At 45.5% G+C, this 139,943-nt stretch overlaps 9 protein-coding genes across 20 annotated transcripts; 2 read left to right on the forward strand and 7 right to left on the reverse strand.

Annotated features, from left to right (window-relative positions):
* Positions 1–759: 759 nt before the first annotated feature.
* ANKRD35 (ankyrin repeat domain 35) lies at positions 760–23,082 on the reverse strand. 6 transcript variants are annotated; one of them, XM_044000813.1, is made up of 14 exons: positions 22,935–23,082; positions 14,281–14,411; positions 13,047–13,135; positions 12,631–12,695; positions 10,731–10,788; positions 10,473–10,543; positions 9,886–9,992; positions 8,582–8,766; positions 6,759–6,796; positions 4,447–6,573; positions 3,157–3,246; positions 2,626–2,691; positions 2,206–2,303; positions 760–942 (listed from the first exon to the last, which is right to left on the reverse strand). In XM_044000813.1, the coding sequence occupies exons 1-13, from the start codon at positions 22,971–22,973 to the stop codon at positions 2,244–2,246; spliced, it is 3,126 nt and encodes a 1,041-aa protein (XP_043856748.1). In that variant the 5' UTR covers positions 22,974–23,082; the 3' UTR covers positions 760–942; positions 2,206–2,243. The 6 variants fall into 6 exon arrangements, with proteins under 6 accessions (XP_043856748.1, XP_043856752.1, XP_043856747.1 ...); XM_044000817.1 differs by lacking the exon at positions 3,157–3,246; XM_044000812.1 differs by lacking the exons at positions 760–942; positions 2,206–2,303 and having other exon boundaries at positions 2,536–2,691.
* An 8,110-nt stretch (positions 23,083–31,192) lies between these two features.
* On the reverse strand, positions 31,193–51,455 carry ITGA10 (integrin subunit alpha 10). Its single transcript, XM_044000811.1, has 30 exons — positions 51,329–51,455; positions 49,846–49,957; positions 49,375–49,484; positions 49,073–49,164; positions 48,722–48,836; positions 48,283–48,410; positions 48,036–48,184; positions 45,725–45,875; positions 45,356–45,521; positions 44,659–44,732; positions 44,224–44,368; positions 42,909–43,057; positions 42,517–42,660; positions 42,177–42,377; positions 41,598–41,728; positions 41,207–41,373; positions 40,976–41,118; positions 40,702–40,815; positions 40,276–40,361; positions 39,438–39,579; positions 39,054–39,146; positions 38,467–38,543; positions 38,231–38,320; positions 37,660–37,744; positions 37,395–37,508; positions 36,763–36,843; positions 36,522–36,635; positions 33,675–33,770; positions 33,318–33,431; positions 31,193–32,949 (listed from the first exon to the last, which is right to left on the reverse strand). The coding sequence occupies exons 1-30, from the start codon at positions 51,378–51,380 to the stop codon at positions 32,887–32,889; spliced, it is 3,498 nt and encodes a 1,165-aa protein (XP_043856746.1). The 5' UTR covers positions 51,381–51,455; the 3' UTR covers positions 31,193–32,886.
* Positions 51,456–52,129: 674 nt separating this feature from the next.
* Positions 52,130–58,429, reverse strand: PEX11B (peroxisomal biogenesis factor 11 beta). Of its 2 annotated transcripts, none has more exons than XM_043964286.1 (4): positions 58,223–58,429; positions 57,215–57,330; positions 54,973–55,174; positions 52,130–53,381 (listed from the first exon to the last, which is right to left on the reverse strand). In XM_043964286.1, the coding sequence occupies exons 1-4, from the start codon at positions 58,276–58,278 to the stop codon at positions 52,976–52,978; spliced, it is 780 nt and encodes a 259-aa protein (XP_043820221.1). In that variant the 5' UTR covers positions 58,279–58,429; the 3' UTR covers positions 52,130–52,975. The 2 variants fall into 2 exon arrangements, with proteins under 2 accessions (XP_043820221.1, XP_043820222.1); XM_043964287.1 differs by lacking the exon at positions 58,223–58,429 and adding an exon at positions 58,028–58,182.
* Positions 58,430–58,686: 257 nt separating this feature from the next.
* Positions 58,687–63,828, forward strand: LOC122754316 (gonadotropin-releasing hormone II receptor-like). Its single transcript, XM_044002626.1, is given in 4 exon segments — positions 58,687–59,548; positions 62,410–62,620; positions 63,185–63,463; positions 63,466–63,828. Coding segments are annotated over 4 exon segments (1,131 nt in total). The 5' UTR covers positions 58,687–59,038; the 3' UTR covers positions 63,597–63,828.
* A 137-nt stretch (positions 63,829–63,965) lies between these two features.
* On the reverse strand, positions 63,966–65,774 carry RBM8A (RNA binding motif protein 8A). Its single transcript, XM_044002627.1, has 6 exons — positions 65,483–65,774; positions 65,157–65,216; positions 64,992–65,069; positions 64,748–64,884; positions 64,271–64,407; positions 63,966–64,163 (listed from the first exon to the last, which is right to left on the reverse strand). Exons 1-6 carry the CDS (start codon positions 65,547–65,549, stop codon positions 64,118–64,120), a joined length of 525 nt encoding a protein of 174 aa, XP_043858562.1. The 5' UTR covers positions 65,550–65,774; the 3' UTR covers positions 63,966–64,117.
* Positions 65,775–72,457: 6,683 nt separating this feature from the next.
* LIX1L (limb and CNS expressed 1 like) lies at positions 72,458–89,977 on the reverse strand. Its single transcript, XM_044001202.1, has 6 exons — positions 89,467–89,977; positions 81,958–82,121; positions 79,037–79,177; positions 75,978–76,073; positions 75,309–75,386; positions 72,458–74,803 (listed from the first exon to the last, which is right to left on the reverse strand). Exons 1-6 carry the CDS (start codon positions 89,756–89,758, stop codon positions 74,561–74,563), a joined length of 1,014 nt encoding a protein of 337 aa, XP_043857137.1. The 5' UTR covers positions 89,759–89,977; the 3' UTR covers positions 72,458–74,560.
* Positions 89,978–90,327: 350 nt separating this feature from the next.
* ANKRD34A (ankyrin repeat domain 34A) lies at positions 90,328–94,313 on the reverse strand. Of its 2 annotated transcripts, none has more exons than XM_044001201.1 (2): positions 94,175–94,305; positions 90,328–93,558 (listed from the first exon to the last, which is right to left on the reverse strand). In XM_044001201.1, the coding sequence occupies exon 2, from the start codon at positions 93,517–93,519 to the stop codon at positions 92,029–92,031; it is 1,491 nt and encodes a 496-aa protein (XP_043857136.1). In that variant the 5' UTR covers positions 93,520–93,558; positions 94,175–94,305; the 3' UTR covers positions 90,328–92,028. The 2 variants fall into 2 exon arrangements, 1 of the variants encoding a protein (XP_043857136.1); XR_006356298.1 differs by having other exon boundaries at positions 93,515–93,648; positions 94,175–94,313.
* Positions 94,314–96,164: 1,851 nt separating this feature from the next.
* Positions 96,165–103,213, forward strand: POLR3GL (RNA polymerase III subunit GL). 5 transcript variants are annotated; one of them, XM_044001203.1, is made up of 9 exons: positions 96,208–96,285; positions 98,548–98,665; positions 99,256–99,428; positions 99,879–100,008; positions 101,220–101,288; positions 101,574–101,630; positions 101,894–101,967; positions 102,237–102,350; positions 102,637–103,213. In XM_044001203.1, exons 2-9 carry the CDS (start codon positions 98,632–98,634, stop codon positions 102,721–102,723), a joined length of 738 nt encoding a protein of 245 aa, XP_043857138.1. In that variant the 5' UTR covers positions 96,208–96,285; positions 98,548–98,631; the 3' UTR covers positions 102,724–103,213. The 5 variants fall into 5 exon arrangements, with proteins under 5 accessions (XP_043857140.1, XP_043857141.1, XP_043857142.1 ...); XM_044001204.1 differs by having other exon boundaries at positions 99,259–99,428; XM_044001205.1 differs by lacking the exon at positions 98,548–98,665 and having other exon boundaries at positions 96,165–96,285; positions 102,637–103,209.
* Positions 103,214–122,330: 19,117 nt separating this feature from the next.
* On the reverse strand, positions 122,331–126,715 carry LOC122753990 (thioredoxin interacting protein). The gene is made up of 8 exons (XM_044001920.1): positions 126,087–126,715; positions 125,587–125,659; positions 125,331–125,478; positions 124,799–124,901; positions 124,428–124,684; positions 124,161–124,317; positions 123,902–124,047; positions 122,331–123,782 (listed from the first exon to the last, which is right to left on the reverse strand). The coding sequence occupies exons 1-8, from the start codon at positions 126,334–126,336 to the stop codon at positions 123,747–123,749; spliced, it is 1,170 nt and encodes a 389-aa protein (XP_043857855.1). The 5' UTR covers positions 126,337–126,715; the 3' UTR covers positions 122,331–123,746.
* Between the last annotated feature and the right edge of the window lie 13,228 nt (positions 126,716–139,943).

Raw genomic sequence — 139,943 nt, forward strand, 5'->3', positions numbered from 1 at the left:
TATTTAACCCATCAGATGATAGATATGGGCCTGTGATTTTTATTGGTATAAGACAATTTTAGGGGGCAGCTAGGTGGCACAGTGGATAAAGCACCGGCCCTGGATTCAGGAGGACCTGAGTTCAAATCCAGCCTTAGACATTTGACACTTAGTAGCTGTGTGACCCTGGGCAAGTCACTTAACCATCATTGCTCCAGGGGGAAAAAAGATAAATAAGACAATCCTAGGTAAGGAAACTCCCTCTACCAATGCAGGTCAGCACCTTCTCTTGAAATTTAGTCTTAAAAGAATAGTCTAGGGTACTTAGAATTTAAGTGACTTGCCTGAAGTCCATATAGCTGGTACATCAGAGATGGAACTTGAACCCACATATTACTGGACTCAAGGCCAGATCCTTATTCCCTAGAACACTGGAGAAACAATGAGTTTGGAGGGACCAGTGTTGGGGCTCTCAGACCAAATTCCGAGGCTACAGGGGACATGGTGCTCCCATTGTCATCCAGCAGCATGGTTGTTTTGGGGGTGGGTGCAGAAGAGGGAGTAGTAGAAGTCTTTACAGAATAAAGGAAACTTTGCTCCATTATCCTCCCAAGGAGATGAGATTGTGGGTATCTCCATATGAAACAGCATTGGCAAAGGGAAGAGTCCTATGGGTGACCTCACCTGGAGCGGAGAAGCCATTTGTGGCTTCCCAAAGGGAGCTGGGAAATGAACACCCACCCTGGCCCCAGACTGAAGAAGCAATGAGATCCAACACCATACTGCCTCCTGTTTTATTTCCCACAAAGCTGGTTTCTTCCATACTTTTTTTCTGGGTCCATCAGTCCTGCATCCAAGGTCTAGCTTCTCAGATCTGAGCTCCTTCATGTCAGGGAAGTCCAGCCCACACCAGTGCTATTGGCCAACCCCACCACCACCACACCACGGTCACAGTTCTGCCCTCTGAAAAAGAAAGAGGGCATTAAGGAGGAAGCAGCACATATGTTGTGTTTGTTTTTTTCGGGGGCAGGGCAATGAAGGTTAAGTGACTTGCCCAGGGCCACACTAGCTTGTGTCAAGTGTCTGAGGTCAAATTTGAACTCAGGTCCTCCTGAATCCAGGGCCAGTGCTTTATCCACTGTGCCATCTAGCTGCCCCTGGAAGCATATACATTGTAGCCTTCTCAGTCCCCACACAGCCCCACATCAGATGCTCACAGGAGACCCCAGTCTGTGTGAACTGGGATAGCTAGGCACGCCATAGTGCATAGAGCATTGGGCCTAACTTCAGGGATACTCATCTTCCTGAGTTCAGTCTGGCCCCAGACTGTTGTTTATCCTTTGTTCTCGAAGAGGACCATGACATCGGAGTGATGTCATGACTTGCACTGAATTGGATTTAAGTGAGGAAGGGCTGTGCAAGGTCACCAACCTCACTCTTTCCTCCAGAGCCATCTAGGTCCAGTGGCAAGATATACATCAGGACAATTGGAGATGGCCCCAGACATTGTAAAGCAACTGGGGTTAAGTGACTTGCCCAGGGTCACACAGCTAGTAAGTGTCTGAGGGGAGATTTGGATTCAGGTCCTCCCAACTTCAGGGTCAGTGCTCTATCCTGGCCCTTGGCCCCAGACATTTACTAGCTTTGTGACCCTGGACAAGTCACTTAACCCTATTTGCCTCAGTTTCCCTATCTGTCAAATGAGCTGGAGAAGGAAATGGCAAATCACCCCAGTATCTTTGCTAAGAAAACCCCAAAAGGGGTCACAAAAAGTTGGATATGACTGAACAACAACAGCAACATGTGGGAACTAGAAAAGATGATCCACCTTGCTTAGAAGCAGAGGAAAGAATGGAATGAACTTGGGATGAAAAATAGTTGAGGGAAATGTGGATCTCTGACATTCTTGGATTCTACCATGGGAGATAGCACTGCCCCCTTAAATGACCACCTTCTCCTTTTATTGATCATGAGCTTAAACTAACTCCTTCACCACTACTACCCCAGATGACTTCTTGAACTCCTTTTCCACAGTTAGCCACCTTCTCCTATTATCTCCACTAATCCAGTCTTAGATCTGTTCTCAAAAGGTCTCTTGGATCTCAGTCACCCATAGGGAACAAGAGGAGAAGGAGAGGAACTTCTTCTGAAACTTCATCTTCTAAACTCTCTTCCCCTGACTCCAGCCCCTCTCTTCCCTATACCATCATCATCACTAAAACTCACAGCAGAGAAGTCTTATAGCCAGCATCATCCATGGGAACTCACTCCTGCATCTTGAGGATCCGGAGAAGAATCTTGTATACATCCTGTTCCATATAGCCCTGTGCACACAAGGAAGATGGGAGAAATTAAAGGAGCTGAAGGGGAGGAGGCATATTAAATAAGAAAAGGGGCTGCCTACTTATCCACCCTTCCTAGAAGTCAGGCCCAATACACACCCTAGTAGGCTTAGATTGGTTCCAGTTAGCACTGAAGCAGACAGGGGAAGGGACTAAAGGAAGGGTGAGGAACCAAAAATTTTGTTTCAGAACTTGAAAATAAGGGATGTTCCTCTTAAACACACACAACCACGCACCTTTCTATCTGGAGACAGATGAGAGAGGGGTTCCCCAATACGGAATCCTGACCTGTCCATATGCTTACCTGAGCAGCATTAAGCAGATGGTTCCTGTAGGTGGAAATGATTTCCTGGTGGTTCTTCTGGGCATCCTGGGAATGAACATGAATGGATTGAATCTCATATCTCTACCCTCACAGACCTCAGAAGCACACAGCAGGAAAGTGGGAATGTATTCCAAATCAATTCAATTCAAACATGTACTTATTAAGCACACATTCACTTTTGCAAAGAGCTTTATCAGGTACTGGGAATTCTGCTAAGATATAATATCTGCCCTCACAGCGTTTATAGTCTTAAGTGGTGGAGAGAATTCAATACAACCACCCACTAATAACCATAATGCAAAGTAATTCCCCCCAATACCCAAGAGACATGCAAACAAAAAGCTATGTGAGGTCCTGGGCCGGCAGTCACCAACTAAATCCCCTGTATAAGTAAGGTCCTTCACACTGGTTCTGCCCACCATCCTGCCAATCCAAAGCAAATACCTGACTCAACCTCTCTCACAACGCTCTTCATACCTTCCCATCGAGTTCTCCAGGGCCATAACCCACCTGCAACTGCAGCACAAGGCGGGTATTTTCCCCACGAACAGCAAGGACTTCAGCTGACATTTGCTCCAGTTTCTTCAGCAACTCCCTGATCTGGGGTCAGAGGTAGAAGGGGGAGCCAATGCAGTCCAACCCAAGGTCCTGTTACCTCCATATCTCTCAAACTCACATACATATGGAATCAAATGGCTGCCTAATACCAGCTATAGGCCCTGGCAAGCAACACCATTTAAATGGGGGCCAAAATACATGATGAGGACACTAAGGTACTGGCTCCCTCAGTCTGATGTTCATCAATCTATGTCCCCTCCCTTCCTTGAAAGCCTGGCTCAAAACCTGCAGGAAGCCTTTTAGGATAAACCCCACCCCATTTTGATCATTCCTTTATACTTATGTACTCTAATATTAATTTACACTTGTCTGTATGTTGTTTTTTAATATTCTTAAGTTGTTTCCTGTACTCATCAAATAGGATTACAGTAACCTTTTAAAAATGGCCTAGATTTGGGTGTTTTGTTTTTTTTTATTATACAGGAGGTTATGAACTTACTAAGGGAAGTACTTCAAAGTTTGTAAGTCAGTTGTTTGGAATTCAGAACTCATTTCCCCTTAGAAACAATGCTATAAATGGTGGTTAGGTTCCCCAGGGGCCAACCCACAAAAACCCATAAAGTCATTTAACCATGAATAGAGCTAGAGCTGATTTCAGGTTATTTAGTGCAAGTTCTTCATTTTTCTGAAGAAGAAACTGAGGTCCAGAGGGACCGTGACTTGGCCAAGGTAATACTACAGGGCCAGGGTACTTTCCACTGCCACCTTAATATGGATTTGAACTACAGATCCCTACAGATCCCCCCCCACACACACGCGCACACACATTCCCCCCTCTCACCACCACCAGGAGAGGGACAAAATCTTCAGTGTCTCTACCCTATCCCTAAAGCCCTGAAAGGACTCTATCCTAGCAATTCATGGTGTTATCTGGCTCCTTTATTAAAAGAATGTCAGGGGGCAGCTAGGTGGCGCAGTTGATAGAGCACCCTGAATTCAGGAGGATCTGAGTTCAAATTCAGCCTCAGACACTTGACACTTACTAGCTGTGTGACCCTGGTTAAGTCACTTAACCCTCACTGCCGAGAGAGAGAGAGAGAGAGAGAGAGAGAGAGAGAGAGAGAGAGAGAGAGAGAGAGAGAGAGAGAGAGAGAGAGAGAGAGAGAGAGAGTGTCAGTGGTTGCTGACTAAGGTCTATCCTTAACACATGTTACCTGCAGCCTACAGGCTCAGCCTTCTTACCTTGGCCTCCTTTTCCCTGCAGGCCCCAATGAGCTGGTCCATCTTCTGCTTCAGCAACTCCCCGGCCTTCTCGAACTGCTCTGAGCGGCCCCTCATCTCACTGGCCTGGCGCTCCTGTTCAGTGGCCCGGGCTGCCAGCTCTCGGCTCCTGCGACGCTCCTCGGTCACAGCCTCCCGCAGCTGCCCAGCCTCCTTGCATGCATTGTTGTACTTCTCCAGCAAAGCCTTGAGCTCCTGGCCCCAGGACTGCGCCTGGGCCACCAGGGACGCCCGGCTCTTCTCCTGCTGCCTCAGGTTGGCTGCTTCCCGAGCCCGAAGCTCGGCCACCTCCTCAGTGGCCTGGTACAGCAGATGCTTCAGCTTTCCAATCTCCTGGCTCTTGCCGCCCATGGTGGCCTGCACAGCCCGCAGCTCCTCCTCCAGTTTTCCCAGGTCCTGCTCCAGGGCAGCTACCTGGGGGACGGCCTGGGGGGCGGTGGGGGTGGCGGGGGCGGTGGGGGCGGCATCCCGGCCCTTGCCCTTCAGCCGCTGGTTTTCTCTCTCCAGCTTGGCCAGCTCCCGCTGCGCCTCGTTGTATCTGGCCACCAGGGCGCCCACACAGCCCTGCAGCTCCTCCAGGGGGTCAGGAGCTGACCCCTGGGGGCTCCCTCCGCCCAGCAGGTTGGAAGGCAGGCAGTCCCGCAGCCCCTGCAGGCCCGTGCTCTGGGCGGCCAGGCGGCGTCGGAGCTGCTCCGCGGCTTCCTTCTCAGCCGCCAGCTCGTCGGCCAACAGCCCCACGCTGTTGCGCAGCTGCTGCAGCTGGCCCTGGGCCTCGGGCTTGGGCATGTACTCGCGCTGCAGCCTCTGGCTAAGCGCATGCAGCTCCCCCTGCAGCCGCTGGCGCTCCCGGCCCAGCTCACTCAGCTCCTCCAACAGGTTACTGTTACTCAGCCTCAGGGCCGACACCTCCTTCTCCAGCTGTCCCTTTGCCCCGGGCCCCTCTGGAGCCAGCCCCGCTCCTGGAGCCAGCCCCGCTCCTGGAGCCAGCCCCGCTCCTGGAGCCAGCCCCGCTCCTGGAGCCAGCCCCGCTCCTGGAGCCTGCCCCGCTCCTGGAGCCTGCCCCGCTCCTGGAGCCTGCCCCGCTCCTGGAGCCAGCCCCGATCCTGGAGTCAGCTCCGCTCCTGGAGCTCCGAGGGGTTCGCCCCGAACTTCGCGGGCCCTTTCCTCCTTTGCTTTGCCCTCTCTGGTAGGGCTCCTCACCACAGTCACGGTTTTGGCTTGTGGGGCAGCCCCCTCCTGGGACTCCGGGACAGGAGGCACAGTCTCCACGTGCAACCCAGCCTTGGCCCGATCCAGCCTGGCCAGCACCTGCTCTAAGCGAGCCTCCATCTTCTCCCAGGCGGCTGCTGCAGCCTCAGCTTGGGATGCCCCCCAGGCCCTGTTTCCAGCTGGTCTGCCCAGGACCCCTCTCGCAGCATCCTTATCCCTCCACACGGCAGTCAGCTCCTCCCTCAGTTGCAGCAGGAGCTGGCCCAAGGCAACCATGCCTGCTGGCTCAGCACCCGGTGCCCTCCCTCTCTCCTCTTTGAGCACTTGGTTTCTTCCATAGCCTGGCACAACTCCTCCCACACCTGGCAGCTGCTCTCCCTTGGCCTTCCCTGAAGCTGCCTCCACTGGGCTCTGCAGCCCGACCCTCTGCAGCTCTACCTGGGCCTTCCCCCGGCTTTCACTCTGGGGCCCTCGAGTTTCTGATGCTTGTGATACCATAGCCTGTTTTTGTCTCTTCAACTCTTGTACCTGCTCAGCCAGCAGGTCCAGAATACCACCCTGCTCCATGCCATCCCCACCAGACCGTGGACTGGGACCTGGCCCACCTGGGTCTCTAGACTCCCTGGCCAAGAGCAGTCCCAGCTCCTGTACCTGCTCTCGCACCCGGCTCTCCAGACCCTGGCAGGCCATGGTCTGGGCTTTACATTCTTCTGCCTTTTGTACCAGCTCCTGCTCTAGCTGGGACACTTTCTTTCTCTCTGCTTCATATTTCTTCCTCCACTCCTGAGAGCAGCGCAGGTTCTCACCACCTTCCCCTTCATCATCCTCCTCCTGCTGCTCCTCTGGCTCTGCTCTCTTTGGGCTCTTAGGTGGGGAGCCCTAGAAAAAAAGACATTGAGGTGCAGCTCTGAGAAGAATGCCACCCTAAGGGAAGCCCTCCCTTCCCAAGGCCAACCCTTGGACACATTCCCGCAGAGGCATTGGAGTAAGGTTGTCTGGAGTAGTGTGGTATGGAAGAGAGTGAGGCAGAAGAGATGTTTGGAGGGAACAGCTTGACTTTTTACCTGAGGTGATACATCGGGATGTTGAGCCAGCCCTTGGCCTGTCAGAAAACAACCATTGGCATTTATATTGCACCTTTGTTTTACAGACATTGATGAAGAAATATATGCCTTATTTCATTCTTTGGGGTTCAGTAGCACATATGCTAATCTCTTCCCCATTTTACCAAAGCAGCTTGGAAACATTAAGTGAAACTGGTTCCAGTTAACATAGGTTGAAAGTAACAGATTTAGAATTCGAACCCAGGCTTACTCCTGTTTGGTTCCACTAGCCATTCCAGAAACTTTCAGGAGCAAAATGCCTCTTTGGTAGACACTGGCAACCACTCCTGTAAGTAGGTTATCATCCCCCATTAGAATGCAAGCTCTTTATCCTGAACCCAGGCCTTTCTAATTCCAAGTCCACTGCTTCTCCACCACATCTTTCCCCCTTCAGATCTCACATTGCATCTTGCTTATACTTCAGTTAAGCACCCAGCTATGGAACCACGATCAAATCATTTCTGCTACATTTCATGGATAGAATGTGTCAGTCTTCTCTAGTTTGGCCCCACTTACCATCCCAGTAACTTTCAGGACTAAACTATCTCTTCCTGGCTACCTCTTTCCCAGGGAATATATTGTCACCCTCATTAGAATGTAAATTCCTTGGGAGAAGGGACTGCCTTTGATTTTGTATTTGTATCTCTGGTGATTAGCCTGTTGTTTGGCACTTAAAAAGTACTTATAGATGTGTTTTGTTTAGGTTTTTTCCCCACATTCATATCTCCTATTAGACCGAGAGATCTAGGACAAAGTTTTATCTGGATTTTGTATCTCTCTTAGCACCTAGCACAGTACTGCCACACACCCAGTAGGTGTTTAATAAATATTTGCTGGCCTGAATACTACCACTGAGATTAAGAAAGAAGAGATAGATATCATATGCTCCTTTCTCTCCAATATTCTGACATGTTCCAGGATATATACCTTCCCTAAGAGGCATTGCCTTTGTCTTAGTAGACAATAATAACAACTAACCTTTATGTAGTTCTTTCAGGTTTGGAAAGCACATTACCTCAGTTGATCCTCATAACAATTCTTCGAGATAGGTGTTATTATTATCCCCTTTTACAGATGAGGAAATTGAGCCTTGCCTAGATGTACACAGCTGGTACATATCCAAGACAGAATTTGAACTCAGGTCTTCTGGACTCTAGGTCTAACATTTTATCCATTCATTGTACCACCTCAATGCCTCAAACCAGAGATGTATGGTAAATCCCCAGCTAAGAAGGCCATCCCAGGAACCAAAGACAAGGCTACCTTGTGGTTAAACCTCTATTGGTTTAACATTTTGGTCAGAGATGGTCTTAGTCAAAGCTACCCACAGTGAGAGTCAAGGCTGCATTACATAATTGTTCAGCCTTGCTTTGAGGTATCTGCTTTTCATCATCAGAAAAGAATAAAGTAAAATAAATGCTGAAGTAATAAATCATCTGAAGATAATGTTGCTATGACCTTGAGCGGGAAGGGATAGTTCTAAGAGGAATGTTCAAGGCTAGCTACAGTAGATAGGAGAGAAGCCTTCAAAGTCACAGAGGTTTAGGAATTCTCTAAGAATAGTTACTTTGATCTTTTTTTTTTTTGGGCAGGGCAATGAGGGTTAAGTGACTTGCCCAGGGTCACACAGCTACTAAGTGTCAAGTGTCTGAGGTCACATTTGAACTCAGGTCCTCCTGAATCCAGGGCCAGTGCTTTACCCACTGTGCCACCTAGCTGCCCCCAAGAATAGTTACTTTAAGGACAGGGACTGATGGGGAAAGGTTGAGCACAGCTTCTCTCACCTCCACGCTGGCGTCGGTTCAGAGCCCGGCGAAGGAGCCGCAATAGTTCCTTGTCTTGGGTGTGCAGGGCATAGGTTAAAGCATCATGGCCCGTGCAGTCCACAGCCCCCACATCTGCCCCGTGGCTCAGGAGCAGCTCTGCCACCTCTGCGCTCCCCTTCTCACAAGCCAGGATCAGAGCCGATCTGTGCATGTGTTAACACAATTGCCTTTTTAGAGCCTGGCTCCACAGGAAGTTTCCCTGGCTTCCTTCAAGTTGAAGTCTTCCCTTTTTTTTTTTTTTTTTTTTGGTTGGTGAGGCAATTGGGTTAAGTGACTTGCCCAGGGTCACACAGCTAGTCAGTGCCAAGTGTCTGGGGCCAGATTTGAACTCAGGTCCACCTGAATCCAGGGCTGGTGCCTTATCCACTGTGCCACCTTGCTGCCCTAGTCTTTACTCTTTCTCAGTCCTTCATCTTAGTGCCTTCACTCTGAGATTACCCCCAATTTGTGATGGATGCATATATAGAGATCTATAGCCACATAAACTATACATCTAGATATCTTCTTTGTATCTAATTGTTTTCCTGTTTCCTCCATCATTAGTCTGTGAGCTCCTTGAGAGCAGGGAATGTTTCTTTTGCTCTTCTCTGTATCCCCAGAACCTAGCATAGGGCCTGACACATTGTTGTTCATTCATTTCAGTCATGTCTGACTCTTCGTGACCCCATTTGGAGTTTTCTTGGTGAAGATACTGGAGTGGTTTGCCATTTCCTTCTCTAGTTCATTTTATAGATGAGGAAATTGAGGCAAACAGGGTTGTGACTTGCCCAGGGTCACACAGCTTTTAAGTGTCTGAGGCTGGATTTGAACTCAGGTCTTTCTGATTCCATAACTGGCACTCTATCCACTGTGCCACATAACTGCCTTGTTCAGCACATAATAGGTGCTTATTGACTGACTGATTGGTGGGGATGGAGTCCATACCAGCCTTGTGGTAAAGCCTTTGGAGTTGGCCAATAGGCCTGGAGATAATTGCAATGTAGAGTATGGTATCATAATCCACCGTTGAAGGGAATAAGGATACAAAGCACTAGTCCCCCCAAGCAGAGACCAGGAAAAAGGGGTAATAAGCACAGCTCAGCCATGCAACTGAAGAAGAAACCATTCACATCCATGCATGCGTGCGCGCGCGCGCGCGCACACACACACACACACACACACACACACACACACACATTCCCCACCATTACTTCTGTGTGTAGGAATAAACTAGATTCAAAGGAGCCTAGAATCTGAACTGGAGAAAATAGGGAGAGCCTCACTTGTCTTCCTTGTCTGTGACATTAACCCGGGCACCTCTCTGCAAGAGCTGGGAACAAATGGCTGCATGTCCCCCCAGTGATGCAATCATCAGGGGAGTCCGTCCATCCTGTACAGGTAGAAAATAAATGGGTGCAGCTGAGGGAGCCAGGAAGTACAAAAGACCTGGCATATCCACCTCCCTCCTCCTGTCAACATCCCCTCTGCAAACAACTTGGAGGGGGGCAGACTTAAGAACTCGACACCTGCTACCCCTTCCTTGCAAATATAAACCCATAGCTCTTCCCCCTGAATTTTCTGGGGAATAAGGAGCCCTGTAGAGAATAATGGACAACTGAATTTGGCTTATGTATTCCCCAAACTAATTGTGCTCAGACACAGCAGCGCCCCCCCTTTTTTTTTTTGCAGGGCAATGGGGGTTAAGTGACTTGCCCAGGGTCACACAGCTAGTAAGTGTCGAGTGTCTGAGGCTGGATTTGAACTCAGGTACTCCTGAATCCAGGGGTGGTGCTTTATCCACTGTGCCACCTAGCTTCCCCAACAGCACCCCTTTTGAAGGCATTGCCCTGGCTCCAAGGGTGACACTCACATTATCGAGGACATCCAGAAAAGCTTCATGATCACATAGCAGCAGCACGCTAGAGGCGCAGCCGGATGAGGCTAGTTTAGGTGAGATTGAAGGAGACTCAGTGTCAAGAGGACACCCCCTTGGTATAAAGGCAAACAATCCTGCTTAACTCAAATTAGGATCCTCCCCTTCTTCTATTCCAACACCAGTCATCACCACACCCTTCCACATATATATATGCACACACACTCATATACTTCAGGACCCACAAACACTCACCAGCCCAATGCAGGGGACTTCGGTTTTCTCCATCCACTGCATCCTCGTTGGCACCATGCTAGGAAGAGTCAAAATAAAATTGGCATGAGCCTTATGGATGACCCTCCCAACTGTTACCACCTCACCAACCACCTCATACATCCAAGTCATAACATGATCCCATTGGGCAAAGTATGGATGGGTGAGTGGAGGGAACACAACTCTGAGGAACCAACTGTAGAGGTTCAGCCCAGTCCAATACAAAGACCAATTGGGTTGTGTGATAAATAAAAAATTTAGGGAAAAAACCCAGCAATTGTGTCCATGTTAGTACTACAGGGTCTCTTCAAACTCAACTTTTCCAAAATTGAGTTTATTCAACTCAACAAACACTTTTAAGTGCCTGATTTTTTCCCCCAAACTATGCTAGTTGCTGGGAATACAATGAAATCATACTTATCCTGAATGAATTTATATTCCACTGGCGGGATACAACATGTACAGTGTATATGTATATATATATATATATATAATATGTGTGTGAGTATATATATATGTACACAAATATATATATGTACACAAATATATATATATATTAAGTTCAGGAGGGAGAGAATGTGACTGAGTACTACAAGGAGAGAGAATCAGGATATGGCTTATTAGTTTACATAATTGGCAGTACAGTGCAATCATAGGCTCTGGATTAAAATCCCATTTCGGACAATTACTACCTTCATGACTCTGGGCAAGTCAGTTCTCTCATCTATAAAATGAGAGGGTTGAACCTCTCTGATTGGCCATTTGAATGACCTCTGAGGTCCATTCTCTATGATTCTGTGATGGTCATTCACATCTCTTTCCCATGTTCAAAATCTTAGTCTTCTTTGACTCTTCCCTCTCTTTTATAACTTTAACTGCATATCATTCAGTTATCAGTAGCCTGCCAATTCTACCTCAACCATATCCCTTCCATCTTTCCATCTTCTCTATTCCCACTGCCCCCAACCTGGTACAAGCCCTCACCATCCACTTATACTCTTACAAAAACCTCCTAACAGATCTCCCTGCCTCTACTCTCTTCTCCCACTATACACACTACCACCGGATTACTCTTCCTTAAGTAGAGGGATGGTCCTGCCCCATCTCTACTCAAGAATCTTCACTAGCTCCTTACTGTCTACTTGATAAAGTTCATACTCTTTGTCCCTGGCATTTAAAGCCCTCCACAACCTAGCAAGGTTCTCCTTTTCCTGTCTTATCTCATACTACTTCCTTCCCCATGCTGCAGCTAGACTGGATAATTTGATCACACCCTGTACTTCCCTTCCTTCATTTTGCTTACAATTTCCTATGCCTTAAATGTCTCCTACCCCTCCCTTGTTTTTAATTTCTTGAATTCCTACCTATCCTTTAGAGTCTCCCTCAAATTTCCCCTCTACTCTGTAGCCTTCCCAGATACTTCAGTTAATATTGAACTTTTCTTTTCATGATATCACATATCTTTTGTACTGTCGTATATACATACTGTTTTGTAGTCATCTGTTTTGTTTTATATCCCTCTCCTGACTGTACATTCCCATGAGGGGGCTGCCACACTGTACCAAGTCCCATCCATTCTACTTTTATAATATGCACCCCCCACCCCAGCTGCCTACCATGATAACCTAGTAGGTATTCAGTAAATGCTTGCTTATTCAGTGATCCACTACCCCCCATGAAACTCTACCTAGCATGACAGAACTTTACCCAGTCTGATGAAGACTACCCCAGGATAAGGGGCTTATACCGACATAGTTGTGAATCTTGTAGATTAATGTTACGCCGCAAGGTTAGACTACACCCTTCCTATACCCCCATTATCCCACATGTAAACCTATACTTTCTGCCCCAAGAAGAGTAGTATGATGGAGTTTTCTCATACCTGCAGCAGGACCTTGACACACTGCGGCTGGCAGGAAATAGTAGCCAAGTGCAGGGCGGTGCTTCCTGGAAAGAAAGATGGGGAGGGGGACCCACACAGCCCCGGTGACTCACAGGGAGGGTGAGCAAAGACGCACAGATAATCAGAGGGAGATTAGACAGAACAGCTTACAGTGACACAAGGCCAGAAATTCCAGTTCCCCTAGTGACTGGGTCCTTGCTGTGGGGTGAAGGTGAGACACACCCAACTTTATGGGGAGAGCCCCTGTAGGGACGCTGGCTAAGGCATGCTGGAGAGACAATCATGGGGCCTGGGTCAGAAGCCCTCGTTCTTCATCCTATGTGGGTACCAGAGCCTCTCCCCTCTCTGCTGTCAAGGAGAAGGCATGTTGAAATGAAAATCAATCTGTTACTCACCATCTTCATTCTTGCTATTGATTTCGGCCCCATTAGCCAGTAGTACAGTCAGGCACTCCGTCAACCCCTTGGATGCTGCTAGATGGAACCTGGCCAGCCAGTCAGAAAGAAGAGAAGGATGAGATGGGGAGAAGGGAGCCAAGAAGTGGGTCATTCTTTTTTTTTTCCTTCTTGTGGGGCAATGAGGGTTAAGTGACTTGCCCAGGGTCACACAGCTAGTAAGTGTCAAGTGTCTGAGGCCAGATTTGAACTCAGGTCCTCTTGAATCCAGGGCTGGTGCTTTATCCACTGCGTCACCTAGCTGCCCCCGAAGTGGGTCATTCTTGATGAACCACTGTCCCCCAACACCACAGCCCCAAAATTGTCACTGAGAGTGTTCCGGTTCCAAGCTGATTGCCACAGAAAGGGATGGCAATTTTCTAAGGAGTCACAAAGAAGAAGGAGGAGGAGGAGGAGACAGAGACAGAAAGAGAAGCCAGAATTCCTGTTCCTGGGCACCCTCCAATTGGAGTCGCTGCTTCCTACTTAACTGAGCAGAGGAGAAAGCCAGAGATCCACAGGTGAGCTTGAAGGTGGACAAGCAAACAAGAGGAGAGTGAGCAAGCAAATCGAGCATCGGAAGCTAATCTGGAGAGAAGAGCAGAATCATGACCTACCCCACCACCTCCAATTTCATCTGAACTTGTAAATTTTAGGATTCCCACTTCACTCTTCAAATCCATTCACCCTTCTATTTTCACAATGAACAAATGCCACATCTTGTTTAACTGGCATATTATTTCAGGATTTACATAGTTGTCACTATGCTTTCTATGTATCAATCTGTCCACTTCCAATCTCTTAAGAGTCATGCTCCTAATGGGCAGGGGTCATATTTATTTTATTTTATTTTATTTTATTTTTGTGGGGCAATGAGGGTTAAATGACTTGCCCAGGGTCACACAGCTAGTAAATGTCAAATGTCTAAGGTCGGATTTGAACTCAGGTCCTCCAGGGGCCATATTTATTACATTCACTTTGTACATATAGCACAGGGGAGAGAGAGAGAGATGTGTGTATGCATAAATGCATGTATGCATATTTGTACCTATATATACACATGTGTATATGTGTTCACATGCATATAGACATATGTATACATGCATTCCATTTGTTCATTCATTCATTTGTTTGTTTGTTTCTGGGGCTCAGAAGGGGTACAAGAAACCCCAGAGTGGCAGGAGGACTTACTTACGGGGACTGGCCGTGGGAGTCTAGCTTGGTGGGTCGGGCAGTCTTCCTGGAGGCTAGAGCAGCCACCCGACTCACATCTCCCCGCTGCACTGCTTCCAGGAGCTTCTGGTCACGGCGGTTCCATTTCTCCACCTGTTCCAGAATCATAACATGAGGATAGGGAAAGAATTGGGGAAGAAGGAAGGAGACCAGAGGGTAAAGAAATAGGAGAGTTGGGAGAGGGTGACAATTACAAAACTTCTGCCCAATATAAGATAATTGCCAGGGCCAACCCTTGATGAAATTATGAAGGATGTGGTTTGTGTTTTATAATAATAATAATAATCACTACCTCTGCCCCATATTCTTCCACCATCACTGTAGACGCAGGACATGAAGAACTGAGAACCATCATGTGTTTGATGTAGATTACATGGCTACATAATTTTATGGTAGTAAAGTTCTTTATTTACATGATTCAATTAATGTGGGGTAGGTAATGCTATCGTTCTCATTTTTACAGATGAGGAAACTGAGGCCAAGAGATGATATGACTTGCTAAAGTCATTTCACTAGGAAGTGGCAGCCCCAGGCCTCCAAACTAGGTCTTCTAACTCCACCCCTAGGGCTTTCTCCATTACACAACTCTTTGGGGCCCCACCTCTCCCCTAATGGCCTCGGTAAGCTTTCACCCACTAACAGGTGGACATATCCCCAGGTGCTGGCTTCCTGAGGAGGTATAATCATTCTCTCTTTCCCTGATTGCTTTCCCTCCCTCTTAGTTGAAACTTACCAGTCCTTATCTTTTTCTATGCCCAAATTGTCAACTAACTAACCCGATGTGCTAATGGGAGGAAGTTGGAGTTCCTATTCAGCCCCTCAGGCAATACATGAGAATTTGAACACAACCTCTGGAAACAATGGCCCATCATTTATTATTTAACAGGAATATAATCTGGAAACATGTCTGACCACATAGGAGAGGAAAGGATGCTGCTAAGCAAGCTAATAAAGGACCAGGCTGTGCTTCACTCACTGCAATTGATAGGACACTGAGCCTGGAGTCAGGAAGACCTGAGTTCAAATCTAGCCTCAGACACTTACTAGCTGTGTGACCCTGGGTAAGTCACTTAACGTCAGTGAGAATCAAATGAGATAATATCAGTAAAGTGCTAAGCATAGTGCCTGGCACATAGTAGGTGCTATATAAATGCTTATCCCCTTTCCCTAAAAGTGTTTTGCAAATCTTAAAGTACTATATTAATGCTAGTTATTATTATTACTAATACCAGCAAGAGCTATGGGCAGCAATGTACCCTTGAAATGAAAAGCATGTAAGCAGTTAATTCAAAAAATTTAAGTGCTTTTTTGATAGGTGTTTAAATTTAATTTGTACTTTGTTCATTGAATGCTCAATCCCAGAACAAACTTCTCCAACCCAACTCTTTTCTCCCTACACCTGTCAGACCTTTTGGAGACAAACTGGGACAACCTGTCTAAATTCTTGGTCTGGCTCCAGTTTCCTGGTTTGTTCCAGTACTGGCTTGCACTGTCAGTTCTCAGAAAGGTAAACTGAGGCACAATAACTTGCCTAAGGTCACAGCTTATTACTGATGACCAAAGCCCTGGTTCAGATCTTTTTTTTTAAATTCAGGATCCCTAACCATTTTGCTCTGGGTTTCTTTCAGAGCAAAGGAGGGAAGCCCCAAGTTTGTTCCCTAGTCTATCCCCAGGCCGTTCTACCTCCCTCACCCCAACCCCACCCTGGTTCCTTAGTAACAACAAACAAAAGGCAGGGTTAAGTTCTTGGCTAAGCCTAGACAGGTGACAGGGAGCTTAGCACCCCCCCCCTTTCACCAGCTGTCCCAGACCTCAGCCACACCTGGCCATGTATTGTTCCTTCAGGAGAACTTTGGAGAAAATCATCTTGGGAAGAAGCAACAGGGCAGGGATTACAGATCGGGGTGAGAACACCCGGGGCACATGCATGGAGAAGCCTGTTTCTGACTGGAGATGCAGATTTGTGCATGGTTTCCATCCATTTTGAATAATTCACTTACAGACAGGAATTTCTCAGCTGGTTCTGCCATTAACTTTTCAGTATGAAAGATGCCCTAATCATAGGAGGCAGTGAGGATAGGTGGATCTAAATGAATACTATACTACCTTAATTTCCATCCTCTTTTATATTCTTTTTTAAAAATTATTGATATATTTTGTTTTTACATAGCCTAAATTTCCCCTGTATTCTTCCCTCCTCTCAGAGAGTCAATTCATAAAACAAAGATTTTTTTTCTTAAGGAAAGGCTGGGGGGATGTGGGGGGAGGGAAACTGGCAAAACTGAACAATACATAGAAAAAATTGACAATATATTCAATGTTCCACACCTGTGGACTCCCCATTTCTGTACAGTAGCCTCCACTACATTCTTACCCCGATGCCTAATTCTGGCAATAAGGTAAGCTGGGTTCTCAAAGACTCTGCCAGAGAAGCACAGGCTCTAGCAAGTCCTACCAAGCTGGAGAGGCAAGGACTGGCAAGAGTCTACCCTCAGAGGAACAGCCTACCCAGGTTTGGAAAGGCTCATTTTACCAGAAGTCTGGCTGCCAAGTGAAGAAGGAGATCTGTGTGGGTTTTGTTTTTGTTTTTTTCTTATTTGCCTCATCACTTCATGGAGGTTTAGAATTAGCATCAATAGAAAAAAAAAAGAACCTATGCTGATAAAAGTATAGATCTTTTGAGGTGTTGAAAGAAGCTTGAAGTGACACACAAATCAACATATTTAATTTTTTGAAAATACTTTCCCACCTTCTGCTCAGCTTCCCAACCACTCTATGAATAGATAGGAGGTGATAATGGTACCTGCCCCAACAGATGGGTAAACACTCACCGAGAGGTGGTGCCTAACCAATTATTCTTTGACTGATATGAAAATTTCCCCTTCTTCCAACTCCCAATAGTGAATGGACTCACCCTGGGACTAGAAGCCAGGCATTCTGATTTCAAGATATTGGACCATACTAGTTTCCCATTATGTAATTATCATAAGGGGTTAATTTTGGAGCCACCCCCCCCCTGCCCCCGACCAAAGTGAAACCCTCTTTGGAGGTCTTCCAAGCATCATGGTGCAGATTCTTAGAGGTGTCATGGCTCAGTGGAAAGTGTGCTGATTTTCAAGTCAGAAGACTTTTCAGGGTCAAATCCCCTTGGTTAAGTCACCTTACTTCTCTGGGCTTTAGTGTCCTCATCTTTAAAATAAAGGAGTTGTGGGGCAGCTAGGTGGTGCAGTGGATAGAGCACTGGCCAGATTCAGGAGGACCTGAGTTCAAATGCAGCCTCAGATGCTTGACACTTACTAGCTGTGTGACCCTGGGCAAGTCACTTAACCCCGATCGCCTCACCAAAAATAAAACAAAAAATAAAATAAAGAAGTTATGTTAGATCAAAGGTGTCAAGAAGAAGACCCTCAGCCTACAGCCAGTGTCAGATTAACATATAATCCAGAAATATTTAGCAAAATAAATAAAAATACAATAAAACATACATAACAATACTTTTTTTTTTTGGTGAGGCAATTGGGGTTAAGTGACTTGCCCAGGGTCACACAGCTAGTAAGTATCAAGTGTCTGAGGCCAGATTTGAACTCAGGTCCTACTGAATCCTGGGCTGGTGCTCTATCCACTGTACCACCTAGCTGCCCCAATAATACATCTTAAAACTAAGGCAGTGGGAACTCACAGGAATGCTTGGATTAGCAGCCAGGTTTCTATTTGAGTTTGACACCATTGTACTAGATTGTTTCTAAAATATCTTCTAGCCCTACAACAATGAGTCAAACAGACTGGCTATTAGAGAGGCAAAATAATGCAAGCAAAGGTTAAGCCCTGATTTTCCTAAGCAGTGATAGGAGTACATTATTAACTATACTCAAAGGCCAGAACATCCATAGAAAAGGAACTAGGGAAAGTCCCTTCCATGAAGGACTCCCCACAGCTGACCATAGCCTGAAATTTTCCAAGGAAAGTTGCTTCCTAGTTTATGATGGGAGAAACTGAATTAATGCATATGAGGTGTGCTATAAACTTTAAAATGCAATATAAATGTCAGCTATCATGATTTTTATTGGCATTTGCTGAACTGGATCAAAAGGATTCTGTAGGAAGACCGGGTCAGGATATTCATTGTAGAGGAATTGAGTATGTTCATTTTGAAGAAAAATTTAGCCTGGCTGTGTCCATGGTAAGATTAATAAACTCCTTCTTAGCAGTTTACCCATCCAAACTAACTCCTTACTTGCTTGCTAGTTTCGGTTCTCACTTGTTTCCTATGATTTCCTTATACTCAAATTCACTATGTGTTAAAATTCTTTTCTCCCTTTACTGTTTTGCCAAGAGTGGGTATTTTGTAATCCCTTATTAGACATCTAAAATAAGATTGTTACTATGAAAAGCTTGGGGTCCATAATGTTTTATCTGTCTTCATATAGAAAGAATGTATCTGGATAGAGCACCGGCCCTGGAGTCAGGAATATCTGAGTTCAAATCCGGCCTCAGACACTTAACACTTACTAGCTGTGTGACTCTGGGCAAGTCACTTAACCCCACTTGCCTCACTAAAAAAAAAAAAAAAAAAAGAATGTATCTAAAGATTCTTTCCTCTGAGTCAATGGGAAAGAATTGTGTACCTGATTTCAGGGGTTGCTACTTCCTGTTTTTTCCCTCTCTCTTTACATGAACTTTGGGCTTTTTGACATTTTTTATCAGTTCCTTAATTCAAGTAGGTGACAAAGTGAATTGAGTGCCCAGCCTGAAGTCAGGAAGACTCATCTTCCTGAGTTCAAATCTGTCCTTAGGTACTTACCCAATGTGGGCAAGTCACTTAACCCTGTTTGTCTCAGTTTCCTCATCTGTAAAATTATCTGGAGAAGGAAATGTCAAACCATCCTAGTATCGCTGCCAAGAAAACTCCAAAAGGGGTTACAGAGAGTCAGACATGACTGAACCACAACAAATCAATACTTCCCAACATTTTCTATTCACAGCCACCCTTGAGTATTTATTAATTCACTGTGTACTGTAGCACAGTACAGAGGAAAGTATATTGTAGTTTGAGCCAGAGGACCTGGGTTCAAACTCCAGCTTTGTTACTTCCTACCTATGTGAATGTGGGCAAGTCATTTTACATCTCTGAGAATCAGCTTCCTCATCTGTAAAATGGGGAGAGATTAGATGAAATGATTTCTGAGGTCTGTTCTAACTCTAGATCTGAGATCCTGAATCATCATACATCTCAGACATCACGCATCAGGGATCCAGGACTTAGGAAGATTCCAGAATCCTGGCCCATTACCTCCTGCCAGCAAATTAGGATATCGTAATTCAGTGCTTGGATTGGCCTCTTTAGATTCTTTTTTTTTCAGGGCAGTGAGGGTTAAGTGACTTGCCCAGGGTCACACAGCTAGTGAGTATCAAGTATCTGAGGCTGGATTTGAACTCAGGTCCTCCTGAATCCAGGGCTGGTGTTTTATCCACTGCACCATCTAGCTGCCCCGGATTGGCCTCTTTAGAACAGGCATTTCTTCCACCTGTGAGAATCATAACATATCTACTTTTTCATCCTGTGTAATCCATGCCCAGGCCTTCCTACATACTGAAGATCTAATCCATATGCTGGGGTTTGTTCAAAACACTTTGCTCTGCTTCTCCTAACACTTTGTGGGTATCAATACAGCTTTTAGGTCATCCACCTGTTGGCCTTCACTCTCACTGGATGGCCAGCCCACTTCCATTTATGGTTTTTTACAACACTTTTCTCATTCAAGCCAACACTGGGAATTAATGTCATCCTGCTTATACCCACCAAGTGTTTTTTTTTTTCCTTGTTCTTTAGGAGACCCGTAAAAGCCTGCAGGAAGCACTAAAGTGTCCCCAAAGCCCCAAGAGAGCAAACACCTGCCATGATAAGGCAGTCAAGGCTTCAGTCTTCCCATTCTGGGCTCACTAGAGTCTTTTGCAGAGGTTCCTGCACCCTCTCCTTATCTCCAGCTTCCTGTCTACAACATCCTATTGAAACAGAAGTGCCCTGACAGGTAGAAAGCAGATCTCACTGTCCCTGACAGGTTGAGATGAGAAGGAACAGATTATGCTAAGAGTCTGTAGTAAGACCAGGACTAGATTTCAAGAGTCCTTCCCTCTTAGCTTTACAACTGTGAGAACTAATGTAAATTTTAATCCAACCTCAGGTCAAGGGGTTCTAAAATGAATTCCTGGACCTTTTTCTTACATAGTAAGCTCAGTAAATTATTTATAGGTCAGTGTGTGAGATATGCCAAAAGGCACCACACCTGGTTGACTGAAACCAAGCCATGTATTTTTTTTTTTAATATTCTCCCTCCCCTTCAAAAAAATAGTTGGAGAGAGTTACTTAGGTTATCTTCATGATGGTTTCTGCTTATGTAGCAGCCTTTTCCTCAAGGTAAAGAAGCAGACTAGCCCTGGATTCAAGGAGTAGGAGTGGGAAAGGGTAGCTCCTCAGATCTCTGGCATTACTAGGAAGTCAGGCTCTGGGAGGGGCCAGGGAAGTTGTTACCCTATTTCCCTGACAATTGGGTCCAGAGAGATTGGCCACCCATTGGGTGGAGGAATTTATGATGAGACAGGTGTGGGGGAGTTTCATGAGGAAACCAACCTGCTGCTGAAACTGATCTGGTTTCCACCTTTCTAATTCCCAGGCTTGACAGGTGACCCTGGGAAAACCCTGGGACTGGAACAGAGGGGAGGAAACAGTTATTCTCAGTGCCCTAGACTTAATGCTTAGAGCTTCCCCATACCTAAGGTGGAGGTGAGACCACTAGCCTCCTTATCAAGGAGGATGGAGATCTGAAGACTCTGAGTGACCAGGGAATAGGTTGTGTTATCAACAACAGGAAAGCTAGAATCCAATCTCCTTGGAGGTAGGGATCACATCTTAAGCTTCCCCTATCCTCTACAATGACAGTCCTTATCCCTGACCTTCCAGTAAAACTAAGCTCTACTGATTGACTGAAATAGGAAGTTGGATGGAGAATTGTTCTAAGAGTATCAAGGACATGAAGACCTCTTAGTATTTTCACTTGATCCAACTAAATTCAACAGATTTTGATTTAGCTAAGTGCAAGGCTGGAGAAGGAAATGGCAAACCACTCCAGTATCTTTGCCAAGAAAACCCCAAATGGGGTCATGAAGGGTCAGACACAGCTGAACAAAAACAACAAAGTACCTACTATGTTCTGGGCACTGTGCTAAGCATTAGAGATACAAAGAAAGACAAAAAACAGAGGCAGCTTGGTGGCAAAGTGGATAAAGCACTGACCCTGGATTCAGGAAGACCTGAGTTCAAATCCGGCCTCAGACACTTGACACTTACTAGCTGTGTGACTCTGGGCAAGTCACTTAATCCTCAATGAAAGAAAGAAAGAAAGGAAGGAAGGAAGGAAGAAAGGAAGGAAGAAGAGAAAACCATCCTGTTCTCAAGGAGCTCACAGTTAAATGGGAGAAAACAAAACACAAACAAGCTCTATACGGGATAAATTAGAGATAATCAGCAGAGGGGAGGCATGAGGATTAAGGGGTATTGGGAAAGACTTTAACAGCAACTTCAAGTTAAGTGAAGAAGCCAAGGAAGCCAGGAGTTGGAAATGAGGATCAAGAGCATTTTAGGGGTGGGAGACAGCTAGTGAAAATGCCAGGTCCCTTCCAGCTATGAATCTATGGTCATAATTATCCGGGCATTTCTCACACTTGCTAATGGATAAACACCAGGTCAACTTAGACCATCAATCTTGTTCCAGGTGACAAATTCATTTCGGAGTTATTTGGATCAGTAACAGGACAACTGAACCTAGGGTAGAACACATTTTGAGCAGTAATTCCAATAGCTGCGCAATTTCTTTCTTAAATGGAGATGTCTCCTATTGGAGATCTTCCCGGTAGGAAATGCTACGTCTTCTCTGTCAACCCTTTCTCCGGCCTTCTACTTCAAATTCTGCACAAGAAGACGGTGAAGGATCAGGGTGGAAGCATTCTGACCTCAAACTCCCTCAATCGTTTCAGTCCAAACCTAAATCAATGGCACAGAGGAAAGTAGCTCCAAGAAATTATGTGAGGATCTGAAAAGAGTGGGGGCGTGGCGGGGGAGAGTTATGGAGGGGACATCTAGAAAGCCTGCAGAGGTCTGGGGACCAGCCTAATAGCCAAAGGCTGCAGGGAGATGGTTGGAGGAATATGCCGCAGGCAACTCATCCTTTATCTGGGAAACAGCCAGGCGGACTGCTCCTCCCCTGGCATTGCCAGTTTGGCTGGCCAGACAGCAAGGCGATCCTTCAGAGGGCTTGGGTAAGGAGGTTCAGGGGTACTGGGCAAAAGAGTGAAAGACTGGGGAGAGACAGACACTGAGAAGGAGATGGAGGAGGGTCAACGGAGGCACCTGGAGGCAAAGGACAGGGACACTGGACGGACCGTGGGAGAAGAGAAACAGGGAGAGATAGGCATAAGAATGGAAGGAGGACCAAAAAGTCACTCGCTCCCCAGCGATGCTTGCTTGCAGTTTCCGGGCAGCGCAGAGAACCAGGCATCTCCGACCCCCACCCACCGCACGACCCCACCTTCCCCACCCTGCAATATCCCCGGGGCACCTACCGCCACCTGTGAACTGGAGCAGGAGAAGATCCTCTTCATGGCCGGGGCTGGGGCCGGGGCCGCCGGGAGAGCGGGGCCGGGGTTGACGCGCGGGGAGCTGGGCCGGAGTGGACGGAACCCACAGGACTCGGCGGCTGCTGCTGCAGCCCAAATTGTCAGAGGCTGGAGGCGGAGCTCCGCCCACATACGCCCCAACCTATGGTAGGACGGCATCCCGCGGCACCTGGCGCGGGGCCCCGCCCATCTCTCTCTGGCTGACCCCAGGAGACAACTCCCAGCATCTCGATAGCAACCGACCCGGCCCGCGAGTTGTCTCATTTCATCTGGAATGATACCAGGCTCCGAGAGAGCTCGATTATAATGCCCAGTCTGCCCAGGACCGTGCGCACAGCGAAGTGACACAATGCTGAGTGAGAGCATTTGAGGAGCACAGAAATTGGGGAGAAATTGGTGTCCCGCGGCTGAGAGAGTGAGGATATACTAAGCAAGCCTATGCGTAGCAAACAGCAAAGCCCACAGACCGAAGGAAAAGGAACGGAGTTCAGTGAGTAGAGGATCGGACCTGGAGTCAGGAAGATAGGAGTTCAGATTCTGTCTCGATCACTTACTAGTTTTGTAGACATGGGCCAGTTATTTAACTTCTGTCAGCCTCTATTTTCTCCTCCGGAAATTGGGGATAATAGGAACTACCTCACAAGGCAGACATTAAAACATATATAAATGCTAGTTGCTGTGGAGGTGGTTGTCATTAGACATCCGCAGCAAGAAGAGGAGGAAATTAGAACCAAGGAAAGGAGGGATAGAAATGAAAAGTCAGAAGAAAGAAAGTGTCCTTGATGTCAGCCTGAGAAAAATACTGACTTCCTATTCATCACTCTGATTTTCTTTTTCTTTGAAAGATCAGTTTTGGTCCTTGCCTTTTCCCATCTCTTCATCTTGGCCTGTTTTTTCTTTATATTTGCTTTTGCTAGAGATTTTCAATATGAGTGTTTGCTGTTGTTAGAGATCTCCCCAGAGTCCTTGGGATCATGGATTTGAAGCTGTAAGGGATCTCAGAGGCAATCTAGTTCTACTCCCCTCATTTGAGAGGGTTAAACGACATGGAATAGGAAGTATAGCGTTAGTGGACCCAATCTTTCATGGAATAGGAAGTATAGCGTTAGTGGACCCAATCTTTCATGGAATAGGAAGTATAGCGTTAGTGGACCCAATCTTGATAAAGGAGACTCAGTCCAACAGTATGATCTACCATATGGCAAAAAAGAGCATGGCTCTGGCGTCAGAGGACTTGGGTTCAAATCCCCCCTCTATTACTATAGGACCCCAACGTAGAGTTCAGGAGAAAGGATTTTTTAAAAATCTGAGAGTTAGAAAAGATATCAGAAGCTATCTAGTCCAACTCATAGCTAACATAGAGAGGCCTTTCTATGATATTCCAAACAAGTGTCCCTCAAAAACCTCTAATAAAGGAGAAAAGCCCTAGACCCTCCAAAGGAATTCATCCTACTTTTTCTTTCTTCCTTTCTTCCTTCCTTTCCAGTGAGGGTTAAATGACTTGCCCAGGGTCACACAGCTGGTAAGTGTCAAGTGTCTGAGGCTGGATTTGAACTCAGGTCCTCCTGAATCCAGGGCCTGTGCTTTATCCACTGTGTCACTGAGTTGCTCCCTATCCTACTTTTTCTAATAGCTATCCCTCCAGGCTGTGTGACATAGGAGATTTTAATAAGTATGCTATGGTTATGAATTTATGGCTTTATCCAAATCACTGATAAAAAAAAAATTATATAGTCACTAAGGCCAAAGATAGATAAGGGGGAGAGAGGGGTGACTTCACTGGAAACTTTCCTACAAGTTAACTTTGAGCTATTAATAACTGCTCTTCGCATCTATTCAACCAATTTTGAAACCACTTAACTATATTTGCTTCCAGCCCATATAATCTCCATCTTGTCTGCAGGATAGCATGAGAAACTTTATTAAAAGCTTTGCGGGGCAGCTAGGTGGCGCAGTGGATAGAGCACCTACCCTGGAGTCAGGAATACCTGAGTTCAAATCAGACCTCAGGCACTTACTAGCTGTGTGACCCTGGGCAAGTCACTTAACCCCAATTGCCTCACTTAAAAAAAAAAAAAAGCTTTGCTGAAGTCTAGGTAAAGTATTCTACAACATTGCCCTGGTCTACCAGTGTAATAACCTTGTCAACAAAGACATGGCATGACCTGGTTTTGTTTGTTTTTTTGTGTACATTAATACTTTTTATTTTTTGTTATTCTGAATGTAACAAATACAAATAAACATGACCATTTCCATATACGAAGGAAAGAAAAATGGGATTTTCCCTAAAACTGCACCTCTTTTATGTAAACTTGGTTTTATAAGTAATAAACATTTTTATTTATAGTTTGGGGTTCCAATTTTTATCCCTCCACACCCCCTTGCTGAGGTGGTAAGCAATCAGATATGGGTTATACATATACAATTATGTAAAACATTACCATATTAGTTATTTTGTACAAGAAAACATGAATAAAAGAAAAAAGAAAGTAAAAAATAGCATGCTTCAGTCTGTGTTCCATCGATATCAGTTCTTTCTTTGGAGGTGGATAGTATGTTTCAACAATATGTACACTTGTTTTGTAAAAGTACATGATTAGGGGGGCAGCTAGATGGCACAGTGGATAAAGCACCAGCCCTGGATCCAGGAGGACCTGAGTTCAAATCTGGCCTCAGACACTTGACACTTACTAGCTGTGTGACCCTGGGAAAGTCACTTAACCCCCATTGCCCCACAAAAAAATAAAATAAAATTTGTTTTAAAAAGTACATGATTAATTCAATATATGAGTCTCAAAGGTATCTACCTTGTTTGTCTCTCTCTGAATTTCCTTCTCTTCTTTCCTATGAATTCTCATAAATGTTTCAATGACCCTGTTTTCTTTTTTTTTTTTTGCATTACTATCACTAGCCTCTTCCTTCCAAATTAAAAATAAATAAATAAACAAACTTCTCTTTAGAACAAATAAGCACAGTCAAGTATGACAAATCAACACATTGGCCATGATCAGAAATGTCTGTGGTATCACATTCTTGATAAAGCCATACTAGTCAATAGTAAAGAATCAATAAGCATTTATTAAGTGCCTACTATGTGCTGGGCATTGTGCTAAGCACTGGATATTCAAATTAGAAAAAGAAAGTCACTGTTCTCAAGGAGGTTACAATCTAATGGGAAATGGCAATACACAAAAGAAAGCTGAAAAGGGCTAGTGGCACCATACAGAAGGTATGCAGTGTGGAGGCATGATGTTCTTGGAACCAAAACCAAGAAGAGAGACTGAAGTGAAATGAAGTTAGCTGGAAAATTCGGAGTCCTCTATAAAGGAAGGCTTTGGGAGGAATTTATTGCTCAACCCACCAATCACAGGAAAGAGGCAACTGAGGGTATTGAAGAGGTGTATGTAGTATTAAAGTTGAATCAGCCTCCTTGATGATGAAACATCAGGTGATGAGCTAATCCTGGGGGGTAGAGATGGAGCATGATGATTGTAGAATTGAAACCAAGCAGAGACATGCTTCTCCCTTTCCTATTCTGCATGTTTGCTAACATCTTTAATATTTATTACCTTTAAACATTATGTTCTAGAATTTTGCTAGTGTGGCACACGCTCTGGAGCAATTATCCCAACCACTCTAACTCCTACTTAAAATGGCAATTCAGGTCTTCAGAAGACAGAGATTACATCAGTGTTCATCATTCTAGGGGGTAGTCTTAAATGCTTCCAACCCCCTGTCAGTGTGATTCACCCAATGATTATCAGTTGATATCAGTCAGCCAGATTTAACTAACTTTTAGAAAATGGTATTTTACTAAGTTGGTATGGTAAGAATATTTGGTATAAACCATCCCCAGAAAATCTGTGATAGACTCTCCCACCAGTATAGAGTCTGGGGGAGAATGGGCTCAAGCTTAGAGACTACATGTGACCAAGGGGCAACTCATAGTTCCTAGAAGTTCTTTTTCTAGAGTCCAAAATATTTCCCCTTTTGGTGGGATGTGCTCTTTCTGATGGGTTCCTTGTAGAATCTTTGAAGGTGACTTTTTTCAGTGTGTCAATTATTGCTGTTCTAGAACATTGCCAGGAAGATGGATTAGAAACCTGAATCCTCTAACCCTCCAAAGTTCACAAGGTCATCAACTGGTCAAAGTGGGGCTGGGATGAAATCAAGGCATGCTTGTCTCCTACTCAAGCAATTCCCTCTTAGGTGTGTCATGATTGAAATTGAGCTAAAATGAGGTGCAAAGTTCTGAGAACCATCTTTTTATTAGCCAAGCATGAATTTGCCAATAAATAGGGTCTTGGCCATCTCATCAATAGCTAAGACCCTGATATGGAACTTACAAATCATTTTTATAGACAAATGGAAGAGCATCCACAGTAAAAGGTAGTAGCATGGTAGGTGGGAAAAACATTATGATTGGCTGGAGACTGAGTAGATGGGGCTATCAACCACCATATTGTTGCTGATTGTTTCCACCTGCAAGGATAGTTAGTGGTACACGGATAAGAAGCCAGGCTTAAGTGAAGGACAGAGATAACAGAGCAGACTTCCTGGAAGGACAACTAATAGGATAGAGATAACAGAGCAGACTTCCTGGAAGGACAACTAATAGGATAGAGATAACAGATTTCCTTGACATAAGAACAGACCATTGATTTCACAGAAAAACCAAACTTCTAAACTTAACTTGGAGACAATGAGTAATTTACAGGAAAGCTCAACTTCTAAACTTAACTCAGAGGGGCAGATAGGTGGTGCAGTGGATAGAGCACCGGCCCTGGATTCAGGAGGACCTGAGTTCAAATCCAGCCTCAAACACTTAACACTTACTAGCTGTGTGACCCTGGGCAAGTCACTTAAGTGGGAATACAGAATGAAATAAAATAGGAAGTAGAATCGATTTGATTTTTTTTCACATGGTTGGCTGGGATGCTCTCTCTTCTCTACTGTCAGACAAGACACTCAATCCCAAACTAGCTTGTTGGTTTTATGTAAGGCTCCCAGGGTATGGCTGAGTCTCCTCAACCAATTCAAATAGACTTCCTGAGCCTCTTCAAATCCATTTTATCCAATGGCTTCTCAATTGATAAAGGACTTTGAGCCTAGTCTAAAGTCTTTGATTGATTGAGCAATCTGGGTCTTGTTTACGTCTAGTTAATACCTCTGATTCAACTGAGATATATGTATCTCATAAACTCATAAATTATCAAGGTTTAGACTTTATTAATTACTTCAGTTGGGTGGAGGGTTGATGGTTAATTCATTCAATAGAACACACACACACACACACACACACACACACCCTCTTATATACAAAGCTAATATTACTAGAGTTTGGACATTCTAATCTTATTTTTGAAAATGGAGACATTTGCACTTTTTCTGTTCCCCCATGATCTTTCAAAGAGTGACTAGTGGCTCAGCCACTGACACCTGTCAAGTCATTTGGTATCATGAGATGTAAATCCTCTGAGCCTGGTGACTTGTACTCAGTTAAGGCAGCTAGTTGTTCTCACTATTTTGTTACTTGCCTTGGGTTCCAACTACCTATCTGCCATTTTTGGTATTTCCTTTCTAATCCAAATCATTCTCTTTGGCAGAGAAAAACAAAAACAAAAACGAGAGAGGGTGTGGTAAGGTAGAAAGAGCTGTGAATTTGGAATCAAGGACCTGGGTTAGAATACCAGTTCTTCCATTGTCACAGATGGGAACTTGAGCACCTCAATTCATCCCCTGGGCCTCAATTTCCTCTCCATAAAGCAAAAAGGGGATGGATTAGAAGACTTTGTTTTTTGGGGTTTTTTTGTGGGGCAACGGGAGTTAAGTGACTTGCCCAGGGTCACACAACTAATAAGTGTCAAGTGTCTGAGGCCAGATTTGAACTCAAGTCCTCCTGAATCCAGAGCCGGTGCTTTATCCACTGTGCCACCTAGCTGCACAGATTAGAAGACTTTTAAGGTCGGTCCTGATTTAATGATTCCCAAGAATCAAGCAGTTGCCTTCTTTCCTTCCTGTTATCACTGTCCCATCCACCCAGAACAGTGTTTCCTCAGGTTTGCTTATTTCCTGAATGCTCAAATTCTCATTGATTTCACTCCAATAATGAAGATTGAAACTCACTCATGCCTGACCATCCTGTGGGATTCTTGTCCGTGTCCACCCAACATGTCTGCCCAAGATGGCTTCAGATACAGCTTAAAACAAAAATTCAATGTTGTAGGCTAAGCATTTCATACCAACCGTTAGCCTCCTGACATGATTCTTACATGAACATATCATGCTTTCATATCTACCTGTTATCACCAGCTTTGCTTGAGTATTTGTACATTTCTTAAAAAAAAAAAGTTGGCTAACAAAAGATAGAAAAACTGTGGGGTTTTTTTAATGCACAACACATCCAAAACAAATTAAGAAAAAATATGCTAGTTATTGAACTCCCTGTATATCTACATTTATTCCTTTAAACAAGTCTCCATCATCAGAATTCTGTTCATTTGGGTCTTCAAAACATCATTCTTGGGGCAGCTAGGTGGCACAGTGGATAGAGCACCGGCCCTGGAGTCAGGAGGACCTGAGTTCAAATCCAGCCTCAGACACTTAACACTTACTAGCTGTGTGACCCTGGGCAAGTCACTTAACCCCAATTGCCTCACTAAAAAACAAAACAAAACAAAAACAAAAAACATCATTCTTAAGAACATCATATTTCTGGGGCTGATTTTCTATTAGGCCATGAATTACAAGCTCAACACCGTGCCATAGCATCCCTATACCCCCACACTCCCACCAAAAAAACATCTAATATGATCCTGGGCTGCTAAATTAATAAATGTAAAGTGTCTAGAACAAAGGAGGTGATAATATTTTTACACTTTCCTGGTCAGACCATAGTCAGAGAGTTGTATTTTGGTTCACTTGGTCAGAATGTTGTTTTCAGTTTTGGATACCAGATTTTAGGAAGGTGATTGACAAAGTGGAACATGTCCAGAAAAAGAGGCAAAAGACAGTTCCTGCCCTCAAGGGGTTTCCAATGGAATGGAGGAGACTACAAACAAAGCAAGCTATATAGAAGATAAATAGAAAATAATGAACAGAAAAGGCCCTAGAATTAAGAATAGCTGGGGAAAGTCTTCTTGTGGAAGATGAGATTTTAGTTAGGACTAAAAAGAAGCTGGTAAATTTCCTTTCACTGACACTGCTACAGCTAAGTTTGGCCTTTTTCCTGTTTTTTATAAGTAACATCCATTCTCATCCCCATGTGTTTGCATTGGCTGAACCCCTTTGCCTGGAATGCACATTCTCCCCATCTCCACCTCCTAGCTTCTGTTTTGTTTAAGGTCCAGCTCACAAAGCTGCTCCCCACCAATTATTTTCTATTTATTTTGTATAAGCTCACACAGGGTGTTCCAAAAGTCTTAGTGTAGGTTGAAGCTTGCTAAAGTTTACACTAAGAGTTTTAGGACACCCTGTCTGTGTAACAAGTCTCTCCAAATAGAATATAAGCTCCTGAGGGCACGGGCAATCTCATTTTTGCCCTTTCATCCCCACCTAACTCAGTGACCAGTGCATGTCATGGGCTTAATAAATTTTAGTTGATTATTTGGTGCCAAAAGAAAGAACTAGCATTAATGGGTAAAAGTTGCAAAGAGAAGGAACAAGGACAAATTTCCTAACAAATATGAATTCCTAACCCTTATTCTTTCTGATCTGATTTAAAAGTCTCATCTTTAGAGCCACTTCTTTTGAGTTTGTACTTGTAGAAAGTAGGTGCTTATTAATTAAAGAGTCGTTGAAGAAGGCAGCAATGGTTTCTCTAGAAGTCTGCCATAAAAAAATGCCTATCTATTACATGAGGAAGAAGTGGAAATGGACTATTGGGAGAGTGATCTCTTCTAGTCTTCTGCCATTATCACCAATTACTTTATCAGATTAGCTGTGGACTTGGAACAAATGAAATGGCTCTAGAGGAGAATGTATATTTCAATGGACAGTGGGCAGTGAAACATGACAAGCCTATCTCATGGTAGCTAGGCAAGGGTAGGCTGAGGCTCCAGGCCAGGAAGGTGAGCCTATATGGTAGGGTCGGTTACAAGGTGGTCCCTGTAGCTAACCTTCCACTTCATAAATACAATTTTCTAGGGGTTGCCCTGCCTGCCAGAGTCCATTTGGCATATTCTGAGTCTGGGACCACCACTTAGTCCAAGAATCTCCACATCTCATCCCTTCACACACTGATTTGTCCCTCTAATGGCTTAATTCCAGAGAATGTGGACTGAACTGGTAGTCTTTTAAAACACAACTTTATTTGCTTCAATCAAATGATGCCTAGACACTGAGATGGACTGTTAGCCCAGGTCAGTTGGAGAAGCAGAAACATTGATCTAGATGATGGTCCTCTCCAGTGCTACTGCGGATGGTTAGAGGAAGCAGAGAGGAGGTGACAGTGGGGACAAGAGGAGTAGATGAAGACATTTCAAGATGTCAGACACCCAGGAGCCCCACTGCCCAGAAGGAAAGACTTTGGGAGAAGCCCTATGGCTACTGACCATCTTATGTTTTTCCCTTTAAACCTCTAAATGGAGTGGGAGTGTTCCGCGAGTTGGGGCCTGCATTAATAGAGGATTTAGCAGGTCTCCAGAGCTTGGTCTCCACAGCAAATGGCTCCTCAATTATTATGAGGAATCTCACCCCCACAGCTGGCTAAGAGGAAACACTTTGAGGGGAATACAGGGGATGAAGGATGCGTTTAGGAATCCCTGGTGGAGATCAGGAAATGGCTGGCAGACTACTAACAAAGGAGCCCTCTGAGGTGTGGCTGGGGGACCAGGGAGAGGGGAGCCTGGGTGCCCTGGAAACATTTCCCAAGGAGAAAACTATGCTACACAAACAACACTCCCAGAGCAAGTGAAGGCTTGCTTCCTAGTGACTTCACTCCACCCACTTCAACTTTCCCTGGGGGTGCGGACCCCACTCAGTCAGTTGGTCCACCGGTGCTCCCTGCCCTCTGGGGCAAGGGGCACTGAATCGCGTGACAGCACCCAGAAGCCATTCCCTAAAGAATGGCTTAAAGTCCCCAGCCTGGATTTCTTCGAAAAAGGGCCCCTGCATTCGCGCATCCTGGCCAATGCCAGGTATGGCCACAGGGAGGCTCTTGGCCCCCAGAAACCAAGGAGGCGAGCCAGGCTTTACTCGGGGAAAGGGGGAAGTGGGCGAAGCAGGGGGCAGCACCTGAGGGCCAGCGGCTGGAGGCCGGCTCGGGTTTCAGTGGGGTGCCAATCTGCCCGTCTGAAGGCTTCTCTGTTCCTTGGCCTCGCACAGAATGTCTCTTGTGGCTTTTCCCCTCCCTCCTTTCTTCCTGTTGATTCTCCCCATCAGGCTCTCTGAATCACCAGACTCCACAGGAAAGCAGTAGATGTTGACTTTACTTCGGTGAAGCCCACGTCAGCTCTTCAGGAGGGGTGTTGGGTAGGAAGGCGTGGAGGTGAGGGGGCGGGGACTGGCGGGAGGCTGAGTCCTATCATTTCCAAAGGGCATGGGGGTAAGGGGAGAAAAAGAAAAGAGAAAGAGAAGTCTCATCCCCAGCGGAGGTCTGGGTACAAGCCCTTTGACTTCAGGGAACTCTGGCCCCCAGAATGAAGGGGGAAGAGGCTGCCAAACCAAGGCCCAGGAGCAGGATGACCAGGGAGACATGGGGACACAAGACAGGCTGAGCAGGAGGACTGTGGTGCCAAGGATTCTTGGCCGAGGCTGGGCCTCCTTTCTGGACAGAAGTATCCCGAGGACGCAGAAGTCAGACTGGGCTGCAGAGTTTGGAGGAGAGGGCCAGGGGACTCCTTTTGTCCCACCTGGGCTCCCATTCAAGCCTCTAGGGACCAATGCTGAAGAGGCAGCTTCACTGATCCACTTTCTCATTTCCATCTTCCTCAGGTGCTTTCTTTCGGGCAAAGAATCCAAGCTAGAAGGTAGAGGTGAGGAGGAGCTGTCACCTTCCCCAAAGCCCTCCTTTACCCACAACCTTAGGGCCTGAGAACACACTACTTTCCTATTTGGGGGAATGGTACAAAATACACAGATCTACCCAGCAGCCACCCAGGCCCTTTCCTTGGCTCCTGCCCTATCCAGCAAGCCCTAGGCCCCTAGAGAGGCAGCACAGAACCCTGGGAAAAGGGCTATATTTGGAGTCAGAGGACCTGAGTTGAAATTCTGCCACCTGTGTGACCTGGGCCAGTCACTTAACTTAACTCTAAATAGACAATCTCGTGATCACCGCATGCTTGGGAACCATTCTCCTGCCCCTCTAGTCTCCCGAGGAGTGGTACTCACCTTCCAAAGGCAAAAAACAATGAGGGCCAATAATAAGAGCCCTCCCAGAACGCTGCCAACCAGGATCCACAACGAGACAGGAATGTGGCGGGCCTGGATTACCTCCAGGAGGCTCTGGGGAAAAGGACAGCCTTCTTTTCTGAATGCCCCAGCTGGTTTTTCCCACCCAACCCGAGTGATCCCAGAAAGTCCTGACAACAGGACTATAAGGAGCCTCTCCAAGAGGGAGCCCTAAGGGGCCAGAAAAAGGACCCCAGAAATTTGGTTCCTATGACTCCTTTGCTCACTGGATCACCAAGCCAATACATTGCAATGAGGTTTGTACTCAGAGCACCAGCATGTAGATCCCTGACCCACCTCACTCCACTGGGTGGCCTCTGTCAGCTGCAGGACACTGCTCTCTTCAGCCTCCAGTTTAAAGGAGCTGACCACAGTCACAGATTTGAACTTGGCCTGTGGAGACAGGAGGTGTGAATGGTATTAGAGTGAGGGGTCTGGGGTCTACAGGCCAGGCTGGGGAGTGGGTTGGGGTATGTGGCTCCCTGGGTGTCAAGAACAGGCTGAGAGGCCCCAGATCCCCTGGATCCCTCAATGTCATTCTGAAAGGATAAAGAAGAGGAGGGAGGAGAAGAGAAGTGACATCAAGGAGGAAAGGAGGAAGGGGGATGGGACAGCCAGCCTAATTCTCCTATAATACTACTTTTTAATATCTCATTCATTTGCCTACTCAAGACCAAAAATGGCCTTCTCTGGTCTCTCATTATTACGTCCAAACTTATGGTCTCAGTTACCAAGGGACTCCATCATTTAGTCTGCCTTTGGGTATCCAAATGTGTCACACACACACACACACACACACACACACACACACACACACACACAGCTCCAGACAAACAGGCCTCCTCCCTCTCCCACAGATGCCATTCTCATTCCCACTTCTTTGTTTCTGCTTACAGTGAACCCACCCCCTGGAATGCCTTCCCTTCTTTTAGACTGTTCTTCAGGGCTAATTTTAAATCCCACTTTCTGCATCTAACAACTCACATTAATCTTTCTTTTCTATGAAGTTCTATTGCCCTCAGAGCCTGACTCCCATAGGTTCCAAAGCTTTGTCTTTCCAACGAGATGCTGTCAACCCCTTTGAGGACAGGACCACATCTCATACTATTTTTATGTCTTCTAAATTGCCTAGCAGGGGTGTTGGCTTGGAATCAAGAAAGACCTGGGTGGATTTCAGAGAAACCTGGAAGGACTTGTATGAACTGATGATGAGTGAGATGAGCAGAACCAGGAAAACATTATACACAGTATCAACAACATTGTGTGTTGATCAACTGTGATAGACTTGGTTCTTCTCAGCAATACAATGGTTCAAAGGGCTCATGATGAAAAATGCTCTCCAAATCCAGAAAAAAAAAAAAGAACTGTTGCATCTGGATGCAGATTGAACCATACTATTTCTATTGTTTTAATTGTTGTTGTTTTTGTTTTTTGAGGTTTTTCCTTTTTGGTCTGATTCCTCTCTCATAACATGACTAATGCAGAAATATGTTTAATGTGATTGTACATATATAACCTAAATCAGATTATTTGCTGTCTTGAGGAGGGGGGAGGGAGGGGAGGGAGGGAGAAAAATTTGAAACTAGAAATCTTATAAAAACAAATGTTGAAAACTATCTCTAAATGTAACTGGAAAATAATAAAATATTTATATGGAAAAAAAAGACCTGGGTCTCCGCCCACCATACATTTCATACATTTGTTGTCTGACCTTGAAGACAGTCTGAACTACTATTTTCTCATCTGTGAAATAGGTATAGTTATGTCTAATATTTGTTGTCAGTCAGGAGGATCAAATGAGAAAATGGAAAGCGTTTTTAAACCTGAAGGTGCTATGTCCATGTCATCCATTGTTATCGTTAGAACAGTGAGTGCTCAGGATGACAAAAGATGGGAATGATGAATGCTGGAAGATGTGTAAAAAGGCAAGCACACTAACATACTGTAAATTGGTTGAGTGATGTCAGAAAGCAATTGAAAACTATGGTCCTTAGCCACAGGTCAATGATAAAAAGAAAGGTCGGGCGGGGGGGGGGGGGGGGGGGCAGCTAGGTGGCGCAGTGGATAGAGCACCGGCCCTGGATTCAGGAGGACCTGAGTTCAAATCCGACCTCAGACACTTAACACTTACTAGCTGTGTGACCCTAGGCAAGTCACTTAACCCCAATTGCCTCACTAAAAAAACAAAACAAAACAAAACAAAAAAAAGAAAGGTCACAAAAGGTACCAAGACGGTTGTAATAGCACTTCTTGTCATAGCAAGAATCAGAAACAAAATAAATGCCTCGTGATTCTGAAATGGCTAAGTGAGTCATGATACATGACTATAATGGAATGTTAATTGCTGTGAGAATATGTGACCATGAAGAGTCCAGAAAAGCATAGGAAGACACAGAACTGATGCAAAGTGGAGTCAGCAGAACCAGTCAAAAATAGACACGTTGACTGCGACGTAAGTGAAAAGGACAACTAATGATGGAAACAACAAGTGACCAAGCTTGGCCCCAAGGAAGAGAGATGAAAGAGCACCTCCCTCCTCCTTTGGGGAGATAGGGGTATGGGTATGTGTATAAGGCAATGTCCAAAGAATTGGCTCCTTTGATAGGCGGGGGAGGGATATACTGGGAAACAAAGGAGTTTAGAAACGAGAGATGTGGGATAAGGACTGGGTTGGTACTAGGGATCTCCCAGGGAAGAATGTCCTTTTGCCAATGCAGGTTGGCATCTTCCCTGTAGCCCTAGGCTGCCTAGGGCACTGAGATGTTAGGTGACTGGCTCAAAGTCCAAAGTCAATGTGCATTAAACATGAAGCTTCAAGGCTGGTTCTCTATAGATATTGCTTAAAATGTAAATTAGAGAAACTGAAGGTGCTCAATAAGAAGTAAGGAAACAGGGGCAGCTAGGTGGTGCAGTGGATAGAGCACCGGCCCTGGATTCAGGAGGACCTGAGTTCAAATCCGGCCTCAGATGCTTGACACTTACTAGCTGTGTGACCCTGGGCAAGTCACTTAACCCCAATTGCCTCACCAAAAACCAAAACCAAAACAAAACAAAACAAAAAAAAAGAAGTAAGGAAACAGTTGCTAGAGAAAAGGAGTAGGTCAAGAAAGATGATGCAGCTGGGAAAGAGGGTGACTGGCTCACCCTTCGGAAGAATTCATCGTGGATGAGCCTCAGGAACTGCACAGAGATCTGGGACCCCCGAGGTAGGCGTCCAAGGTGGCACCGCACCACCTGGCACCAGGTGTTACTGCCGTTCTGCCAGGAGAAAGGAGTTAGTACCCAAGGACAGGAAGGATTCCCTCCCCCCTCCCTGGGTCCTGATCCCTGCACCAAAGCTCCCCACCACCTCCCCAGGATTTCCCCATGGACCAGGGGCTCCTACCAGGCGGCTGAGGTGCCGCAGGTCCTCAGAATGCACAGGAGCCACGGAGGGCTCAGTCAGGTTCTGTACCATGCAGCTGGCCTGGGAGAGGCGGGGTATGGAAGAAGGGGGCTCACTCAGACCACATACCAATGCCACACCATCTACCCTCAGGTGACCCTATCATTATCTCCCAATCATAGAACCACATACTTAGAGGCAGAAGGGACCAGAGGAGCCCTCTAATCTAACCCCTTCATTTTACAGATGGGACACGGAGGCCCGTGGAGGTGAAGGCACCAGAGGATGGTCATCCAAGGACAAAGGCAAGAGATGAATCTAGGTCATCCAGCTGCAGAGCCAGAGTCCTTCTCACTGTTCCACACAGCCCCGTTGCGCTAAGCCCCAGGTCTGATCCAGCACTACCCATGACACCCTCATTAAAGTCACCCATTTCCTTCAGAGTTCACCCCTTATTCTGCCAAGTTCAAGTGTCAGCTTCAGCAGATGCATGGGTGAGGGCAGGACCCAGGATGGAGAGATTCTGGAGAGCAGGGGCACCCTTGAACTAAGGACCAAGAGAAGTTCATCTAGGCAAGAAGGGCCCAAGCTTCAAGGAGCAGGCAGCCCAGACGCATAGAGCTCCAACTCACATTGTCAGTGATGATCTGGGACAGGGACAGGAAGTAATTGCCTCCATGGGCCGCAGCCGGAAAGAAGGCAGAAATCAAGAGGCCACTGATGGGATAGCAACCAAGGTTCTGTACCTGATGGGTGGAGTAAAAGGGGAAGGGGTGACGTTGTAGAAAGGAAGAGGAGACTGTTCACTCTACCCCTCCATATCTGTGGGTGCCCAGAAGGAAAATCCCCTCTACCAACCCTCCTGCCCCCTTTCCCCTTCATCCTCCTGTCTCTCACCCTGAGGGTGGTTTTGAACTCAGGGCCAGGACCCTCGGGGAGGGCCCCATATGGGTGAACCTCATATCGGTGCAGAGTAGACTCACTGCAGGGCCACAGACACGAACACCAAATCAGGAAGCACGAGGCGTTGACCATGATGCAGACATGGGGAGCAGATGGTCAGCACAGAGACACTGAGTCACAGGAGGCAGGGCAGGGGCAGGGACACAGAGATGGGGCACAACCAGATACCACACAGAGACACCAGGAGCACACGAAGCAGATGTGCTCATGAGGTGACAGGGCCGTTTTGCTAATTTCATAGCTGTAGCTACAAGCCCCCCTCCCCACCCTCACCCCTAACTATCCCTCTCAGCTCTGGCCACAGCCTCACTCCTGGGAGAGCACAAAGGATGGGAGGGAGGAGAGGATGTAGAATGGGTACGGTTCGCAGTCAGAGATGCTTGGGTGTAAGAGGTTTGGTGAAAATTAGAACATGGGAGAGGGAGTGACTTGAGGGTCTGGAGGCTTAGGAGTCAGGGCTGGCCAACCAAGGCACCAGAGGGGCAATCAGGGCATTGGACCATACCTGGAGATCAGGAGCTCGGGTTCATACCGGATGTAAGCAGAGGCCTGGGCCATGTTATCGTGCAGAGTCTCATTGGACTCCAGGCTGTTGCTGCAGAGGCAAGGGGAGAGTCACAATCGCTAGCTCCTTTTCAGAGACTTCTTCCTGAGGGCTCCTCCGCCACTGACCCCCTCTCCCTGGCAGTAAATCCCCACCCCCCAAGACAGGGTGGGGAAAAGAAGGGCCCAGACACCTACCTGGTCGCAGCCAGTCTCACAAGGGCTTGACTTAGGAGAGATGAGCAGCTGAATTCAAACTCCAAGAAAAAGGTCACCTGGGTTAGGGGCAAAAGGTTCAAAGGCCATGAGGTCCAGGGCCAAATTGTCATCCTCTTTCCGATTCTCAGCTTTCAGAGTGCTAACCTTTGGGCTGTGAAAGTCCAGCGTGTGACCCAAAGATTCCCCAAGAGCCATGGGGGTCCCTCAAGACTAGGGGTTCTTGACTTTTTGATGCCATCTTACACTCACCCAGGTCCCACCGTCCCCCATGTCCCCTGTTCCCAACAAGTTCCTCATCCAAAGTGGATAGCTTTGTGGCAGCTGGTGGCCCGGGAAATAGAACTCTGGGCCTGTGGGCAGGAAGACCTTAATTGAAATCTGCCTTCTGACACTTAGCTGTGTGCGTGACCCTGGGTGAGTCACTTCTGTTTGCCTCAACTGTCAAATGTGGACAAAAGCAGCACCCAGCTCACAGGGTGGTATGCCTAGCACAAAGAAGGTGCTATCAGTGTGTATTCCCTTCCCTTCCCCCGAAGTCCATCATTCTACTTCCAGCACCAACTCACCTTGGCCCCAGTCATGAAAACAGGGTGTCCCACACTACAGAGCTGGGCATGTGCGGAAGTGGCCGCGCACTCCACCTTGGCCGTGGTATCCTTCTGGGGACAGAGAGTCAATGTGTCCAGAAGACTGGTGTCAAAGAACCTTCCACTTTAACTCATTCTCTCTCTTCCCCATGTCTTTTATTTCCTCCTCCACCCCCATCACTCTCCAGAGATCCAGGCCCCGGAAGGGCAAAGCTAACCAAGTAGAAGCTGCTTCCTCAATCCTCCCCGCCCCCCCAAAGGGGCACCTGAAGGGCAGCCAGACTGACCAAGCGGGGTTTCTAGTTCCCCATTCTTCTCCCCTTCTCTTAGGGCCTCTGCTCCTAGCCCCGTCCCTCCCAGCACCTGAGGTGTGAGGCTAGTCAAGTGGAGGCTTCTGGAGAAACTGAGGCTCAGGTTGGTATTGTAGGCATTCTCCTTTTTGTTCTCAAGAATGGCTGACACGAACACCTTCTGCCGCCCACCTCGAACCACAAATGGCTTCTTCCTAAGGGAAGAGAGACTAGTCATAGAGCAGACGGGGAACTCCAGGGGTCCCAGAAACCCCACTAGATCATTTAACTCAATCTCACTTTATAGATAAACAAATCCAGGCCCAGAGAACCTAACAGACCTGGAGAGTTCACACAATGATATGGTCTCCTGCCTTCTCATCCAGCCACTATCTAAAACTATCACATCCTGGGGAAGAGATAGGTAGGCTCTGTTTCTGCCTCTGAATCTCCAAGTCCTAGCACCGAGTCCAGCACATAGTAGGTGTTTAACAGAGGCATCCAGGCAGCCCTTAGTGGGGCTGGACCAGGGGTCAGGAATCCCGCCGTGAAACACATGAATGCTGTGGGACCCGGGGCAAATCCCCTTATCTTGCCTACCTTGTCTTCCTCATCTGTAAAAACAGGGATTGTAATAGCATCTACCTCCTCCTCAGGTATTTTCGAGGATAAAATTATCGAGGTATGTGTGTGTGCAGAGACACAAATATATATACATGCATGTGTACGTATATACACACATATCCACATACATATTGAAAGCACACTGGAAATCTCAAAGTGCCATAGAAATGCTGGCTCCTATAATAGCTTGTCAATTGACTTACATGTCGCCCCTGCCCCTGCTCTCATCCCACTCTACCCTGTCTACCCACTTCCCTTCCATTGGCCCCAGTTTGCTTCTATCACACCTGGAGCCCTGGATGTCCATGTCTACCTGGAGTACCAGGTCTGTGTTGCATTCATTATCGGGGCCACAGTCCTTTGAAAAAGGTACCTGGGGAGAGGGGGAAAGGTATAAAGGGGTTCAGGGAAATAACAAAGGGCTCAAGGCCTAGGAGAAGCCAGGAAAGGGAGAGAAAGGAGCGACTAGGAGGGCAGGGCAAGAAACATTTGAAGGGCAGTAGGGACCACCAGGAAGGGCTGGAGAGACATAGTCCCAAGGTCAGAGGTCATGCCAATAGGATGGTTCCTTTCTCCTTTCTTTCCCCTGCCCCAAGAGTGGACAGATGGAGCATGGGGGGAGGGGGGATGAAAGACAAAGTCTGGATGGAGGATTAGGGCAGGCAGAGGAATGCTAGAAGCCAAGGTCAGGGTGGGGACTGGGGGTTACTGACCAGTTTTCGAAGGGAGGTTGGGGAGTCCTTATCTAACACTGGCCCTGGCTTTGTGGTGTTATCTAGCACAAAAGTCACAGCGAGGGCCACTGGCCGGAGGTAGTCAGATGCATCCTGAGGGGAGGAAGACCCAGGGTTATAGTAAAACAGGGGCAAGGGACTCACAGTCCTGACTCCTGTCAGGCCTCCTGTGCTCTTATCCCCCACTGGCCACCTTCTCCACTGACTTGTCCCCCAACTGCCTGCCACCTCCCGGCCTCAATCCTCTCCTCACCAGGACATGGAAATGCAGCTGCTGACAGGTGATGTTCCCGACGCTGACCCGTAGCCGTCGGGTGGGCAGCCTCTGGCCAAAACCATCAAATGCTGCCCGGGCCCCGGCTGTCCACTCATCCAGGGAGGCAGTGAATCGGACATCTAGAGAAGAGAGTTGGGAAGGAAAGGGTAAAAGCTAGAGGAAGGTGCCTGGGACACAGGAGGGATCTTGGGTTAGCTCATAGCTTACAGAAGCGGCGATTCCAGCGGCCTGCAGTTTGGGAGGTCACTTGGAAGCAGAGGTCAGCAGTCAGGCAGGCGGCCTCCTGGCCATGTCGCTGACAATCCCGCTGGACTACGCTGACTGCTGGCGGGGTCACGATTAGTGATGGGGCCAGATGGACGATGGGGCGAGAGCTGGTGAAGTTGAAGGAAAGACCCCAGAGGTATGGGAGAAGTGTCTAGGAGGAGACCTCCCCCCAAGACTGCTGCCCCAAGATCTCCAATAGAGATGCCCTCCAGAGCTCCTCCTAGAGCCTGAGATTCTGTAGTTCTATGCCCCATTATATTCCTTCTCCCTCTGAATATGACAGGAGAACATTGGGGAGCTCCCACTCCCCTAGAGAAACCTCTCCCCACACCTGAGCAGAACAGCTGCCCCCTGAGCCCCCACGGCAACATCCACCAGCTCATCCCCATCAAGGTCCAGTCGTCCATCCACGCTTCGGCCAAAGTAGCTGAGAGGCTGAGGCATGGAAGCAGCTGAGATGCGCTGGGAGGAGACAGAAGATAAGAGACTGGGGCAAGGACTCAAGGCTGCCGCCCCTCTGACTATGCCCTCTTCCCCCTGGCTCGCCTCCCCTCCTCCCATTCACCACCACCAGGAATGGGAGTTATAAGAACATCCCCCACACCTTTCCATTGGTCAGGAACGCCCAGACCTGGAGAGGGTCTAGAGTCAGACAATCTCAGGAAAATGATACAGATTCAGTGCTCATGGGGGTCTGAACTTAAGTTCTGGAAATTTAGGGTTCTAGGCCTCAATCTGATGTTAGCCAGCTGTGTGACCTTGGTCAAGTCACTATCCTCGCCATTTCCTCAACTGTCAAATGACAGGGTTTGACTCAGGGATCTCCAAATTGTCCTGAGCAGTGCAGGTTTGAGTATTACCACACCACCCACCCCTCTTCCCAACATAATGTTCCTCGCTAAACCCTAACCTGCGCTGGGCGGGGTTGGAGGCCACCCTGGGTCCCATGATAGAGGTAGAGAGCTCCTCGATGTCCGTCTTCTAGGGGTGCTCCCACAGCCACATCCGCAAAGCCATCCTGGTTTAGATCGGGCAGGGCGCCCATCGCAAAGCCAAAACGGGAATCCTGGGGGGGTTCTGGCTGCAGCGTTCTCCAGAGGACCAGCAAGGGCTAACGGGAAAGGGTGATGGCCTCAATGTGGGCCCCCACCCCCCCAGGCCGGGCTCACAGATGCCTCCTCTCTCTCCATCCAGCCTTCCCCAGTATGAGTGTCTGTGCTTTGTCTCCAGTGTATACCAACCCTACTCACTTGGCCCACCAGATAGATGTACACTCGTCCTGTCTCCCGGTACTGGGGTCCCAGGTACATAGGGGCAGCCACAAGCAGAACATCGGTGACCCCGTCACCGTCTGTGTCCACAGGACAGAGTTCACTGCCAAAGTAGGAGCCAATCTGGGATGTGGGGAGGGAAAAAGAGTGATGCTGAACAACCCCCAAGAGTGGGAGAGAACATGAGGTCCTCCCTCATTCCCCAATGTGGCTTCAGCCTAGTGTCTGAGAACCTCCCCTGCCCACCGGCTGGCTCTCAGACCTAGCAGACTTCATCACAGAGTTCCAAGTTCCCCACTGGCTGTCGACTCTCATGCCCCCCTCACACTTTTCATCCTTCTGGCTCTCTCAGCCTCCCCCCACGTCCACACCTGCTCCCCCTGAAGGCTCTGGGCAACATTCATTGTCCCGTCTTTCCTGAGCTGGAAAGCGATAACCTTCCCACGATGCTTAAACCGAGGGGCTCCTGAGAGGAACAGTCGTCGTCCACCCAGGAGGATCAGGGAGGAAACTGAGTAACCTAGAGGTGGGTGATGGGGGTGAAGAGAACAGAAGGAAGGCAGGGAGAGATCGCGGAGTCAGGGGAGTAGGAGACACTTTGAAATCAATATAGCAGACTAATGCAGAAATATGATTAATGTTGTTATGTGTGTGTGTATATATATGTATATACACACACATACATACATACATATATACATACATACACACATACATACATACACACATACATACATACATATATACATACATACACACACATACATACATATATACACACACATACATACATACACACATTCATACATACACACATACATACATATATACACACATACATACATACACACATACATACATACACACATACACACATACACACATACATACATACATACATACACACATACATACACACATACATACATACATACATACATACATATATACATATATAAAACCTATATCAGATTACCTGCTGCCTAGGGGAGGGGAAGGAGGGAGAAAGATCTGAAATTGGCAAGCTTGTATAAACAAAAGTTGAGAACCATCTTTACATGTAAAGGGAAAAAATAAAATACTTTATTAATTAAAAAAAAAGAAACCAACATAGTAGACAGTTTTTAATGCTTTAGAGAGAGGATTCAAAAGGCAAATGGAAGGATCGTTCAGAGGTACATCCCATGAGGTCATCTACCTGACACTCTTTTTAAAAACTCAATTCAGTTCTGAATTCTCTTCCTCCCTCCCTCATCCCCTCCCCCCATATTGAGAAAGCAAGAAAAACAAAATCCACTACAAATATGCATAGCTGTGCAAAAGAAATTCCTACATTAGCCATGTCGGAGAGAGAGGGGTGGGGGGAGAGGAGAGAGGGAAAAATAGAGAGAGGGAGGAAGAGAGAGAGAGGAAGAGGGGGGAAGGAGGGAGGGAGGGAAGTAGAGAGAGAGGGACAGAGAGAGGGAAAAATAGAGAGAGGGAGGAAGAGAGAGAGAGGAAGAGGGGGGAAGGAGGGAGGGAGGGAAGAGAGAGAGAGAGAGAGAGAGATAGGAGGAGGAAGAAGGGAGGGAGAGTGAGGAGGGAGGGAGAGTGAGGAGGGAGGGAGGGAGGGATAGAGAGGCGGGGAGGGAGGGGGACAGACAGACAGACAGACAATGCTTTAGTCGGCCCAAGCCAAACACTCACCCAGGTAGGCAGCATGATTCTGAAGGGCAGAAGGGAACTCATCCTCCAGAGCCGTCCGGGGGGGAAAGAGGCGGTGGCCCTCCTTTAGCCACAGCACCGACCCCCCCCAGTCATAGGCCCCCACCATTCCAAACAGGATCCCATCCTGTGGGAATGGGAAAATGCTGAGCAGTCATGGGGATTCCTGAGGAGCCAAAGGGCTTCACAGGGAGACATTTCTCTCTAAGAGGGAAAGAGGTGCTGAGGGGGTCTGGGAAATTCAGCTCTATATGTCACCCTTCAAAGGATTCACCTAGGAGGGATAAGGTCACTAAGGGCAGGTTCTGAAAGTCAGTGAGATAGAAAGAGACTCACTGTCCAGGTGAGGCTATTAGGGCTGAGATCCCCTGGCTCAGAGGCTGGTGGGGGAGCTGCAGCAGCAGCAGAATATCTGACCTTTAGCTGGTGAGTAGAGAAGCCGATCTGAGACATCTCTAGGCCAAAGGAGCTTTCATTCTCCCCGTGGGAACCTGACATAAGAAAGAACATCCGGGGAATGAAATGAGACACAGGTAGGGCCTAAGGCCAGGATGGAGATGCAGCCAATCTCCTTTCAAACCCCAGTTTCCCCTGACACAAATATCTTTTTTTTTTTGAGGCAACTGGGGTTAAGTGACTTGCCCAGGGTCACACAGCTAGTGTTAAGTGTCTGAGGCCGGATTTGAACTCAGGTCCTCCTGAATCCAGGGCGGGTGTTCTATCCACTGTGCCACCTAGCTATCCCTCCCCTGACCCAAATATCAACTCCCATTAAACTCATCCTCTTTGATGCTTCAAAGTTAAAGGGAGTCAGGGGCAGCTAGGTGGCACAGTGGATAAAGCACTGACCCTGGATTCAGGAGTACCTGAGTTCAAATCCGGCCTCAGACACTTGACACTTACTAGCTGTGTGACCTTGGGCAAGTCACTTAACCCTCATTGCCCAACCCGAAAAGAAAAAAAAAAAAAAGCTAAAGGGAGTCAGCTCAGCACTGGCAACTTCCTAATTAGAGCTATCCAAAAATGGAACAGAGCCTTTCATTAGGTGTACCCTGCGTGGTAGATCCCCCCAAATCGTGGCCGGTCAGGGATGTTCTCAGATTGTGTGACCTACCCTCCAGTCCAAAGATGCGGTCCCCTAGGGCATCCACAATGTCAGTCAGTGCAGCCTCGTCTGTCACATTGAAGAAGAATCTCTCATCTGGATCACTAGCAATGGCCCTGATTTCCCGAAGGAAGGAGCTTGGATCACGCTGCCTCCGGATATAGTGACCCAGGACCTGGGTAAGGGTACAGAGCCCAGTGCTGGAGTGGTGATGGGTGGTGGGGCTTTGGGGGCCAATGCAGGGAGTGCAAAGCCAGTGTTTGATGTGAGGTACACACAAGGTATGCTAGCTGTCAGTGTCCTCCCTTTTTTTCCTAAGGAAGTCCCCATTCCCCAATATCTCCACCCTCCCAACCCCACCTCCCCACCGTTTCTTACAGCAATCCCATATCGGGTCACACTGCCAGCCTCACAGGCCTTGAGCGCAGCTGGAAGCTCCTCTCCATCGTGGGATTCCCCATCTGTGACAACAACTAGCAGCCGGGCAGCCTCCGGCCGGCCCCCTCGAGAGGGACTGAATCCTTCTGTGCTGGGGTAGGAGAGAAGGAAAAGAAGAGGTGAGACACTGGAGTCTTCTCTGCCTCATTCCCTACAAACGAATGAAGGAATGAAGGAATGAATGAATGAAAATCCACCTTTCCCCCGCCCCTTGAAAACATCAAAACACTGACCTATCTCCGGCCCTACATTTCCTCTCCCGTTTGCCACAGTACCTCAAAGATCACTGACAACTACAGCAATTTAACAAACAGTACATCTTTCACCCATCCTTCTTCCAGAATTTTACTTCTGTTGAGGACATGGCCTTAGACCCCAGCTCTCAGGTTTGTAGTTTTACCTTCATCTCTGACTCTTTCCTCTCCATATCCAATCCCACCTCTTGGCCAGTGAATTGACACATCTTGACCATACATTGCCTTATACCTACCCAGCATCCTTCACACATGGCCCTTCCTCTCTACTCACCCAATCATCACATTAGTCCAGGCTCTCATTGATACTCACCTGCACTAATTATAATAATAGCTTCCAAATTAGTTTCCCTGCCTCTCCAATTTCCCCTTCAAATAACTACCAGAATGCTCTTTCTAAAGGCAGAGACCTGACCATGCATGTCATTCTCCTGATCCAAAGTCTATCGTTTCAATGATCTAATAAAACTTCTCACCCTGGCATTCAAGGCCCTCAGCAATCTAGTTCTGACCTACCTTTCCAGACTTGTTTCACATTATTCTCCTTCAAGTACTCTACATTTCAGCCAAACTGGACTAATAGTTCTTGAACTCAGCATGGCATCTCCAAGCTTTGTGCTGCCCCACAAGCCAGAATGTCCCTGGGATCTACCACACTCCCTCTCTGCATCCCTCTTTCAGATTCTTCATCTCCCTCCAAGGCTCAGCTCAGGCGTTACTTTCCCTGTGGAGCCTTCCTTGAAGGCACCATCTTTTAGTGCTTTTCCCTCCTTAAACACTGCTAGAGGCCTTTGTCTGATTTTGCTTTTGTTCGAATTGCTCCCTAGCACATATCATTCTTTTTATTCTTATCTGTGTACATGAACGTAAGCTCTTTGGAAACAGCGATATTTCATTTTTGTCTTTCTATCTTTAGCACCTAGCCCAATGCCTGGCACATTGTTGGCTTAACCCACATTTGCTGAATTGGATTTTTCCTGACAAAGGAAACAGAAATAAAATAGGATTTAGGAAGCTCTACATTTTTTTTCCTGTCACCCATACTTCCCAAGTAGTGCATCTATTCTTTTCTGATAGCTCTTGCCTCTAACCCCAATTTTTTAAGCCATTCCTGTTTTTAGCATTTATTATGAGTCTCAGTTGAAGGACCTGGGTGTATTTAGCCTGCAGAAATGGAAGGACAATACCATCATATTCAACTACTCAAAGGGACAGCAATACGGAAGATGTAGTGTTGATTTTGGAGGCAGAAGGAACTTTCAAAGTGATCTTTGCATACCTCTTGTTTTTTAGGTTCTAGAGAACTGACGTGACTTTCCCAAGGTCACACAACTAGTAAGTGGCTGTGTCAGAGTCTGAAACCAGGTGCTTTGCCTGCCTACACGTCCTATGCTCTTTCCACTAGGTGGCCTTAGACTAGCTCTGTTGGGCCTCAGCAGGGAAAATGAAATTAAGCAAGCAGAAGTTTTCAAAAGGTGAATTTCATCTCAATATAAGAAAGAACTTTCCAATACTTGAGGCTCTTAAAAAATGGGATGGGCTGCCTTGTAAGGTACAGAGTTTCCCATCACTAGCAATATTCAGTCAGAGACTGGACAACCACGTGTCTGTGATATAATGGGCGGGGGGAGATTTATATTTTAGGAAGAATTTGGAATAGATCTCTAAGATCCCTTTTGTGGAGGAATCAAACATTAAATTTGTCTGGGAGAGAGAAACAGACAAAACAGAAACATGTAACAGAAACTTAGAAAGGGGAATCAGTAGGTAAAGAACTATTATGATTCCCAATTTACCTTCTATTTGCTTCCATTTCCTTCCCACCTCGACCCCCTTCCCCCCAATCAAAAAGCATTAGCAAAAGTGTGGGAATGGATCCGGTCCAGTTTATTCTCTCCCAGAATTCCTCCCTAACACTCTACTCTTCCCCATGGTTCCTGGTTCCTGTCCCCTGGGACTTCCCAGACCCTCCCTCCATAACCCCTCCCCCACCTCACCAAGCCACCATTATTGCCTGCGCTGTGTGGGTTTCTCGCCCTTCTCTCCGGCTCAGGTTCCTCGCAGCTCTCACAACCTCTTCCTTGGTCCGGAAATCTCCGAGTGACCATTCATGTACAGCAGTCTCCCCATACTGAACCAGCCCAACCTGGGGAGGGACAGGACAGTGTTAATGATGTCTCTCCTATCTGCACTGGTCCTGCCACAAATTTCTGGCTCCCCACACACTCAGCCTCCTCTCCTCACCTGTATCTGTTCGGGGTCAATGAACAGCCTCCCCACCAGTCTACGCAGGAAAGTCTGAACCTCAGCCCAAGGGTAGATGCTGTTGGAGCCATCCAGGACAATGACCACATCCATGTAGGTAGGGCAGCCTAGATTTTTGAGGAAGGGGAATGGTGAGGCTAAAGGATATGGGGGCAAGAGTGTGGGGGCGGTAGAAAGAATACTGGCTTGGGAATAAGAGAATGTGTGTACAAATCCTAGCTTTGCCTTTTACTAGCTATGTGACCCTGGGTAAGTCACTTTTCCTCATCTGTAAAATGTGGATATTAAAAAATAACACCTACTTCACAGTGTTACTGTGAGGATCAAATAGTATTTGTAAAGTGCTTGGCACATAGTAGGTGCTTAATAAATACTAGTTCTCTTCCCTCTCCTTCCCCTTCCCCTTCCCCTTGCTCACGCTGTGCAGTAGGTGCTAAGCTCCCCCAGGGCTGGAATGAGGCATCCACTTGGGCACAGATCCCAGAGCTGTACACTGAGGTACCACAGGCACGAGACCACAGTGGGGCACAGGCCTGGGGAAAGGGAAACAGGGTGGAAATGTCATTCCCAGATCCCAGGGCAGCATCCCACTCCCCATTCTCAAGCCCCCCCCCTTGCTCCCCATGGTGTCTAATACTGCCCAAATCCCATCCAATTGGTTCTTCCCCACTCTCCATGCCATTAACTTCCTGACCCCCTTCCCCAAAGGTTTCTTTGCCCAGACTCCCCTGATCATTAACTCCCATGATTCCCCTCACTCCTGCCTCACCATGAACCCCCCATCCACATCCGTTTTCAGCAATGACATCCCAAGGTGCATGTTCATAGCCGGACTTGACGAGTTTCCTAGTGGATAGTCACCTGAAGGTGGTAGTGAAGTTGGGGCACACGGGTTTGTGGGTCATGAGTTCAGAGGGAAGGAGTATTTAGGAAGTCATGGGAAGGGATCGGAGAATGTTAAAGTGAGACTTATTACTGGGTAGGGAGGTTGAGAAATAGGAGCTTAGGAAAATTTGGGGCCCAGGGTCAGAGGATAGAGAGGGAGGTTCAAAGGGAGAAGCATCTCCTTACCCAGGTGGCCCTTGGCACATGAAGCATTAGGCCGCTCCTCCACAGGACAGAGATACACATCCCCCCTCCTGTCCCCTGAAGGTCCATCCCAAGGGGCACCCACCAACATCCTGTCGGACAGAGGTTGTGCATAAGGAGCATGGGAAAAGGGTATAACCCTATGGGTAAACTGAAGAAGGGCTCCGATGGCAGAACCCCTAGCTTGTGACCACTGCAATTTCTTCCCCACTTTAAACAGGACCCAGACAAGCAACCCATCCCTTCTGAAAACAACTGCATGGGAATGAGGACCCTCTTATTATTGACACTTCATGTGGGATACTCCTAGCCTAACCCAAGGTCTACCCTTCTGCTTCCCCACTAGCTTCCCGTTAGTCAGCACCGCCACAATCCTAGCCCCTTTTCTTTCCTTCTTGCTCTGGGTCCCTTTCACCAGTACAATACCCCTTGTCCTCCCAAGCCTTCCCTCACCATCGACGTCCTCCCCCGACATATTGCAAGATGCTGTATCCAAATTCAGCCTCGGGTGGCCCTCGAAATATACGAGGATGACTATCGTCCAAATTGAAAGGAAAGCAGAGACCTGGACGAGGAAGGGAAGACTGGTCACAAGGTCAAGGGCTGGGGGGGAACCACAGAAGTGGTCAGCTAAGGGAGGAAGCTATGAGACATGGACATCTTGGCCCATGCCTGTCTGTCGCTATAACAACGTTTCCATTTGTGTGTCTGGTGGCCCAAGGGTATATTCTTCTACCTTGTGTTTATATCCAGATGTCCTGTTCATCCTGTCTGTGGCCCTTAGCCACAATGACATACACAGCTGTGGATTCATTCCCGCCCCCGAAATCTCTTTCACAGAATCAATCAAGAGTCAGATTACTCACCCCCACTTCTCCTTCCTCCCCTCACCCAACCTGTGAGGCTTAAACAAAGGTAGGGGGATGGAAGGTTTCTGTAGCACCAGAAAAAAAGTCCCCAGCCCCCATGAGGTCCAGGGTTTAGACCTGAGTCTAAAGGGAACTGGACAGGACACTGAGGGATATCTGTCTCTTGAGTCCTCCATCTTCCAGTGCCAGTCTGTCTTATGCATGCGCACACAGAGATTCCTATGTTTTAGGACTCAGCCCCGGAAACCTCAGTAGCAATTACCCGGGTGGGGCAGCCTGCCCACACACAAATTTCTCCCTACCCCCACCACAGGGGTCCCAGAGCATCACCACCCCTCTGCCCTCCCAGCACACCAATATCCCACCCCCTAAGTAGACCCCTGTCCACTCTCTGAATAATTTAGACCCTGCCCAGGGACCCCACATCGTGTCCTAGCTGGTCTCTTCCTTCCTATCCCAACTTCCCTCCAGGTTCAGAGCTGGTATTTTAGGAAACACAGATTACAGGGAAAAGCTAAGATCCCCTGAAACCAAGGCTGAACAACCTCCGCCTTTTAGGGTTCCCTCCCTATTTCCCAGACCATCCCTCCCCCTACTCCCTTCCTAACATGCCTATTCAGAACAAAGGAGTGCCTTATATGAATCTTCAGTTCACTCTAGACACTAGAAGTCAATAGGTGGGGTGGAAACTGCATGTGGTCGGTCCATTGGTCAATATCCATAGGATGCTAGCCACTGTGGCCAGGAACACTTCAAATCCCCAAGAGGACTGAGGGTGGGGGGCTGCAGGGGAGCCCTCTAGGTGCACTAACTGCCCACCCTTGCCCCATCCTCTAGGAGTTGGGGCACCTATTCTAGATAGCCAAGCATAAGCTCTCCCCAGCACCACAGGAAGCCTTTCCCAATTTCAGCTTGGGAGGAGAGGGAGTAATCAAGAGGCCACAGCTAAGGTGGATTCTCCCACCAGTAGGGTGTCCCCTCCTCCACAAAGGACAGCTTGACCTTTAAGGTCCCAGCCCCAAGCCATTCCACAGACCTCCCTCCCCAGCAAGGTCAACCTCCCTCACCTGCCAGGAGCAACAGGGGTAGAGTGAGGCGGGGGGTGAGGGCGAGCTCCATTGCTGGCTGTTCCTCTGTCTCTCTGAGGAGTCTCTGTGCTCCTGTCCCGTTTTGTTTTCTTTACTTACCCTCCTGTCCCGCCCCCCTCCCATTGGCAGCTAAAAATAAAGTCGGACTGGCCAGCAGGAGGGATGCTGGGGAAGTTGGAGGGAGCCCCATGCCAAAGCAAGGGGCTGGCTCAGTGAGCCGCTCCCCCTCCCCTGCTGCCCCCTGGTGGCCTCTTCAGGAAGGCCCAGCAGATATCACTTGATGTTCACCACGGGCTGGCTTCTCCCATCCTTTCTGTTGCTCAGTTCGTTTCTCTCGTTGGAGCCCGTGTTTAGGATTCCCTAAGCTGCTTTTACCCATCTGGGATATGGAAGGTAAAGCAGAGTACTGCCAAAGGCTGAGATCATGGCCTGCCCCACAAAGCAGGATCCACTCTGCCACAAGCTGTGGCATGGATCCCACGTGGCTTATATTCCTCATTGTGTAGATTAATAAACTTGGAGTGTTTTAAGAGCAAGGCATGGCTCTGAAGGGAGACCAGTTCTCAATGTGGCTTGTGGGATCAGTCTCATCATCGTAGTTATGCCAGCTGAGGCCCCGGACGGCAGGGGCCATCCACATCCCTTTTGTATCCTTAGTACTGAGCCTGGTACCTAGAGCCCAATCAATACTCAATGATGATGACCAACTCCCCAGAGAGCCGGCCAGGCTAGAGCAGAGGCCAAGAATGGACGGACTGTATAAGTGACCAAACCAAAGGCCAACGAGCAAAACTCACCTTTAATTTGCTGCCCTTTGAGGTGGCCAACCAGCAGGGCCATTGGCCAAAGCTATTTACAGTTTCATTTGTACAGTATTTACAGTAGGATGCTGAACACAGACAGCATCACAGGAGGCAGTGGGCCTGGGAGAAAAGTAAAAAGGGCTGAGACACAGTCGAGGGGAAGGTGGGAGATAAAATGATAGAGGAAGGAGAAAACCCAAACTGCTATGGAAAGGAAAACATGGCACCAAGGGAAAAGGAGTGGAGAGGAGAGACCGTTGGGCCATTCTCCCACATGAAACCAAAGACTCTCCATCTGCCCAAGCATCTTCTGCGCTGAAAGGGAAACGGCTAAGGCATGACGGGTCAAAATCCTGGGTCTCTCTTCTTTCCTCAGGGGAGCTACAGCTAAGGACTGAATAACTGGGATGGAGAATGAGGAGGCGTTAGGAAGTCTCAGAAAGAAATCTGAGAAAGAGGGAACTAGGAAAAAAGAAGACAAGTAGACATGTCTGGAACAGGAGTTTGGTTTTTCTTTCTGTCTCAGGGGCGAGTGGGAGGGAGAGAAGGAGGGTTTTTGTTGATTGAAAAAAATGAATTTAATTTAAAAACAGTAAGAAGAGACTCAAGAGACAAAAAGAACCCGCACAGTAAGAAAGGAAGAGAATTATCCTGTTGAACCCAAGGGCCGCCCTTTCCCCTTCCGGAGTCACTCTTCATCTGTAAGTCTCCAAATTTGAGTTTTAACTAAAAGCAAAGTCAGGGTGACAATGGACCAACACAAAGAACCAGCCACCTCTCCCCATTCTCAGATTAGACTCTCTTCCACCCTACAATTTTGGCTTCAGGGCTTGAGCCGGAGCCAGGGACAGAGCAGGGTAAGGATAGAGAGGATGGAAGACACCAGACCACAGAGCCCCACAACTCCAGGGCCACAACGCCATAGGCCCAGCTTGTCCAGTGGGATGAAGAGGTCACAAGTATTTCTGACCACATCAAGCAGGAGCGGGGGATGGCCTCGTAGAACCCGGGCGAGGAGAAGAACTCGGAGCTGAAGCTGCAAGGCCAGATGGGGCAGACTCCCTCCTGGGGCACCAGCCCCTGCTGCACCCCCAGCTTCACTACCTCCCAAGGTCCCTCCTGCTGACCCCTTCGGCCGACGGCCACAAGCTGAAGACTCCTGCTCCATCAGCAGTCGTATCTCATAGGCGTCGCGGCTCAAATTCATGATGAGGGCAAATAAGTAATACCTGGGACAGAGGTACAGGGTAGAAAGGATCATTAAGATGGAGCGAAATCTGAGCTCTGTGCCGAAGGAATTGATTAGTAATCTTCTCTTAATTTGCTAAGAAAATCGCATCAGATCACCCCCAAGCACATGCCTTTTCCCCATTCTGAAATGTCTTCCTACTTTGTCATTACCAATTGAAGTTCCTCTCTACCTTCAAAACCTTACTCAAAATTTAGGGAACTTTCCAGTACTAACCTCACCTACCTTGTCCTCCTCTACTCAGAACTTAAACATTCAGTTTATATTGTATTCATATGCACCTTTCTTTTTTCCTACAAAAGAGTCCCACTTGTTTCTGGTGTATGTTCAGTCTCCCTAACTACAGAAGGTTCTAAGTTACTGTCTAATGTAAGCTCCCTGATGGAAAAGACTCTTTCCCTGAATCCTCAGGGCCTATGAAAGTGCTTAGCACATAGCAGGTACTTAAAAGATGATAACTCAACAGAGATTACTGAATTTCTTTTTTTTTTTTTTGTGGGGCAATGAGTGTTAAGTGACTTGCCCGGGGTCACACAGCTAGTAAGTGTCAAGTGTCTGAGCCCAGATTTGAACTCAGGTCCTCCTGAATCCAGGGCCAGTGCTTTATCCACTGTACCACCTAGCTGCCCTGAATTTAAATTCTTAAGGCCAAGGACTTCCTCCTTTTTGTATCTACTCAACAGCACCGGATACAGTGCTCTAGCAATGGTGGCCACTCATAAACAGTGATGTTTATTGGTGCTTCCAGAGAGCACCCACTCACACCCAGTCATGTCTACACTGGCAAATGACCAGGAGAGAAGTTTGAGGTAGAGGAGGAATAAAGTGAAAGGCAGACACATGGAAACAAGAGAGACTGGAGATTGGGGGACAGGGACAGTGAGGAATGAAAGGAAAGGCAAAGGAGGTATCATAACCAGGTTACGCTGCCCCCAATCTCTGATTGGGTCTTAGATTTCTTCAGTTTAGAAAGCTCCCAGTGAAGATCAATGTAGATCTTCACCTTCTCCGTACCTTCTAGGGTTAGACAGCTGCCTGAGCCCTGAGTGGTCATTTTCAGGGCCCAGGGTCACACAGCCAATGTGTCAGAGGCAACACTTGTACCCAGGTTTTCCTAACTCAAAGGTCACCTCACTGTGCCACAATACCTAATGTCTTTCACTTCATAAGTTCTTGGCGTCTTTTAATAAGAGATATTTTATGTAGTGTCTTAAAGACCGAAAAGTACTTTATACACAGTATCTTATTTCAACCTCATAAAAAAATCTTTAAAGTAGACATCGGTATTATTGTCCCTGTTTTTACAGACAGGAAAGCTGTGGTCCAAAGCAATCAGATGACTTGTGCACAGCTGTAATCAGTAGGAGTCGGACCAGGATTTGAATCCAAGTCTTCCCAACTCAGAGTCCAGCACTCCATCCACTACATATCCCCTCACCCCCATTCAGCACACACTTGCAGACTGGGATCCAGGGGAATAGAGATGTGTTGGTTTGGGGTGGCCAGCCCTCACTGTAGGCTTAGAGGATCCCCAAGGTGTGATGAAGTCCAAGGGCAGAGGAATCTCTAACCTGAATGAACGCTGGGCCCACTTCTCCTGGTCCACAAGGGGTGCCAACCCAGCCTTTCCAGCCCACAAGACATTGTCACAGGCGAAGTACAAGGCTCGATTGAGATGGCTGACAGTGATGCAGAATCGAAGGACGACATCTGACAGATGCACAGCCCGTTTGGCCGACTCGAGGGCATCTGCTGAGTTACCCAGGCGAAGAACTGGATGGGAAAAGGGCAAGGGGATGGGTGAGACAGGAGAGGAGCATGCGACAACTCAGGAGAGAGATGAACGAGACAGCCACAGGCAGACAAAACAAGATTGAGGACAGAGCGTCCAAGTGAGCAAGCAACAGGACAAAAACAAGAAGGTTGGGGCAGAGACAAGTTTAGTTTTTTCATCTCTGAAAACTTCAAACTCTCATGACATTTTTCCATTTCCCTTTAGTTCTAATTAACCTCTCTTCTCTCTCTTTCCCAATCCCCTGCTTGTACTTTGCCTTCCTGCCACCTCAACTGGGAAACAAAAATGAGGAGGTAAAGTTATGGCTGGACATACATTCTAAATCAAGCAAGGAAGAATGGTGATCATAAAAGATAAAATAGGTCATTTCAATTACATAAAACTGAAAAGCTTCTGCATGAATAATATTGTTAGAAGTAGAAGATGTTGACTGGAATAAAAAATCTTTGCAGCAGGGATCTCTGGTAAAAATACAGAATATAAATAGGGAATTGATATAAATATATAAGAACAAGAACCATTCCCAGTTGTGGCCACAGGATATGAAGAGGCAGTTATCAAAAGAGGAAATTCAAGTTATCAACAAGAATATGAGTGTTCCAAATCTCAAGAGAAAGGCTGATTTAAAATACAGGGTTAAGGGGCAGCTAGGTGGCACAGTGGATAGAGCACCAGCCCTGGATTCAGGAGGACCTGAGTTCAAATCCGGCCTCAGACACTTAACACTAGCTGTGTGACCCTGGGCAAGTCACTTAACCCCAATTGCCCAGTCCAAAAGAAAAAAAGAAAGAAAAAGAAAATGTGATGTTTAAAAAAAAAAAAAAAATCTCAAAAAAGGGCAGCTAGATGGCGCAGTGGTAAAGCGCCGGCCCTGGATTCAGGAGTACCTGGGTTCAAATCCGGCCTCAGACACTTGACACTTACTAGCTGTGTGACCCTGGGCAAGTCACTTAACCCTCATTGCCCTGCAAAAAAAAAAAAATCTAAAATACAGGGTTAGGGCAGCTAGGTGGCACAGTGGATAAAGCACCAGCCCTGGATTCAGGAGTACCTGAGTTCAAATCCTACCTCAGACACTTGACACTAGCTATGTGACTCTGGGCAAGTCACTTAACCCCCATTGCCCCACAAAAAAAAAGAAAAATACAGGGTTACCTTACAATCATCAAATTGGTAAAGGTAACAGAAGACAAAAATGATAAATGCTTCATGGTTTGTGGAAAGAGAGGCACACAAATCTACTGTTGGTGGAGCTTTGAATTGGTCTAACCATGTTAGAAAACAATTTGACATTAGAGTACAACAGTCATTAAATTGTATGTACCCTTTAATCCAGTGATACCATGACTAGGTATACAGCCCAAAGACGGGGAAGACAGACCATTTATACACAAATATTTATAGCACCAATTTTTTTGTAGCAGCAAAGAAATGGGAGGAAATAGATCCCTGATGATGGGGGAAAAGTTGAACAAATCGTGTTATATGAATGTCATAAAATATTACTGTCCTGTAGGAAACACCAAATATGAAGAATTTAGAGAAACTTGGGAAGACTCCTATGAACTGAGACAGTGTGAAGTAAAGAGAGCCAGGTGAACAAGTGAAATGATGACCACAATACTGTAAAAGTAAATAATCAATAATTTCAAAACTAATCAATGCAGTAACCAATCTTGACTGCCAAGAGGCATGCCTGCTCCCTTATCCTTAGAGAGACAGTGCCTCTAAGTGTGGAATAAAGCAAGCATATTCAGAGAGGGATAATGTGTTGATTTGCTTTGCTTAACTGTACTTAATTACAAGGAAAGTTTGTGGAGATAATGCAAAAATCACTGAGAAGTGACAGAGATGTTTTTAAAAGCATATCAACAAAATATTGATTTTAAAAGGGATTTTTTGCAAAAAAACAGGGGTGGGGGAGAATAGCTGGAAGGAGTGACTAAGAAATCAAGTCAGAAGGAATTAGAGAATACTTGACCCTCATCTATTCTTTGAAGGAAAAAAGGGGCACTTACGCTTTCGTCCAAGGCTCAGGTGACCCTCCAACTGCCGAATTTGCTTCTGAAGTTCAGGACTTGCCCCATGTTTCTGCAGTGCGTGACCAAGGAGGGAGCAGGCATACTGGGCAGCCCTATGGGAAGGAGCAAAGGGGCAGGGTGGGAGGAGGGGGTTGTGGAAGTCAGACCTCCCCTACACCTCCCTCCCCAACAGACCTTTGCACACCCACAATGCCAGCCAACTTCCTTCCCCTACAAACCCACTCCCCAGGTTCGGTTCTTTTGAGCAGCAGAGAAGAGAGGGTATGGGGCAAGGGAACCCGAGAAGGTTATAGGGACAGGGTGGGTGAGGAAGGCAAAGGAAAAAAGGGGGTGGTTAGGAGACTGAATCGAAGAAAAAGGAAATGGACACTCGAGGAAGAGGGTGTGGGAGATCCTCATTTGGCATCCAGGTACACAGCGGAGAGATGCAGGTGTGTGCCCCCCAGGCAGGGGCTCAGGGCCCAGGACCTCGGGCACCTCTCCCACTCCCGGGCAGAGTCCACAGACTCCACACCCCGCCCCCCCCCCCCCCCAGCAGCGGCCGAGCCTAGCAGAGCCGGCTCCTTTCTTCTTCCCCCGCCCCCAACTCCGCCCGGGTCACGTGGGCACGTGTCACCCCCCCCCCCCAGCCCCCAGGAGGCCCACTGGCTAACAGTAGGACCGGTGGCGATCGGGCGGTTCGGAGGCGATCTCCCACCACACGCACTACGAGCAGGGTCCGAGTCCCTCTCGGAGAGGAGCCTGGTCATCGGGATCTCCGCCCCTCCCCGTCCTCATCCCAACCCATGCCTCAGTTTCCCCATCTGTCCTGCGGGCGGAAACGAATCATCCCCTTCACGACTAGCCCGGCGCCAGTTCCCCGCACACTAGCTGAGGGGTCGGTCTCTCCCGGCCTCCGTACCCGGGGCTGACCCTTTCTGACCCCCGTAGCTCGAGCTGACCAAGGGGTCTGTCCCCGCTCGCGCCCCTTGATCCCAGCCGCACCTGCACAGGCGCTCCCGAGCCTGGCTTTGGGCGCTGAAGCGGACCCAGGCGTCCATCCCAGCGGTAACGAAGTCCACCAACCGGCTCTGCTGTCCCGTCCTGCCCGGTAGGGCCCCGTATCCTTTTCTCTTCCCACGCCCACCGCCGCAGCACCCGACGGCACCGCGCGAGGGACAAACTGGGGAGCGAAGCAAAGCGCGCCGAGGCCCCGCCCCTCGGAGCAGAGGCCGGGCTGGGCCCCGCTGGGGCCCCACATCTTTGCCATCGCTTCGGCTTCTCCCCAGGCTCGGACACGGCGGGAATTTCAGTCACCTCCGCCAATTCTCCCGCACCCCAGGGGCGGGAGCGACTCCCGGCGTCGTCCTCGGGCCCCCGCGGCAGCCGCCGCCTTTAAACGTCCTAGCCCCGGGAGGAAGGGGGAGGTGGGGCTGGCGGGAGGCGGGGCCTGGAGAGGAGAGGGGCGGGGCCGGCGGCAGGCTGGAGTGCGGAGCAGCAGCCGCAGTGACCTCCAGCTGTGGAGCGGGCGCCGGGCCGCTACGCGCGGGGGAAGGGGCACCAGAGAGCCCCTCTGCCCGCCGGGCCTGGGCACGGAGCAGGAGGGCATGGGGAGCCTCCTGCGGGCTGGACGCGTGGATGGGACCCTGAGCTCTGGACAGCTGGGTGGCGCCGGACACACGGCGGTCCCCGGGGCAAAGATGGGGAGCGTCCCTGAGGCTGGCGACGGGTGCGGCCGGAGACCACTATGACCGGCACCAGCCCCTGGCCTGGCGGGGGAAGGGATGGGCTGCTCGAACTGGCCACTTCCCCCCTGAAGCTATGTCCACGAGCAATGACACCGTCTGGGGCTCTTCGGTCGGAGAGGAAGCCTGGGCCGGGGCGGGGGTCGAGGTGGAGGAGTCGGCGCTTCCCACCTTTTCAACCGCGGCCAAGGTCCGAGTAGGAGTGACCGCTGCGCTGTTCCTGTCATCGGCTGCAGGGAATCTGGCCGTGCTGTGGTCAGTGACGCGGCCGAGATCTAGTCGACTCCGCCCCTCCCCTGTCCGCCGACTTTTTGGCCACCTGGCCGCCGCAGACTTACTGGTCACTTTCGTGGTCATGCCTCTGGATGCTGCGTGGAATGCCACCGTCCAGTGGCTCGCTGGAGATGTTGCTTGCCGGACACTCATGTTCCTGAAACTGCTGGCCATGTACGCGGCTGCTTTTCTGCCTGTGGTCATTGGACTTGACCGCCAGGCTGCTGTGCTCCATCCTCTTGGACCCAGAGGGGGTGGGCGAAAGCTGCTGGGAACGGCCTGGGGGCTTAGTTTTCTGCTTGCCCTGCCCCAGGTGAGTGACCAAGGGAGCGCGAACCTGAGCAGTCAAGGTATTATCCTACCCTGGGAACTCACGAAAAAGACCTCTTTTACCACTTCATTGCCCTTCAACGTTCATTTACATACAATTTGCATAAAATTAAATGCAGAGTCGCCCCACCCACCCCTCGAAGGTCGATCTGCTCGATCCCGCTTTCCATTTTTCTATAAGGCTGGCTTCTCTCTCACCTTCCAGTGGGTCCCCCAAACTTCAGTTTTTCTCTTTTCAGTTTTCATCCAATTCCACCGTAAACCAGGGGAGGGTACTGTAGTTGAAAATAAGAAAGGGAAGTGGAGCGAAGTAAATTGAAATTATGGCATGCAAATTTATGGTGCATAACTGAACCTGAATACTTCCGGCAATTCTGATCAAATCTTAAATCAACCCGCGAGCTTTAAAAGGTTAGGGGAAAAGACCACGGAAGCAAATGTACCAAAACAAACAAACAAAACCCTAGCTGCCTCGGAGATAGAACTGTTTCTATTTGTGGATAGACTAGAAAAATGTTAGGATTCTTCATTTTGGAAGGAGTCTAAGAAAAAAAATGCTCATTTACAAGTGCAGCACTTCAAGGTTCCAAAATACTTCATATACATCTCATTTGAGCCTCACAACAGCACTATATTAGGTAGTGCATTTAATGTTTAATAATAAATGCTTGTTGAATGAATATCCCCATTTTACAAGAGGGAAAATTAAGGCTCAGAGATGTTAAGTGATTTTCTCTAGTTCTCACAGCCAATAAATTAAAAGCCTGAAGTAGAATCCAAGTTTTCTGACTCTAAGGTAGTGCTGTTTTTACTGCAATAAAGGGATTTAAATCTAAAAAATCACTAAAAGTTACTAATGTCCACAATACAAAAACTAGAGGATATATGGAATACTGAAAGCAATCCTAATTATGGTTTTAAGAAAAACAAGTATTTTACTCAACGAGTAGTCAATCATTCAAGTAACTCATCCTTAACTGTAGAGAAACACATTACTACAACTGAGAGAGGAGGTACACTTACGGTCTTCTTCTTTTATATAAAACCAAAATTAGTTATGCACTGTATATGAATACCAACAAATTAACAATGGTAATTTTGGGGATAGAAGTAGGAATATTTTGCAAAAGGAGATGTTTTGTCAGTCCCAAGGTAACTGGGATAAGTGTTAGTTTTCTGCTGTAACTTTTTTTTTTGGTGAGGCAATGAGGGTTAAGTGACTTGCCCAGGGTCACACAGCTAGTGTCAAGTGTCTGAGGCTGGATTTGAACTCAGGTCCTCCGGAATCCAGGGCTGGTGCTCTGTCCACTGCCCCACCTAGCTGCCCCTCTGCTATAACTTTTTAAATAGATGGTGAGATTTTTTTCTTAATAAAATTTGACATTTAAAAAATGTCGTGTTGGTGTTTTAGAGTTTAATGTATGTAGAAAATGCTTAAAGAACAATCCCTTTTATTTATAAGTTTTGTAGGAGGTTGGTTTGGGGGGATTTTTGCATTGATTATATAATTTGATCCCAGAACTGTCCTGTAAACAGCCCAGGTTTTGCTTGATGACTCAATGGTCTTTAAGTCAGCCCTTGGTTTTCTTCTCAGCTCTACCATTGAGATACGGACAAATCAACTGTTACTAACTTGTGCTGCTTACTTACCTCAGAGTTGTTTTGAGGGAAGTGATTTGGGATATATATATATATATATATATATATATATTACAATTTACCTTCCTCAAAATCCTATGAGCTAGTAACAAGTATTCTTCTTTTACATTCAATAATCTGAGAGGTTCTGCCCTGTCCAAAAGTTTATTTGGGCAGGAGGAGAAAGTGAAGGAAATAAGCATTTATGTAGCATCTGCTAGGTGCCAGGCACTGTGCTAAGCACTTTACAAATATTTCGTTTGATCCTCTCACATCAACCCTGCAAGGTAGATGCTGTTATCCCCATTTTATATCTCAGCAAACTGAGGCAGAGGTTGAGTGACTTGCCTAGGGTCACACAGCCGATTTTATGTCTGAGGCTGAATTTGGTTAGTATTTGATTACATTTGGGTACTAACTTGTAAAACAGAGACTGGAAACTCCTCTCTTCAACTTCCTGGTCCTGTGTCCCCCTCATGACTACTTTACATCTTGCTACTTCCCTATCCAGTCAGCTCAGAGTAGATCAAAGGTCCAAGTAACTGGTAACACTTGAGCTATAGACTGACTCCTTCCATTTCTTCGAAATTTCCCCCCCCTTTCTGGTGAAAGTGTGTCTCCAAGCATGACTTACCTATTCATTTAAGTGTCAGGGTATTTTTGCTTCCATTGCTGGAGTGAAAGTCAACAGCCCTGCAGTTTCCAAAGGGGAAAAAAAGCAATATGCAAATAGACCAACACAGCATTTTTTTTTTTAAGTGTCAATTTTTATTTATACTTTCAGTAGTTACGATACACAGGCTCTTGCTCAAAGAACAATTTATTGAATAGATTCACTACTTAAGTGGGGTTTCTGAACAGCACCCACTATACAGTATTTCTTGTTCAAACAGAATTTATCTTGTCTGCACACAGCAAGTAATAGCACCATGGGTTGTTGGCTAAATGGCTAAAGAGAAAAACCAAAAAAAACCCCTCCTCACATGGTCATGTTTTGCTAAAACAGAATTCAGCCACATTTGTGGACACACAAGCATTTAGATGGATGTTTATGCTTCATCTATAATTTTTTTAAATGGTTGGCATCATGGATATACTATGGTCCTAATCAATATTGCCCGTGTGGTAGGGGTGAGAGGGTGGTAGTGGGGACTATTATGACATAAGAAGGTGGAAGTCTTTGTTTTATACTCCACCCCACTCCAGCTGTTCCTGTTTCATACTGTCCGCCGTGCTGGGCCAGTCCCCTTCATTCAGTGTGTCACCAAAGGAAGCTTCAAGGCCCGATGGCAAGAAATCGCCTATAACCTCTTCACCTTCTGTGGGCTCTTCCTGATACCTCTGACAGTCATGGCAATCTGCTATGGCCGAATTGTATTCAGTGTGTCCAGACACCGAACAGGGAAGGGGGAGCATGGTGAGATCTCTAGATCCTAATCCCCATTTCCCAATCCATAGCTTCAGTCCCAATCTCCACAATGATAACCTCCTAGTCTTTAGGCCATAGTGAGAGCCTAATCACAAAAGTACTCCTTAACTCCAGTCCATTGATATGGGGGAAATCAAGAGTCCAAACAGTCCTAACTGTATCTGGTCATTCTTTAAAGCCCAGGTCCACAGGGTTTTAGCAGGTGGTGGTACGTGTCATCTCCTACCATCTCCCTTGGCCATGGGTAAGGGTTAGAAAGGGTGAGGGGGGGGAAAGGAGTGGGGCTGGTCAACTTTATATTCTTAAGCCGTACCCCATACTCTGGCCTGAGGTCCTTTCCCCAGCATGTCTCTTTTCCCTAAACCCCACCTGAAAGGGTGATCCATATCTTTAGTGAAGTGTTTGTGCATGTGTACAAGAATTATATTCACATGGGAGCTTCAAAAAGAACTGCAATATACATCTATCCATCTCCCTCCCTCCATTGGCTTGCCTCATGTCCACCTAGTGCCTAGAAAAGGAATTGACACTTATTCATCTCTGACTCCCCAGCCCCCGCTGGTCAGTTCGCCCTTCGTCGTTCCTTTGACAATCGCCCCCGGGTGCGGCTTCGGGCCCTTCGACTGTCCCTACTTGTCCTGCTGACCTTCGTTATCTGCTGGACACCTTACTACCTGCTGGGCCTGTGGTACTGGTTCTCTCCCAGCATGCTAAGCAATGTCCCTCCCAGTCTCAGCCACATCCTGTTCCTCTTCGGCCTCCTCAATGCTCCCCTGGACCCCTTACTCTATGGGGCCTTCACCCTCGGCTGCAGAAAAGGGCACCAGGAACTCGCTCAGATTCTTCCCCAGGGAGGAGGAGCTCTTGGAGAGTCCCTCAACAAATGGTTCAGGCACCTAGGCAGATGGAAGTGAGCACAGAGGGTAGTGGGAAGACAGGAAAGATGGAGGAGACATCTCTATAGCTCCCTCCCTCGGAGATCCTCAAGTCTAGCCCCAGGCCTCCAACCACAAAGGAATCAAGAGTAACTATTTTTTCAGAATCCCTACCTGGTCCCTGTAGCCGCTCCCACTCCTCACCACCTACCCTGGACCGTACCTATTTCTCCTAGTGGAGAAGATTCTTCTTCCACCCCTAGTAAAGGAAAGAGTAAGAACATTCTAGACTTCAGTAATTCCGTATTTGGGAGAGTATCCTTGATATTTCCCATAATGTTATAGTACATTTCATTCCCTTAGCTGGAAGAGGAATGGGCTGTCACTACTTAAAGAGTCAGAAAAAGCCAGGGTTGCCTTCCTGGCTTTTTACCTGATATTTTTGATTCTCTCAGATGTAGAAAAGAAAACTAAACTGTTTATTCATAATGCAAAAGAAACATGTAAGGAGGCGGGAGATATTAAATCACAGTCCCATCCCAGCCCCTTTCCTCCAAGGCTGGATGTAGGCAAACTGATCCTCTGGAAGGATGACATCTGAGCAGTGTCGTCAGCGACGTCTCCGGTCCGGACTCCTGCTCCGTCTTCTGCCACCTCTGCAAAGGGAAGGAAGACGGGTAGTCTGTGAGGGTGACTAGATCATGATCCAAATACTGTTCTATTTTTCTCATCTGTATACATCCAATTCACAACCCCTCCTCACCTCCTTTTGCCTTTGGGTGGCCCCCGAACAAAACACCAGTCCACGCTTATTGGCTGTCCCATCATATCCTGGCCATTGAGCCCTTCCATGGCAGCCTGAGCCTCCTTGTATGTTTCATATTCAACTAGAGTATATCCCTCGGTGAAAGGACAAAAAAAAAAATCAGACAGTCCCCATCCACACAAAGCATGGCAATAAATCTCCCTTGTTTCCACTTACCAAACCTAAACTTAGATGCAATAATACAAACATCAAAATCTGTAAGCTTTCACTCAATGAATGTACAGCATGAACTTACCACTTATACTGTGTTCCTGTCGTTTGTTACGTCTCTGTCTTTGCTGTGTGTCACTAAATTAACTTTCAGTATTATTTAATCCAAATGTGCTTATCATTCCCCACACAGTAAACAATCAAGCTCTGACTGCCCACGTTCATTCTGTATCAGGGGACACACAGCCCAACCGTCCAACTTACTTTGAGGTACCCTGTGCGCCGGTCCAGATTGAGATGGATATTCTTGATTTCCCCATACTCTGCAAACTTGTCGTGTATGTCTTCTTCAGTGGCCTCCTCATGGACCCCGGTCACAAAGAGAATCCAGCCCTCCACAGCTGGAGGGTCAGAGAGAGGATAGGAGGGAAAGGTGTCGGCCTTTAGATCTGCGGTTCTAAGCCCACCCAGGCTCCCACCCACTACCCCGCCCCCTCCGGTCACTCACAGCGCTGCGGCCCGGGCTCATCTCCGTCCTGCTCCACGCTGTCATAGTCCTCCCGCATTCGGGCCCGGGACCCTTCCTCTGTCAAGTACATTCAACAGGTCTCGGTGGAGAACGGCAGCCCGTCCCTGCCTTAGCCCCCCTCGCCCTCCTCTGCCCCGGCCTCACCTGAGCCGAAACCGCGACCCTTGCGTTTCTTGGCCTTCTCCTTCAGTTTGTGAATACTCTCTGGAGGGAGGGGAGAGCTGGGTCAGGAAGGGCGGACCAGGCTCCCGTCCGGGGAGTGGGGAGCGGGGCCTTTCATTCCTAAGGCCGCCGGCCCGGCCCGGCGCTGGCGGGTGTGCTAGGGGAGGAAGACCCGCCTCCCGCCGCCTCCCGCCGCCTCCCGCCGCCTCCCGCCGCCTCCCGCCGCCTCCCGCCGCCTCCCGCCGCCTCCCGCCGCCTCCCCTTTCCGAGGCCCGGCTCCTTTCGCCCCCCGCCCACCCAGTCCGCACCGTCCCCATCCTCATCCATGGCGAAGTCTTCGCCTCCGGCCTCATGAAGGTCCAGCACGTCTGCCATCTTGAACAGCTCACGGGCTCCTCGGAGCGGTTCTGTAGCAAGGCACGGTGGGAAAGAATGGCGGGATAAAGAACCGCCCCACGAGGTGTTGTTGACTGCCTGGGTAACCAATCAGGCGACTCGGCTCTAAGGGTCTCTCTTCTCTTTGGCCGGGAGGCTGCACGCTCACGCAGGTCCCTCGGCCTCCGGGCTGGAGGAAGGAGAGAGGCGGAATCTTAAACCGAAGGCTTCCCGGGAAGGAGGGCTGGAAAGCAGGCCATGTGATGGGGGCGGGGCCGCGCCTGCGCTTGCACCCTGATCCCTGCGCCCCGCCCCCTCCGCAGGCCGAGGCCCCTGGAATTCGCAGAAGAGAGCAAAGCTCAGCGGTCCGGAACCCGGGGTTTCTTTAGTCTTTCCAGCGATTCTTCGCTCGGTGGCGCTTTTCTTTCTTCTCTGCTGAGAGGAAAGACTGGAGAAGGTGCCATCTTCATTTCGGAGCCCCGGCTGGCCTAGCGACTTACTGGCTTCGGACAGGGGCTGTGCAGGGCTCCGCTTTAAAGAGACAACAGGCTCCTTCCCTCACCTTTCGTCCCGAGGAAGTGGGTGCACACTTCACGGACTCCGCTCGGTGCCGTGGCGGGAGTCCTGAGGGGGCTGGATGGCCCCGGGCCTGGCTCTAAACCTAAACCTCTGGCTCGGATAGCCTGATATGAAACTTCGAGGACGACACCCCCTTCCCCCCCCTCCTGCATCTACGCTACCCCCCAGACCCCAAAAAAGCTTGTAAAAGAAACAAAACCACGGTCGAAGTAACTTGGTTGCAGAAGAGCTTCCTTAACGTCACCCAATCTAGACCAGATGAGAATTGCCTCTTATAGGCCCTGGATTACAGGGTACTCCGAAGGCATTGGCAGCTCTCAAACTGGCTATTTTGAGGGGAGTGCAAGACTTAGGTTTTCCCCACTTGTACAACATGGTGATTCTTCCAAATGCTTCTCCCGAGCCCCGAGCTGCATCCCTTCCCCTCCCAAACTTATGATCTCACCTCATTCTTAATTGGCATGTACTCTCTCCCTCCCCCACTCCCTTACTCTAGATTTGTGCTCACCCAGTCTCTCCTTTCAGGAGCAATCCCCTCTCCGCATCTCCAGTCTCTCATAATCATCCTTGCCAACAGGCTGATTAGAGTCTCCTTTATCCAAAAACCCTTTCTAATAAACCAAACCTGAAAAGACAAGCTGCCTCTACTTTCTCATAACAGGCTATCAAGATGTAGAGGTTCCTAGCACCCTTATTTGGCAGAGAAGGAAAGTGAGGCTTGACTTCGTTGTCCCCATCATTATGAAATAACGCTCTCATGATCACTAATGATTTCCTTATGAACTTCTGTTCTCAACTTCGAACCTTGTTTAGTACTTGATACTTGATATTCTTTCTGCCTTTTCTCTTCAGGTTCCTACCTCTTTGACATTCTCTTTTCCTGGGTCCTCAATCCTTCACCATGAATACCATCGGTATATTCATTCCCTTTTGAATGTAGCATAGGTTGTCTTTCTACATTCTTTCCTTTGGGAATTTCATACCATAACTTCAATGATTATATTTATGCAGAAGACTCCCAAACTATTTCCAGATCTCCAGTCCTGTTTTTCTAAGTTCTTAGTTGATGTCTCCATTTGATTGACCCACTATAGTTCGAACTTAGCGGGTCCAAAGTTGAACTCTGTTCACTTCCCAAAAGCTTGGATCTTTGGATTTATCAAACACTAGATTACTATGGTCATTTACTACTGTGTCTTGTGTACTTAATCTCTACTTCTGATCTACCAATCTATTTGTTTTTTTTTTTTTAGTGAGGCAATTGGGGTTAAGTGACGTGCCCAGGGTCACACAGCTAATAAGTATTAAGTGTCTGAAGCCAGATTTGAACTCAGGTACTCCTAACTCCAGGGCCGATGCCTATCTACTGGGCCACCTAGCTGACCCTCTCTACCAATCTATTTCTTAGCCAGTACCAAATTGTTTTGATGATTACTGCTTTATAATACAGTTTCACACAAAAAAAATACAGTTTGAGATTTGGTACTGTTAGGCCACCTTCCTTCATATTTATTTTTCATTAATCCCCTTGATATCCTTGACCTTTTGCCCGTCCGGATGAATTTTGTTAATTTTTTTTAGCTCTTTAATTTTTTTGGTAGTGTGATTGGTATGGCACTGAATAATTAATTTAGGTAGAATTGTCATTTTGGGGGGCAGCTAGGTGGTGCAGTGGATAAAGTACCCCACAAAAGAAAAAAAATTGTTATTTTTATGATATTGCCTTGGCCTACCCATGAGCAAGTGATATTTTCCCAGTTGTTTAGATCTGACTTTGTGTGAAAAAAACATTTTTTAATTGTGTTCATATAGTTCCTGGGTTTGTCTTAGCACATAGATTTCCAAGTAGTTGATATTGTTTACATTTATTTTATTTTATTTTTTGGCAGGGCAATGAGGGTTAAGTGACTTGCTCAGGGTCACAGAGCTAGTAAGTGTCAAGTGTCTGAGGCCAGATTTGAACTCAGGTCCTACTGAATCCTGGGCCTGTGCTTTATCCACTGCACCACCTAGCCGCCCCCAGACTTGAAATTTTAAATGGAGCACAGGGAGAGCTCCCCAATGGGGGAAGCTGGGGAGAAAAAATGCAAGATCAAGGTTGAAGAAGGGGACCTAGCTACCCCTACAGTTATTTTATTTGTTTTGTTTATTTTATTATTTTTTTTAATGAGGCAATTGGGGTTAAGTGACTTGCCCAGGGTCACACAGCTAGTAAGTGTCAAGTGTCCGAGGCCGGATTTGAACTCAGGTACTCCTGACTCCAGGGCCAGTGTTACCACTGTGCTACCTAGCTGCCCCTCCTACAGTTATTTTAAGGAATGTGTCTCTTGCTGCTGGATTTTGTTGATGATATATAGAAATATTCATAATTTATGTGGGTTTATTTTATATCCTTAAACTTTGGTAAAGTTGTTAATCGTTAATTTATCAATTCTTAATTAATTGATTCTCTAAGTATACCAATATATCATCTGCCAAGAATGATAGTTTTATTTCCTCATTGCCCATTCCGATTCCTTCAGTATCTCTTATTGCTATAACTAACATTTCTAGTACAATACTAAATAATGCCAGTAACAATGTCCTTGCTTCTCCTTGATCTTATTGGGAAGGCCTGGTTTACCCTTATTACAGATAATTCTTTATGGCTTTAGATACTACTTACCATTTTAAGGAAAGGTCCATTTATTCCTATAATTTTTAGTGTTTTTTGTTTGTTTTTTTTTTTGTGGGGCAATGGGAGTTAAGTGACTTACCCAGGGTCACACAGCTAGTCAAGTGTCTGAGGCTGGATTTGAACTCAGGTCCTTCTGAATCCAGGGCCGGTGCTTTATCCACTGCGCCACCTAGATGCCCCCCTTTTTAGTGTTTTTAATAGGATATTGTATTTTGTCAAAAGCTTTTTCTGCATCTCTTGAGATCACCATATGATTTAATTATTATTAATATGGTGAGTTATGCTGATAATGTTCCTAATATTGAACCAGCCCCACATTTTTGGTAAAAATCCCACCTGGTCATAGTGTATTAGTCTTATGATATATTACTGTAATCTCCTTGCTACTGTTTTATTTAAAATTTTTGCATTAATATTCATTAGTAAAATTGCTTTATAGTTAGTTTTCTTTCTCTGTTTTTGCTCTTCCTGGTTTCAATATCAGCACTATATTTGTGTCATAAAAAGAATTTTGTAGAACTCCTTCTTCACCTATTTTTCCAAATAGTTTATATAATATTGGAATTTTTCTTTCAATGTTTGGTAGAATTCATTTGTGAATCCATCTAGCCCTAGGGATTTTTGCTTATGGAGTTCACTGATGGCTTGTTCAATTTCTTTTTCTAAAATGAGGTTATTTAAGTATTCTATTTCACATTCTGTTAATCTGAGTAATTTATATTTTTGTAAATACCCATTTCACTTAGATTGTCAGATTGGCATATAATTTGACAAAATAGCTCTTGATATGCTTTAATTTCATCTTCATTGCTGTAATCCTAACTCCTTTACCTTCCCATTTTTGACACTGGTAATTTGGTTGTTGTTGTTTTTTTTTAATCAAATTAACCAATGGATAATCCATTCCCCTCCCCCCCATAAAAACCAGCTCTCAGTTTTATTTATTAGTTCAATGGTTTTCTTATTCTCAATTTATTAATCTTTTCTGGATTTCCAGTTTGATATTTAATTGGGGATTTTAAATTTGTTTCTTTACTAGTTTAGTTGCATGCCTAAATTATGCATACCAATTCTGATGAGATTAAGGTTCAAGTGTTGCCCACTCTACCTACCTCCCACCCCGGGGGGCCTAGGGGCTTGGGCTGGCTTACTGTGCTGACCCTGCACCAGGGCTCAGGACCAACTAGCTTGCCCAAACTCTGCTGCCCACAGTGAACTGCACTCCCTTTTGACCCAAGTGAGATAGACCTTTCTACTGACCTTTTAAGTTTTCTTGGGCAGCAAAATTGTTTCACTGTTGGTTCTGCCACTCCAGACTTTGTTTTGAGATGTTATTTTATAGTTGTTTGGAGGTGAATTTCGGAGAACTCAGGCAAGTTCCTGCCTTATTCTGTCATCTTGGATCTTTATTTCTCTTGAAGTCACTACCATATTCTCACAGTTACCTATACCGGTATCCTTGGAGTCATTGGAATCTTCCCTTTTCATCATCCTACACATCAATAAAGTTTGTCTTGTCATTTTAACTCTACAATAGCTCTCACAAAACCCCCTGCCCCTCAATTCCAACAACTTCTCTCATTTGGGCCCTCATCTTGCCCCACCTAATGGGTCTTCCTTGTCTCCAGCCTGTTCAGCTCTCTAGTCTAACATTCACATAACTACCAGAGTTTCTAGTGCACTATTATCATGACTAATAAAAAAAAATCTTCAATGGCCCTTCATTGCCTACTTGATAAATATAAAACTACTAATCCTAGCGTTTGTCTTTCCACAATTTGGCTCCAGTGCAGCTTTCTACTCTTGTACTAGTTCTCTAAAGGGATTCTGTGTTCCAAAATAGACTAGTCTTCATTGGCTTTTCGCATACTGTCCTTTTTACACGGAATAGCCCTTGTTCTGCTCATCTTTATATACTGAGGTCCCTTACTTTGCTTTTTTTTTTTTTTTTGTGTGTTGTTTTTTTTTGTAGGCAATGGGGGTTAAGTGACTTGCCCAGGGTCACACAGCTAGTAAGTGTCAAGTGTCTGAGGCCGGATTTGAACCCAGGTACTCCTGAATCCAGGGCCGGTGCTTTAACCACTGCGCCATCTAGCTGCCCCCCTTACTTTGCTTTAATGTTTCTTCTACACATTCTTCCTTCCACCCCCAGCCCCATATGATTTACCTGATTAGTACTTTGCCTGAACCTTTATATTTCTCTCATTCTTTCCAATCATAGAGGTTCCTCTCTCTTACACTGTAAGTTCCTTGAAAGTACTATAGGCCACCTTTGTATCTCCAGTATGTTTAAGATGATGACACTCATGAAATATTTTAAATTAATTAACTCATTTGTCTTTCTTTCTTTCTTTTTTTTTTTTGGTGAGGCAATTGGGGTTAAGTGACTTGCTCAGTCACACAGTTAGTAAGTGTTAAGTGTCTGAGGTCACATTTGAACTCAGGTCCTCCTGACTCCAGGGCCGGTGCTCTATCCACTTCGCCACCTAGCTGCCCCTAATTAACTCATTTGTAATGCAGAGGTGGAAAGGGGTATGTATGCATTCCATCTCAGCAATATAAAAGGAATAAAGTGCTAAACTAGTCAATAATTATTAGACAATATTGAACATTTACAACAACACTGACCTTTGAGAAGGAAAAGGCTAGTCTGCCTTTGGGTTGCTAAAATCCTGATTAGCTGAGACACAAAAAAGTTGTTTCCACCAAGGATTAGAAGGGGAAAGTAAAATAAATTAGTTGATACCCCACAGATAAAGGTACTTTCTCTTTTTGTTAGTTTTAGAGCCATAGAATTTTAAAGTAAGAAGGAATTTTAGGGATTAACTAGTTTAATCCTGATGTTTTACAATGAATAAAATACATACTGAGGCTCAAAGGAATTGTTACTTCCCCAAGGTTACATATTTATAAAAACACAGTTCTGATCATATCTTCCCTGCCTTCTTGCCCTCTTTTGTGCTCACTGTCCCTTCCCCACCCCCCAAATCCTCCAAACCTTCAATAGCTCTTCATTCTTTACTGAATAAAATTCAGACTCTTTAATTTTGCAATCAGAAGCGTTAATGACTTGATCTCAAGTCTCCTTTTTCTAGGCCTATCTCCCACTATTCCCCTACAACTGCCCTATGTTACACCAAAATGGATTACTATATTTTTTGTTTGCCAGAGACCAATAGAGTTGAGACATCACTAAGTTACCTACAATTCTGTAAGAGAATTTCCTGTGTAAAACAACCTTAAGGGTTAAAGATTCACTTAAGATTGTCTTCAAAGGGTGGGAGGCAAATATAGGGTTCCTTCTTTTTCACTGATGAAACATTGCCATTCTCCAACCCCCACCTACAAGAAAAAATAATTGAAAAATGTCTTTTCAGCATATCTGGAGGACATAGCCCCACCTGGTGGGGGCCTGTGAATGTGGAACAACTGCATACAATGTCAGACTTAGCTGATGCATTAGTTTTGCCAAACCTTTTTTCCCCCCTCTTATTCTTTGTTAGAAGACATGTGTCTATCTGGAAGGGGGAGGGGTTTAGCTAGAAATGTAAGTGATGAAAAAACAAGTTATCAGTAAACATTTTTATAAGATATGTTAAACTGTTATACTCCTCTGAGATGGTTTAAAGAAAGAGTCAATCTGGCTGGCTATAGAAAATTGATTTTTAATTGTATAAAAGTGTGCATACAAAATACATAGAAAGTAGTAAAAGTTATGACACATAAAACTGAAGATGGGCAGCATGAGCACTGTCTCAACCTCACTAGGATCTAACTAGAAAATGAGACAAAGACTACCAGTTTGTAGCAGATCCAGGAACCAGCCCCCCCATTCTTTCCCAGGGAGAAAGGAACAAGGAGAAAAGAGGCACCCTGATGAGGGGGCAAGTGATTTGGGGTTTCAAATACCAAATGAAACAACTAGAGGCAATCACACCTCTAACCTAACCCAGAGTAGGAGCTCTTTACAATCTGTCCTTGTTTGGGGGAAGAGTGAGGGAGAGCCCATTCTAGGTAGTAGTGAAGTTGTGACTATCACCTGTACCTTTGAGCCCATATGTAGTGGTTTCTTAGATAGCTTCCAAATAAAAAGAGATGCTCATCCCACCTGAAGGAGGAAGAAGGAATTTTTCTAAAAGTGAAGATTATGACTGAGCAAAGATTAAATGAGCATCAACAAATCACAGAAAACAGCTGCAAAAACAAGATGATTCCCCAAGCCCAGTTTAGAAAGTGCATTCAAAGTGATACATAGTAGTGTAAAGGAAGTTGTAGAAGCAAACCAGAAATATATCTCAGAGAAACTTCCATACCACAAGGATAATTCTTTAGTGCTGTTTCAGAAAATCCCTCCTATACTTCCTCAAGAGAGAATGAGGTAGGGGAACTCACTCCCTAGTGAAAAGAAACAAAATTAGAATTTTAGAGACAGGCAGCTGGTGCTGAATTTCTTCCCCAAACATTCCAGAAAGGAAATCCAGCCAGGTCAGTGTCCAGTCCTGTTTACTGAACAACTCGTTCATGGGTTAACTGAGAGGAAGAGAAAGCAATCTGAGTCCTGATAAGAGACAATATGATGTAGAGGCAACAGTCCTGGACTTCAGACATGGGTTCCAATTCCAGCTCCAACTTTGAGCCTCAGTTTCTTCATTCAAAAAAAAATGGTGATAATACTACCTATGCTACCTACCTTAAAGGGTTGTAAGGAAAATGCTTTATAAACTTTAAAGCATCATATAAATGTGTGCAACTACTACTACTATAATAACTGGTCAGTAGCTTCTGTCAGTAGGTAAAACAGCAACTATTTAGGGGAAGAAGAAAAGTCTTCCACAGGTAAAAACATATCCTTTCTAAGGAGCAAAGTGATGGGAGGAATATATATATATATATCATAGGTATGAGTTTCATTCAACATACAGGTTATATTGTCTCCAGGGAGCAAAAAAGGCCTTAAACCAACAGTGGTTGTAAAACAAAAGGGAAAGGGGAGGGAGAGGAAGAGAAACAGAAATGTCAGAACCCACCACCCAGCTCTGTAGTGTGAACTATATCAAAAAATCTGGGTTGTTGGAATAGTACAGATACATCGTGGTAGCATTTTGATTGGTGAAGACCCCTAAGTTATACTTAGGATCGCTCTTCATCTCCCCTGGCCTTTTTCCCACCAGCTTCTCAGGGGGCAACTAAGTGTAAGATGTTAGGCATCCCTGCCCTGAGCTAGAATGTGAGGGGACCTTAGACTAAAGTGGCATGGCAGGATGTGATAGGAATAACTTGGTCTTGAAGAGGTCCTATTCAAGGCAATCCAAAGCCTGAAGCTTCATACTCTTATGTACCCTGTTTAATTCAAAGGAGAAGTAGGAATTGGAGCTGTGGCAAGAAGACAGAGAGCTTGGGCTCAAAGCTCTTACTCAAGTTGGCTGTGTTTTTCCAGGGCAGACGGAGGTCTCCCTACCTAACAAGCCAACCAGAAGCTCAAGAAACACCTTGTGCTCTTAAAGAGCTTCTCTTCAGTAAACTTGAGAACTTGGTAGTATGAGAGTCCATGAATGTCCATAGGTAGCCCCTAGACGCCTCCACGTAGAGTGGGGAATGTTTCAAATGAAACAATTGTAGAAAAGACCAGGAAAGGAGAAAATGGTTTTCCTAGACAGATAGGAAAAATGAGTAAGTCTGTACAGAAATCTTTCCAAGTCCTAGAAAACAGATGTGCAAACAGAGGCTTGGATAGGTGTGGTAGGGGTGGGAGCGTCTAGCAATTAGAAGAGTGCATGGTGCCCAGCTGCCCAGCGGCTAGCATGAGAATGTCCTTTTTCTCCTTGTGGAAGCGCAGCTCTTTGCCAGCCAGCCGAGCCTCGTCCAGTTCCCTCTCGGTGGATGCCAACTCTCTGGAAAGTGCTCCTGGCACACCTTGCTCCCGGCTTACCCAGTCCAGCGCCATCTGGTGGCGAATATCATCATCCAGGGCTCTGTGTGAGTAGTGAGCCAGCACCTCCTGGTGGAAAGGGGGAATGAGAAGGTCTTTTGGTCGAAATAGATGTTCACATCACCTCGATTCAACCAGAACTTAAAAGTGTCTTTGTCATGGAGATTAGAACAGACTTGAAATTTTATTGTTGTTGTTTCTGTTTTGTGGGGCAATGGGGGTTAAGTGACTTGCCCAGGGTCACACAGCTAGTAAGTGTCAAGTGTCTGAGGCCGGATTTGAACTCAGGTACTCCTGAATCCAGGGCCGGTGCTTTATCCACTGCGCCACCTAGCCGCCCCCAGACTTGAAATTTTAAATGGAACACAGGGAGAGCTCCCCAATGGGGGAAGCTGGGGAGAAAAAATGCAAGATCAAGGTTGAAGAAGGGGAAGTTAGGAGAATAAGCGAGAAAGTCAGTAAAGGCTAGTACATTCCTAGCCTGGCAAAGATAGATGTGTGTGCTCAGCTTCAGATCTAACACAACAAACCAGCTCAATAACAGCCGTTAGCCCTTTCTTTTCTGGTGACCTACCTGTCGAGAACACTGTCTCTCCCTCATGGCCTTCAGGCTGCCATTCCAATGCAATAGTTGGAAAACTGTCATCAGTTCCTGGGGGAAAAAATGGGACAAGGTGGGAAAAGCACTGGCTGCACTTCTTTAAATCTCTGGGAGCAAAGATCCTCAAATTTAGGATCCGTGTGAGATAGAATATAGCTACAATGCCCTTTAAGACCTGACCAAACTGTCACTGAACAAAGCCAACTTGTTTAGGCAGAACAATTCTTATGTTTAGAAAGTTTTAAAAGGAAAAAATAGAATCAACTTAAAAGTCGGCTTAATGGAGAAGTGTGGGAAGAGAGCCAACAGTTTTGTATGGCTCACTGTTCCATCATAACCCATCCCTAGCTTGGAAATGTGATCCAACTCTGTAAGGAAGTGAGAACAGGGCTACAAAACGAATTTTTCAGGAGACCATCTCGAAATGTTTGTGGCATAGGGAGTTGGGAGTGGGATAAGGGTAATCTAGCACAGAATTAGAAGTACTGTTCTATTAGATGTTAAGTAGAAAGGAAACCAGAGGAGCCGCTAACCTCTATTAAAGAAAAGGAGAGTAGAATAGTTGGATAAACAGGACCCTTAAAATCACAGAGCAGAAGTATTCTAGCTGGAGAAAAAGAGGGTATCTGACAAAGATGGTACCTGGAATTCCAGCATAGACTTGCCCTTGTTGGACTCCAGCATGAAGCGGAAGGCACCAATCCCTGTGTTAGGGTTGTCAGCCTCTTCCCTGTTGCCCTGATGAAAGAAACAAACAAAAGAAGTTGGAGTTTCCAATTTATAGCAGTCCCAGGTATAGTATTTGCTAAAGTGCTCCAACCTGTCTCTGATTTTGATTGAGGATGAGTAAGGAAGGGCTTTTAAAATAAAAACAAACAGAAAAAGCAAGCGTTTATTAAATACCTACTGTGTGCCAGACACTGTGATAAATGCTTTACGAATACTCTCATTTGATCCTCACAACAACCCTGGGAGGTAGGTGATATTTATTATCCTCATTTTACAGATGGGGAAACTGAGACTAAGGAAGGTTAAATGACTTGCCCAGGGTCAAACAGTTAGTGAATGAGTTGGATTTGAACTAAAGTCTTCCTGACTCCAAGCCTGATACTCTATCCATTGGGCCTCTTAGTGTCTTCTGCCCCATAAGGTGGTTCTCTCATCTCCTCGAAGGAGGAAAACACAAATTCAGAGGGGCAGAGTTAGGCTACCCCAAGGGGTAAGAGCTTTTGACCAGTGGTCTAGGAGGCTGCTAGCTCTTTTTTTTTTTTTTTTTTTTTTTGCGGGGCAATGAGGGTTAAGTGACTTGCCCAGGGTCACACAGCTAGTAAGTGTCAAGTGTCTGAGGCCGGATTTGAATTTAGGTCCTCCTGAATCCAGGGCTGGTGCTTTACCCACTGCGGCACCTAGCTGCCCCTGGCTGCTAGCTCTTGATAGGGGAACAGCTAGGACCCAAGCTCTGGAAGCTCTTTACAATGGATTTGATATTAAGGACATTTGCCTGGTATACTTTCTAGAGGTTGTCTGAATCTACTGAGGTAGAAATTAGACTCAAACACTGGTGTCTAACTTTTGGCATGCTATTCTCTCTTCTTTGGAGTTGGGGCCAGCTAAAGGATCAAGGCTATGGAGCAACTGAGGCACACTGTTCTATGAACTAAGAGAAACAACAATCCTGCTGGTGTTCAGTTTGTGGGGGCAGTGGGGCAGCAAGGATAGCAAAATCCTAGAAACATGGGACGGTTTAAGCCCTTTTCGTGGTCTTTGAAATGTCAGAGACAGACACTACCATTTTCATCCCACTAATTCCGTCCTACCTCTTTTAACTAGGTGAAAAAATCCCCTCCAGCACACCTCAACTTTTCTTTCTCCTCATATCCAGATTAAAAAGCAGCTAAAAACAATTAATTAATTAATTAATCAAAATTTTATTGGAGCAGCTAGGTGGCACAGTGAATAGAGCACCGGCCCTGGAGTCAGGAGTACCTGAGTTCAAATTCAGCCTCAGACACTTAACACTTATTAGCTGTGTGACCCTGGGCAAGTCACTTAACCCCAATTGCCTCACTAAGAAAAAAACATTAAAATTTTATTTAATTATTTTTTTGAAGGCAGCTAAAAAGGGTAAAGTTATAGTCAGAACTGATGGGTAAAAAGAGACTGCCATTCCCATTAGCCCTCTACCATTAGAGTCAGCCTACATTGTACCTCAACCTTTACCAAACCACCTGTTGCAGTCACCCCAAAGTTATCAAATTATGTAGTTTTTAAACCTTGAAGGTATTTTTAAGTTCATTGAGTTCACTGGCTTTACAGATGGAAAGAGAAGCACACAGAGTGACTTGTCAAGGTCACATGGCTTCTACTTGTGGCAGAACTAGTGCCAAAGAGCAAAGGTAACATTATCAATTTCACTTTTACCTCTGCATTAAAAACAAATGCAAACTATAGTCTAAAGAGTGAAGCTGCTAATAGAGACAGTAATCTTGTTTTTGTTGTTGGTCCTTCATTCTCAAAGAGGATCATGACAATGGAGTGATATCATGACTTGCACTGAAGTGGATTTTAAGTGAGAGGAGGGCTGTGCATAATCACCAACCTCACTCTCTTCCAGAGCCATCTAGGTCCAGTATACTGGATATATATATATATATATATATATATCAGAATGACTGAAGATGGTGAGGCAATTGGGGTAAAGTTACTTGTCCAGGGTCACCCAGCTAGTAAGTGTCTGAGATGAGATTTGAACTCAGGTCCTCTTGACTTCAGGGTCAGTGCTCTATCCACTGCACCACCGAGCTGACCTAGAGACAGTAATCCCAGAGATAGTAATCTATCCAATTCTTAGTTATTTGTGCTTACTGAAGGGAGTAGTAGCAATGAATAAACCAAAAACTGATTTTGGTTTGACTTAGGATTTCTCTATATAATTTATTTCTAGTGGGCTTCCTAATTATTTTTGCATTCCCTAAATACACTGAGATTGAGGGAAAGAGTGCTACACTAGGTAGCAGGTGAAACCTTCCAGTGATTAAAAAGGTACCACAATAGATCCTCAATGCAGATAACAGATGTTATTAGAATAAATTTGGTGTATTTTTCTTCATCTTGATCACAAAGAAGTGACAGGCACAGAAAAATGGATGTTACTTCATGGCTATGGAGAGGCAGCTACTCAATTTGGGGGGGTGGGTTGGGTTAAAAGACATCAGTATCTATGGAAGAGATATCTCTTGGACCTTTAAAAAAGCTCATATGAAGAACATATCAAAGAAGATCATGTTCTTCATGAAGGATAAAAATAGATTTTTACCCCACTCCTTAGAGTCAATGTAGAGTCACATAAAAAGATTGCTTGCTGGAGTTGGTGGCAAATTAAACAGGAGAGGGAACAGTTATGTACAGAAAAGAAGGGAATGTTTCAAACCAAAAAAGAAGCAAACAGAAGTTAGACTCGTTTTTATTTTGGAATATCCCTAACATTTCATGATTCACTAGTAAACTTCAGGGGTTTCAGATGCCAGACAATCAAAATAAAAGAAAAAAAGAGCATATACACACAGAGAAAAAAAAACCAGACATGATAATGAAAAACAAAAGAAAGAGGAAGAAAGAGCAGGAGAACAAATAAAAGAAAGTTTCTCAACTCTCCAAGTCTCCCAGCACCACTCTCTCTCACCCCAATTCTGAGTGCTTACATTGAAAGATGCCAAGGCCTCCGAGACACTCTTCTCAATGAAGTCATCTGTGATTCTTCGGGAGGGATGTTCGTTAAACACAGAATTCATTAGTGCAATCTTTGCAGCACTCCGACGGGCCTCAGCTTTTGTTGGGCAAAACTAGGCAGGAAGAGAGACACAGAGACAGGAAGGGCACTCATAAGTGTGTGTATATGTGTATGTTTGAGAAGGAGGAAAACAGGAAGAGAGAAAGAAAAATAAAACAAGTGGATAAAATTATTTGTGCTCAACACATTCAAGTTTTCCTTGCAAAATGGCTCAGGAGCTTGGAACCTTACACAATTTTGCCTCAACATCCTGAAGTCATTAAGATGGAGCTGGAGACTGCTATAATCCACACCATACTGAATGCAGAATGAAGGAGGCAGCTGAAGTCAGCATATAATCACTGGACATGAAAAATGCCCCTGTTCAAACTGTCAACAGAATTAATTACTCAAAAGCCAAACTCTGGCCAGCCTGTTAGGAATCTGTCTTGTTCTCTGGCTCTGAGGATGGAGATGGTGGGTTCGGGGTTAGAGGGTGTTTTCCCTCTTCTTCTTTCTTTGGACCTATCCAAAAAATTCAAGACAAGAATAAAATCCCACCTAGAGCTAAGGCTGTTGTGGCAGGACTCACTAAGCCTCCTATAAGAAGAACCCCTCTGGACTCCCTTTTGCCCTAATAACTGGAAGAACCCCAGTGATAGCTAGGGACTTCCAAAGTGGAATCTATAGTCCAAGATTAAAAATAAGATGAGGTAGAGAGAAAAGAAGTGTTGGGGGTTTTTTGTGCAGTCTACCCATGCACCCAACACAAGAACCACATCCAGTCTGATTTTTTAAATCCAAACAAACCCCTCTCCTTTGTACATGGTCTCTCTACTTTGGCTCCCAAAACTAATCACAATGACTACCCAAATGCCATTTTAGAGAATCCAAATGTCATTGTGTGTGTGTGTGGGGGGGGCAATTGGGGTTAAGTGACTTGCCCAGGGTCACACAGCTAGTAAGTGTCAAGTGTCTGAGGCCAGATTTGAACTCAGGTCCTCCTGAATCCGGGGCTGGTGCTCTATCCACTGCACTACCTAGCTGACCTAATCTTAAGCTTTAAAAAATGACATTTGGGGGCAGCTAGGTGGCGCAGTGGATAGAGCACCGGCCCTGGATTCAGGAGGACCTGAGTTCAAATGCGACCTCAGACACTTAACACTTACTAGCTGTGCGACCCTGGGCAAGTCACTTAACCCCAATTGCCTCATAAAAAAATTAAAAAAAAAAAGCTTAAGATTAAGGAAAAGGAGAAGGAAGGAAAGGAAGAAGGTAAATTATGTGGTTGAATGTAGTCTGTAACAGGTTTGCACCAACATTAAGATATCTCTTACTTCTCTAAAGCTTCCTTATACTGACAACTCTGAGGTCAGGGATCTAACTCTACTCTCTCTCTGTCATTCTACTAGCCTGCTATCTGTTTTATACAGGTAAGCTTGTATGCCAGTCTGCAGCAGAACATGGAAACAACCCTCAAAAACAAGTGACTAGTGAGGAAGCCACATTAGATTGTATGTGTCAAAATGTGGACATAAGAGCTACCATTCAGGAAAGAGCTCAGGGAAGATAATCATACCCTACCTCTATGGCCTTTATTCAGGCTGGATGTCATCATAAAATGTTCAAATTCTCATCAAACAATGTGAGGAGGTATGGATGGGGAAAAGTAATACCTTCTTTTCTAAAAGAGAATGCATAAAAGTTAAGTCTACTGTTAAGCATTTGTGTGTGTGTGTGTGTGTGTGTGTGTGTGTATTTACTTCTCTGAAATAGTTAAGGGCTCGGAGGGGAAAATACATTTAATAATCTAATATGAACTGGCTATTCCTGTGAAGTTTTTTTTATATTTGAAGCTGGAATTGAATTTGTAATGGGGTTATGCAAATTATGAAACACAGAAAAAAGATGTCTGTTTCCTGACAATTCTCACCCAAACTCCTAATCTACAACAAAAGGCCACTCAGAGGGCTGCCTGCTTTGAAAGGGATAAGCAGGAGAATCTTAGAAAGTCATTCCATTAGCAATACTTTCCTGTTTCAAGCTTTATCCAAATGTGCTGGCATGCATTATGTATCACTAAAATCATGTATTATGTGCTTACTACATGCCATGCACTTTGAAAAATGCTGGGGGATAGGCCCTCAATACCTTCTCCACAAAGCAATCGCTGCCCTCGTTTAATATTTTTTCCTACAACTGTGGAATTTTAGAATTGGCTCTAATCTAGTACAATCGCCTCTTTTGGTTCCAGAGACAGTGATTGGCCTAAAGTCACAGGGCTAGTTAATGATAAAGCCAGGTCTCATAACTCTTTCGACCAGTGTTTTTTCCATCACACTTCACTCTCCCTTCCATACCATGGGGTCCTTGAGACTAAGAAGTCTAGCTGACTTACTTTCTTCAGCAGCTGCACAGTAAGATCAGGCCAAGAAGTGAAGAAAAAACTTTCAGTTCTCCAGAAGCAGGGATGGCAGGGAGTTAGGATGTCCTGATATACAGCAGACTTGGCTGCATGCTAGAACACTGACAAGCTAAGGCAAAGGGCAAACTAGGCCTATAATGTGGCCCAGGTTCAGGTTTGGGAATGTCATCTCATTCAGACATAAGGAAAGTTGAGAGACTTAGAAAATTCAGGCAAAGCTTAGCCCCTTAGATTCTTTAGTGGTAAAAACAAGAACAACAACAACAAAACTTAAGTATTTGTCATAATAATTATTGGTATTAATCTCCAAAAGTGTGTTTTTAGGCAGGAATTTAAGACTGCTTTCAAGTAGCTGAAGGGTAGCAGGAGAGAGAGCTAGAAGTACCTGAGCTTTCATGTTGGCTACTACCAAATCTGTGAGCTCTTACCTGGAAACTACCAAAGCAACTTCCTCCAGGCAGAGTGACATAACAGACATACGGGGGGCTGTTGGAGGGTACCATCTCATAAACCACCAGAGCCCCATTCTTCAGGTCAGCTCCACGGGACTGCTTCATCTGCCAAAATTCCTGCAGAGCCTCTACCACATTCACTGCAGAAAAAGAGGAAGCCAGTGTCAGGCACATCTCCAAACCCTGAACACATGCTATGATTCTGCTCCTTAGTTCACCACCCCACCTCTAGCCTAAGCTAGGACACCTAATCTATGCAAAGTCCCTGCTTGCCAATGGGAACTCCATCACTTCATCCTAAGAAATCCTGGGAATAGCCATCACATCCCTTTGTCCTCAGTCACAAAGTATGGCAACCTAACCTCAACACATCACGTGCTAGGAGAAGCTTCCAAGAATAGTCACCCCTGCTATTCCCCTCCAATCTGGCTGAGTAGAAAGAATGTGTTACCCCACAAATAGACCACTGACTTTGGGGGGAAATCTGAACCCTATTTGGCGATACCCATCATGTTTCTGGAGAGCAGCTTGGTGACCTAATTGGATGCTTCCTTCACTCTGGCTGTCATCAGTGCTTATATTACAGGAATGAATATTTCTTAGGAACCTTGGATTTAGACCTGGAAGTCACCTTAGAGAGCTAGTAGATCAGTCATTCTACAAGCAGGTATTAAACAGCAACCCTTTAAGCTAGTAAGTGTTTAGAGATGGAGAACCAGAGGGTCAAGAAGATTGAGCATCTTGCCTGATGTCACATAAGGAGCAGAGCCAGAATCTAAACCAAAGTCCTTGGTCTCCAAATTCTCCACACTGACGTACCCACTATACTGCTCTGCCTTCTCATTCTTTTTCTAAATGTTACTGAATCCATGGCAGAACTATATTCAATACTGAGCTTCTGGCACTTAGCTCCCATGCCATACCCTTGTCACCTGGTTTTCCTTCTCCTGTACTCAGAAATCCGGATTCCTTACTTCTATTCCCTCCACTGTATTTCAAATGATGACCTGAAGACTTAAACAATCTCATTTTTTAAGATCCTTGCATGCCTTGAATAGCACCCATCCCTAGGGGGCAGCTAGGTGGTGCAGTGGATAAAGCACTGGCCCTGGATTCAGGAGGACCTAAGTTCAAATCTGGCCTTAGACATTTTACACTTACTAGCTGTGTGACCCTGGGCAAGTCACTTAACCCTCATTGCCCCCCCCAAAAAAAACAGCACCCATCCCCTGATTCCTAACACAAACATGCACATACAAATCCTATGATCATAGCCATTAACTACTTTGCAAGGGTATATATATTTTTAAAGATAAACATGTTTTTTTTTAAAAAACATTTTATTTTAAAACTTGTTTTACAAACAAGTTTAAAAGCTTTGTTTTTAATTATAAAGATGACTTATAGAAGTTTATTCACGTACACTTTCACAGCAACAATCTTCAAGAGTAAATTAGAGGTCATTAAACAACACAAACTCTAATTGTATATTGGCTTGATTTTGATTTCTGGTGGCTCTCATTCTTACATTGGGCAACCTTGTAAAGGAGGGAGGGATTTGCTCATTTACCCGCCTGAGTTCCTGGCCATCAGATCTTTCATTCTGTCTCTTTCCCACCCTTAATATTAGGAAGGTCTCTTCTAAGGTCACTCTGGCCCAAACTGCTTAGCCATCATTGTTCTTTCCTTCGGGTCTTTTCAGCCCCAGTTCCCTCTTTGAGAAGACCTGCACAATAGGCTGGGTGGCAACTATCCTGACAAGCAAACAACAGGGAGAAAGGGGAGGGGAAGGGGCTGTGGTGAGAACACAGTAAGAAAGATGGTCCCATTGAAAAGTTCACATTCACTCTCAGCTTCCAACTATTTCCCTCTTGGCATAGAACTCGCATCTGCCCTACAAATATAGCTTTGTCTCTCTTGTTTGTAACAAACTACCTGCTAACTTTTGCTTTTGGAGAAATCACTCAAAGCTGAGGGAAAAGAGGAAGGCTTATTTAAGGATGGCTGATAAATGCTAACAAAATGCTAATAGGATGGGCACTTAATATTACTTTTTATTTTTAAACGCAACAAAGTTGAAAGAATGAAGTAATTTTTAAAAACACATACACATCTACCTAGCAACAACTAATATGCCTATTATAAGTCTGTGGCAGGCATTAAAAATAAGAGAAATGAGAACAACAGGACCAAGAATAAAAGGATACTCATCAAAAATTATTTATTAAATAATTATGTGTGATACACTGTGATGAACAAAGAGAAATACACCAGTATAGTTCTTTCCCTTTAGAAGTTTACAATCCAAGACAGACATAACTAATACAGAAAGACATGTGTACAATTTACAAATATAAATACAACACAGTAAAAACATGAAAAAAAACAGTGAAATATATGTATCAAATACAGGTATATAAATTTGCCGGGATTAGAACAGACAAGTAAATAACATAATTGGGGGGGGAATGAAAGAAAGTAACAATGGAAGTACCCTGGCTGCTCTCTGTCCTTTGTTTATCAAGAGGACCAAAGACATCATGGGGTAATGTCTTGGCTCATTGGACTTAGGTAGGCAGAGTTGCACAGTCATTAGCCTCACTCTTTCTTCCAGTCACTGAAGTCCAGTGGCAAGACAAAAGTCAAGATTGGTACTGCTAGACTTGTAGGAGAAGAGGAAGCTGGGCCAAATCAAGTCCTATTACAGGTTGCAGAAAGAGTTTCAGGGTGAGTGAGACCTTATTTCTTTCTTTCTTTCTTTTTTTTTTTTTTTTTGGTGAGGCAATTGGGGTTAATTGACTTGCCCAGGGTCACACAGCTAGTACAGGTCAAGTGTCTGAATCTGGATTTGAACTCAGGTCCTTCTGAATCCAAGGCCAATGCTTTATACACTGCACCACCTAGCTGCCCTGAGACCTTATTTCTTAATTCACCTTTCAGGGTGAATTTACTTAGCATGATACAGAGGCAAAGAAAACTCCAACTCCAGGGCCCTCCTACCAGCAATTGCCACTTAAAGGGAAAGAGACCATGTTCTCCATACAAGTCTCCGTCCTTGACCCATCCACAAAGGCTGCTGTTCAGGCTTCAGGGACTTGTTGATTATAAATAATAGTTGTCTGAGTAGGATAATATTTTGGTTGAGCATGGTACAATATGGCAAGATTGTAGATAGAAGCCATAAAACATACTAGACTCCTGGATACACAGACAAGAGCTTTAATACAAACACAAAGATTTTACTCATGGAATATGAATTTAAGTTCAGAATATTTCCTAGTGAACAAAGGGATAACAATTCACTCACAGTCACAAAGGGCATAGAGGATTATGGGAGCTCTTGGGAAAGGAAATACTATAAAGAAACTCTGACTTTGTGGGGAGCTGACAACTCCATAGAAAACTAATCCAGAATGCAATTTCTAAACTATGGAAACCACTGGATCAGCAAGTTTAATTCCACAGTATTTAATAAATCAAGAATCTGGCTGTAATTCAGACAAGACATAGACATTGTATTAAAAGGGGAAAGATAGAGAAGAGAGCAAATACATTTATGTTGGTTTAGGAATTTTTAGATTAGGATGATGAGATATTTTGTTCATGATAATTATTCAAAAGCTCCTAGCAGATTAGTAGTATCATAGTCTAAAGGGAGAAGAATCAGAGGAGGGAACTATGCAAAGTTATACAGCAAAGTAAGGAACTTGGCTAATAGACTTCCATCCATCCAATTACACTAATTTTGAAGATTCAGCCAAACAGGAACATAAAAGGATGATATGCTCTGGTGAATTAGGGAACTAGGGAGAATAATAAAACACTCTTTACTCCCCCATATTGTGCAGCGATCACTCCTAAAGAGAGTGTGTTGTAGGGGAGAAGACAGGAGAGAGGAAAGCTTAATGAGGGATTCAGGACACAAAGGAGAAATAACTGAAGGGTACTTAATTTAACTGTTAACATCTTAGATAGATGATGTTATAAGGTAACATCTCCTGAAAGAGATGAAAGTTTAAAAATGAAGTAAGGAACACAGGTGAAGAATGGGAAAGGCCAAGCAAAGAATGGCTGGTGAAAAATATGAGCAAATTATGTTCCAGAGCCACCTATTCCAGAATCCACCAGGCCAGCTGCTAAAGGCCAAACCACCAGTCACTGGAAACATGGGTACAAAGCCATTGGCAGCTTCACCTATGAAATTGAGGAAGAGTGTTTCCATGTGGTCTGGAAGGACTCCTCGCTTTAAAAAGTAGACTCTTCTTGCTTGAGATAAAACAACCTGACCAATTCTACCAGACAGATATTTGGTGGATACACAGCTAAAACTAGTTTGGGAATCCAATCAGAAAGTCTTGAGAGATGGTGGGATGGGGGAGGAAGGTGGATAATGACTGGAAGAGGAAACGTAGGGAGTTTAGGAAGAGAAAACTGCACAATCTGAAACCTGATTGATAATCTATTATCAGTCTCCTTTGATTCTTCTTCCCTTTTTTGCATGTTAAAATTAATGTTTATTTTTTCCAATTAACAAGCATTTATTTTTTCCACCTCCTACCCCTTCCCCCCCCTCAGGAAAAAAAAAAACCAAAACAACAAAGCCCTTGCAAGGAATTTTCTTAGTTAGGCAAAACAAACTGCCATATTTTCCTCATTGGAAAATGTGTCTCATTTTACACCGAGTCTTTCATCACTCTGTTGGGAAGTGGGCAGCTTTCCTTAGCATCTAGAGTCTGGAATCATGCTTGGTCAGTGCATTGATCTGAGTTCTCAAGTCTTTCAAAGTTGTTCATGTTTAAAATGCTGTTATACTTTAAATTTGTCTCCTGGTTCTCCTCATTCCATTCTGCATCAGTTCATATAAATCTTCCTAGATTTCTCTGAAATTGTCTCCATTTCTTACACAACAGTGTAACAATTCTGTTACATTCATATAACATAATTCATTTTCCAGTTGAGGGAAACTCCCTTAGTTTTCAAGCAGCTAGGTGGTGAAGTGGACGGAGTACTGGGCCTGGAGTCAGGAAAACACATCTTAAGTTCAAATTTGGTCTCAGACACTTCTATGTGACTTGTCACTTAAGTGACTTAACCCTGTAAAATGATGGGAAGAAGGAAATGCCAAACGACTCCAGTATCATTGCCAACAAAACAAATGGGGTCATGAATAGTCCAATATGACCAAAACAACCCTTGGTTTTCAGTTCTTTGCCACCACAAAAAAAGCTGCTATAAACATTTTTGTCTTTGTGGATCCTTTTCCTCTGTTTTTTAAAAAAAATCATTTTATCAGGGATTTTTTTTGTCACATAGTAGTATTACTCTCATATTCTTTCTAAGAACACCAGAAATTCATATAAGGGTCTCTGATTATAGCTCAACTAGGAGTCCTTGGGGATCTAACATAGAATATACTGCATTTTTTTTTTGTGGGCCAGTGGGGGTTAAGCGCCTTGCCCAGGGTCACACAGCTAGTAAGTGTCAAGTGTCTGAGGCCGGATTTGAACTCAGGTACTCCTGAATCCAGGGCCAGTGCTTTATCCACTGCACCACCTAGCTGCCCCTGCATTTTTCATAAATAATGTGGAAATCCTGAAGAAAGAGCCTTCAGGTTTGGAAACTTGTGGAAAATTCTTCTCATTAATCAATGATCTTCCTTCCACTAGCTCCTTAACCCTCTACAACTTTTTTTTTCTAACCTCCTCACTCCACTAAAACTGCTTTTTCAAATTAAAAAAATTCCCTCTTCATTGCCAAAGCTGACAGTCTCTTTTCAATCTCTGCTGTATTTGACACCATCGATTTCCCTTTCTTCTCTGAGCTTTTGTGACACTCCTCTTTCCTGGTTCTCTCCTACCTGTCTGACTGATCCTATCAGTCTCCTTTATTTCATCATTCATAACATGCCCCATAACTGTGGGTGTTCCCCAAGTTTCAATCCTAGGCCCACTATTCACCCTCTCCACTAGGTTAATTTATAAGCTCCTATGGGCTTAATTATCATTTCTATACTCATAACTCTTACATCTATATGGACAGCCCCATTCTTTCTTCTGAGATTCAATTCCTATTTCTGTGAAGGAACCTCATTCTTCAAATTTCCTGGATTCCTCACTCTCCCTCATCCTATGTATCCAATTAGTTATCACATCTTGACATTTCTACCTCTGTAACATTTCTCACACCTGACCTTTCTCTCTAGGGATGCTTGGAGCTGCTAAATGTCTTACCCAACCAAGGTCAAACAGTTAATTGGTAAAAAGCTGGGCCAGTGTTCGTTCTATAACACCAGAGAGCCTTAATGTTTGTTGAATGAAGCAAACTCTGTTGGCTGCTTCTTTAACTGGTGAGAGTATACCTCCCCAAGGTGGAATGGTCAGTAACTCATAAAGGTGCACATCAAGAAAACAATAGGTAACGGCAGTTTTATCAGTTTATAATCCTTGCTCAATTAATACACTAAGCTGGGCTAACAATAACCACATTTCCAAACTAATGAAAAAATTAATCACTGGCTAAATACAACAAAAAGGGAAGAACAATCATGGACCTGAACGACTCTGCCCTACGGATTTATCTGAGGATTTAACTTTACACTGTTGTGATTTCGGAAGACCAGAGGAAAATGAGATATGTTTCCATAAGGAACTACAATTTCACAACTACAAAATCACAATTTCAAACTAGCAAACGCTTTGGCCTCTCCAAAATGGTCTTTAAGCTTGAGAAAGGCCTGGCATCACTTTCTACTCTATCTTTAAAAGAGAAAGTTAAAGAAACAGTCCCCTCCCCAGCAAAGAAAGTACTATCCCAAAGTACAGAAGCAGCCTTCCTATCTTCATACCTGGGATTACTGTCCCACAAGCCACTAGACATAGTCTAGAAATTGAGCATCCACTCGATCCAATGAGTATCTAGCTCTTCAATGCCCATTACACCTATTGGGGGTGTTGCCCAAGGCTCAGTCCTAGGCGCACTATTCTCCCTCCACACTCTCTCGATGGGCTTGATCGTCTCTTCTATATCGATACTTCTTACATCTGCAGGCCAGCCCCGGCCTTTCTTCTGAGACTCTGGGCTGTCGATACAAAGCCCAAAAGGAAAGCGGCCCCTGCCCTCAAGGCACCGAGGACAAACTCCCCAGGCCTTGGATACGAATCCATTGTGGGGAGGGGGCTCGGTCCCAACTCAGCACCTGGACCGTCACGGTGGAGGACAGGGGACCCGCGATTGCTGGGCCGGGGAAACAGGGCTGGACAGGGGGGGACGGCCTCGCCGGGTCTCAAGGTTCACCGCCCTAAAGGCCACGGAGGTCAGGAACCCGAGTGGCAGGCGGCTGCAGCGGGCCTCGGAGGTAGGATGCTGGCCGGTCACGGGTTAGGGGCCACGACTGCTCCCCGGGGCTAGTGGGGGGCGGGGCAGAGTGCCCCCCCCCGGGGGAGAAAGGACGGCGCCGTGGAGACTCTGTCGGGCCCCCAGACTCACCTCGGCCGTAGCCCTGGGTGTGCTTGGCGAAGCTCCTCACCACGGCCTCCACGGCCTCGCGCAGCACGGCGGGGCTTCCCGCGGCGCCGGGGGGCAGCGGGAGCCCCGCGGCCCCGGACAGCAGCAGAGGCGGCGGCGGGGGGGCCGGCGGCGGGGGGGCCGGCGGGGGGCCTCCTGGAGGGCTGGCGGCGGCGGTGGCCCCGGTCACTCCGGGCCGCAGAGCTCGCAGAGTGCCCATCCCGCCGCCGCCGCCCACTCCGGGCTGCAGTCGCTGCGCTCGCATCGTCTCCATCCCGGCTGACTCCCACAGCGTTCGGCCACAGCCCAGAAAACTCAGCCGTAGCCTCCGGGGCCCCGAGCTAACGGTCTACGAGGTCTGGGACAGCCCGGGCCGCGCGCCTCGGGGCGGGGAGAGCGGTAAGGGCTCTGCTGGCTGTCAGTCATGAAGGGGCGGGAATGGGCCTGCTCGGAGCCAATCACAGCTAGGGGGCGGAAGAAAAAGCCTGCCTCCCCACCGTAGGCAAACTACCACGGTGGGAGGAGCTACCGAAGTAGCCATTTGAGGAAAAGAAAAGCGGATTCTCACCAATAGGAATCCAGGCATCTTCAAGGAAGGCGGGCAAAAGCCGTACACCTCCAAAGAGGGTCTGTGTTAGTAGGCGAAAGGAGGTGAGACCACTGGAGTCAACCCATTTTGCCCTTCTTGGGGGCTAGGAGCAGCTGGCAGTGTTTGCTTCGCGGTCTCGTCCTTTGGTGGCGAGTGAGAACAGCTGAATGTTTTTACGTTTAGGCCCGTGACCCATGGCCCTGAGAGTCCGCTGGGCGTCCGGCCAGAAAGCGGATTCTTCGGGGTGCCCTGACTTTAGCACCTCCCGGTTAAATTCATGCAGTCTTACCCGGCTGGGCGACACCAAGTCCTCCTGGCCCCTCGGGGAACCTTCTGGAGGCAGAGAGGCGCTTGGGAGCCGAGGGAAACCCGGAGGCTTGCAAGCAGGGACTACAAGGACCAAGGTTCTACAGGACAAGATGAACCCCCTGAGTACCTTGGGGGGGGGGAAGCGGGGGAGGGATGTAGGGGAAGGTGGTGAAGTCTAGAAGAGGTTGAGGGAAGACCCATGCGGGGTGGGGAGGGGCGGTGTCCGTGAAAGTGTTGTGATATCCTCAGATCAGTGGGTGGTTAAGCATGCTAAACAGACTGAGTGGTGAAGGAGAAAGACACTACTAGATCTTGTATAGAATCCTTAACTTCCCTGTTTATTTACTAATGTAATCGTAGGCCAATCCCCTAATCTCTCCAATTCAGTTTCCTTATCTATAAAATGGGTATAACAGTTGCATTATGTTTCTCACGTTGTTGTTTTGAGGTAAGAAGCACTTTGTTAGCCTTTATCAACTTGTTCTTGCCTTATCTTTCGGTGAACCTGAGATAGCTAGATCCTAGAGATCCAAAGGAAAGCGAGAGGAAAAGAATTGAGATTTCAAGATGAGAAGATGAAAGTTGTTAGCTTTTCCTCTACCGCCGTTTTGGGGCTTTCACTGATCACAGAAGCTATGATCAAGATTAGGTTCAGTATTGCCCAGCCCATCCCCTCCTCCCACAGTCAGTGGAGAGACGTGGTTGAAACTTCTGAACACCTTTATTTTGATAGGTCAAGTGGGGGGTTAAGATCACTGCCCTCCTCTGCCCTGGGAAGGACAAGCTCAGGTAAAAGAGCAGTTTGGACTGCATGCCCCACTTCTCCTGGGAAGACAAAACAATCTGATATAATGAATTGATTTGGGGTTAGGAAGTATCTGGAGTGTTGGAGGCAAGGAGGGAAGAACTGAGGGAGCAATGAGAGGAGCAGCAGAGCTGGGTGCAGCAAGAGGTTCCCTCTCAGAAGGGGAACTCAGGGGCTGGAAAGCAGTATTTTCCCGAGTTGTGTGGGTTAGGGAAGTCGGGAAGCGAGAGCAGAGGATCAAGGAACCCAGTCTAGTAGGTGGGTTAAAGGGGATCCCAAAAAGAATCAAGACATTTCCACTGGGATTGGGTGTGTAAATAATGCATTATAGGGCATGTGACACTGTACCTAATAAATAGAAATAAATAATTGCAAGCACAGGAAGGTAAGGAATTGGTGGAGGGTGGGTTTTTTTTTTTTGGGGGGGGAGGGATGTTAGGTTAGGCACTAGTCATTAGCAGGTAATCTCACTGCCCGTGAACAAGTGCAAGTATGTTTGGGGGCCCATTGCTAATGAGCACCTTTGACCTTATGGTGCATGCAAGTGCATAGTGCCTGTGAGCTCACACTGATCCCACTTGCAAGTGCACAGTTGCATAAGCCACACACATGACCCCTAGATATATGTGTGACTGCCTAGTACGTGTGAGAAGCCTGGTGACCTTTCAGGTAAAGTGCTCTGTGCCCGTGAACACGTGCGTCTCTGCAAAAAATGCACTATGCAGTGCTTATGAGCAAAATACAAGTGGCCTTTAGTGTGTGTGCATGGGGTATGTGAGCTGGTGGCCTCACCTGCCCTGCCATAGTCTTGTCCACACTATTCTGAGTTCCTCTTACTCCCTCAACGCCCTTGTTCTCCTGGTCCCCCTAGACTCTGGAATCCCCCTAGCTGTCTTATCTGCTCTGTCTGCATGGAGTGACGTCTCACTAATTTCCGCTTGGCCCTGGGAGACCCAAGGCCCCCGGAATGATGAGGAGCAGGGAGGGATGGGGCCCGGCACCCTGGCAGAGGGCGAATGTCTGGGATGGGAGGATGGGGACTGACATTGAGGGGAGGCAGGAAGCCTGGCCGGGTGTGGGAGATGTGGTCCAGAAGCAATGTCCCAGAGCCCCTCCGTTCCAGCAGCCCAGGACTCCGTCTCCGCCCACTCAGAGGAGACACAGCTCCGGGAAGGCTCTCTTGGGACTGCCCAGGTGAAGAAACTGAACTGGCCGGAGGGAGGGTCAGTGGGGAAGCGTTGAACCGGCGGCGCTCAAGAGACACACGACTGGAGTCTGGAGAGTCAGTGCATAGGTGACTGGGGCCGTCCAGCTCCACCGGCTCCATGCGGCTCAGCTTCTGCTTCAGCCCGGGAAGGGGAGCCGATTCCTGGGCCTCTGGCGCCGTGTTGCGCCGGGAAAGGGGCCCTCCACCTGTCACTCTTTCAGCCCACGGGGGTGGTTCCTCAGGCCCCTCGGTGCTGTGGCGCCGAGAGAGCCGAGGTCGACTAGTCAGGGCAAGGCCGTTAAATTCGGCAATCAATCGGTCAGTCGCTGGTCGCCCCTCGGCTGGTGGGAGCGGTTGCGGAGGGGCAACTAGCCCCCAAGGCTCGGAGTTGAGCCTCTTGAGTGGTTTAGGTGGTGGGTGGCGGGGTGGTTTGGGGAGGGGCTCGGAAGAAGCGGGGTCGTCTGGGGGCTTAGGGAGGGGGAATTCGAACACGTCTCGCTTCTCCTCCTCCTCTTGGGCCCGTGGAGACAGCACTCCTTTTCCTCCCCCTCCAGTCTGCAGTTGGATTTCCGAAGGCGACATGCAAACCCCGGGGGTTGGGACTGGGGTGGGCGGGTCTTCGATCCCCGGGGAGGGAGGAGAATTGAGATACTGCCGGGTCTTCTTGGTGCCCGAGGGCGAAGTGTCCGTAGTGATGATGATGACTTCCGTGCCCTTGGCTTTGCATGCTTCCAGCAAGGCTGAGAGGGTCTCGCGATCACCGCGGTCCAAGGCGTGTACTAGAGCTGAGGCGCCGGCGTGGTCGCGGGCCGACGGGTCAGCGCCGTGGGCTAGGAGAAGGGTGGCTACCGCAGCTCCTCCACCTCCGGCGCAGGCGTGCATGAGCGCCGTACGCCCTAGCCGGTCCGCTATGTTGGGGTCAGCGCCCTGCTCCAGGAGGTAGCGTACCATGCGGGCCCGGTTCTCGGGGTCGTCGTAGCGGGCCCGACAGGCAGCCATCAGTGCGGTCTCCCCCTGCGCGTCGCCCTCATTCACGTAAGCACCTCCCTCTAAGAGCAACCGAGTCAAGCGCAGCTTTCCCTGCCCCACTGCCCGCAGGAGAGCGTGCCCCTCGGCGTGCAGCATGGCCAAGGTGGTGGGGGGGAAGAAAGGCAGCGGCTGAAACTACCAGAAGAAGAGGTGGAGAGGGAGATGCGGGATAAGGATGGGGACAGTGTCTAGAGGAGGACTGAAGCTCAGCAGCTACGGTGCTCCCTGTCAGAGAGATAGACCAACATTGACAGACACAAGCATAGAGACAAAACAGGGAATCATAGAGATAGCGATTTGGAGTGGGTCACTGTGGCACACAGCTCGGTCCTCTGCCCCATGCCACTATGCACCCCTAAGTGCTCGTCTGAAAAAAAGAGCTCGCGTGCACCCGCCCGCGATGAATGCTCGTGCAAGTGCGTGTGTGCACGCGCGGGAATGTCCGCACCCCAACCTTCACCCTCAGCCCCCGAGCCATTTCCAGCCACTGATTTTCTTCATCCTTTCTCCAAAATACCTCTTGCCAGAGCGCAGACCTCCCCTCAGTACCACCGCTTCCCCCTTCCCACGCGCACACCCATACACTCCCAGTGCCTTCCCCCTTTCCTCGGAGCCGCAGCTCTGGGAGGGGTCGCGGCTTGGGTCCAAGGGTCTTAAACTGAAAGAGGGAAGAGTCCAGAGTTCCCATTTCCCCTGTTGTATTCCCTAGCTCCCGCTCCTCGTTCCCCTCCCAGGCGGTGTGCCCAGATACCTGTATGTCCGCAGGATCTCCTCCCGGCCAGGGCCTGGGCCGGGACCCGGACAAGGGTGCAGTCTGGGTGAAGAAGCCGGGTCCCTAAGCACCCACATGGTGGGGGTGGGCCTCTGTGGCCCCCACTGTATCTGTGCTCGAGTCTAGGCGCCCCTGCTCCACATCCCTCCTCCCGTGCGCCCCGGGCGCAGCGCCGGCTCTGGGGGGGGGGGCGGAGCTCGGCTGAGCTATTTATAGACGTGTCTCTGCGGGTGGGGGTGGCAGGCACCAAATCTGCTCCTTTCTCAATCCCCCATAAAATACCCAGAAAACAAAACCCACTACCCTAGGTTTTATAAGCCTGACTAATAGATCTTAGCCATTTAAACCTAGCTATTTGTAGAATCCAGTCCCAAGTTGGGTATCTCTTCTCTCCCTAGCCTCATCAGGGCTGTCTGCACAAATTTTAGCTAGGCTTCCCCAGCTACCAGTTTCCAGGACTTGACGTGTTGTGGCTGTGTGCTAGACCTGACAAATCACACATGACACAATCACACTCTCAAAGGTTGTTGGACCCAGACATCATAAATACAAGTTCTGTGAGAAGAGAGACCAAGTACCCTGCTTTATGTGTACATATTTGGGTATGCAGGGTCTATAAAGGAGGCTACCTAGCACAGAGCTCTGGTGTCTGGTGTCCTTCCTAAAGGGAGCCCAAAGTTACAGAGATGTGGAACTCAGCCCTTCTGGCTTGGTCTCTTAGCCAGAACTGGGAAAGGTAGGTATGGACGCAGGTCGTTTTTTTTGGACGCAGTAAAGTAAATCTTGAATTCCTTTCTTCTTATCCTATGGGGGGGGGGGGAGAGGCAGTGAGGCAAATAGGGAGAGGCTGAAAAACTACGTTTTAACAGGTTTTTAATCTCTCTCCGATTCTGCACTTCTCCCTCCTTTGTACTTTGTCAATCTTCTTGACCATCTCCCTCTGCCTCTTTTCTCTTCTCTATCTCTCCCTCTGTCTCTCTGTGTCAGTCTCTGTCACTGTCTGTCTCTTCCTCTCTGCCACCTGCCCTGTCTCCATGGTTACCATGACTCCCATCTGTGCTGTTTGGGAATAAGTATGTGTCCAGCTGGGAGGTAGCATGGAAAGTGGGGGATTTAGGGAGGATATATAGGACTCGGAGTGATTCACATGGTCCCTAGAACAAGTCGGGGAGGGGGCTGGCAGTGATGGAAAGCAGCCACTCGGAGGACTGAATGTTAGAGAAGGGGAGTCATTCCGCAGCTCGATTTCACCCTTAGGCGTCCACTACTCTTTTTACTCCCCAGGCAAGTAATTCTTAGGTCTAACTTCCTGTTTCAATCTGAGCTCTATTCATCATTCACGAGAAAGAGAATAGTAGGGACCCTCTTGTCCTTAGAATAGTCCCTCATGCATGTCCAGAAGAAGCAAGAGAACAGTGGGAGAGAGACTGGGAACGCGGGAGTCCTGTCTCCTGCCACACCAGTCTTAGTTTCCTGATCTTCAATCCTTCCGTTCCCCCTCTTGCCAGCTCTCAGCCACTCTGCAGCAACCCACAGAAAGGTATTTTTAGCAAGGAAGTGAGGGGGGTAGGATTCAGTGCGTGCAGAATTTAGAGAAAGAAGGGTGGTAGATGGGAAAGGAGTAGGGCGGGAGGCGGGACATTCTGCTGCAGCCGGCAGAGCAAGACTGATCTCCAAAGGGCTGATTTCTGGGGGACTCCTGGGGAAGGCCCGCCCTGTGGGAGCGCTTCACATTTTTTAATTTTAGGGCAACTCTGTGAGGTCTTAGCTTTTTAAGAGCTCTTGCAATTCTGGAGCTCCTCCACCACGGCTGCATCCCAAAATAAACTTGACCCCACAGTCTCAGTTCCCCAATCTTGTCACCGTTCTCTGGGTGCCCGGATTCCCAAAGCCCACACATATCTATTACTACTCCCGGCCCTACCTCCTTATCTGCGAATGTGTGCGGATGCTCCGCCCGGCTCCTTTGCCATTGGTTCTGAGAACTCACCAATGGGGATGGCAGAGAGGTGGGCCTAGAACACAGCGGACAGGCTGACCGGACGCAGGCTTGGCGGCTGCGTGGGTACCGCGTGGGGGAGGGGCTCCAGGTAAGAACAGAACCGAGGCTCCGCGGTACCCGGCCCGCTGCTCGGTCTATTTCATCTCTCTCCAGGCCGGCTGGCAGGCTCTGGGACAGAGGGAGGGCCGAGGCAACCATGGGTCAGCTTCCCCAAGCGGTCCGCCTGCCTCCTCCTTTACCCCCCCCCACCCCCGTGCTTCCCTACCTCCGTGTGTGTGTGTGTGTGTGTGTGTGTGTGTGTGTGTGTGTGCGCGTGTGTGCGTGCGCGTGTGCGTGTGTGTGCGCGCGCGTGGTCTGGGTGTTGGGAGTGGAAAAGGAATGTGTGCGTGCGCGTGTGCGTGCATGCGTGTGCATGCGTGTGCGCGTTTTGAGAGAGACACCCAGGAAGGACCTATTTCGTGTTGTAGGTTTATTCTCTCCCATTTGCCCAACCGAGGAGTCATATAGTATCATGGATTGAGAGCTGGAAGGGACATCGGACTTATGCTAGTTTAACCGCCACATTTTACAGATGAGTAAACTGAGGCTGAGCCCCGTAGATGTTAAGTGACTACCAAACCACTCAGGATTTGAACTCGTGTTCCATGATACCAAATCCAGCACTCTTTCTCTCCGCCACGAAATCCTCCCTGGTTGCTCTGACGACCTGGTCCTCCCTTATCCTCATTGTTTTGAGGGGGAATTGGCCTCCCCCAGTGGCCAATCCAATATTAGATCACGGGATAACAAAATCTGAAATTTTTGGAATTTCACAGGCCAGGAAACTGAAAGGCTTCAGAGAGGTTAAGTTCAGATTCGAAACTCAAATCCCCTGACTTAAATGCACATTGCCAGTTGCAGGGGATTCAGAAGAATCATAAAACACAGCTCCTGAGCTTCTGGACTTTATAATCCATTTAAAAGCTATTAGAGACATAAAACCTTTAAAGACAGCATAGAATCAAGAACCATCTTTTGTGATTCAGACTAAATACAGTGATAGGGCTAGGAGCTACGGTAAGGATTATTAGAATTAGGGAATAATGAGAGATCAGTTTGGATAGGTAAAGTGGGAATGAATTGTGGAGGGATTTACCTGAGTTAAGAATTAATCCGTTAAGGGCAGCTAGGTGGTGTAGTGGATAGAGCACTGGCCCTGGAGTCAGGAGTACCTGAGTTCAAATCCGGCCTCAGACACTTAACACTTACTAGCTGTGTGACCCTGGGCAAGTCACTTGACCCCAATTGCCTCACTAAAAAAAAAAAAAAAGAAAAAAAAAAGAATTAATCCGTTAGGGCAAAGGTGGCAGATATGGGCCCCAGAGAACATTCCCTGGTGCTGCCCCAATCAGATTAAAATGTAATTGGGAAATATTTAACACCAAAACCAAAATAGAATAGAACATAAATAGTGGTGTTAATACATGGTTTTCCAAGTCAATATGTGGCCTGTCAGTATCCGTTTGTAGTTGTGGATGGATGTGTGGATGGATGGATGGTTTAGGGCCCCCATTTCTATCTGAGTTTGACACTGGTGCTCTAAGACTAAAATGCAGAACAGTTGGTAAAGTGAATTTCCTCACCAGGAGTACCTTACCCTGTTGAAATTGAAAGTCTGCTATACTGGATTGCTTACCTTCTCTTTAAAGTGGGGTGGGGAAGGAGGAAGGGAAAGAATTTGGAACTCAAAGTTTTAAAAACAAAACGTTGAAAATTGTTTTTACATGTAATTGGGGGAAAATAAAATACAAAAAAAATTGAAAAAAAGAAAATTTCTTTTCCTCTTTGACAAGTTTTGGGGGGTTTTTGACTGTTTTCTCTCACAACTAGCTAATATGAGAATTTTTCCATGACTACTCATGTATAACTTATTTTGAATTGTTTGATTTCTTGTGGGTGGGTGGGGTGGGAATGGAGGGAGGAAGAGAAGTTGGAAAAGTTTTAAAAAATTGATGTTAAAGTTTGTTTTTACATATATTTTTGAAAATAAAATTCTATTCAACAACAACAACAAAAAAAAAAGAAATTGAAGGTCTGGAAGAAGCCCTTCCCCCCCCCCAAAAAAAAACAAGCAGCAGTGTAATCATAATCACCAATAATAGTCAATATTTATGTAGCTCTTGAAAGGTTTGTTTGCAAAGCACTGTATATACATTATCTCATTTAATCCTCACAGTCCTTTGAGATAGACTGTTGAAACTAGTATGTTCCCAAAACAGAGGTTTAGAGAGGGGGCAGCACTCCTTGGAAGGAGCACTAGATCAGTGGTCAGAGGACCTGGGTTCAGATTCTGACTTTGTGATCTTGACAGAATCATTTGATGAGCCTCAGTTTCTTCATCTGTAAAATGGAGGGAGGATGGACTCGTTAGCTTCTCCAGTGACTTCCCTCTCTAATGCATTTATTCTATGAAGGAACCTGCCCTGGTAGTAAGTATCAGAGCTAGAATCTTTTCTACTATCTCACAAATCGAAGACTGAAAGCAAAGAAGTCATCCAGGCCTAAGATTATAAGGGTTTCAACTAAGGTGGTAGCCAGAAGAATGGCAAGGAAAAGGGAGTCGTGAGATATTACAAAGAAAAATGCCCGGGGGGACGCCACTAGGTGGCTCATTGGATAAAACACTGGCCTTGGATTCAGGAAGACCTGACTGCAAATCTGTCCTCAGATACTTGACACTTACTAGCTGTGTGACCCTGGGCAAATCACTTAACCCTTGTCCCCCCCACCCCCCAAAAAAGAAAAAATGCCAAGGACTTGGTGATGAACTAGATATAGAGGGTAAGGGGAAAGGGATAAAGATTATAGGTAGCAACATAATGTGGAAATATAATTTTTGTTGATTCTGGAATAAAGCAAAAAAACAAACAAACAACACAAACCCATTCTAGAGGAGGTGGGTAGATTTGGCACAAGGGGGTGGTAGGCTAATGGAGTACCTGGAACAACAGGCCATTGGCTGTCAGCATAATGGGGGTATCTCATCAGTCTCACAGTGTCTCTTCATCTTTTTCTTTAGCAGGCTTCTCCCATCTGATCTCTATACAGCCAGACCCCCCCCCTACAATGGCCAGCCGGGGTGGGGGCCGGGGCCGGGGTCGAGGTCAGCTGACTTTCAACATGGAGGCTGTGGGCATTGGGAAGGGGGATGCGCTGCCCCCTCCCACCCTGAAGCCCTCCCCACTCTTCCCTGTGAGTGCTAATATTTCCCCACCGAGATTCATCATTCTATCCAGGCAGTAATTAGCTGTTTTCTCTCATGACTGCTCACAGAAAATCACAGAATCCTAGAAGCTGGTTGAACCCTCCTGAGATCATTCCTTTCATCCTCCTTTCTCTAGACATAATCTCCAGGGAAGGAAATGCCATGTCCTTCTCGCTATGTCCATAGACTCCCTTGCTGAAAACCAATCATCTTCCTATTGTAATCTTAGCCCCCCACCTCCGAACTCCACAGCAACATAGACACTCCCCTACACCCCTTATCCTTTGTTTTACACTCTGTAGTGTAGTGGTGAGGAAAAGAGACTCCCCCTCCTCTAGATAGTCCCTACCATCCTCCTCAAATTCCCTCTCCAAAGGGCTGTCCAGTCTTCCCCAGTCCTAACCATGCTGACCCCTGCCCTTCCTGCTCTCACCCAGCCCCTGGAATTCCGTCCGGTGCCACTACCCTCAGGAGAAGAAGGTGAGTACGTTCTGGCACTGAAACAGGAGCTCCGTGGAGCTATGAGGCAGCTTCCCTACTTCATTCGTCCAGCCGCACCCAAGAGAGGTCAGTTGGAATTCCACTCTTCTGTCTTGAGTATGTCCAGTGTATATAGCAACCCTCTATCAAGCCCTGGGTGGAGAGACAAAGGAAAGACAAATATACAAAGGAAAGAAACAAAGACATACAGACATACATACACACATACAGAGAGGTGTATTTGTGCCTATAATGCCCATATTTGTATGTATATAGATGTGTGTGCATGTATTTTTATATTTGTGTATATGCATATACATATATTTTTATACACAGTTTAATGAGAATGATACAGTCATAGCCTTGAAGACCTCACAGTCCAAAGGGGAATAATACACAGTCTTTGTCCTTAGAGTACCCTCAGCCTAATGAAGGAAAAGTAACCTATACATAGGAAAGAAGTTTAAGACCACTTTATAAAGCACCCTAGTTCAATGCTGGGTTATCCATAGGCATGGAGGAGAGAAGAGGCATGTATGGCTAAATCAAAATGTCAGCTAATCCATAGTCTTCCCTTTTATGGTAGATTTCCTTCCTTAATTAAGCTGTAGGCTGGTAATAAATGTAATTTGTGTTCACTGGGCACTCACAGAATGCTAATGTAGAGAAGCACCCCAGAAATGTGCTAGGTGGAGCAGGCTAAATCCATCCATTCGAGGTCCAAGATCAGCCATTCACATCATGGTTATGTATACCAGAAATGGAGACACAAGGCATCTGAGTGCATGGGGGGAAAGGGGCCATCAGAAACTAGAGTACTTAGAACTGAGTTGATTTGACTGTTCTTGGAAGACTTGAGATTTAAGCCAGGTTCCCTAAACAAGGAGGGAGGAATTTTGGCGGCCTTAAGGAGGACATTCCAGAAGATATTTGGGAATGAGTCAGGACGTTAGGAACATGTTAGCCTAGTTGGAGCGAAGACCTGCTCTATAAAATGGACATACCTCTTTGTATCCCCCATAGTGCCACGTACAATGCTCCGTACAGTATAGCTGATCAATAAATATTTAATGAATAAATGAATGAGCAGAGTCTTTGTTGGGGGAGTAATGAAAAACGATGCTGATGACTCGGGAAGTTGATGGGAAAGCCTATATGTCTGTTTCTGAAGCTCTGAGTGTGTCAGGATGGGGGACAGAGTGCCTAGGTGCTATGGAAACTTCATGCCCAGGCACCCCCACTCAATTCTGGGGCCCTGAAGGGAAGAGGCCTCTCATTCCTGGTGTTTGATCCTTCAGATGTGGAGCGTTATTCAGACAAATACCAGATGTCAGGGCCGATTGACAGTGCGATTGATTGGAACCCTGGTATGTGATAGACCCCCTCTGAAATCCTTTCCTCAAAAGTCCCCAGAAATCCCCACCCAAGTTCTTCTAGACACTCCTTAACTCTCCCAGACCTCCAGACACTTCCCCACAAACTCATTAACTACCTGAGGACCCTATAAACCTAATCCCCTCACATTCCCAAATCCTTGTAGGACACACCTGTTCTGTCAAGTTGGTCCTGGTGCCCCCACCCTCAGACATTTGATAATAGAAGGCCCAAGCCTGGGGCCCACTGACCTCTATTTCCCTACCCCTTTCCCCTAGATTGGAGGCGTCTTCCCAGAGAGCTCAAGATACGAGTTCGAAAACTACAGAAAGAACGTGAGTGTTGTTAGGTGGTGTGGGGGGAGCAAATGTTCTCCTTCAGCCTCCCACAGGCTTGTGGGGAGCACTGAAGTAGCTGACTTTGTGGCCCTCTCCCTCCCTCTGTCCCATACATAGTCTATCACATTGGCCACTCAGGGGCAGCAGAGTTCCATTGTCTAAGTGGCCGTCCTGGGCAATGAGCTGGGAATGGGAGCAAAGGCAGAGCAGAATTCTGAGTCTGTTGTTCCACTCTCTCCTTTCTCCCCTTCCCCCACCAGGGACAACAATCCTGATCCCCAAGAGAGCCCCTAAAACCCCAGCAGAGAAAGAAGAAACAATTCAGAAACTAGAGGTGAGCCGTGTGTGTGTGTGTGTGTGTGTGTGTGTGTGTGTGTGTGTGTGTGTGTGAGAGAGAGAGAGAGAGTGTGTGTTTTGGGGGGGGAGTTGGAGTGGGGAAGAAAGTAAGGGATAGGAAGGGAGGAGAAAGTATGAACCCAGTTGAATTTGGTACAATCTGTCCTTCCATCCACACCTCCTTGCCTTGTCTGTGCCTTGATTTTGCCCTCTGGGGACCGGGCCTGAATCTTCCTCCTGTCCACCCTCATCTCTTCCTCCCAAAAGACCTTGGAGAAGAAGGAAGAAGAAGTGACTTCAGAAGAGGAAGAGGAGAAAGAAGAAGAGGAGGAGAAGGAAGATGAAGAGGAGGAGGAGTATGATGAAGAAGAGCATGAAGAGGTGAGAGAAGATCTTTCTTCACCAGAACCCCTTTTCTCTTCCTGACAAGAGTCCCAGACTGCCTCAGAGGGTTGGGGAGATGAGGGACAAGGGATTAAATCATCTGCAAGGACTGAGGCTGCCACAACAGAGGAATTTCTAACCATCCCTGCAGTTTATTCAGTTTTTCCATGATTTTTTCCTAACAGGTGGCAGTGGGTGGCCAATAGTGAGGCCTAAAATGGCAGCTAAAAGTGGGATAGGCACTCCCTGTTCTTCCCTTTCACCTCTTCTCTGCCCCTTTCAGGAGACAGATTACATCATGTCATACTTTGACAATGGAGAAGACTTTGGGGGTGACAGTGATGACAACATGGATGAGGCAATTTACTGATAAAGAACCTTGGATAACTCCCACTGCCCCAACATTTCAGCTCTGCGGATTGAGAGACTGTTCTAGCCATCTGTGGTCATGGGCGCACCATCCTTCTAAACCCAGCCAGAAACAAGACACTCTATTGCCTCCTCGAGGGGAGGAGCAGGGGCCTAGTGGCTAAGGAGAGCTCTTCTCCCCCATCATGGTGGCTATACTTTACCTCTGTTGCTTTGGAGGAAAGGGACTGAATTTTTTATTATTTTATACTTTGAGGAAAAGGAAAGTGGGGAGAATTAGTAGAACTTACAATTTCTCCTGCCCCCTTCCCCTGCCTTCCCTGTTCCTTCCCTGTATACTTTTCTCTTTTTTGGAGAAAATTGGGGGTTGGGAAAAAGTAGGGATAAGGCCAGTTTTATGGTTTTTAAATAAAGTTTTGTTCTCTATGTTTGCCCTTTGTATTCCAGAAAAAGAGGAGGCATGTAACTGGAACCTTGTTCTAGCTAGGATGATCATTGGTTAGGTGTCCATCATTGTCCAACTAAATTTTCTTTCTTTCCCTTTTTTTTTTTTTTTTGCAGGGCAATTGGGGTTAAGTGACTTGCCCAGGGTCACACAGCTAGTAAGTGTTAAGTGTCTGAGGTCACATTTGAACTCAGGTCCTCCTGAATCCAGGGTCAGTGCTCTATCCACTGTGCCACCTAGCTGCCCCGGCCAACTATATTTTAATCTCCCCGGCTGTACCCCCTCTACTTCCTCCCTTCCACCAGAGTGAGATACATATCTTTACCCGACCCACCCACCCATTGGATCCTAATTTTGAAGGTACGTGCAAAAATATACACAGAGAAAGAAAACTATGTAATTGCACTGACCCTTGGATTTCCCCTTCCCCGGGAGAATCTGTTGATTGTTTACAGAAAGAGGCAAAGTCAGCCTCCCTTTCCCACATTTGCCTTTGGCTTCGGGTTTCATTCTCGGTTAGAAAAAATTGCTATTGTTCTTTGGGGGAGGGAGTGAGGGAGGAAGGGAAGTCCAGGTGCTAATAATAGAGACCTTCCTCAATCCCCGGAGAACCTCACTTCAGGTTCCCCCCCCCCCCAGTACACACACACACACACACACACACACACACACACACACACACACACGTGTCGTGCTCTCCAGATGCTAGAAGTGAGAAGTGATGAAAAGCTTTGTTACTTCCATTTTTTGGTCTCTTCCCTCTCCATCCCTGCACCCCTTCCTTTTCCCCTAGCCCCCTGTAATTCCTTTTGTAATAGGGGAGGAGAAGTGGCAAGGGATACTCGCAGAGACATCCCGGGAGATGCTCTCGCCCACGCGGCTCTCTACCCCCATCCTGGGGTGAGTCATTTCCTCAAAGCCTTTGATTGGCTAATGAGGGAGTCCCGGGTTATTTTATTGGTTGGGGCAACGGGACATGCAGCAGCCACGGGCTGGTAGCGTGACCAGCCAAGGGACTGAAACTGAAACAGATAGGGAAATAGAGAGATAAAATAGACAGAAATCCCATTGAACCTACAAATCCTGAAAAGGGAGTTTGGGAGAGAGACAAAAGAGATCCTTAGTGATTCCACCCCTCTTATTAGGGCTGAGTGCTAACTGCGCCCAGGGCCACAAAGACAGGCGGATTTGTGTATCATTTAGTTTGGACCCTCTGGTGGGGTGGAGATGGGGACGAGGAGGTGATTCTGTGACGTAGGGGATCAGGAGGGCTGAGTCAGAATGCGAGGTACTTTATTGTGGTCCAGAAAATCCCACAGGGCAGGCGCAAAAGTGGGTACGAAATAGGGAGAGAGGGGAACCGAAGAAAGAAAAAGGAACCAAAACTGTACACTCAGGAGTCAGTGGGCAGTTGGGATTAGGACTCAGAGCTTTTGTGATTACCACAGGGCCTCGTTCATACTTGTTATTTCTCTCTCCCGTAGGGGATGGGAAGGAAATAGGCATTTATATAGCGCCATTTATATACTTCGTGCTAAGCGCGCAGCTAAGTGCTTTTACAAATATGATCTCATCTGGAGAGATGTAAAGTAGATGCTGTGGGGTGGGGGGGGAGTCGGGATGAAGAGTGAGGAAGCAACATCTCACTGAGACTTCCCATAAGTGCCCAGTTCTTGACCTCAGTCTTCCAGGCAATAAAGATTTTCTGAGTCCCTGCTCTGGGCAAGGTACTTTAGGAGAAATAACGGGGCAGACAAAGATAGCCCCAACCCTGTCTCTTTCCCATTTCCCAACGACTACAATATATCTGGGTTTGCATTGGAGACATTCTCTCCCTGCTCCTATGTGATATGAATTTGGGGAAGATGGAAGGGCCCCCCTGAAAATGTCCATCCTGGAAGAGAGAAGACTAAGGGGGCAGCTAGGTGGCACAGTGGATCAGGCACTGGCCCTGGATTCAGGAAGACCTGAGTTCAAATCTGGCCTCAGCCACTTGACACTTACTAGCTGTGTGACCCTGGGCAAGTCACTTAACCCTCATTGCCCCAGAGAGAAAAAACAAAAACAAAAACAAAAGAGAGAAGACTAAGGGGATGGGAAGGGAGAAGATGTTGGTGGAGCTAGGGGTCAGCTAGGTACTATTCCATTCTGCTTTTATGATTTCTCATGTCCTCCATCCCTATGAACCTGAGGAGAGGAGAATAAAAATAAAAGTGGTAGCTTTGGTCATATGTTCTGCCTTGAATTCTGTCTTCAGGAGCCTCCTAAGTGGTCTCTAAAGCTCAAACCCCTTCCCTTTCCAATGGATCCTTCACATAGATACCAAAATGATATTTCTAGAGCATAGCTGAGGTCATCCTCCTGCCCAATAAACAATTGGCTCACCATTATCTCTAGAACCAAATACAAACTCCTCTATGGCACCTCCATAACGAGTTCCAGCTTGACCTTTCCAGGCTCTTTATGCATTCCATGGTATGATCAAACTGGCCTCATTGCTATTCTTCAAGCACATTCATCTCCCATCTACACACCTTTGCATAGACTGCTTCCCTTGCCTCCTCACCACTGCCTACCTACAATCCTTTAGTTCTTTCCAAGCTCAGCTCTAATGTTACCCCCTCCATGAGGTCTTCCCTGATCCCATAGCTGCTAGTTCATCCTCCAGAAAATTATTCTGCATGTTTGGAATGCATTTTAAATACATTTGTTTGTGTATAGAGACAATGTGGGGTATGGTGGATAAAGGAGACCTCTTTTGAGTAAAAAAGACTTGGGGTTCAGGTCCTTCCTCTGGCTGTTGTTTGACCTTGGGCAAGCTCCAATCAGTGATCCCAGGCACCTCTCTGAGACTTAAATGGTTGAGGGTGTGTCCATCTCCAGCAGTAGAGGGAGTTTCCTCACTGAGAATTTCCAATGCCTACGTAATCACAGGTCTGTTTAAAAACAACTTTCTCGAATGCTCCGCTTTGCATCTGTTGTCCTGCCTGATTTCAACTCTACAAAACAAGATACCCCTCCCAGTATAAACATTGCCTCTAATCTCACCACCATGAAGCTAATGCAAGCCTTGATTGCCACCACCTCCCATTGCCTTTTTCCACCTCTGATTGGAGGGTTGGAGGGTTGGAGGGGAGAGTACTAAATTGCTCCCTATGCCTTCCTTTATCGAGGGCAGAAACTGGACTCTCAGATCACTCCACTTTACAATCAGTGGTGTCAAACTCAAATAGAAAATACCTGTGTAAGGATCCCTCCAGGGTTCATATAGACTTAGTTTTAAAATGCAACATTATCTACATTTTGTTGTATTTTAAAAATTTTGTTAAATATTTCCCACTCACATTTTAATCTGGCACAATCTGCAGGTCCTGTCTTTGACACCTCTGTTCTTCATGACCATAGTTCAAATGCTTGATAGCTTGATGGTCCCTCCCCTGCTCCAGGATTCTCCAGGCTAAATATCCCTATTTCTTGTCCACTTTACATCTACTGCCTTTCCCTATTTCAATTGAAAGAAACAAGATATCTCCTAGTGTTCCCTGCCCCCACCCCTCTTTCCTGCCCCTTTTGTGTGTTGTCTCTTCCAGGGACTGTCTTTTTATTAATTGTATCCAAGATGCTTGATACGGTACCTGGCACATAGGTGCTTAGTAAATGTTTATTGGATTGGATTGGGTGCATGTTGTCTCCCTGGATAGAATGTAAGTAAGCTCCTTGAGAGAAGGGACCATTTCATTTTTGCCTTTTTTCCCAGTGCCTAGAATAGTGTATACACTTGTGTGTACAGAGATAATTTGGTGTAATGGATAGAGAGCTGGCCTTGGAGATAAAAGACCTAGATTTGGGGGTGGCTAGGTGGCGCAGTGGATAAAGCACCGGCTCTGGATTCAGAACTCCCTGAGTTCAAATCCGGCCTCAGACACTTGACACTTACTAGCTGTGTGACCCTGGGCAAGTCACTTAACCCCCATTGCCCTGCAAAAAACCCAAAAAAACCAACCAAACAAAAAGAAGACCTAGATTCATGTCCAGCCTCTGACATATATTGTCAGGGTGACTCTGGGCAAGTCACTTAGTCTTTTAATGTCCTAGGTTGCTCTCTATAAGACCATAAATTGCTAAGGAAATTCCAACCTACAGTGATAGTGGAATCACAGGTCCAGTGCTTGGCACCTGATAGGTACTTACCAAATATATTTTGACTGATGATCTCAATAGCTAAGGGACAAATAATGTTGGCATATAATTGCCCCAGTGCCAATTGGCAGGTAATCCTGTTTATTAGTCATACAGAATGTCAGCCAACCTCCTAAACTTTTCCAAGAAACTATAATCAGTGACGCTAATCGGGTTGAATATGCTTTCAATAAAATTTTCGCCCATCTTCCTTCAGTTTCTTCAGGTGATGAAGTATTTCATCTGATTCTGAGGTTCATAGGATCACACTTCAAGAACCAGAAGGGACCTTGCAGGCCCTGTAATCCAATCCCCTCACTCTACGAATGAGGAAACTGAGGCCCAGTGCAATGAAATGACTTTCCCAAGGTCACCCAGCTAGTAAGTGGCATAGTCAGGATTCAAACTCAGGTCTCATGACTCCAGGTTCAGTGATCTTTTCACTTCACCACCCTACCTCACATGCAGCCTGTCATTTTTGGAAAGCTCTTATTGGTAGAAAATCTGACTTTCACTAATCTACAGTTGGTGGAGTCCTGAACTGATCTAACCATTCTGGAGAGCATTTTGGAAGTATGCCCAAAGGGCAATAGAACTGTGCATACCCTTTGATCCAGCAATACCACTGCCAGGTTTATATCCCAAAGACATCCCTTTCCAAAAGAAAAAAAGATCTATTTGTACAAAAGTATTTATAGCAGCTCTTTTTGTGGTGGCTAAGAATTGGGAATCAAGGAAATGCCCATCAATTGAGGAATGGCTAAACAAGCTGTGGTATGTAATTGTGATGGAATATTATTGTGCCATGAGAAATCACAAGCAGGATGATTTCAGAAAAGCCTGGAAAGACTGAACAGAACCAGGAAAACATTGTGCACAGTGACAGTAGTATTGTTTGATGAAGAACTGTGAATGACTTAACTATTCTCAACAATACAATGATCCAGGACAATGCCAAAGGACTAATGATGAAACATACTATCCACCTCCAAAGAAAGAACTGATACTGACTGGACACAGACTGAAGCATGCTGTTTTTTCTTTTATCCAAGTTTTCTTGTATAAAATGACTAATATGGTGATGTTTTACATAATTGCAAAAGTATAGCCTATATCTAATTGCTTACCACCTCAGGAAGGGAGGAGGGAAGGGATAAAGTTTGGAACTCAAAATTTTAAATAAAAATGTTTATCATTTTTAAAAAGGAAAATAAAATCTGTCATAGGGAGCCCAAATCCACCTTTCGACAGCTTTTATCCATTGGCTCTAGTTCTGCCCTCCTCCACTAAGCAAAGTCAATCTAATTCACCTTTTACGATCAGTGGTGTTAAACTCAAATAGAAAATCCCTGTGTAAGGACCCCTGCAGGATTCATATGGACTTAGTTTTTTAAATGCAGCATTATCTATGTTTTTATTGTATTTTAATTAATTTTGTTAAATATTTCCCACTCACATTTTAATCTGGCAAATCCTGTCTTTGACACCTTTGTTCTCCACCACAGTAGTTCAAATGTTTGATAGCTTGATGGTCCCTCCCCTGCTCCAGGATTCTCCAGGCTAACTATCCCTATTTCCTTCAATGATTCCTCATGGTATAATTTTTTAGTGCCCTTACCACATTACCTTTTTCCAGATGTTCTCTAGCTTATCAATATCCTTCCTCAACTGTGGCACCCCAAAATGGACCTAGTATTCCACACGTCATATGACCAGGGCTGAGCACAATAAAACTATTACCACTCATTCTGTATACCATACTTCTATTAATTAATATGATTATGTTATAGTAATAATATATTGTGTTGTATATACTTTATCACATAAAATATTATTCACATTAGCCCAAGATCAAACAAGACATGTTTTTATTGTGGGTTTTGTTTTTGGTTTTTTGGTGAGGCAATTGGGGTTAAGTGACTTGCCCAGGGTCACACAGCTAGTAAGTGTTAAGTGTCTGAGGCGGGATTTGAACTCAGGTCCTCCTGACTCCAGGGCCGGTGCTCTATCCACTGTGCCACCTAACTGCCCCCTGTTGTTGGTTTTGTTGTGACCAAATTACCTACACTGAGTTTGCAATTTTCTGTAACCCCCAGTTTATTTGTTTTTAATTGAATTGTTGCCTAAACTTTTGGTATGTGAACAATTGATATTTTGAAAACCAGTTCACTTATTTTTATTAAGTTATTAGTTATGATTCATATTAAGTTATCATCAGCCCAATCTTCTAGCCTCTCAAGATCTTCTTAGATCTTTGATAGCACCTGCTGTGTAGCAGGCATCATGCTAGACACAGAGAAATACAAAGACAAAAATGAAAGTCTCTGCCCTGACAGAGCTTACATCCTATCTAGGGACAACATAAAGAAAAATATATATAAAATTAGGGCACGATAATTTAGGGGAGGAAGGCTTTTGTGGCTGAGGGAATGAATTAGAAAAGGCTACATGCAGAAGGTAGCATTTAAGCTCATTTTGGAAGGAAATCAGCGATTCTTGGAGAGGAGAAAGTAGATTCCAATCATGGGGTTTAGCCAGTCAATGCAAAAGCATAGACATGTGTGATTCAGTGCCCTGAGTGAGGAACAGTAAGAAGAGCAGCTTGGCTGGACAATAGTGTGTGAAGGGAGTCATTTATCATGAGATTAGAGCGTTTAGGGCCAAATTGAGAAGAGTTCTAAAAGCCAACTTTTTGTGGTTGTTCAGTTGTGTCTGACTCTCTGTGTTCCCATTTTGGGGTTTTCCTTGGCAATGATACTACAGTAGTTTGCCATTTCCTTCCCTAGCTCATTTCACAGACAAGGAAACTGAGGCAAATGAGGTTAAGTGATTTGCTCAGGGTCGCACAGCTAGTAAATGTCTGCTGCCAACTTTGAACTCAAATCTTCCTGACTTCAGGTCTAGCACTCTATCCACTGAGCCTAGTTGCCTCATTTTAAGGGTTACAAGGTACTTTGCATATATTATCTCATTTGCTTCTCACAACAATTTTGTGAGGTACATACTGAATGTATTATTTTTATAATACTCAATTTATAGTTATTTGAGGCTATAGTTCTTTATATTTATATAAGGCTCAGAGAAATAAAATGGTCAGCTATTTAGTAAGAGTTCGGAGTTGAATTTGAACCCAAATCTGTCCTCACTACAAGACCAGCATTCTTCCCACTAGAGTCAGAAAAATGAGGGATCAGGAGGTTTAAACCTGGAGGGTCAGAGGCCCAGTGGGAGAGGTTATTTGGTCACTTTCATGAAGTCATCGGAGAACATTTCAGTCAGTCTTTCCCCGTCTAAAGGTCTGTAACTGCTAAAGATACCAGGGTCATGCATTTAACCAGACACCTCCAAGAACCTGATAGTTGACCAGATATCTGACTGAGGAGAGAGCAGGTATAGATAATTAGCAATTCTATCCCCCCCAAAAAAGAGCAAAGGTATCCTTAGGAAGAAGCCATGTACCCTATACTCCCTAGGACTCAGGGGTCAAACAATTTATACCCCAATTATGGAGAAATAGAAGGTCAGTGAGTGGCCAGGATTTGATGCTACTGTTAGGATAGAGTGACGGGGGAAAGGAGGGAAGGATGGAGAGAGTGATGATGGAGTATTTTCCATTTCTCCTTACATAACTTATTTGGCTAGAGGAAGGAAAGATTGTGGAACATTTAGAAATGAATTAGACAGGAATAGCCCAGCCAGTTAAATCTGGCCAGACTGGGCCTGACCTTTCCTCCACTCACCTCTCCCCCAGTAAGAGCTTCAATACCTCTCTGAGACCCCAGAACTGGGAGTGGAGCCCAGGCTTTCCAATAATACCCTAGAGATGTCTCCCTCTGATTTCTGTTGTAACTGAATTTACCTCTCTACATGGGAGAGAAGGGAGAGATGAAAGAGTTTTTTCCCCTCTGGGAGTGGGCATTAAATGGAGAGATCTTGAAATGATCGTTTTAGCTTTCTCTTCAACCAACTAGATATTCCAAATCTGAAGAATTTAACTCAGAATCTTTTGAGGATCTTAGGCCTAGGGTGGGCATCCAGGCATTGTTAACATCCCACCTAAAATTCACATGAGCAGAGGCCTCCTTGAAATCAAGGATTGACTTTTGCCTTTCTTTGTATCTCCAACACTTATTAGTACCTGCTACAAAGGGAGAGCTTAATAAATATTTTTTGGTTGACTGATTTGGTTGTACCATGATTTTGGGAGTGGGGCTAAATGACTTGCCCAAGGTAGTAAATATCAAGTGTCTGAGGCCAGATTTGAACTCAGGACCTCCTAAATTCAGGGCCCATACTTTATCCATTGTGCCACCTAGCTACCCCTTTACCATGATTTCTGCCTCTTCTTTGACCTGAGGATATTCCCTATTCTTAAACTCTACTCTCCTTTTTCTTTTTTTAGGTGGGGCAATGAGAGTTAAGTGACTTGCTCAGGGTCACACAGCTAGTAAGTGTCAAGTGTCTGAGGCTGAGATTTGAACTCAGGTCCTCTTGAATCTCGGGCCGGTGCTTTATCCACGGCACCACTTAGCTGCCCAAACTCCACTCTCTCCTAAGGGAGACTACACATGCTTCATGCTGCATCCTAGACTCATGACTCTCCTTCCCCACCATGACCCTACCCTTATGACTTAATTTCCTTTTCTGAACAATGGAGGAGGGGAAGAGAAAATACTTGGCTTTTCCTTCTGCCATCTTCCTTCCTACCCAGGGCACAATGGACTAAATTGAAACAGAAGGCAAGTTTAGACCTTAGAGAAGTTTTTCCAAAAGTAAGGGGAAACTCCTTCTCTGAAGGAAAGTATATGAAAGAACATTTCTGGGTAGTCATAGTAAACAGGAGGGTCCAGATGACCCCACCTCTTTGTTCCTCACCCTCTTATTATACTCTGGACATTGCTAGAGATTTAGTCACCTCTAGGAAAGAAGGTACTTCCTCAGGGGTGGAGAGAGTCATAGAATAATAACCTCATAAAATACTAGAGTTAGAAAGGACTTTAACCACCATCTGATGCAGCTTTCTTATTTTGTTGAAGAAGAAACTGAAGCCGAAGAGGTGGGGAGCTGCCCTGGTAATTAAATGCTTCATTTTCTTTGATTATCTCTGCCAGGGAGGACTGACACAGGTGATTAAGTTGCCAGAAACTTAGTGAGAAAAACATAGGTGGTAAACTTATCACCTTCCATGGCGTCAAGAGGCAGTTTAGTTTAGTGGCTAGGGTGATAAGCTTGGACTCAAGAAGAGTTAGGTTTAATTGTACTTCTGCAAAGACTATAAAAGGCAAAAATAGGCTGAGGGAACCTAGGCACACCAACACACTGCTGCAGGAGCAGTAAATTGGCCCAATCATTCATTTGGAATTACATGAGAGAAGTGATTAAATTGTTCCTATCCCAACATGGTCAATGGCAGATAAAAAGGTATCATATGTACCAAAAATACTAATAGCAGCTCATTTTGTAGTAGTTAATAACTGGAAACAGGAGGTTCATATCAATTTTGTAGTGAAGAAACAAATGGTGGTAAATTCATGTGATGGAATGTTATTGAAGAAGTTATGAGGAATTCAGAGAAACATGAGATTCATGTGAAATTATGCAGAGAGAGAGGAAAGCAGAATCAGGAAAACTCTACCTATTGCATTGTATATATAATGCATGTGCTGTATTACATATATTATATATCCGCATTGTATATGCATACATATTTATACATATACATACACACAATGGCTATATTGTCATTGAAGAGTACATTAAAGAACCAAAAAAACCACAAATCAAATGCAAAGATTAATATTCATGTCACGGGCAGCTAGGTGGATAAAGCACCGGCCTTGGATTCAGGAGGACCTGAGTTCAAATCCAGGTTCCAACACTTGACACTTACTAGCTGTATGACCCTGGGCAAATCACTTAACCCTCATTGCCCTGCAAAAAAAAAAAAAATTCATGTCAGATGACCGATGTTGGAATACTCTTCTTTCTTCTCAATAGAGAGATGATAGATTAATGGTAAGAAATAGTGTGTGCTTTGTAAGTCTCTGTGGCTAAATTGGAAGGGTTTGCTGAATGGTGCATCATTATTGTTGTAGGCAAAGGTACTGTGAAGGGAGACTAGTTGTACCTGCACTGTGGTAGAGCCTTCAGAGCTCTTATTGGTCTGATCAGCCACAGTACCTTGACACCAACATAGTGATGTCATTTTCGCCCTCTTTGAGAACAAAGGACACCAACTACCTTGAGAGGTCTTGGTTTATTAGGAATTGATAGAAAGTATTAGACACAGTAATAAAACATTTTAAAAACAAACAAGAAAAGCTAAAGAATACAGTCAGAGATGTGTTGGTAAATATTTAATAACAGGCTCTCCAAAAAATTTAGACCCAACTTTTAAAGTTTAAAGTCTAGACAATTAAGAAAACAATACATTCAGCTCTGATTTTTAGCATTTGCCAATTTCCAAGGTATAAATGCTTACACTGAAAATTTAATAATTGACTCTCTAGCCAGCCCTCCTTTCTGCTTAAAAAAAAAAAAGTGAGATAATGTCCATGAAGGTCTTGCAGCCCTAGCCAATTGAAGTCCTAGCCTTAGCCCCAAGATGACCTGTACTTCCTGTGAAACTTGGTTAATTATAGTCTCCTCACCTCTTCCCCACTTGGCCTTGGACCCTGGTCTGGGTCTCCTCAATCTCTTAATGCTTGCCCAACACTTGTTCAAACTTATCATGGCTTTTCTGACAGAGACTGAACTGAACTAGACCAGGAGAGGGGTAAACCCATCTCTGACTTAGTCTCATTCTTTCACAGTCTCTCTTTTCCAAATCTTTGTCTCAAGTTCTGTGTCACTCAGTCCTGTTTCTTTGATGGATTTTTGCATCCATGTTCTAGCCCATCAGCTCCCGCTAAAATCAGACTACAGGAGGAAATTATAACAGAAACTTTCCTCTTTACTACCTTCTCCCACCATTCGAAGAATGGAGAGATGATGGGAAACTAGATTGGAACAGAGTTCTTAGAGAATTGATGGTAAGGGACCTGGGAGATCAAAAGTCAGAGAAAATAAAGGAGGCTGGGGAACTAGACTGTCAGAGGTCAGATGGACTCAGTCAACTGTCAATCAACAAATGTTTATCCATTACTACATGCCAGGCACTGTGCTAACTACAAAGAAAGGCAAAAACAGTCTATTCCCTCAAGGAATTTGCATTTCAATGGGGGAGACAACACAACCAGATACATAGAAAATATACAGACTAGATGGAAGGTAATCTAAGAGGGGAAAGTCCTAGCCACTGAGGAAACTAGGAAAGGTCTCCTGCTGACAGTGGGATTTGTGAGAATCAGGGTGCCACCCCCCTGCTGAGAAAGACATTGTGAGAACCAGGGCAACTCCTGCCTGAGGAGAAAGCATGTGACTAGCATCAGGAAGTTACATCTATTCATAGAACCACCTGTAAGTCATGTCAACCAATCGACCAGCCAATTAGCTTGGAGCTGTGTGTGGAGACCGCCCCTCTTGTGGTCTGCAGAGAGCTTCCGCTCTAGGAGAATGAGGATCCTTCTTTCCGTTGGTGGTCTCCATGGCAGTTGGAAGTCCCAATGGGATTCGCCAGGGTAGCTAGGCTTTTTCTTTCTGAACTCCATGTGTTCTTCCTCTCTCTTTTGCTAACTTCTCATATACTTTAATAAATTCTTAATGCCCAAAGACTGGTGCTATGAGCTTCTAATTTAAGATGACCATACATTAGATTATAGTCATCACATTTAGATTTTAAACATCACAGAAAATCCTAGTCATCCTAAACTCCCCTATGAAGTCCTGCCACCACGCCGATCTCTCCAGCCAAAGAGGACAAACTCTCTTGCTAGTATCTGCTTCCTCCTTCATGTTCCCCTCCCAGAAATGGGAGGTTCTTCAAGCTGATTGGCTAGCGTCAAATTCATTGGTTCACTGGACCTGAAGGTGGTCTCCATGTAAAGTTCAAAGTTTTTAGCTTCTGAGAACAATACCTTCTTAAGTACCCTCTTAAGTACCAGCCAGATGTGCTTACAATCTAGTTAACTGGAAGTAAGCCAGTCCCAGTCAGTCGTTCTCAACCAATTCAATCAGTTTGGATCAATCTCCAGGTGGGCCCCTGAGTATCTGCTAAATCTCCTCATCTGCCACATTCTATTATCTTGCCACAGTAGGGAGGTGAAGTATTCAGGGAACAGCAATTAGGCCAGTGTAGCTGATCATAGAATGAGTGGAGAAGAGTAAAATGTCAGACTTGAAAGGTAGAAAGGGTTGGGGGCAGCTAAGTGGTGCAGTGGATAAAGCACTGGCCCTGGATTCAGGAGGACCTGAGTTCAAGTCTGCCCTCAGACACTTGACACTTACTAGCTGTGTGACCCTGGGCAAGTCACTTAACCCTCATTGCCCCACAAAAAAAAAGAAAGAAAGGGAGGGAGGGGCCAGATTAGGAAGAGTTTTAGAGGACAAATGAGTTTATATTTGATTCTGGATGTAGTAAGGAGTCACTGGAGGTCACTGAACATGGGATTGCCTAGGCTTTAGAAAAATCACCTTGACAGCTGAGATGAGGATGGACTAGAATGGGTAAGAACAAAGAGACCAGTTAGAAGGCTATCAGAATAGTCCTGTGGACAGTTGACGAAGGCCTGAATTTGGATAGTCTGAGAGTAGAGAAAAAAAAAAAAGATTACATATAGAAAAATTATAATGAAGACAGAAACTGTAGCGTTTGTCATTGGAATGGATATTCAGGGTAAGAATAAGGAATTGAAGATAACACTGAAGTTGGGAGCCTGCATGACTGGGAGGATAGTGGTGTCCTTTTCAGTGATAGGGGAGTTTAGTGGAGGGGAGGGTTTGGGGAGAAATAAAATGAGGTCTGTATTGGGTTGAATTCAAGGTGTCTAAAGGATATCCACTTGGAGATGTCCAAAATGCAATTGGTGGTGACTTAGTTGTTTGATCACCTTGATTTGGTGATGATAGTCATTTCTAATATGCCTTCCTTTGGGAGCGGCTAGGCGTAGTGGATAAAGCACTGGCCCTGGATTCAGGAGTTCCTGAGTTCAAATCCTGCCTCAGACACTTCACTTAACCTCCACTGCCCCAAAAAAACAAACAAACAAACAAAAACTATGCCTTCCTTCATCCAGTAAAGCTGGATGGATATGCCTTGGCCAGATAGCTAATTAGCTACTCCCAAGAACCTGTTTGTTTTCTGACCAATATGACTGACAGCAAGGTTATTGGGGAGAAGCAGAATGACCAATGGCACCATCACCAAACAAGGAGTGGAAAATGTCATGTGTCATACCTCAGGGGAGAGAATAATGGGGGAAAAAACTGGGTTAGAATTCAGGAAACTAAACCTAGTATAACTCAAATCTTCTTTCTCAGCTTTGGTTTCCTCATCTGGGCAGCTGGGTTGTACAGTGTAGCTCTGGGCCTGGAATCAAGAAGACTTGAGTTCAAATCTGCCCTCAGACACTTACTAGCTAGGTTACTCTGGGCAAATTGTCTGACCTCTGTCTCAGTTTCCTCATCTATAACATGAGAATAATAATAGCACCTACCTCTCAGGGTTGTTGTGAGGATAAAATGAGATAATATTTGTAATGCACTTAGCACAATGCCTGGCACATAGTAGTTTCTTGTTGTTCTTTTTAAAGTGAGGCAATGGGGGTTAAGTGACTTGCCCAGGGTCACACAGCTAGTACATGTCGAGGGTCTGAGGCTGGATTTAAACTCAGGTCCTCGGGAATCCAGGGCCGGTGCTCTATCCACTGCGCCACCTAGCTGCCCCACTTGTTCTTAATCTGAAAGATATCAGGTCAAAATAGGCGATTTAGAGTTAGAAGGAGTTTATAATTCTAAAATCAGTGATTTGATCTCTGGCTCCTTTCCCTGACTTGAAACTCTAAGAACCAATAGAGGCAAAGTGTAGAAAAAGGGGGTAGATGAGAGGCCATGATGCCTGGTTTGGTGGGGGGAAAGGTAAGGTGAGGATAAAACCCCAAGTTAGAAATCAGTATAATCATGTAACTTCCATGCCCAACACCAACATTCAGATTTTCTTCAAAGACAAAAGGACAAGCGATACTGGGAAACGCCTCCAATCCACCCCCACTACTTAGCAGGTGATCTTGTTTTCCGAAAGCTTGGTCCCAGGCTACGTCAGTATTTCCAACCTTTTGTCCCTCTGGTGACCTTTCCTCTACTTCCCACCATTCTCTGAAGACCAGTGCCTAGAATCCATAACCTCTGCTCCAGTTATCCCTTCTCCCTTACTCCAAGCAGACATAGGAGTTTAGGGAGGCAGGGGGTTGCTGGAGGGGCTAGAGGCTCTTCTCTGGGGGAGCACAGGGGACAGAAACTTAAGAGGCTCTCAACACCACTGATTAGGGATACACAACATGGGGCTGTTGTCAGATTTATTCTCAGCTTTTCCCCCTTAAGCTCGCTACATCTTCCCCTCACAATTGGGGGGCAGGTTGGATGTAGCCTAGAAAGCATGGCTTGTGGGAACTGAGAATCAAGGGGCTGACGGCTGGTAGAATATTAAAGATTAGTGTGAATGGGATTAGATGTGTGGAGAGGAGTTCCCAGAGAGGGGACCGTGGATGTGGGAGTGATGAGAATTCAGATGGAATAAGGGACATCAGTGCAAATTTTTGGCTACCACAACCAGGTGAGAGGAGCACAGTTCTCATGACCCCTAGGTCTCTCCCCCCACCCCCTGGAATCTTCCTTCCACCCAGCTGTCTAGGGGACTAAAGATATCATGGCTGGGCCATCAGCCATGCATTTCCAAGAACTTGCCTACTGGCCATTTGACTCATCGAGGGATAGAATGGACAGCTGCAAAATCAGCTAACAAGGAATTTGAGGGCCAGTAGGAGGGGGAAGAGGTCATGACTTAAACCATAAGGTTTAGAGATTAAACAATCTCCCCTGCAACCTCTTCCCCCCTTACTTGGAGATGCTCAGGCAAGAAGTCGGTCTGTGGAGTCCAAGAGGACAAACGAGTCTCTGTCTATTTCCTTCTCCTTACATAAAATGCCTAGCAAAGGATCAGACAGGAATAGCTCAGTAAGCTAAGGCCTCTTAGCTTTAGCTTCTAAGGCTTCTCCTCCGCTGATCTCTCTCCCCTACTCAGTCTGGTCTCCCCTGAGACAGAGATCTGGAGTAATGCCACCATGCAGACCACTTTCCTTTTGAGTTCCAGTTTTATTTCTTTAAATAGTGTGGACCACAGGGGGCAGCTAGGTGGCGCAGTGGATAGAGCACTGGCCCTGAAGTCAGGGGGACCTGAGTTCAAATCCGACCTTAGACACTTGACATTTACTAGCTGTGTGACTTTGGGCAAGTCACTTAACCCCAATTGCCTCACCAAAAAAAAAAAAAAATTCAACAGGAAGGAGAAAGTTTGAACTTTAGGGAAATTTCCCAATACACTGAGGGAGATTAAAGGGAAATGGAGCACCCATGGAAACTGAGATGTCTCCTGTTTGGAGAGCAAAAGAAAAAATTTCCTTATGGGTGGTCCAGAATCAATCAACAAATATTTATTAAGTGCCCACTATGAGCCAGGCCCTGTGCCTACCTAGACACCCATCCTTCCAATGCCCCAGACCTTATCTTTGAATCTTTTGGTGAAGGAACTTTTCAGCTGAGGAGCCTGGAATGGTAGGAAACAACTGAAGCCACTGGCAAATCAATTCAATACTTAATAATAACAACAGCTCACATTTCTATATCAACAACCCTGTGAGGAGGTAGGGAAAACATTATTCTTCCTATTCTCATTTTACAGATGAAGAAACTGGGAATTTAAGTCACTTGCCCAGGGTCACAAGCAAGCAAGTGGCAGAGCCAACATTTGACCCAGTCAAATAGAAAGTAGAAAACTACTCCAGCATAATGCTTCCCTTGCCTCCCTCTGCTTAGCCAGAGTTTGTTGGAGGAGATCACCCCAAAGTAGGTGACCTGCCTGACCTTCCACCCTCTTTTCCCTTTGCTGACAATAGATATTTGATCAACTCCATTCTCTTTTCCCTGCCATACATTTTCCGCATCCCAAGTTCTTATCTTCTTGCTACTCCCCCTCTTTCTTCCATTCAATTTAATTCAGGTCAGACCAAGTCAATTTGATTTAATTTCAATTCATTTATTAAGCCTTCTCTATGCCAAGAATTATCTAGGTGCTATTAGTGATCCAAAGATAATATGGTCTCTTTGGTCAGGGTATTTATTCATTTAATCTAGTAGGGAGAAATAAGAAACATATCTGAAGAAATATAATAGAAAAGGGGGCAGCTAGGTGGCACGGTGGATAAAGCACCAGCCCTGGATTCAGGAGGATCTGAGTTCAAATCTGGCCTCAGATGCTTGACACTAGCTGTGTGACCCTGGGCAAGTCACTTAACCCTTATTGCCCCGACCAAAAAAAATAATAGAAAGTAGAAGGTCAAAGAGGCAAGGCAGTATGGAGGTAGTGGAAGCCTTAGATTTAGAGTCAGAGGACTTAGTTTTTAGTTTGAAGTCCTTGATCGGCTTCAAGAGGTTTCCAGAATAGGTACAAGCCAACACGCCCCCCCCCCCACCGTGAATAAAGATTGTTTCATTCTTTGTATTTGACGCCTAGCACAGGGCTTGGCACCAGAGTATGAGTTTAGTAATGTTTTATGTTATGGTTAATTCATAGGAAGGAGAGATCACTTTTGGCTGGAGTAACAGAGAGTAGAATGAAGTACATGGAGGAGGTGGATCCACCATCACCTTCTGGACCACACTGGTCCACAGTTATCCTGGAGTTCAAGAAAGCCAATGGAATCATCTAGCTCTCTCCCCTTCTGGTTCAATATTTCTCAGTAGGGGTTTTCTTCTCCTCATTCCTCACCCACTTCACCAAGCTAGGCATAAGTGATGAAAAGATCTTTTCCTTCAACTGAGTCTTCTTACCAGGCAGTGAACATTTTGCTGATGCTTTAAAATTGAAAAGGCTTGAGAAAATTTCAGGAGGAGTATAGGAAGGGAGAAAGGGATTCTTCTTTGAGTAATTTCTTGGGGACGAAATGGAAGAGTAGTCGGGGGCAGCTAGGTGGCACAGTGGATAGAGCAACGGCCCTGGAGTCAGGAGTACCTGAGTTCAAATCCGGCCTCAGACACTTAACACTTACTAGCTGTGTGACCCTGGGCAAGTCACTTAACCCCAATTGCCTCACTCAAAAAAAAGAATGATCACTGATCTTATCACCTCAGAACAGAGGGACACTTTGGACTGCATTAGTGATTTTAACACTGTAAGACACTCTCTAAGCAGAACCCCTTCAAATGATGTGATAGCAGGTAGCACTTATATAGCCTTTTAAGGCCTGCAAATCTCTTTACAAATATCTCATTTATCCCACAACCTATTGATTACTTGGAGTCTTAGAGCTGGCTGGTGCAGAGAGATTACATAACTTGTTCAGAGTCACAGTCTATATTAGAGGTAGGTCTTGAGTCCAGGTCCGCCTGACCTCTAAGATCCCATGCCCCTCTCGGTTCACCTCATTGATCTGAATTTTTTCCATCCTCTTGCTATATACTATGTCACTTTGCAAGGAGTCCATACATATGACACTTGGACTCTCCAGTATTACATGTACTTCTTGTCCTAGGTCAGGCGCACACCCTATGTCCTGCTCTTGTCCTTGCCCCTCCCCTCTAGTCCCTGGAAAACAAACTACAGAAAAGATTTTTCCATCAACTCTGACCTAGTTCTCTGGTCACAAATGAATGGGGAGGAGCCACCAGCTTACCTGAGGGTGGAGATATAGAGGGACAGTCTCAGTTAGTTCTGTGGGGACAGGAATCAGTAGATACACAAGGAGAAAGACTGAGACATACAGAGAAGGGAATTGGCTGATGAAGCTATCTCCCCAGTTCATTTCCACTGTTATTTGCAGTTTTTAGTTTTTAGATGGGGTTCAGAAGGGTTAGCCTCAGAATAGGGGGGTCTTTGACCAGGATTGTCATGTAAAATATCATTGGACAAAACCAAAGTCTGGCAGAGTCTAGTCCTCAGTGACCTCAATACATCCTAAGTGTCCCAGAAATAAGGGAAACATTGAGGCATACAGTAGATTGAACACCCTGATGGGAAAAGATCAAAGACAGCACAGGGGAGAGAGAATACACCATAGGGACGGGGTTGCAATCAACTCAAGACTTAGGACTTCTACTTCTCTAAAAGACCCAGCACTCAAATCCAGCTATTTTCTGAGAGAAGCTTTTTAAAGAATCCCCAAAGAAAAATCCAGACCTAATAACTTCCTTTCCCCAGCTCCTTTCTGCCACTCAGACTTAAAAGACCCACAATTCAGGTCTACTTTAAATCAGTAAGAGAATACATTTCACTTCACAAAGCTGAGACCCAGGAATAGTCAGTTATTATGGCACAAAACTACAGTCCTAAGTTATTGTGAGGCCCATCTTATCGATTTCACTATAAATAGCAAATGCTCTGTATTAAACTGTCTTGCACATTTACATTGTGTCCTTATTGTGAACACAAATAAAAGGATTAATTTCGTGTTTTTTGTCATCTCAACCAACTTAATTACATAAATATTACATGGTGCCCTAAAGTTGGAAACATTCTTCCTCATACCAAAAACGGTTCAGAACCATGGGCAAAGTGAATAGTGGGCAGTAGCACTAGCAACAACGCCTGGCCTGTTCTTTTTGCAAACAATTTTAAGAGGATTTGTTGAGAAATCTGTTGTACCTAAACAAGAAAGACCTCCTTTATTTTTAAAAAAGTTAGTGGTGTATGTAGATAGGGTTACCCATACTTTCAAACCATTTATCGAGTCAGTAGCTGGGACAGTCTCTAGAATAGTGTTTAAAGATTGGAATACAGAATACTCTTTTTTTTAAAAATCCCTCCAAAACTACCCAAGAAAAATAGAAAACTTTTATGTATTTAAACATTTTTATTTTTAAAAAAAGACCTCCATGGAGTTGAAAATATTTCTGTTAAAAAGTACAAAATATAATTTTTAACATACAAAAAGATACAAGTTTTAAAAAACCAAACCAAAACCACTTTCAGTCCATTTTCTAGTTGTACAGTTCACAGATAAGAGTGGGGATCAGTGCTTTGACACAAGACAGTAGAGAAAGTGCTGATTGCTTAGGTTGATTCATTAAGTGCTAAGGGGAGAAAGGAGTTCAAAACTGCTTTCTCTCTCTCTCTCTCTCTCAACACTGGGAGTGTGTTCAGGGTTGAGAAACCTGCCCAAATCTGATTTGCTTCCTAAAAGGTTATTTGGCAGTATTTGATCCCAGCTTTGGAGTGTTTTGGTAGTTTCTTTTTTTCAATTTGCTGGACTAGGACTGGAAGGCCCCTGCCTAATAGCTACTATTGTCAGTATTATTCAGTCTGCCCTCAGGAAGCTGTTGGTAATAATGATTTCATCAATATCATCGATTTCCCCTACCCACCCCAGAGACAAAGGGGTACATTTTAGTTTAATGTTTAGGGACCAGGAGAAAAATCCCCAACGGAAAACAAGAGAATAAAAGTGCTAAAAACAATACTTCAGAATGAACTCCAAAGGGAGTTAAGATTTTTGTGCCTTCCTCTTCCTACCAACACTGAACCCAAACTCTTAAGAAAATCTCATAAGAGGAAGAACAAAGTGCTTAGCCATAGGCTTTCACCAGCCTTCCTCAAGGGGTCAGTTTGCCTTTGCTTTGAAACAAGGATAATGTGTCATCTGAGAAGTACACTGGATTATTTCCCTTTTTCTTCAGGAAAAATTTCTACAAGACTGGGAGCACCTTTAAACATGTACATATAGTAGATATGGGGGAAGGGCCACACTGATTTCAGGAAGCCTCTTCTTCCCACTAAAATTTTGGCCATTATTTATTTCTATGTTTCCCAGCTCATTAAATCACTTTTGCCTGGCATGGCACAAAAGCAGGTTCCCAGAAGCCAACTTTCTGTGACTGCAATCAATACCCCACACCCTCCCCAGAGATCCTGGGAAGGCCAATCTTGAGGCCATCCCAAATCCTGATCCAAACTACTGAAAACCCATCAGAGTTCAGGGGAATTCAGAGGAAACAAGTCACAATAGAGTCCAAATCTCCCACAAACCAGCAAACACCCTCCATGACATAACAGCAAGACTGGCTGAGAGAGTGGGTGCACTCTGGCATCGCTTTTAGGAGATGACTGCCTGCTGATCTCCTAACATCAGAGAGACAGAGGTTAAGGTGAACCCATCTCCATGGTGGATGGAGACTGTCATGCCTCTGAAAAATTGAGTCCAGGAGAGACAGAAAGAAACAGGTAGATAAACAGCTGCTTCTCTTCTTTGGTACATTCACTGCACGTTATTGTTGACAATACAGGGATCCACCTGGAAAGGCAAAAGGAAAGATGGTTTTAGATTTAGAAGGTGGGAGAAGGAGAGTCAGGAAAATATTTAAGGGGGAACACCCCTCTTCACCTTCATTCAATGAAAGTAGTAATCCTTACCTCAGTATAAGTGGGTGGAGGCATAAACTTGAACTCAGATGCATACATAAAGATAGGGCTGTCCAGGGAGCTATCATCAAGGAGAGGAGTGGTAGGGCTCTCCAGCCTGTGATCTTCAGGAATGATATCCATGTAGCAAGGAGGTGCTACAGAGAGAAAAATGGAGATCAATAAACAACCCAGTCAACCAACATCTGATTTCCAGACAATCTTTAATGGGAAAAGGGGGGAGGGGGAGAGAAAGACTACTTTGGCTCACCTTCTGGGGCATCAGGGATGTTTAGATCCACCCAACTCATTTCAGAGCTGGTTCGGCTAGCCATGCTGGATGTCCGACTACTGAGTCCTGACTTGCTGCCAATGACTAGGGGCAGGTCAAGGATGACTTTCTTAGATCCAGGTACACTGACATAGATCTATAAGCAAGAGAAAAATTGTTTGTTATACCAGAGAGCCATGACAATACAATACTTATTGCTTCAATGACTGATCTGCCCTAATCGCAGAGAGAGCCTCACTCACTTACCAATAAAGAGTATTCAACACGAAGGATGTTGCAGCCGAGGATGGAGGGTTTAATCTTCTGCACACGGAGACTTTTGCCACGCCATGATTCACAGGTGCCAGAAATTATATGGTTGCCTCGAACAGAAGACAGCTTTTGGGTCAACACCTTGGTCTGGCCATTGGCAAGGTAGGTGTGTCGGGCAATAATAGCAGCCTTGGGCACGACAATGCGTGAACATGTGTTCTCAAAGTCAGCATTGATAGAGATTTCATCACCTGACAAACGATTGATTTTTGTTACTAAAAATGGTGTAGTTGATGCTTGATGGTCCACAACCCTTTCCCAACACTATGCAACACCTGCTTCTCCTAAACCCAGTCTTCTCTTACCTTCACAAAATCCTTTTCTGTCAATTCGGGCAGACACAGATACCCTCCCATCTGGAATAAACAGGCAAGAAACTTTTTTCTCCTTCTTGGCTGAAACAGGTGCCTAAATAGGATTAAAAAAAAAGAGAGAGAGAGAAATCTTTGTTAATGTTCCTGAGAAATGCCAAGTAAAGATGGCCCCTGCTTTTGATTATAAGGAGCTCTATCTCCTGCAGCACTCTAATCCAAAATTAGAGAAGATGCATCTTATCATTCTGTACCATCATTATATTCTTCTCTAAGCTCTGCCTGAACATTTTTTTTTTGTCAATGGTCATGATAACAACATTCTGTAGCTCTGTGAGACTATATTGCTCTGCCTGAGAAAAACCAAGAATGCTTTTCCCTACTTTAAAGAGTTAAATTTTTTATTGGCTTTCATTTTAAGCTAAAGACTAGATTCTTATTTTTCATAGAAGTCTTGTCAAGAGGTGGGGTCTTGCCTACTAAGGTCTCCCCCCACCCAGGACTGAAATCTATCAGGAAAACTTACCATCAAATCAGGGGTATTGACATCCACTGGATCCATCACTTCAAAGTACTTCTTGGTTTCTTGAGTGGGCTGGCTCGGACGGTCTAGGAAAGCCTTTACCCAGTAGTCTACACAGCCATACTTCCCCTTGAATGAGGTCCCCAGAGGCCTAAGGGGGAATAAAGAGAACAATTCCATTTAGATTACTCATCAAGGAACACTGGAAGCTTAAGGGAAGGGAGGTTTTAAAGAAGAGAACAGTAGGGCTAATACCTACCCTTGAGGAAGTTCAAAGCCGAACTTGTACTCATAAAGGTTTCCAGGTCTCAGGATCACAGACTCATCATTAGCTTGAGAGAGAATTAAAAAGTTCCACTATTAGACATACTAAAAAGTGATACTGATCTTTTAAAAAATACATAAATACCTGAATAGCGGATAAATTTTCTGAAACTAACTAGGGCACTTCAATCTCCCAAAGGGAAAGGTGTTAATTTTAGTGTGGGTAAAGAAACCAAGTCCTGAGCCCCATCTCAACTAAGGGGAACTATTAACATTCAGATTAGTTAAACACTCTTCCCAGTTCCAAGTATCCCAGCACATCGCAGCCCAGGTGAAGGCTGGGAATAGTACCCATTTTGCCAGATGGAAGATTCAGACCTCTCCCCCTCGCCCCCCGCCCCAAGCTTCCGTTAACAGCTGGAGCTTCCCTGCCGCGTGCACCCCATTCTTCCCCCCCGCCCCGCTCCAGTCCCGCAGGAGGGCGAGTCCCCTTACCGGCCGGATGGTCTTCCAGGAGAAGAGTGTCTTCGTAACGCAGGTACTCCATCGCCTGCTTGCACTGCTGCGAGCCCTGCATCCACAGGACTTTGGCCACCCCGCAAGCCAGGATCCTCACGGCCTTGACCCGGGTCACCTCGCACACCTCGACCACCACCCGACCGGCCACCTTCTCCCCACTGCAGAAGACTTTGTCGGGGTCGCTGAAGACTACCTCAAAAGTCTTGATTTTCTTGAACATCACCATGGCTGGGGCTTGGTTCACTCCGATTACAAGGGAGACAACGAGTAAATCTCTCTCGAGAGAGCCAAAGAAGGAATTAACCTTTTGAGTTAAGTTGAGAATCTCTCTCTCCCTGGGCTGGGTGGGCTCGTTGGCTAGTCGCCTTGACAGTTTCCTTCTAAGAAATTTAAGAGAGCCTTTTCCAAAACCGGTCTTTCCTAACTTTAAAAAAGTAGGATAACTAGAAAACGTAGCACTTCTCACTAAATCAAAGAAACTTCGAAAAAAAAAAGAAAGTCTTTTTGTCTCAGTCCAAAAGGAGCCTTAAGAAAACCCCCTTCCCAATCTCAGAGAACGAATAAGAACAAGTCCAACTGGAACGCTCTTGGAATTGATTGCGAGGAGGCGGAAACCGCCCTATATAGGGCTCCGGCAGTCTGGGCCACGCGAGGGCCTGCTAGGTGGCTCGTGCTGTCCTCGTGCACAATCTTCCCATTGGCTGCCTTTCCCTTGTTTACTAGGGACGCAGCCAATCAGCGCGCGGCCCGGGGCGCGTGGACACTGTGTGCCTCTGGCTGGGAAACCGTTGTTGTGCACAGTTTCCTCCAAGGAAGGAGGGGGGCGGAGGGGTTCTTGAACGACGTCCCTTGAGACAAATGAAAGGAGGGCTAAGGGATTGCCCCTAAGCCTATCAGCGTTCTAGTAGACGTCGGAGGGCGGGTGTTGATGTCAGGGAAAGGCATTTTTGGGTGAAAGGGGAAAAGTATCTCAGGGGGCATTGTATAAGCTATCTTGAGTAAATGAGAGTGGTTTTAGGGTAGCCCAACCCTTTTCATGACCTTCAAATCCCAAGTCAATTTGCTTTTAGGCGACTTTCTCCCACAGAAACCCTGCAAAGTTCTCCAATAGGGAAATGAATGTTGGGGAACAGGGATGGGAGGGAGGGGAGAATTCATTTTTCTGTCTTAACCCTCCCAAGAAAACTGCCTTAATTCTAAGAGAAAGGGGACAATGGTGAGGGGGTGGTGGTGTTTGTCAACTTTCTCTTCGGTCCGAATCCCCGAAGTGGACATTGTGGGCGAGTTTTCTCACCCCACTTTTCTTCCCTCGCTATATTATTCGCTCCCTGATTTCAAGGGTCCTGAGTTTGTATCTCATTCTAAGCACTATCTTCTCAAACCTTTTCTCTTTTCTTCCTCCTTTTCCCCCAGCCCCCCTCCCCCACCCCAGCCTTACCAAACACCCTGTTCTTTTTGGAACGGAAATAAAAAAGGGTGTGTTTACATCCTGTTCTGTTTATCCCCCCCTTCATCTCTTCACCTTGTTTCCCTGTAGAGCAGGGGGACACTTTGTTTATGCTCTTCACGTCCCACGTCCCCGGTTTGAAGAATACCGTGATCATATTGTGCCTATCTGAAAGCTTCTGCTTAATTTCTTAATTTCTTGCTTCACACCCGACACAACCATAGGGCACTCCACCCTTTTGAATGTTCCCCAACTATTGTTCCTCATCAGCTCTCTCTGAGCCAGCTGGGCATCCTCTTGTTCTCCACACACTCAGCCTCAGCCTTAAACCTCAAAATGCAGGAGAAATGTTATATCTTGCTTTAATCGGGTCAATGTCTCAACATATGGTAGGAAGATAAGCACAACAGAATGCTTGGGTTGTTTTGCTTTTTCAAGTATATGTTTGAGTATTGATTTTTCACTTTTTCCAAAAGCCTTTAGAAAATGAAGAAATGAAGGGAGCAGGAAGTAGGTTTTCGAAGTCTCCAGAAGGTCTAGCTAATATTCTACTGTGTACTGTGCTTTCAGGAGGCTTAATTTGGATCCCTGTCAGATGGGTTTTCCCGTTTCCCTTCCTGAGTGAGTTGGCCATACGATCTTAGGAGATGACTCTTAAAAATTGGTCCTACTAAGGCCAAAAACCCTTGTTATAATTAGAACTTTTATTTTTAGACGCAGTGTATCTTATCTTTCTTTGGCTCTCTGTCTTACCTATTTGTGGACATTTGAAAGTTTGCTTCTGTCCTCCTGGCCAAAAGAGGAAGGTGATGTCCAAAACTTGGGAAAATATATGGAGACGGTAGAGTAGAACGGAACTCCGTTTGTTCGCTAAATGTTTTCAGTGATATTAAGCACCTTTCTTCCTTCCTCTCACACCCCAACACGGATAACATCCTCAGGCTCGTAAATTACAATCCTACCTCAATGGTGAGAAAGTTCCAGGATCAAGCTTGATGACTTAATTGGAAAGAAAGAACAGAATTAGCCCCAGGAATAAACCAGGAGTGTGTGGGTTAGAAGTAGCACTCTGTTGTACAGTTACCCAACAAAGTATGGGGTGTTTTCTCCAGTGAAGAGCATTAATTGAGCTCCAAGGGCATGCAGAATCTTAGAGTGATATTTCACAGTCCTTAACTCTGAGGGATTTGCTTTTCTGATGGTAGAGAATGGACAAAAAGGGGAAAAAAAAACATTAAAAGGCTTAGAAAATACTCCAGACTGTAGATTAATGTTTAATTATTATGCACATGCATATTGAAGATAAAGAAGGGATACAGAGTAATTGGAGCTGTGGTATTAATTATAGAAGACTTCTTGGAGGAGGTTTAACACTGTTATTTACCTGGGCATAACCATGACATGCTGAATCCAACTCTTTTTCTGTATCTTACAGTAAATCTCTCTTGGCCTGGGTATCTTTCTTACTGTGTTTTATCTCCACTCTTTGCAGAGCTGAGTGCTATGGACATGCACTGTTATGCCAAGCTTCCCTTGAATGTTAAAAAACTATTTGGCTTTGGCAGTAATAGCTTGCCAGGGCCTTCAGCCAAGATATTTTCTGAAATGGTGCCCTCAACAACAGGGTTGTTTACGACCTTTCCCCTGATAACCTGTTAGAAAAAATCAGCCTCCAGAATCTCCAGCCCCCTCCTTATTTCACAGAGAAAGTTCTGTTAATTCCTTTTCCCCAAATACTGCATTAAGGTACTGGGAGTGAGAAAATTGGGGAGGGGTGACCCAGTAGTGCTAGGTACAGGAACTTTGCATATTAGGTCAACTTTCTCTTTTCACCCCCCTCTCCCCCTTTATCTTTCTTCATTTGAGTCAGTGGGAAAGTAAAAAGTGATTGTTGTTTGTTTGCTTATCTTTGGGTGAGGTGTTGAATACAAGCCAAAGATTTTAAGGAATCAGGTGTCCTCACTAACTAGTCTGCAGAGACAAGTTTCAAGCTGCCCTCTTCAACAACAGACCTTGGCCTCAAGGATTTAAGAAATCCAGTATCCTCAACCCAAGAGCTCATTGCTCCAATTTGAACCACACCACTCCAACTATATCTGTGGCTCCCAATATCCATAACTTCTCTACCTCTGTTACTCGTGTAATTTCTCTCCTTTCCCCCTCTCCTCCACCTTTTTTATGGGGAATTTCAATTTAGGGGAAAATAGGAGGCCTGGATGAAAGAGGGGGTGTCTTATAGCTATGAAGATTGCCCTTGGTGGTAATAGTAACGTTAAGAACACGTATGAAACAGGTTGAATTTGGAATAATTTTTTTTCTATTTTAGACTTAATAAAAGGTGCTCAGTGAGGGCAATGAATATAAGGCCATAGGATCGTAGATTTAGAATGGGGAAATAATTCAAAAGACAAAACATTCTTTTTGTTCGCTATTCTGTAGAGAGGGATAAACCACAATTAGTTCAAGTCCTTATTACTTCTTATTGAGACTATTGTCATAAGTCTCCTAATTGGTTGCCCTTTCTCTAATCTATCTTTGAAACCACTGTCAAAATAATCTCCCTTGTGTATAGGTGTTACTTTTTTGCTCAGAAATTTTTAGATTCTCCCCACTGTTAATTGAATAAAATAGAAACTCCTCATCCTGGCATTCAAGGTCCCAGCACACCTTTAAGTATCATTAATATACTACTCCCCCATGCACTTTATATTCTAGTCTAAGTGGATCACTCAGTGATTCTCAATCTTGTTTTGCCCTTCCTTCCCTGCCTTTATACATGATAGTCCTCAAAAACAAAACAAAAAAACCCAAAACCCTCCCTCTTTTTTGGATCTAGCCTCTTTGAAGGGTGTCTCTATTATTAACATGCCCTTTGCTTGAGCTTGGCAGCCCTGTACTTTTCTGGAAATGTTTATGTGCTATGTTTATAGAACCAGCATCCTGTAACCATTTTGTGACATCAGAGATGAGAAAACCACTTACCCCAGTAAAACTTATAACCTTTGCTTGCACCTTTAAGGGGCCTTAGTTGTTTTTCTTCTCCACTTCTGGTTTGTCAGTGTCCTAGAACTTCCCTGGTTGTATCCATCTCTTGTTGCCCTCGGCTCTCTGTTCCTGCCCCTCTGCGTCTCTGCAAACCTTTCCTTGTATGAGTCAAAATGTAGTGTAATAAATCTCTATCATTAAGCATTTACTGTCTTACTCTTTTGTGAAATCTTGTAGATTTCAAATTGTTATAGAACTAGGACAATATATTTCTGCACCTGAGGCAGTGAAAATAATATGGGATTTGACATTCAAAATCCTTCACAAACTGGCTCCACCTACCTTGTCAGTCCTCTTAGACTTTATATCCCCACACCCTTCCATCCAGTAACATTGGTTTCCTTGCTAACAAGATCCTCTGTCTTTCCAGTTGGGCATTTTTACTGGCTGTCCCCCATCCCTGGAACTCTCTCCATCTTCAATGCAGCCTCCTGGTTTCCCTATCTTCAAGTCTTAGCTAAAATCCCACCATCTACAAGAAGCCATTTCTCATCCTCTCTAGACCAAAATCCCAGATTGCCTAGCCCAGTTGACTGCCACCTTCTTGAAAGAAGAGACTGTTTTATGCCTTCCTTTTTATCCCCAGAACTTAGCACAGTGCCTGGCACATAGTAAACCCTTAATAAATGCTTATTGACTGACCAACTTTTTGAGCACTAAATAAATGATCTTATAAAAAGGGAATAGGATTCAAATGGTTCCTCTCACAACTTTATTTATTGAAATCCTTTCCTTCCTTTGTGGTGCTTAATAAATGCTTGGTGATTGATTAATTTCCAGTCAGTTACCAAATCCTGCTGATTCCATCTCTAAAATCCATATCCAACTCTCACTGCCAAATGTCCCAATTTGCAAAAAAATTAAGAAAATGGTGCCTGCTTGACTTTAATTTTTGACAAAACTTTAGAACAAAGTGAAGGGTTGATTTGTCAACATCTAGAAAAAGAAGCACTGATCACTAAGAGCCAGTATAGTTTTATCAAAAACAAATCATACAGGAGCAGCTAGGTGGCGCAGCGGATAAAGCACTGGCCTTGGATTCAGAAGGATCTGAGTTCAAATTCAGTCTCAAACACTTGACACTAGCTGTGTGACCCTGGGCAAGTCACTTAACCCTCATTGCCCTGCAAAAAAAAAAAAGGAATAATGGTAATGACCCACTTATAGACAAACATAAATACTACATTTTAGGGGCCAGCTAGGAGGCCCTGGATTCAGGAGGACCTGAGTTCAAATCCGACCTCAGACACTTGACACTTACTAGCTCTGTGACCCTGGGCAAGTAACAACCCCCATTTCCCGGCAAAAAACCAGAAAACAAACAAAAAATCATACCATACTAATCTCTCGTGAGAATGCTAGAAACATAGTCCTAAATTTCAGTGAAGTATTTGACATAGTATCTCTTTCTATATTTTTAAAGCTCTATACAATCTGGCTCCAACCTATCTTTCTTGCTTCACTGAACATTAACCCTACACTATGATATCCAGCCAAACTAGTCTATATCTATTCTTCACAACACCCCATCTCCAATATGTCTAGAATGTACTATTTCCCTTCCCCCCAGCCTCTACCCCTTTCCTCTATCTCAGAGTCCTTTGCTTTCTTTGTCTCAACTCAATCACTATCTCCTGCATGAAGCCTTTCCTGATCTCATGGGTTGCTAATGCCTCCCCTCCCAAACTAGCTTGTGTTTAACTACTATATATATGTATGTATGTATGCATGTATATGTATATGTATATGTGTGTATGCACGTATACACATATTTGTACTTATTAAGGTTATATTTATGCTATATATATTTTTGTATGTACTTATTTCTTTCATGAGAATGTAATCTCCTTGGGTATAGGAATCCTTTGATTCTTTTAACGTATGTTCCCTAGGGACTAGCACAGTTTTTTGCACATAGAAGGTGCTTAATAAATGCTTATTGATTCCCAAGAGATCATAAAAAAGAGAAAAGGACCCACATGTACAAAAATATTTATAGCTGCTCTTTTTGTGGTGGCAAGGAATTGGAAATTGAGGGGATGTCCATCAATCAGGGAATAACTGAACAAGTTGTGGTTTGTGAATGTAATGGAATTCTATTGTGCAGTAAGAAACGATGAGCAGGTGGAGTTCGGAGAAACCTGGAAGGACTTGCATGAACTGATGATGAGTGAGATGAGCAGAACCAGAAGAACATTATACACAGTATCAACAACATTATGTGTTGATCAACTGTGATAGACTAGATTCTTCTCACCAATCCAATGGTACAAGAAAGTTCCAAAGGACTCATGATGGAAAAGGCTCTCCAAATCCAGGAAAAAAAAAAAAAGGGAACTGTGGAATATGGATGCTGATTGGACCAAACTATTTCTTTTGTTTTTGGTGCTGTTGGTTTTCTGTTTTGAGGTTTTTCCTCTTTGCTCTGATTCTTCTCTTATAACATGACTAATGAAGAAATATGTTTAATGTTATTATGTATATATAACCTATATCAGATTGCCTGCTGTCTAAGGGAGGGAGAAAAATTTGAAATTTGAAATCTTATATAAACAAATGTTGAAAATTATTTACATGTAACTGGAAAATAATAAAATGCTTTTATTTAAAAAATAAAAATAAAAAAATAAATGCTTATTGATTGATTGGCCTTTGTGGACAAATAGAGAGATATAGGCTGACCGATAGTGCAGTGGGTAGTTTCAATGGTGACCTTAATAAAGGTCATTAATGATACAAAGTCAACTTGGAGAAGATCTCTATTTGTGGAGCCAAAGGATCTAGACCTGGTCCTATGATTTTTTTTTTAGACTACTTTAAGGTTTGTGAAGTTCTTCACAAATATTAACCCCTTTTATCTTTACAACAATCTTGGGAAGTACGCACTATTATTATTCCCATTTTATAGTCAAGGGAACAGAGACCATAGAGGTTTTAAGTGATATTCACACACCTAGTATTTGAGTCAAAATTTGAATTAAAGTGCTCTTGGGGGCACCTAGGTGGCACAGTGGATAAAGCACTGGCCCTGGATTCAGGCAGACCTGAGTTCAAATCCAGCCTCAGACACTTGACACTAGCTGTGTGACCCTGGGCAAGTCACTTAACCTTTATTGCTCGCTGCCCGATGCCCCCCCCCCAGTAATGGTTTAGGTAAACAGTCATGAGGACCTGAACTAGAGTGGTAGCAGTGTGAGCAGGGAAAAGGGAAATATATGAGAGATGTAGTATAGAAACAATAATTTGGCAATGGATTGGATACATGGGGTGAATGAGAGTTAGGAATTGAGGATAACTGAATTTGGAAGCATGTATGACTGAAGATACGTTATTACTCTTGAGTAGAATAGGGATTTCCATAGAGCACCGGCCCTGGAGTCAGGAGGACCTGAGTTCAAATCCAACCTCAGACACTTAATACTTACTAGCTGTGTGACCCTAGGCAAGTCACTTAACCCCAATTGCCTCACCCCCCAAAAAAATAGAATAGGGATTTCCAGCTCAGATGACTGCTTAAACTGAGTCAGACTACCCAGCTTCCATATACTTACTGAAGCAAAAACCTGACTTTCAAACCAGACTAAATATTGATCAAGAAATCCAATAAGAAAATACAGTAAATTACTTCTTCTACCTCAGAACTATACAGAAAGTCAGTTTGAAGCCTAGAGGCTAGAGGAAAGGGAATTGCCAGCAAATTCACAGTCAGTACAAGGCAACAAGCCCAGTCTTTCAGTATAACCAGTGACAGTTCTGATGTTCCTAGAACCGTATTCCGAGACTTCATAGTAGACCCTGAAGATGCAGCTCTCTGAACCTTAAAGATTCAGGGGCGTTAGGTTCCCCTAACCTAATACGGGGTGGTGGAGGTCAGTTCAGGAGTTCAGGAGAACCACTGTTAAGACCATGCAGGGCCTACTACACCAACCAAAAGTGCATTGGAAGACAGCACCTAGTCCTAGTACAAAGCCTCAATTTAGGAACTGAAGTTGGAGAGATGAGTAATACAGATAGAAAAATTCAGGAAAGGGGAACATGGGGTAAGGGTGTAGGACCTAGCAAGTTCTGTTTTGGACATGTTGAATTTGATTATCATTTAATCCATGGAGGCTGATAAGATGTCTAAGTGAGATAAATATAGAGAGTAAAAAGAGAAAAGTTTTGCCTTTGCTCTCCTAAAGATGCTTTGTATATTGTTGTTGTTCAGTTGGATCCAACTCTTTATGACATAATTTGGGATTTTCTTGGAAAAGGTACTGGAGTGGTTTGCTGTTTCCTTCTTCAGCTCATTTTACAGATAAGGAAAATGAAGCAAACAGGGTTAAGTGACTTGCCCAGGGTGACAGAGCTAATAAGGATCTGAGACCAGATTTGTACCCATATCCTCCTGCCTCCAGGTCTGGTATATATATATATATGTATATGTATGTATGTATGTGTATATATATGTATGTATGTGTATATGTATGTATATATGTATATACACATACATATACATACACACATATACACACCATATATACACATGTATACATACACACATATATGTATGTATGTGTATATATATATAATTTTTTTTTTGTGAGGCAGTTGGGATTAAGTGACTTGCCCAGGGTCACACAGCTAGTAAGTGTTAAGTGTCTGAGGCCGGATTTGAACTCAGGTCCTCCTGACTCCAGGGCCGGTGCTCTATCCACTGCACCACCTAGCTGCCTCCCAACTTTTTTTTTTTTTAATAGGCTTTTTATTTATTTTTTTTTGTGAGGCAGTTGGGGTTAAGTGACTTGCCCAGGGTCACACAGCTAGTAAGTGTTAAGTGTCTGAGGCCGGATTTGAACTCAGGTCCTCCTGACTCCAGGGCCGGTGCTCTATCCACTGCACCACCTAGCTGCCCCCCCAACTTTTTTTTTTTAACAGATGAAGAAACTAAGACTCAGAAAAGTTAATTGGGAAAGTCCGCATTTGAATCTATGTCTTCTAATTCCAAATCCAGTGTTCTTTCCAATACACCAATTTGCCTCTGATCAGGTTAGGAGTGTTTTAGCAACCAAGGAATAAAAAATTTCCTTAGACAACTTAATTTTACTGAATAAATTAAAAGGTAGCATGTTAGGGGCAGCTAGGTGGTGCAGTGGATAGAGCACTGACCCTGGAGTCAGGAGGAACCAAGTTCAGATCTGGCCTCAGACACTTGACACTTACTAGCTGTGTGACCTTGGGCAAGTCACTTAACCCCAATTGCCTCATCAAAAAAAAAAAAAAGGTAGCATGTTAGAAATGGAATTTACTTCCACACAGTAAACTAGCACACACACCACTTTTTATATTAAGGACTAGCACACTGGTAGAGCTCCTCCCATATAATGGAGAGTTATGGAAAAGCCTTAGAGAGACTTTTAGCATACATGGACAACCGATTCTGGCCAACTAACCTCATGGAAAATAGAAGGCTCTTTGGCTCCAGAAGCATTTGAAAAGGACTGGTGACCTGAGCTTTGGCCATTTTTCTCTTGGACTGTATTCTTGGTGGATCTCATGGAGGCAATGCTGTAAGGGGAGAGGCCTTGGGAATCTTCCCACTGAGCCTGTAACATGTCTTTAACACATAACTTGTAGGGGGCAGGTAGGTGGTGCAGTGGATGGAGCACCGGTCCTGGAGTCAGGAGTACCTGAGTTCAAATCTGACCTCAGACACTTGACACTTACAAACTATGTGACCCTGGGCAAGTTACTTAACCTTCATTGCCCTGCCGAAGAAAAAAAAAAGGGGGGGGAGAACACATAACTTGTACTTTCAAATCTGGGTCCTTTACCTGCCTCAGCATTAGTTTGTTTGTTTCTTTGTTAGGTGAAAGGTTTGGACACCTTGACTTTGTGAGTTTTAAGAGGTCAGGAGAGTGATATATCGCTCACTGTTACAGCATTCTGGTCTTATATCCATCTCTGCATCAGTTTCCTTTTTCTTTTCTTTTGCGGGGCAATGGGGGTTAAGTGACTTGCCCAGGGTCACACAGCTATTAAGTGTTATGTGTCTGAGGCCAGATTTGAACTCAGGTCCTCCTGAATTCAGGGCCGGTGCTTTATCCACTGCGCCACCTAGCTGCCCCTCTGCATCAGCTTCCAAGGAGCAAGGAGTGACCTTCTGGATCCAACCCAGCAGTAGTTGAGACAAGGACTCATCCAGCAGTCGTGTCATATCTGGACATGAACAACTTGGTGGGACAAATGCTATGCAGTCACTGTGCTAAGAGTTTGCCCACTTTCTCCAGAGCCTGAGATGGGATAGGGGAGAGTAGGCCTTGGAGTTTTTTTGTTTTGTTTTGTTTTTTTGGGAGGGTCATTTGGTGTTAATACTTCACCATAACTTTGAAGTAAACACCCTTTGTAAAAGCTAATTGATGTGAAATGGCTAAATGGACTGGAGTGCTAGTCACTGACACCTAACCCTGGGAGGCAGACATAACAGATAGAAGCTTGGACCAATGGCAGTAGAGAGGAGACATCTGTAAGCCCTTGGGGTATCCCTAGAACTCAATGGTGCAAATATAGCCAGCTTGACTCTGAGAGAATAAGCCAGAATCTGCTTGGCATAATTGTATCTCCTACAATAACATAATGATTTACACATGTTGGGCTTTTATTGTTGGTTAAATGAATGTTGAGGTCTGAGCTGGAGTGCCACCTTCTTCTATGAAGCTTTCCTAGATCCTCTCAGTTGTAAGTGAGCTTTCCTTTCGCAAATCTCTTGAACTGCTCTGTTTGGATACTGTGTACTTATGTTAGAATTAGTTTTATGGTTGTTTGTGTGTTTGTCTTTTCTTACCTCCTATATTGTAAACTATTCGAGTACAAACATGCTCTTGTTTCATCTCTGTATTAGCTAGCAGAGTACTTTGCTCATTGGAGGTATTTCATAGGTTTATTGAGTTAATAGAATATGAAGTACATAATGGAAGACTGAATTTAAACATTATCGTTTGTAGGGCTGAAAGGGAGCATAGAGATCATTAAGTCCAATTGCATATCACAGATGAGAAACAGAGGCCCAGAGAAATGTAATAACTTGCTGAAGATCATATCAGTAGTAAAGAGCTGGACTCCTATCCTCTGTCTCAAAAATCGGTACTCTTTCCTGTTATTCTTTAGCTTTCCCACCAGCAGTAAGAGGAATGAGACTAACACGTGACTGGGCAGGGCCGGTCCAGGACTATTGCCAGATATCTTCCAGAGCTGTTTGGTTCCTAATGTTCCCATGTTGGGGAGAGGAGTGAGGGGATGAAAGTCTTTAGTGCCATTATGAGATATTCCCAAGAGGCTCGCCAAAATTGGGTCCTTCTCTTTAGGCACGATCCCACAAATCACTCTCTCATTTTCTCTGGATCTCTGTGTGTGGCATTCCTTTTTGCCAACCCTTGCTTTGTTATTTAGGTGGGAGCTTGTTTATCTCTAGACAAAGTAATGTAAATCAAATAAGCATGAAGCTAGCCTAGAAACCGAAAGTGTGACCACAATTCTCTCTTTTTTATACCTCTTCGAGAAATTCCTTGGTACCTTTTTTTGAGAAATGGGCATCCAGAAACTTCTGAGGATGTTTTTAATTAACCTAATTCAGGCTCCTGACTCAGAGAAGAATTTACCCAGCCTAGATTGTCAGGGGGTGATAGGAAGGGGTTTTCCTCATTTTTCTTAAGTTCTGAAGATGTCCCTAACAGGTACTTTGCACCCTTTTAGTGTTGGGAATCCTTTCTCCTCCCCCCATATCCTCATAGTCTAACTCCAGTCTCTTCTGTGGTTTTGGCAGAAGAAAGAATACACTCTTGTTTTTGTTTTTTTGGTTTTTAGATTGGCTGCTCCTTTCCTCTCATTCAGTAGCATATAGGCACAGTTCCCTATGCCCTAAACTCACATTGTCCTGTACTACAACAGGAGGATGAGGAGGTGAAGGGTTGATAGCTTGTTTTTCCACGAAGGAAAATTGGCCTGCATTTGTGTTTATGAATTTGAGAGAGATAGGACATTGAGTACTTAGCCTAACTTCCCCCTTTCTGGGAAATCCTTTATTGCACAATTTTAGAACACATCTGGCTCAGCTCTGCCTCCCAGTGGGAAGATGAATGCACTGACTTTATTGCTAAGGTTCTCAGACTGCTGTTTGTTGTTGTTGTTGGCCTTTTGTTCTCAGACTTAAGAAAGTTCTCAAGTCTGCCTAACTGTTTTGGAACTTAAAACACGACCCAAACTACCCAGAGAGTGAGACAATTATTCAGTAGAATAATCATAATGGGGGCAGCTAGGTGGCGCAGTAGATAGAGCACTGGCCCTGGATTCAGGAGGACCTGAGTTCAAATATGACCTCAGACACTTAACACTTACTAGCTGTGTGACCCTGGGCAAGTCATTTAACCCCAATTGCCTCACCAAAAAAAAAAAAAAAAGAAGAATCATAAAGAAAAGCTTAAGAGTCAGGGAGTTCTCTTTGATTGTTTTGACCTCATTCCAGGGAGAAAGCAATATCAAGAATCAATTTGTTGTTCTTTACCCAGAATTGTATCTCTCCTATGTTCTAACCATAACTTGGAGACATTTTACTTTTAATTATCTTTGCCTGATGAATTGATATGTGTTATCTAGCTATTCTAGGCCACACTTCTTTCTCCCTCCCGATCACTGTTGATTTCCTGATTGCCCTCTGGCTAACAGGAAGTACCTGTTCTATCCAAGACTACAAAGGTGTACTGGGCAATTTTCCATGTTTTAGCAGTGGGAGGTAAGTGGTAAGTAGATGGTTGTAGATGTTAGTAGTGGTATGGGGATGTGGTTACAAACCAACTGAGTTTGCTTGTTAACATTTACTGTAATACTATCTATCTACAATGACTTGGGGAGTGGGTGCTGAGTCAAAGCTTCACTAATTCCAACAGTGGACTATTTGAAGCAATGAGTTGATTTAGCAGTTCAAGAAACTGAGTCCCAGAGGGAGTGGGGAGTGGCCCAGAATAAATATACAATGGAAGCAGATCCCAAATCACTTGGCTTTCTGAGGTCTACAACCTCTCCCAGTGGCTCACTACCCAATTCACAGACTAATCTTAATCACAGGAAACACATGCAACTTCTGGCTTCCTCTTCATTGTTGGAGAGTGGTGGCAAAGTAGTTTGGCTTGGAGAGAGGGGTGGGCAAAAGTTTTAATAAATCTAAGAGCTTTAATGTTTTATCCTTCTGGTTGTCCTTTCTCATCTTCATGTGTGAGACTGAGCGGTCTCTTGATACTTGAGAACTATAATTATTTAGCCAAGATTTTTGGGTAGGGGGTTGGTGTGGGAAGTACCACTATCATCAG

The sequence above is a fragment of the Dromiciops gliroides genome, chromosome 4 (genome assembly GCF_019393635.1).
Source record: "Dromiciops gliroides isolate mDroGli1 chromosome 4, mDroGli1.pri, whole genome shotgun sequence".
In the NCBI taxonomy this organism is placed as follows: domain Eukaryota; kingdom Metazoa; phylum Chordata; class Mammalia; order Microbiotheria; family Microbiotheriidae; genus Dromiciops; species Dromiciops gliroides.

Bases quoted from the DNA above. Each gene is read 5' to 3' on its own strand.
- RBM8A (XM_044002627.1), bottom strand. From the start codon at position 65,549: ATGGCAGACGTGCTGGACCTTCATGAGGCCGGAGGCGAAGACTTCGCC. The intron at 65,217-65,482 runs GTGCGGACTGGG...CCCTCCCTCCAG, and splicing joins CATGGATGAGGATGGGGACG to AGAGTATTCACAAACTGAAG. The intron at 64,164-64,270 runs GTGAGGAGGGGT...TTCCCTTTGCAG, and splicing joins CCACCCAAAGGCAAAAGGAG to AGGTGGCAGAAGACGGAGCA.
- PEX11B (XM_043964286.1), bottom strand. From the start codon at position 58,278: ATGGACGCCTGGGTCCGCTTCAGCGCCCAAAGCCAGGCTCGGGAGCGC. The intron at 55,175-57,214 runs GTAAGTGCCCCT...TTTCCCATCCAG, and splicing joins CCTGAGCCTTGGACGAAAGC to TTCTTCGCCTGGGTAACTCA. The intron at 53,382-54,972 runs GTTAGAGATTCC...CCTCTGTCCCAG, and splicing joins TGGGCCCAGCGTTCATTCAG to GTATTACTTATTTGCCCTCA.
- ANKRD35 (XM_044000812.1), bottom strand. From the start codon at position 22,973: ATGAAGAGGATCTTCTCCTGCTCCAGTTCACAGGTGGCG. The intron at 13,136-14,280 runs GTAAGTAAGTCC...CTGGCTGGCCAG, and splicing joins GACTCCCACGGCCAGTCCCC to GTTCCATCTAGCAGCATCCA. The intron at 6,797-8,581 runs GTGAGAGAAGCT...GTTTTCTGACAG, and splicing joins GAACCGACGCCAGCGTGGAG to GCCAAGGGCTGGCTCAACAT.
- LIX1L (XM_044001202.1), bottom strand. From the start codon at position 89,758: ATGGAGACGATGCGAGCGCAGCGACTGCAGCCCGGAGTGGGCGGCGGC. The intron at 82,122-89,466 runs GTGAGTCTGGGG...CTTTTTCTGCAG, and splicing joins CACCCAGGGCTACGGCCGAG to TGAATGTGGTAGAGGCTCTG. The intron at 79,178-81,957 runs GTAAGAGCTCAC...CTTCCTGCCTAG, and splicing joins GTTGCTTTGGTAGTTTCCAG to TTTTGCCCAACAAAAGCTGA.
- ITGA10 (XM_044000811.1), bottom strand. From the start codon at position 51,380: ATGGAGCTCGCCCTCACCCCCCGCCTCACTCTACCCCTGTTGCTCCTG. The intron at 41,119-41,206 runs GTAAGCTATGAG...TCTCTTCTCTAG, and splicing joins CCGCTGGAATCGCCGCTTCT to ATGTCCGATTCACTGCCTCC. The intron at 36,636-36,762 runs GTAGGAGCCCCT...TTCTCCTGGCAG, and splicing joins TGCGGCACCTCAGCCGCCTG to AACGGCAGTAACACCTGGTG.
- ANKRD34A (XM_044001201.1), bottom strand. From the start codon at position 93,519: ATGCTGCACGCCGAGGGGCACGCTCTCCTGCGGGCAGTGGGGCAGGGA.
- POLR3GL (XM_044001203.1), top strand. From the start codon at position 98,632: ATGCATTTATTCTATGAAGGAACCTGCCCTGGTA. The intron at 101,968-102,236 runs GTGAGCCGTGTG...TCCTCCCAAAAG, and splicing joins AAACAATTCAGAAACTAGAG to ACCTTGGAGAAGAAGGAAGA. The intron at 102,351-102,636 runs GTGAGAGAAGAT...TGCCCCTTTCAG, and splicing joins ATGAAGAAGAGCATGAAGAG to GAGACAGATTACATCATGTC.
- LOC122753990 (XM_044001920.1), bottom strand. From the start codon at position 126,336: ATGGTGATGTTCAAGAAAATCAAGACTTTTGAGGTAGTCTTCAGCGAC. The intron at 124,685-124,798 runs GTAAGAGAAGAC...ATCGTTTGTCAG, and splicing joins CAGAAAAGGATTTTGTGAAG to GTGATGAAATCTCTATCAAT. The intron at 123,783-123,901 runs GTAAGGATTACT...TTGCCTTTCCAG, and splicing joins CTCCACCCACTTATACTGAG to GTGGATCCCTGTATTGTCAA.